Source organism: Eublepharis macularius, chromosome 19 (assembly GCF_028583425.1).
Source record: "Eublepharis macularius isolate TG4126 chromosome 19, MPM_Emac_v1.0, whole genome shotgun sequence".
Lineage (NCBI taxonomy): Eukaryota > Metazoa > Chordata > Lepidosauria > Squamata > Eublepharidae > Eublepharis > Eublepharis macularius.
The window spans coordinates 14,600,939-14,703,868 of record NC_072808.1 but is presented as its reverse complement, the minus strand read 5'-3'; the positions used below and the strand labels follow the sequence as shown (position 1 = coordinate 14,703,868).

General features: G+C 45.7%; 1 protein-coding gene and 1 pseudogene across 3 annotated transcripts; both read right to left on the bottom strand.

Annotated features, from left to right (window-relative positions):
• Positions 1 to 2,106: 2,106 nt before the first annotated feature.
• Positions 2,107 to 47,488, bottom strand: UBA1 (ubiquitin like modifier activating enzyme 1). 3 transcript variants are annotated; one of them, XM_055003403.1, is made up of 26 exons: positions 47,414 to 47,488; positions 17,782 to 17,898; positions 16,077 to 16,135; positions 15,714 to 15,882; positions 15,466 to 15,600; positions 14,909 to 15,015; positions 14,492 to 14,582; positions 14,244 to 14,376; positions 13,355 to 13,452; positions 12,101 to 12,247; positions 9,596 to 9,772; positions 9,187 to 9,297; positions 8,912 to 8,992; positions 8,672 to 8,827; positions 7,888 to 8,053; positions 7,228 to 7,424; positions 6,674 to 6,738; positions 6,185 to 6,380; positions 6,008 to 6,082; positions 5,072 to 5,261; positions 4,648 to 4,736; positions 4,347 to 4,439; positions 4,041 to 4,232; positions 3,077 to 3,178; positions 2,875 to 2,975; positions 2,107 to 2,773 (listed from the first exon to the last, which is right to left on the bottom strand). In XM_055003403.1, exons 2-26 carry the CDS (start codon positions 17,896 to 17,898, stop codon positions 2,638 to 2,640), a joined length of 3,183 nt encoding a protein of 1,060 aa, XP_054859378.1. In that variant the 5' UTR covers positions 47,414 to 47,488; the 3' UTR covers positions 2,107 to 2,637. The 3 variants fall into 3 exon arrangements, with proteins under 3 accessions (XP_054859378.1, XP_054859377.1, XP_054859379.1); XM_055003402.1 differs by lacking the exon at positions 47,414 to 47,488 and adding an exon at positions 30,001 to 30,107; XM_055003404.1 differs by lacking the exon at positions 47,414 to 47,488 and adding an exon at positions 18,750 to 18,766.
• Positions 47,489 to 54,567: 7,079 nt separating this feature from the next.
• Positions 54,568 to 100,905, bottom strand: LOC129346330 (caM kinase-like vesicle-associated protein; annotated as a pseudogene).
• Between the last annotated feature and the right edge of the window lie 2,025 nt (positions 100,906 to 102,930).

Below are 102,930 nucleotides of genomic sequence, written 5' to 3'. Positions count from 1 at the left end.
GGTTCTTCCAGTGATAGTTACAACATTTTAGTGGAGCTAAAGGACTGACATCCCTCCAAACATCCCATGGGAAGGATACTCTGTTCCATCTACTTCCACCTACATCTCTCAACAGTATTGTTTGCTTAATTTTATCCTGCTCTTCATCCCACTTCTCACACAAGTCGCTCAAAAACAGTGCTCCATGTGCTTTGAAAATCTAACAGGCAAGAGAACGTGGTTCTTCTTATTAGTTCTGGCTGTTACCTGATGTTCTCCACAGTAAATCAGTATCACAGGAACATCACCAACCACCCCACTTCATTATGAAGAATGATGGGCAACACTGTAGTGGAAGAACAACATGAACTTTGCCCATCGTAGCGAATAGCCTGAGTTAATCCCACCAATGCACTTGGAGCATCCAAGGGACTCAGTGAAAGCAGGTGGCCAACTTTTTGTTTTCAAGCAGAACTAAACTGGCAAGTTGAAAGCCTGTAGCAACTCACTGCAAACTTTACAGCCTGTTAATGTTTAAACCTTGACTCAGTTACACATACCCATGAACCACTTCTAAAGTGTCTAAATAATTTACTTCCCTTTAGCAATAAAAACCAGGCAGCAAAGTGAAACGCCCAAATCCTGATGGTTTTCCCAATTGTGTGAGAACGCAGGTTACACCTGTACCACCCCCCGTCTTAGGTCGCCATTAACTCTTGCAAACTCGTTCTTCAAGTGTCGCAATGCAAAGAAACCATCCATTAACAATGAGGGCTGAGGACTTGGCTGGAAAAAGGGGCTAAAAAGGAACTGACTACAACAGCGAAGGAGTTCAGTTGCCTCCGAGTGAGCCTCTACTCATGCTCCAGAATGACACCCCCCCAAACAGCTGTTGGGAGGGAGAGGGACGCAATGAGGAAAAAACAAACCGCCAAATTGCCACACTCCATTTCATGCTGAAGCCATCTGCAATGATGCTGTCTGGATTTGAAACGCTCGTTTCTAGAGAACAGCATCAGTAAACAGCAGGCCAACGCCGTGGGCTACATTTAAACCTTCAGTTACGTACTCCATCGACTATTAAATAAAATATTTTAACATTAATTAAATACTGGAATATTGACAGAGGGTAAGCACTGGCCAGTGACAAAACAGTAAGCAATCACAGCTAACCACTGCTTAAAGTTCTCTGCTGCAACATGGATAAACCTGGGCAGAATGTTTCCGACAGCTGAACTTCAGAAAGAGCAAGTCATGCTGTATCTTTTGGGCCCAATACATGTCTTTGATTAAAGGGTACTAGAAAGAATCCTGAAGCCTAGATAAAGTGTCTGTACACAACTGCAGTTTCCAAAAAGGCAACCTTCAAAACAAAATATATGCCAATAGCTGCCAGACCTGTCTCCTATCCAATCTTAGGCCAGATTTGTCCAACCCAACCTTACAGCTGCCCTATTCCAACCATCACCTCAACAGATGGGGATAACATAACATCACTACAGGAAAAAGTGCCCTTCTATTCCATGACTGTGAACATCACAAACAAGCAGAAAATCAGAAAGAAACTCTGATGGAGGAGAGGAAAGGATGGTATCGGCCTGTCCCTGTGGAGTATCTTTGAGAACAGCTACTGCTGTCTTAGGTGTCTTTATTCTAGGCACCACGAAGACTTCCACTGCAGAAGGCAGCGATGAACAGCTCTCTTACTAATAGTTGGGGGGAAAGAGTCTTCAATAAGAGCACTACCCTCAAACTTGGCTAGAAAAAGTACTTGCAAGCTGGGTTGGGCAATAAAAGAAAGTCAAGAGAATGAAGGCAAATTCAGTGGGTGAGGCTCTCAAGCTCTCAGTGGCAGGGTGGTGGTGGTGGTGGTGGTAGGAGTAGGAGACCGAACTGCAAGATGTGATTTTTTGAGCAGAAGTCTCAAAAAGTCTAACCTTCCATTGTTTTGCAGGGATGAACTTTTTTCTGTCAAATCATAAAGTATCAAAGCAATGCTTAATCCGAGCATCCCTTGGCAGCCACTTAAGAACTCATGGCCTTCGGACACCAGCAGAAGTTCCAGGTTAGGTGCACACAAGCCCTCTTGCCCCTACTGGTCCCCTGGTAACACAATAAAGGGAGCACTGGCTTTTGCAAACGTTTATTGACTCATTTACTTCTCTTACCAGTTCTGACCTACGCTCTCCACCCACTCACGTCTCCCTCCCCCCACCCCAAAAGCTCGACAGGGCAAGGCCTCCAGGTGCTTCGCAGGGGCATTTCTTGTTAAGACCCTCCTCCGCAGCACAGAGTGAGAAGGAACAGCCTCCCCTGCTAGGGAGGGAGGGAGGAGAGAGAGGGGGGAGGTGGTGGTGCAGGAGCCAAAACACAACACGACTAACATTAACAAGGAAGGACAGAGGTGGGGGGGGGGTTAAGGCGCCTCAATAACATGACATAACTGCAAGGGTGATGGGTGAGTGGGAGGGGCCAGAGGAGGGGTGGGTTTCCCAGGCCCTGATCAGACAAAAACCAAAAAAAAATCCTAAAAGGGTACAAAAGTTATTTCATGTTTTGAGTCACTTTAACCGTGAAGAAGGATGGGGGAGGGAGGCGGACCCTCCCCCGCACTAACAGTCCGTGGCAGGCAGGTGGGTGGTGCTAGCGAGGGGGCCGCTAGCGGATGGTGTAGCGCACGTAGGGCACCTCCGTGTCATCCCCGCTGTCGTCATTACAGCACAGCTCAAAAACGAGGGCCTTCACGTGACGGCCGATCTTTTTCTTGGAGACTCTGGTGACAATCTCAGTCATCCTGCGGGAGGTGGAGGAGGAGAAAAGGGGGGCAGGGAGTCAGGATGGCGTCCATCAGGAAGCCGCTCCCTCTCCTTCTAGAATGCCCAAAGAGTTACGTACGGTTGGTCATGGCGCTCCTTCAGCTTAGCTGGCTGCATGAAGAACGAGTAGAGCATGGAGACTCCCTGGGACAACATCGTAATCTCCAATTTGTGCTCCTTCTGCAAACAGAGAGAAGGCAGAACATACGTGCCGTTACGGTCCTCTTTCCCAATCACTCACTCACCTGCCACACCACTCTGGCAGCCTTCCCAGCTCTTACCTTGAAGTAGGCCAGGAACTCGCGCAGCGTCATCTCCTGCCCGTCAGGCTGGATGCCCTGCACTTCAAAGCGGTCCCAGAGAGTCCATTCAGTGCTATAATACTGTAAGGAGGAGGAGATGTTTGTGACAAGTTCAGCATCCACCAGGTTCCCTAGGGATCCTGTTTCTGCCGTCGAGGCTCAACTCATAGCCCAGTGACCAGGCCCCCTCTAGGATTACTATTTGGGCAAGAAGGGAGAAAACAGAGAAACCAAACAAGTGAGAGGACCTGATCCAGGGTTCTGCGCCCCTTCCCTACATACCTTTCCAAACCTTCCTCTAAGACACATGTACAACATGAGGATAGGATTGTGCCCTGTCCAGTGGATGGATCAGAGAAAGGGCTGGATGCAGCACAGGGTCTCTGTGGAAGCAAGGACTTCCACCACGGAGCACAACTGCCCCCACAGCCATCTAACCCCCCCCCCCATCCTGTTCCTAGGAAAAGGATTTGTGAGGTCATTTTGGGCTGCCTCAGGAGGAGGTGTGTGAAAATCACAATCCACTGGCAGAAATTTTTGCTTCTGCAGTAGCGCTGCATTGAATCCAACCCAAATACATAGCTAGCTTTTGTCGAAGAGGAATGAAAGTCAAGATCTCAAAAGGACCAAGTGCAAAAAATAAACCTAAAAAATCCCCGTGCTTTAGGAAGTAAATAGGCACCTGCGGGTTTCTTAGAGGAGCTGGGAATTCCCCCTGGGGAGGGAGACGTGGCCAAGCATTTTCGTTTCTCCCTCCCACCTAGTGATACTGTATGGGGGTAGTGGGTGTTGACTTACTCCCACCCAATGCATCCACTACAACAGATGAAAAAAATCTTCCCAAGTCTTCAGTAATATATATGGAGAGTATGGTATGCTTCCCCTCATCAGCTTGCCCCAAGAGCCTAAGACAAACAGGAAGCGTACATGGGAAGTCACTCACCTTGTTCTTGGGGCACGAAACGGGCTCAGAGAAACCAAAGAAAGGCAACGCCAAGTTGAGGAAGCCATTCTTGAATGACTCGAGTCGCTGGTGGCCCTGTATCACTTTGTAGAGTTCCAGGCACACCAAGCCTACTACAGCTGCCGTTGTTGTGGCAATGGCTGGTATAATCTTCCCGGCAATCAGCTTGCTCTGAAAATACAAAGCACAGGAACTCAGGCCTATGTGGAAAGCCTTCCCTGCACCTGCCTTCTCCAGCTGGATCACGGTCCCCCCCCCCCCTCAACGTTCCTGAGGCAGGCCTACCTTATGCCGGTCAGCAGGAGGAATATCATAGTTCTCTGCTCGCAGGTTAGATGCAGCCACAATGAAATCCATGTGGAAATTCGTGTCGTCGTCCTGAAATGTAATGCAAGTCAAATGACAATCCTGCAATATGCTATTGCCCCGGAGCCATATTCCTCCAGGGAACCACTCACAGAGCACACAGCTGCCCCTGGGGTGGCATGATAAAGCTCCAAAACGGTTTGGAAAAGCTTGTAAAGGGAGGTCAAACTGAACTTGCAAAGTACACTTGGGAGCTGGTTTAAGTTAAACTGGTCTTTACCTTTTCAAAATCGACTGGAAACATCCTGAAGTCTTGCAGTTGCTGGGGACCTGGGAGTGAGGATTTCAGTTCCTCCAACCGGCTGTCATCTGGCAAAAGGGAGCAGATGAATCTTCAAAAGAGTACCCACAACTCTCTGCACCACACTCCTCTCAGCAGTCCGTGAGGCTCAATGACTGACCCACTGTACAGAGGCATTAGAGCTCTAAGCTAGCCTAGCTGCTATGTCCAGTACCAGAACTGGCAACGGACTGGGAGGGAACTTCTTTGAACGGGCAATATTCCAGCAAGATATGCAACGTCTCCTTCAGCAAGGGACAAGAATCCACCTTCGCATTAGCCTCAGTCACAAAAAGTGGAGAGACAGGGGCCCCTTGCTGCCTTAGGAAGCCTCTACAGCTCTAGTTCTTTTCACAGGCCTTACCAACGGAAGCATTTGCATTCTGCAGTTCTTGGTCGGAGATGTGGATGCGAACCCCAGACTTAGGAGTGAATTCTGGAACTTGGACCTGGCGCAGCAACTCCACGATGGCTGCCCTGTCCCTGGTGCCTGTGATGCCATAGGTTTGTGCAAACAAATTTGCAGCTGCTACCACATAATCCATGTGCAAGGGCTGTGTGGGGGCAAAGACAGGTGGTAAAAGCAAGGCAGGCAGTTTATCTGGGAGCCCAGCCCTTATAAAAGGATGCTCACACCCCTTGGACGAAGCTGCACACTTCTTTCCACTATTCTGAATTCAGAGGAGACATTGAAGGGCTGCGAAAGCTCATCTGAACTCACTGCAGGTTAAGATTCCCTCCCTTACAGTCATTGGCATGGATCCTAATCTCCCCTAATGTTATAAATGCGGAGAGGGATGGAACAGGAGAAACCAGCCAAGTAGAGCGAATGGAGAGCCCACTGCCAACCATGAGTGCCTGCCCACCTCTCCTCTGCAGGCAGGTGAAGAGGGGGGAGCAGCAAGGACACTGCAAGCAGCTGGGCTGGCTAGCAAATGGCTGGCACGGCAGGCAAGCAGAAGGGAGCAGAGATGGGATTTACCCCCTATTTATGGTTCAAGGCGCTAAGTTTGCACAATGATTTTTTTGTTGATGGAACCCCCATTCTAAAAATGCGGTAACACTGTCAATCCAAGCACTCCGCTGGCGTTTTGTTGCATCCACACCACTCTTTATTTTCAAGGTGGTTTAAACGCCGGAGAAGAGGACCAAAACTGAAGGCACCAACAGTGCCATTAATAAGCTGTTCACACAAGAACTAGCCCCTCTTGCCAATTTCCCACGTCCACAACATTCAGTTAACCGTGTCAGTTCTCTAACCTATCTTTAGTTTGCTTTTACTCTGCCACATAATCCTTACATTGCTGATATCAAAGGTGAGTGGGTGAGGGCATCGCTTGGGACCTGACCAGAAGAGGGTTCCAGAGTTGGTTTTCTGCAAGAGAACAGGGGAAGAGGTATTGATGATTACTGCAACCAAGCTTACCTCTTGACAGATAAGAGAAGGGTGCGGGTCTGTGAACATCACTAAACTCACCTGGTTTGGGGGGAAATTGTGAAGCAACTGACGGATATTGTTGCAGTATTGGGTGTGCCAATGATTGCATGCCCAGGCCACACAGTCAGCCCACGTCTTGGGCCTATCAGTCACTAAGCTCTTGTAGACAGCTTCTAACACCTCCAAAGGTTGGGTGCCGGGCAGCTTCTGGGTCCGCTCCATGAACTTGGCATCTCTGGAGGAAAACACGAGGTGAGTCAGCAATCTTCCCATTTCTCTGACCTGGATGATTCCAGAATTGGCAGAAACGGCAATGTCATGCCCTAACTGCACGCTCAACTGCTTGCTCACCAAGCAACTGAAGTCTTTTCTTAGTGCTCCATTAGGCCAGCATTAGACTGGCCAGTGCCAAACCCATCTAATCTTCTACTGATGTGCAGAATCTGGCTTTGGCTTCTATTGTGGAGTCCAATAGAGACCTCAGCCAGCTGGGCCAGGACCAAATCCACTGTAGGAGATTTTACTCACGTGATGTACTGGTTGACATTTTCAGCAGGCTGCTTGAAAAGACCTTCAAATTCATCACGGGCCCACTGTCGAAAGAAAGAAAGAAAGAAAGAAAGAAAGAAAGAAAGAAAGAAAGAAAGAAAGAAAGAAAGAAAGAAAGAAAGAAAGAAAGAAAGAAAGAAAGAAAGAAAGAAAGAAAGAAAGAAAGAAAGAAAGGACAGTTCCAGCTATGATCAGGGATCGCAGTCAGACCAAACGTTTTATTTTGCACATTAGCAGTTAGGCCATTCTGTGCCATACGCTGCTGCATATTTATTTATTTAAAAATGTTTACCCCACCTTTTCCCAACAGAGATTTAAGGTAGCTAGAGAGTCAGATGAAAAGTATAATGATGGCACCTGCCTCTTGTTTATGAGGCAAGAACGTGTAATGAGAGATAGGCAAATCGAGCTCCTCCTGCTGTTAACAGGAAGTTTATTGAGCCAGGAATACAGAAGCACGCCCCCACCCCCCGCAAGCTGGTCAGCCATTATCCCATCTGACCTTGAAGCAGGACTAGCCACCCAGCACTGACCTGCAGGGTGTGCTCAATGGCATTGGGAAAGTTCTTCAAGGTGCAGATGGGGATGGATTTTTCAGGTGGGTCCTGGCTGGAGCTGTAGGACTCTGTTAGGAAGGGGATCACCACCTGGATGTTCCCTTTGGTCCCCAACGTCCCTGACTCCAGCAGGGGTTTACGGTAATAGACACAGCGACGGTCCATGTACATCCCTGGAGAGAGGGACAGGAAAGAGGCATGACACAAAATAATAGCTAAAGATCGGACAGGGCAATGAATGCTTTCCACTGGGATCAGGTTCTTGGCGAATCCTGCTACTGAGTTCTCAACTCTTCCCTCTAATAAATGCTCTCCCAGTAAACAGCAGACAAGATTCCACTTTTAAATGCACTTCTAAAAACTCAGATTCTGGACTCCACTTTTCTGATAATTAAGGAGTGCAGACAGCAAGTAACTTTTCCTTTCTTTGATATTGTCTCACTAATCATTTCCCCCCTCTCTCACATACACAAACCGCACAAACTGCCACACAAACTGGCAACACAAGAAATCCTGTATGCATGGCATTAATAGTAGAAGTGAAACTGAAGTCGTATTATACGACTTTTGGCTGCCACCCCAAAGAAGGATGCCTGGGGCCCAGAACAGAAAGACCAGCTACTGGCAGGCACGCACGAGCATCCACATTGTCCAACGCATTTGCCACTCCGTCAAGGTTTTCAAAGAAGTCGTCGTCATAAACACGTTCTGTGTCAGGACCCACGCGGTCTTGGTGGCTCACGATGTGGATATTTGGGTTCATTTCCTTCACCGCAGCAGCTGCTGTATCAGATTTCATTTTCTGGGTAGAAGGGGAAAGAGGAGTCGCTTTCAACAGGGGTGAAAAGAGAACCGAGGGGTTGCAGTTGCCCCTCTTTTAATCTGCACTGCCGTTCAGCCGTAGCTCTGGCTGGGTTCGTTCTGAACATCTGTGTATTTAGCTTCCCAGAAGGCACGCAATATACCGCACGTACCAAGAAGAACCAGAGGGGTTCCAGCCTTTACTTGTGCCTACAGACGAACCATCCTAAACTTTGTCCAAAACTGCTGGGCCTCCGGCACCTGGAAGGTGTGATTTGTGGGCCCCCCCAAAGCAACCTTCTCTGCATTAAGCGCTGTCATCCCCGACCTCCAGCCTGGCTGCTCAACCACACCCATGTCCATCCCTATTTTTCTTTGCCCTTCCTTCTTGACCTCTGCCATCTCGATCCTGGACCCAAGTAACAAACAAAAAAAACCCCACCCTACAGCGGTGACTGCAATTACAGATCACCACTGGCGTATAAACCAGAACTCCTCTTCCTGTTGCCAACTCAAGAGTGCTGTATGTTTAGGCAATGGCATTTCGAAGGGGGGATTCTATCAAGGGTCCCTGCCACGTTCTGCTGCCCTCCCCCCTCCAGCAGCAAATGGCGCTGACCGTCACATCCCAAGGCCGGAACAGAAACTGCCTGTTGAGGTTGGATTTCTCAATGGTGTCCATGTCAGTCACAACGACTTCTCCGCCTTGCCCGCAGCCCAGACCAATCATGGCAAAGTTCTTCAGCAGCTCACAGCCAATGGCACCAGCACCAACCTAAACAGTGTGGAAGAGAGACTATTAAGCAGGATGCTGAGCGAGAGACACCAAGAAACAGAAGAGAGTGTTGCAAGGACTTACCAGGAAGTACTTCTGCTGACCCAGCTTAGCCTGCATGTCACTGCCAAAGACCGCCATCTGCCCATCGTATCGACAGTGTTTCTATCAGAACAGAATGCAGGCAGCTTTTAGCCAACTGGACTTCTCCATTCTTCCAGGCTTGTTGTTATTCCCAAAATAGCACCCATAACCTCTACAAGCCTCACAGCTCTGCCAAATCCTCTTCCATGAATCCCAAGCAGCCGCCGCCACTCCTACGACTAACAGTTGTCTCAAACCCGACACCAATTACTTACAGGGCTGCAATTCTCTTCCGTCAGCAGGGTGTCTTTGTTCTCCTCCGGCAGGCACTCCAGGGCATCAAAATATAACCATTGAGTGATGGGCATGAATTTGCCTGAACAGGCCTGAAGCAGCAGCAAGGAGGAAAAAAGAATGTCACCACATGTGCGTGGGTGCCCAGTAATTCGGGTTCATCTACATTAGGCCAGACTTCTACAAAAAAGGCTTGGGTGGGCTATGCATGCTAAGCCCTTCTGGTGCCAGCCCTCACACTACCACCGCCACCACCACTCTCACCAGCTGCCAAATCCAGAGCTCCTGGTTAAGGGGACAACTGACAAGAAGGAGGAGTGAAGAGTGCGCCCAAGTAAGAGAAGGGCCAGGAGCAGAATGCAGGGGACTATATCGGGAGTCTGGCATCACCTTCATGACTTCCTGAGCAGCCAGTCCCCCAATGAAGGCGTTGACAGGTGCCAGATCCCCAGTAGCCTGGAAGGACAGTTCTTTGAGGATGTCTTCATTCAGCTGTTCTTGCTTACGTGAGGGCGCTGCTTGCTCATTCAGCTCCTTGGTCAAAGCCAGCACCTCAGCAGCATCTGCCTGAGGAGGAAGGGAAGGCAATCAGACAAAGGTTGGGGAGGGGGAAAAGCCGCACAAACCAACTGGTACGGACAGAACACCTGGTTCTTGGTTAGGCTGCAGGCAAACTGTCTCCCACAAGTGACACGAAGCTGCCTTATAATGGATAAGTCCATTGGTCCATCGAGGGCAGTACTGTCTACCCTGCTCTCCAGAGTCTTAAGAAGAGAACTACAGATGCCGGTAATTATGATGATTTTTCACTTACACCCTGCCTTTCACTCAAGGTGGATTACAAAGTATGAAAAGCAATTCAACCAGACGGCAAAGATTTCCTACGAACAAGAACTACAGATGTATTGTCGAAGACTTTCACGGCCGGAGAACGATGGCTGTTATGGGTTTTCCGGGCTGTATTGCCGTGGTCTTGGCATTGTAGTTCCTGACGTTTCGCCAGCAGCTGTGGCTGGCATCTTCAGAGGTGTAGCAACAAAAGACAGAGATCTCTCAGTGTCACTGACACTGAGAGATCTCTGTCTTTTGGTGCTACACCTCTGAAGATGCCAGCCACAGCTGCTGGCGAAACGTCAGGAACTACAATGCCAAGACCACGGCAATACAGCCCGGAAAACCCACAACAGCCAAGAACTACAGAACTGGAAAGCAATGCAAACAAAATCTGGTCTAAGGCATGACACACCACAACGAAGAAATGGGGTTCCCAAGGTAGAGGACAATGGAGTAAAAAGGGAGGTGATACATACAATAAGCAGTGCAATGGACTATAACTTCCTCTACTGTTCTATTATACTACCATTTGTAAAACTTTGTAAAACTGCCCTCCTAAATATTTCTTCTTTGCATGTTCTGTGAAACGACAGGCGTGCAGGGAACTTTCTGACCTCAGGCAGGCTGTCCCACAAAGGTGGGAGCCAATGCAGAATGCAGGTGAACAACCACTTGCTGATTTTACTCATTGGCAGGATGCCACTTTCTGCTGCCAAGGACTGAATCTGAGATCCTCCGCTTGCCAAGCAGATGTTCTACCACTGAGCAACGGCCCCTCTCAAAGTCCATGTATATATATTATCTATTACGGGCATTAACCTCAAGAACTGCACCTAATTTTTTTCTATCCTGTCTGGCTGCAGTGCCAATTCTACTTGCAAGATAATATATCGCAGGAGCAGAGGCTCTGCATCTTCAAGGCTACCTATCTCTCCCCTGCCTCATCCTAGCTATTCACCAGGACTGCACAGAAGATGCCGTCTCCCAGGAGCACAGAAACAGCTCAGAATCTGGTACTGGGCAAAAAACTGCAACACGTAGCATTTATTCAGCTTCTATTTAAAGCAAAGAGATGTTTTCCCCCTATATGCCTATGAAGGTACACTTGAGCATACATGTAGGCAGTGCCTAGTGACATCCCCTTCCGCAACCACAACAGCTGCTGAATATGTTTTCTATGTATTGGAGTTAAACTTCAGGGCACCTTCTTGAGCAATGGAACTCAGTCCGTGACTTGTGGGAAGCCACTTTTGCAATTACCAGTCACGAGGACTGCAGCTCATCTATTCCTCCAGCAGTAGCTGTTTCAAGATGGGAATATCCTGCCAATGACAAAACCCACTGGGCAAGGGCTTGGCTTGATTTCCTGAAACATGTGGCAGGTGCAGGATTGGGTAACAATGCTCAGAAGAGTCTCACATGACTCCCAACCCACTGAGTATTGCTATTCTAAAGCTTCTCCCTATTACAAGCAAAACAGAAAAAAGTAGATAAAAATGGAGAATTATGCATAAACAATAACGTTATGGTATTTGTTCAGTTTGCTTAATTATACAGGTTATATACTCTGAATTATGCTTTGCTGGGTCCAAGGTTTGGAACTTTAAAATTTCTGTAACACAGGCCTGTTCTTCCCGTATGTAACCAGCACTCGTTATCAATGTCTGTTTTCCCTGTTCTTACCCCATGGCAAATAAATGGCAACTATGCAAAAACTGGCAGTATTAGGTTCAAAATAAAACCACGCACCAAGAATGGCGTAAAAGATACTAGCATTGTTTTCAGAACAAGTTTTGCCTGCTACAGAACCAGTGATTCTGTGCTCATATAAATAGTCCCCCAGCTTTAGGCAACCTCAAGAATAACAACAACAAAAATCAGCACACCAAACTATCACCAGAAGCAAAGTTGTGAGTTCTAAACAAATTTTCTAACCAAAATCCTTCCCAAAGCTGTAAGAGAGCTTCAGCTCTTCAGAACAAAACCTAACACTTAGGTAGGATTAGTCTGCTGGTATTTTAAAGTGACCTGGATACAGCAAACTCAACAAGCTTTTCCTACCTGGTTGCGGGGCTTGGGAAAATGGCCGTGCTTCTTGCAGAACTCGTGTAAAGCTTGGAACCCCAAGTGCAGCTGGGCGGGTCGATCAAACTTGCTGAAGTCAGTGAGTATGAATTCTGGCTCTTGCAAGGAACAGCGCAGAGATTTCTAGAACAGAGAACAATTTCTTCAGGGTTCCGGCAGAGCAAACACTTCCTCTGAACTCAAAGGTAGTTGTTATCATTTACACAGATTCTGGAGCCCAAAACTGAAATACTGATTGAAGTGCATCTGGCAGTTGAAGAACTGGGCAAGACAGCATTTTGCTGTGAACAGCACAGCAGATTCAAGCCAAAGAGATGGGATTATGCACAAGATGACTTCATTGCCACCGGCCAAGTGGGAAGCAGAGACTTCTCAATCTCCAGTTGCTCATCTCAGAACCCTCCAAAGAAATTGCGTGAGTAGGCTGTGGTGTTCAGGAAGTTCCGAGGCAAGGGCATCACTAACCATGAGAATCTATCCCATACTGAAATGTTAAGAATGCATAGCCCATTGAGAATTAAAATTCAACAAGACCTGAACACTCTGGAGAAGTGGGCAGCTGTGAATAGGATGCAATTCAACAAAGACAAGTGCACAGTATTACATCTGGGCCACAAAAATGGGAAGCACAAATACTGGATGGGGGATACACTTCTGGGCAGTGCAGTATAGAGGTCATAGCCCCTCTCTGTACTGCCTTGGTCAGGCCACACCTGGAGTATTGTGTGCAGTTCTGGAGGCCTCACTTCAAAAAGGATGTGGTGAAAATCGAGAGGGTGCAGAGGAGAGCGACGAGGATGATCAGGGGTCTGGAGACTGAGTCCTACGATGAAAGGCTAAGGGCCTTGGGAATGTTTAGTTTGGAGAAGAGGAGGTTGAGGGGGACATGATTGCTCTCTTTAAATATCTGAAAGGCTGTCATTTGGAGGAGGGCAAGGAGCTGTTCCAGTTGGCAGCAGAGGGTAGGACGCGAAGCAATTGGCTTAAATTACATGCACAAAGGTACCGGCTGGATATTAGGAAGAACTTTTTCACCGTCAGAGTAGTTCAAAAGTGGAATCAGCTGTCTAGGGAGGTGGTGAGCTCCCCCTCACTGGCAGTTTTCAAGAAGAGGCTGGATGAATACTTGTCAGAGATGCTTTAGGCTGATCCTGCATTGGTCAGGGGGTTGGACTAGATGGTCTGTATGGCCCCTTCCAACTCTATGATTCTATGAGAAAAACCACTTACAAAGCTAATCTTCTTTGGCATCTTAACCTGGGTGACGATGCCACCACGTACATAGTCTGAAAAGCTGGAAGTATCACCAATGCTGAATGTATACGGGCCTGGAAAAGAGAAAGTGTGCATATGAACTTGCTAGATATATGAAACCAGACAGGAAAAAACCCAAGTAGTGTCAGAACTGTACATCATCTTGGGCCTATAGCCCCAGCAATCATTTCAATTCATCACAACCCAGGGGGAGCGCTCTAGTTACTGGCAAAAAGGCACAAATAAATGGGAATGTTTTGATACCCCTCTGACATCAGTAGAATTGAACAGTTTAGCAAAGGGATATAGGGTTGACTGAGGGATGCTACGCCCTCTTCCCCTGCAATATAACAAAGGCTGAACAAAAGAGTTTTCTTTTTCAGTATGGCTGCAATTACTTTCATGAGCAGAACAGAGTTCTCTTGAGTATAGAGTAAGAGCACAAAAGCAGATTTAAAGTGCTCTGGCATTTGGGGGTTGAAATGCTACGGAGAAGGAAGGCACTAGTTAAGGTTTTGACATGCAACGCCTGGGTGGGTCACCGGAGAAGAGGCTTTCCAACTGAGACACATGAAAGCAGAGAGGAAAGAGGAGGTGGTATGAGGATAAGGCTGTCTTGTCTAATTTTAGTTTTTGACATGTGCAAATCCACTCAAAGACACTCTGGGATTGAGCAATCCAAATCAGAAACACAAACAACATACAAGGCAAGCCACACAGATCTCCAAACCACTGTGCAAAATCATTACTGTCAACCTCAGCAGCCTCGTCAGACACAATGAAAGATGCATCCCCGACAGATACCCTAAGCCAGCAAACACTTAAGCCCTATCCTACTTAGCTGAGACACAAACAGAAATCTCACCAAGCACTTTGATTTCCATCGGTTCACTGCTGTTTAGTTCCTTCATGCCCTCAATTTCAGTGAAAGAAACGAAGTCTCCACTCTCAAAGCCATGTCGCGCTTCATCCAGGCAGGTTACCTCTCCGGGGCATCCCTGTACAGAAAGAAGGGGATCAGTGCGAGCCAGTGGAAGAGTTAGGTGTATCTGATAAAAGAAACAAGGGACTCTCGGAGGGAATCCTGGTTTCCAAGCCTCTGGAAGGAATTACCTTGGTGATCATGGAGACCATAGCACTGAGAGGCTGTTCCCCGTTGGTATCTGTCACAACCATCTCATCACCGAAGTCACAAAACAACTGGCTGTAATGGGGGGGAAAGAGGAGGGAGGTGAGGAGCCTATACAGTTAAGGAGACGGCCTCCACTGCAACATCTGGCCCGGAACAGATGTCCCCACCCGATGCAGTCCTGTGCTCAGAGACAGCGATGGGTAAGACCATGTGTTTGGGGTTTTTTGGGGGTATACGGCTTTATGGGACCAAGACTGGGATCCCCAAAGTAGCACCTCCTAGAGAGTCAAACTGGGGTGTGCACAAGGGTAGACAAAGCGAAGAGCCTAGCCAAAGGCAAAGGATTAAGGGCTACCCGATAGCACAGATTAAAGAACAACGATAAGATTCCATCTTACCCAAACAGTCCCTTGGTATCTGCCACTACCAGTTTAATGTCTTGGCTGTGACAGAAGTCACTAATGCGCAGCTGCTCTTCCAGGGGGCAATTGGTGAGCACCACCACCTGCAGAGAGGGCAAGAGAGTACTCTAAGCACCATTCCGTGATCTGACATCCCATCTCTGCTGGACTACTTATTTACACATCTCATCTCTTATTAAATTTGCCACGAGCCATGGTGACAGCACACTGCTGGCAGGTATCCTTCCACAAACATGACTGATCGCCATTTAAAGCTACCAGCCAGGATAGCTACATGGAATGTACAGTGGCAACACATGTTGGAACACAGGAGGTCAAACAACAAGAGCTACTGTCATTGTGCTCTTCTTTGTGTGTCCAGAAGTACCTGTTTGGCCAATGGCTGCTTTTAGGAGACAGAATAATACCAGAATAGGGGGATTCTTGGTCTGGGTCAAAGATAATTCTATGCCCAGATTTCTGTTCTTCCTCTAAGCGTCCTTTCTCTACATGAACCCATCTCCCAATAAGATACTATCCAACTACAACAGTACCTGGAAGTTGCCGAGGAAGTCCTCACTCAGGGGCCCAGTGTAAGCCGTAACAGGTACATACGAGTTGAGTTCTGCCAGCCGTGGCTGGGATATTTCTGCCCGATTTTTCCCCAGGTCCTCCTCATGCAAATAGAACTGAAAGGGATGAGATGTGGTGGGCATGACAGTGAGCTTGATGGGAAGTACAAGTATCAGGGGAGTCATATATCCTTGGCTGGGGAAGGTGAGTGAATGGCAAAAGATCCTACCTGGGAAGAAAGGTCAGACCACTCAGCCACCCCTTGGTCATGAACTGTGACGGATTTAACTCCACCCAGGATGATGTTCTTGGCAATCTCCACTCCCAGCCCTCGCAGCCCTGATACCAGAATGTTGGCATTCTGCATCCGTTTCATGGCCTCATGGCCCAACACGTATCTAAGGAGGTGGGAAAAAAAACCCAAAGCTTAACCTTGGATCCAGGCCTGCCCAGCTCAAAGCTGGAATATTTCATTCCGAAGGCAATTGTCTCAGCACGTGACAAACCGCCAGACATCAATTCAATTTTCCCCACCCACCATACTAGTACTGGCCAGACCACGTTTTACATTGATAGATCTTCTGGTACTTACAGCTGCCTTGAGTACAGACCCTCATCAATGTCTGCTTCGCTTCCATTCTTGGCCATACCCTGGAGACAAATGAAGAAGGGCGTCACTGACAGAACACATGGCAACTCAGGAAGTGCTATTTGGGGGGGGGGCACAACTACCCCACCACAGACAGTGTGGCACAGATAGTGTGACAACCTCAAAATGCGATGACTACTTTTTTGCAAGGCACCACTTTCATTTCTAAAATATATGAAAGTGTGTATCAGAAATGTGTGTGTGCGTGTTAGAATCACACAAACCAATATAGTCAGTTTTTGCAGGGGCCCAGGTTATGATGTCGAGGTTCTTGAACATGCCCACCCTCCCCCTCTTAGATATTTCCACTATTATGCAAATATTGCTTCCAAACACCCAATGAATCCTCCACTCAAATCCTCCACTCAGCAAATGAGGTCAAAACATCCTATCTGCATTTTAAAGGAAATATACCTATGTATTCAAACCGCAGAATTTACTCCAAACACAAAATTTGTTCCCTTTCTGGCTGTATAATTTGAGGTTTTCCCAGCTTAAAACCCCATTTACCCTTGTCATTTCTTTCAAGTCGATAATACAAAAGGAGACCCAAGTCTCAAAACAAAAGGCACCTATTTGTTACGCAGATGGTGCTTTTAATCTGGACACGAATGACTTAGCGAGGGAGCAGAATTCTGCTGTTCTTCTGGTGGTGGAAAGTGCTGTCAAGTTGCAGCCAACTCATGGCAACCTCTCATGGAGTTTTCAAGGCAAGAGATGTGGTCATTGCCTCTCTCTGTGTAGCAACCCTGGACTTTCTTGGTGGTTTCCCATTCAAATACTAACCAGGGCTGACCCTCTTTAACTTCTGAGGTCTGATAAGATCAGGGTAGCCTAGGCTAACAGGTCAGGGTCTGCTGCCTCTAGCACTTTTTATATGCACAAAAAGCTTTAGCACAGGAGGCAAGACTGGGCCCTACACAAACTTGCTGCTTTGAGTCTCAATGAAGGCCCAAAGAGTTAGTGATCGCTAAGCAAGAAGCTTGGCTGGTTAATTCTAGTTTTCCTATATAAGAAACTGCCAATTGCCGATCAACCATTGCTGTAGACATTTGAGAGTGCATAAATTATTATATTAATTCAATTTATTTAATTATTTTATTTATATTTCAATTTATATACCGCCCATCCCCAGGGGCTCTGGGCGGTGAACAGTTAAAATCGATAAAAACAAGAACTAAAATCAATATACAAACAATAAAACAAATTAACAAAGTGCAGTGGTGGGGATGTCCATTACTTTGATCATATGTTTGTAGGCAGCAGCTGACTGGGTTTCTAAGCAGGAAAGTAAAAGGAGCTCCAATCAATGAAACTATTAAGGGGTTGAAAGCAAAAGTTTAAAGACCGGTTTACTCCAAATGTAGCCGTTGACTCTCTCCCACTTATGCAAATAGTTGCCACCCATGCTTGTGGGAAAAAGTCCTGCACTTGGGTACAGCCTAGGCTGTACTGAAAAGTAGGTGGACATACTGCTCACACACGCTAAATACAGAACCTCATTCCATCTAACCTATCATGGCAACATACCTTTTTAATTAAAAAAAAAAAATCTTGGTTAGCTTCCCTACAGAGTGAACTTGTTCCCACATGTAAGAAGCAGATCAGGGCTCAGCAGGACACTGCACTAACCAACCCAAAGGCTTACGTTGGCAGGCGCTTCACGTAGGTCAGTCTGTACAGATTTGCCAGAGGAGCAGTTTGAACCCGTCTTCGTCTCAGATTCAGACAAGCGGCGCTTCTTGGACAACGGCGAGCTGGACATCTGAATACAAGCAGCAGAAAGATACAGCTGTAAGAATACAAGGTTTGGTCTACAAGACACGCCTCAACTCCCAGGTTCACTTTGCACAGGATTCTGGGACAGGTTCGTCACACAGGCTGTCATTCTATAGGGAAAGTAAGAGCGGGGAGAGAAACAACAGGGCACAGTTAGCAATAGCTTGGATCCCAAGGGCAGTGAGCAGAATCATATTAGAAGAGGGTAACTTTCCTGCCTTCCTTCTCTCAATGCAGCTTTCTGTGCCATCCCTGGAAATTGTGCGCCTGCAGAAGGATGGGATGCCAGGAATGTACGTGGGCAAAATGGGAATTTGAAGAAGGGGGGGATGGTTGGCAAAAATTTCCCTCCCCACCTAAGGCAGCAGAGCTGTTCTGTCAGAGAACCTATTGTACCATCAATGGGACAGCACCTTAGAATCCAAGTCAAGAGCTTCCTCTTCCTTTTGGGCCACCAAAAGGCCCCTCTGGTACCGCAAGACTCAAAGCTCCTTCAGTTGAAGGAAATACAGATGCCACTGGCCTTCAACGGCAGGCAGCAGGGGCCATTTCAAGCATTCAAAGCATTACAGTCATGACAGTTAAAATTGATGAAAGAGCAACAGAAATACAACGGAGTCTGGCAGCCTCTTAGAAATCAATGGTTTTTCCCAGGTTAGTTTATGGGGAACGGTCCTATTGGCTTTGCTTATATCAGGCCAAAACAAAAAGGCACCCCCCCTCCTTCAATAACCAGTCCCTCCCCCCAGCGTAAGGAAGAAATTAAGGCAGTATTAAACTGTTTTCACTGCTTCCTGTTTCCAAAAGAGGAATACCCTTCTTTTTTAACATGCAGACCTGCTATGTAAAGCTGTTGCATCTTCGTGCCATCCCAAGAAGTCACTGGGGCTGGATGCGCACCCTAGACACATCGGAACCTGGTGACCTCATACAAGGCTGTTCCCTCCTGGCAGAGTTCTCCAAAAAGAACGGAAAGCTATGCAGACAGAGCTGGCTAGGGAGGGGCTGGAAATGAGTCAGCTGGGAAACAATCAGTCAGTAGCTGGCAGAGGTTAAGTCAGAAGGAGCTTCCCAGCAATGGCTATTAACATGACGTAATCAGATCTCCTCTAAGGGGGTCTGAAAAATTCTCCTAACAACTCTCAAGGTGGAGATTGTGGAGAAACTCTGAAGAGCATCTGCAGCTCACAAAGGACAAAGAAACTGAAGTAGAGGGTCAAGGCTGCTTTATACTGCGTTACTCAGGTAACTATTATGCCACCTGAGAGTTGCAACACGGCTGTTATGTCTAGTCCAAAATCTGTCTCACTGAATTCAATGGGACGCAATTCCTTAGGGACACAGCCTAAATAGTTAAAACCTCCTGGATTTCTATGGAGTTACAACTTAAAAATTGAGAGAACAGAGGAAAATTGCTAACTTTGGTAATGCATGAAAGCATCCAAATGGGTAGATTTCACTCACGAGTTCATCATCACGTGGTGTGGGCCAATTTCAGCCTTGCACATTATGCTTAAAAACACATACACACCCCACAAACTAGAATGCCTGTGGTCTACTAATGCACATTAAATTTATAACACAACAGGGCATGCTTAAGGTCCCTTAATGGTGAAAGCATAAGTAATCTGCCTTAAGTCATTCCGAGCAGGCACTCTTGATTAAGAACATAAGAAGTTCCGGCCCGGATCGGACCAGCTTCATCCAGAAAATACCGGGCTTCTCCTAACTCCGTGGTGATTTGGAACAGGAAAGTTGGTTCTTAACTTGAAGACCATGCCATTCTTTTAAAAAGACAAAAAAGCACCTAGGTAGATACAGATGACTAGACAAGCATATATCAAAGTCTTAAACAGCTGCCAGCGGCAAGAAGGAACTATTGTGTGTGGGGGGGGGGGGACCTAGGCCAGCTGAATGAACTTCCAGTTCCCTATAGTAAAACAAGCAGCCTACAGAGTCTGTTTCAGTACAGTGATCTAATTCCTGCCCACCCCTAATTTAAACACCAAAGTATTATTGTGGGGAGGGGAGGAATCCTTCCCTACTGCTGCTTTTTATTACTCTGGACAGTGGGGAAACATCACCAGGAAATGAGCCCCCACACTCTGTTCTAAATGTTAAAGCCCAACCCTCCCTAAAGCCGAGTTAAAAATTACCCATAGGCTTCCTAGGCTCCTTCACAAGTGCTGCATTCATTCCAGGGGCCTGGGACAGCTGGGGGAATAACCTGACTTCCCGCACTTCCAGCAGCCACCTTGCTCTCCTCATTTCACCACCACAGAACAAACGACTGCCTGCCTTCCTGCAGTAGGATCACACCCCTGGTTCCATGAACGAGCATCTGTTCCCTTCCAACAGCGCCTAGCTGCTTTGCCGTAAGCTGAGCTCAGAGTAACTTGCGTTCTCCACAGCCGGCCAACAGTGACACAGCAAGTCGGTGACAAGTGACTGCATTTCCTCAGCTTGAAGGAAACCAGGAAACGAACTGACACGCCAGCAAGGTGCGAGTTTGAGGCTCAGGTGCTGGCAGCCTTTTAGCAGGCGAGGCTGTCTGTTAAATCTGCCCTGTTCTGTCTTGACAGCGTATGACAGGAAGAGGGCGGAGAGAGCATCTGTATCTGAAGGGCTGCTGAAATGGGGTGGGCAGAGCGGAAAGAATAGGATCTGGACATACCCCTCACAATATGGGGAAGCTTAGAGAAGACGAGGCAGCTTAAAAATAGGCCTGGGACCAGAACCAAGTCATGACGTAGCTTAGCAAGCAGGAATGTGAGCTCTGAGGTAGAATATCCACATACAACCTCACCTTAGCCTTAAACCCACTAAGTGGCTTATGCATGCCACTGCTGTCTCACCTTTGGCCTTTGCACCTGCATTACAGGTATAATACTGACCACCTTACAGAACTCTCCTAAGGATTGCTGAGACAGTGTTCTGTGGATCACTTCGATCTCTTGGACTGCATTAAATAAGTGCCAAGAACCATCGCAGTTAAACGGCCACTTCCTTTTATTTTCTGATCCTGTATTTCCTTCTTTATAGTATTAAACTCTAAGGTGGTTTGACTCATTCAGCTCCCCTCCCCCCTCCAAGTTAACAGTCATTCATCATAGGTCCCCCCCCCATCTGTTGCTCATATACAAGAGACCCTTTGGGGGCAAGATCAGACACAAGAGGCAAGTAGACACTTCACCTGTTCACTCACAAGAGATATGGCAGGCTTAAGCGGGTCTAGGAGTGAGCAAGTGCAAAGGTCTTTGGCAGCTGCCCTATGAGCAAGCGTTGCTGACAAGGTGGCAGGATCTTAATTTCAGGTATATAAATCAGAGTAATGGAAAAGGGCAACAGGGAACTACAAAAGCTGAACTTGGGAAATACTGCTCCTTTATGTATTTTTGTAAAAAGCAAGTAGTAAGGTATAAGGATTTGAAGCTTTAGGGGTATAACAATCAGATTTTCCTCCATTTTTATTTCTTTCAAGTATTTATACTTTGCTTTTCCTATTAGCCAGAGGCCCCCCACCCCCCGCCCCAAACGCATAAGCTAGCCCATACATTTTGACGGACACCAAGATAAGACAGATGCAAAAAATGCATTAGATGCCTGAGCTTGGCTAGAGAGACAAAACCTACCAAAGCACCTTCGGTTGTGATTACCTAAGGCAGAAGCACCTCGGGGAATACACACAATGAATGCTAGCTAAGGGATCAGAATTATTCCAGCAGTACAGTGACAACATTCTCAATCATAAAAAAGGTATACTGCACCTAAAATCATTCTATGCAAGCGAATAGCTGGTTGGATTTAGCCTATTTGGAGTAAATGAACACAGTACCATGCTTGGTTTAAAAAAAAATATATATATACGTTATTTCTAAATTCAATACGTTTTAACTTGTAAAGGTCTATGGCTATATACAATAAATTTGTCTGTCTTATTTCTAAATTCAGGGTGGCTTCTTTTGCCATGGGGAGACAAATGCATGTTTATTATCACCATATGTACATGTGACAGGGAGAAGCAACCCAAACGCATACCTGTTTCCAATAATACGATTGCTTACAGCCTTACGGGTACACTGTGTGTTCAGTTTGTGTACCTATTAAAAGGAAGTATGAAGCAGCCCTCAGAGACAAGCAAAAGGTTCATCGCTCACTCAGAGAACAGCAGGAAGGCAGCAGCTACCGTATGTTCAAGCAAATGTCCTCATCCATACTACATTCTGCTAAGTGCAACTGCCTGCTGGCTTTGAAACAGAATGCCTTAATCATCTGGCAAGGAAACGGGAGTGCCAGTTAGGGACAGCTGGCATCAGCATGTGAGTGCCCATATTAGCTTTTCTGACTGAGGAGTTATAAGCCTCTTGCCTGGCGAGGAAAAGCTGCCCCAAGAACAGGGGCTGGCATCAAAAATCTGAGGTTATCAGTTTCATTTCAGACATCCAGATCAGAGCAACAAGCAAGCAACAAGGGAGTTTCAAAAGCCTAATTTAAATGCTCCATTGTGTATATCGCATCTTCAAGGCTTTAAAAAAAAAAGTACGCACCACGAGCATGCACACCAAAGCTATTAAGCGCTAGACTTATAAAGTCTGCTTCTTCTTTAGAAAAACAAAATGTTATTTGCATACTGATGAGACCCAATTCTCTTCTTTCTGCCTAAATCCAGGGAGACAGCAAAGACCTTAAACTGATGTCTGGATGAAGTGAATAGCTGGTTATAGGCAAATCAGCTGACGTGCAATTCAGACAAAGAAGTGCTGTTGCTTTAAAATCAAAGAGGGGATAGTTATAGTTCTGAAATGGGTTGGCCTCTCCCCTGCCAAGAGAGCCTATCTGCAGTTTGGGGGTAACTGTAGCCACTATCTTGTTTGACGTCACCGGGGTCCAGTCTTGGCCGATTTACCAGCTGTGACCATTCCTGGAAATGGTGGGCTAGGTCTCAGTTAAGATGACTTTGCAGCATTCAGGTTTGAATACACGAGACGGCAAGATTTTCTGAAACTTCTGTGAATATAGGATATAGCAGCCAGAATATTTTAATAAGGACTTGCTATGGGAATTGTACCGCCCCAGTTTTTACATTTGCTTCTGGGTCAAAATTGATTGTGCTGTTGTTGACCTTTAAAGTACTAAATGGTCTGTTGACCCTTAGGAAAGCCTGCAGCCCAAGCTCGGCTGCTGCTGAGCTTTTCCACACCTTAAATAAGGACACTTGGTAATGAAATATTTCAGCAGTGGCTCCTTGATCTTGCAGCTTCCTGCCCCGAGAGACCTAGTCAGTCCCCTCACTGCCGGCAAGCCAGAATTGTTAAAGACAGTTCTTTTCCTTTGGGACTGACCTCAGGATTGAACCCACCTTTGTTGCCAGACTCCTTAGCTCGCGTTTTATTACTGCCATTTTAAGGGGGGGGGGGGTGTTGCTAGTTTATACTCACGCCTTTATTACTGCTTTTGCAAGTTTTATAAAGCAGCTGACATTTTTGGGCTGTTGCTTATAATTTTGTGGATGTTTTTATTTCTGTTTTACCATTTTAAATGTTTAGGCTGCCTTAAGCGTTTTACAGAAAGGTGGGATATAAAGAAAGCAAAACAAAATGAACAGGAACCGTTCAGTTCTGGCGAGGAAAAGAACCTTGATACTAGTAAAAAAATATAATTGAGGGAAATGTCTGAATTTACTGAGACTCGAGTCTGACCTGATCTACTGGCCAATTTAAGTCAAATAATTACCTGCCATCATTTTATTGCTAACGTTATGGCTTTTAATGGTACACTGTGATACACAGAGAAAAGGAAGGAAATGGTTGTTTACATAAAGGGAACCTCAGCTTTCACACATTTGGGACATATAGTTGTAGCAGAGAGAAGAAACGTGTGTGTAGAAGTCACACACATATACACCAAGTCCTTTGCAAAGGCTCCTCATCCCCCCCCCCCCCGGCAAGTAATGGTAACGTGTCAAAAGGGAACAGGTCCCATTTTACATAACTGAACTTCACATCTAACAACACACAGAACAGAATGAGGCTCATATGGCAGCAGCGGCACCACAAATCCACTAAAACCATTCAAACGGGTGTGCTAAATACTTTTAATTACAAAACCATGCAGCAGGTTTGTTCTTTTAAAAAAATAGCACCTTTCCCCTTTACACTCTATAAGAGTGGCTGTTCAGCATCTCTTTGATGCAGTTGAGTTCTCTTTGCTCCAGTCCACAATCCTTGATGAGGCTGGGGTTACAATGACAAAGCAAGGACGGAGCCCATTTCCGTCAACTCTTCAAGAGTTAATCCATCCTTTGTGTTGGGGCAACTGAGGAAAACTACAGCTCTCAGCTCTCTGGCTAATAAAAGCAGGTAAGCGGTGGGCTCAGCAATTTTTACTGCAACCATTGTTTAAGAAGGTGCATTTCCAATGAGAAAGGCAATGCTAGCTTGCCAGCCAAATGAAATGGAATTAAATAGCTTCTAAACAATGTGACCCTTTGGTTTAGAGCCCAAAAAGGAGCACCCACTTTATTAGTCACCTTCTCTAAATGTCTGAGTATATTTCCAGCAGAGCCTCAAGAGGTAGAAACAACCTGAAACAAACAAGAGATTATAGGAATAGGGTGCATAAGGGTCCCTACACCTTGGGTTCTGTATAGTCACAGCTTATTTTTCAAACCACGTTCCTGAGAATCTTTGGGTTTGGAAGCTAATTAGGACTTGCATGATGAAAAGATCAGCAATAGGGAAAAAGCTTCTCTGCAGAAGGCACTTGACAACTATCACTGTTCTTCTTCAGCATTTATAGTCACACACGTGTATGTCACACTCTAGGATGCACATTCACATAATTCAGGGTGAGAGGGCTGAACAGTGCCCCAAACTGACAATGCACCCCAGAATCCTCTGTGACATGTACGGATTCTGTGGAAGATGCACAGAGAAAGCTCCACGTGAAGCTGCCTTATTCTAAGTCAGCCTATTGTCTATTCTGACTGGCAGTGGTCTTTCACATCATCCTCAATAAGCAAAGGCAAGCAAAAATAGGCCTCCAGGGTTAAGAAGTTCAAAGAAAACTGCAACCCCCACCCAAAACCCTTTAATATGACACACAGTTTCATATTAACTGAGCAATGTTCAAGTCCAGTAGCACCCTAAAGACCAACAAAGAGTTTCCAGGGTATAAGCTTTTGAGAGTCAAGCTCCCCGTATCAGATAATTAGTGTAACTACTAGAGAAAGGACCACAGTAACCCCATTTGCTCTCGCTTGTCTGTATGCCTGAAGGACAAATACAAATACAGGCATTTCTTGGTCATGCATTGCCAAATTCTCCTGATACCGCTGCAACAGAAACAAAAAGTACTCAAGGAATTATCAGACAAATACTAGCCCAGTGGTTGCCAAACTTTTTGAAATGGGATGCTTTTCTAAATCCCAGTAAGTCCCGAACAGTTCAGTAACTCCATTCTACCTGCCTCTTCTCTACTATAAACTACAGGAATCTCACATCATTTAATGCTGAACAAATTTACATTCTATTTTTCTTGTTTAGTCTTTAGAAATGCATAGCATCACTGAGCAACAGGTCATATTTTACAGCCCTGCTGCACCTCATTCAGAGGCAGACCCAACTTTGCAACCTAGCCCCAACTTCTTCGGGGGCTCCCGCTCTCCCAACTCACTCTCTTCTTCTGGCTTTTCAACCTATCTGCAAGAGCTGTGAGATGTCCTTGGCTCCCAACCCACAATCTGAGACCCCTGACCTGTTCTTAGCTCCCAAACTACAATTTGAGACCCACCACATTAGTATAATGGAAACCTGTGAATGGCAAAATGTGCCAATTCCACTCGCAAGTGTTTGCAAAGTTTAGCTTCCAGTCTGGATCTCAGAGAGACATTAACACAAGTAGTATTCCAAATTAAGATGAGTAGATTATGGAATCGGCATGCTGGCACCTGGACCAGATTTAAGTAACAGAGTCTGTAAGCCTCCTCTCTCCTGACCTATGTTAGAGATCATTGTTATTAAAATATCCCTTCCCACCAGATGTATGTGTCACATACATAGTATTTGGCCAGTCGTGTAGAAACTCTGAATTTGTCTGGCAAAAAAAAAAAGTGGCCACAAAACCTATTTTGGAAAGAGCAGACAGGCATACCAGGTAGGATCTACAAACACGAATATTTCTAACTGATTGTTATTATTTCACATCCTTGCAAGTGCTTCAGGAAAAACAGACAGTGAAAGAAAAACTCTCCAGTTTACATGCACAGGCAGAATGAGATTCAGATCTTTCCATGCTGCACTGACAAGACATTCCCTTCCGCAGAAGTGTCCATCCCCCAAAGGCCCACCATGCTGAATGTTTCTCAGAATCAAATCAGGGCTTTGCAAGTTGAGGCGTGTAGCTCAGTGCCAGACAAAGGCTGGTCGGAATGAGTAAGCCTGCCAACCAGTGAAAGCGAAAGAGTTGGAAGTCAGGGCTAGTAATCAAAGCACACTATATGGAGAGAAATCTATTGAAGATACGGTCTTGCCTGAAAATGTTATAATTCTGGAACAAGGTTACAGTAAGGATTACTGTGATTTTACATAGGGAAGAACCTCAGATTAACCTTTTGTTGTTAGGATTAGGTTATAATCCAGTTACCTGCAATCTGAATAGCGAAGGAGACTGTCTAACAAGTCCATCTCTTAGTCTTGTCGCATTACGGGGAAGACAAACATAGATCACTGGGGTTGGGGCCCGACAGTGATGTGGGTTTTCTGGGAAAATGTGAATTAGAACATTTTCTGGTTCAAATTTAAATAAATAAATTTAAATACTGAAATAGGGTTAGCAAAATTTAAATCATGTTAGTAAAAAGGCAGCAGGTATACCATACACAAGACTGGACCTTGAATTAGCACTGGGGTTTGTCCCTGCTTCATATCCCACTTTCAGATCATCTGACCAGACTGATCTGCAGCACAACTGTCCTCACAACTATAGAGAAACAGACTATATATACGGACATTTTTCCATAGAAAAATATAGCATCAGAAAATTACCCATTTTGGAACTCTTTCTGCCCCACGTCACTGGAGCCTAACAACTTTAGCAGCACAAAAAGGATGCTTACATAAATAGCAAAACGCCACAGGCATTTAATGTGGTCTTGCTAGGCTTTCTCAAGCCATGCAAGCAGTACATTAATACCAGAGATGTATCATGTAGACTATTATGTTATTGAGCTGGGACAGGAGAGATACAGTACTACACATATCCTATAATACACTGATACTAAGGCTTGTTTCTGTACTTGTGATGAAATATTAAATGACAATATGTCAGAAAAAGGCATGGCAACAGCGCAAGGAGTTACCCTGCTCAAGAGGAACTATTTCTGCAATCCTATTACTCTCCTTTGACAAAAACCATTAGCGTTGCTTCTGGGAACAATTTTTTAAAGTAAAGTAAGCAGCTTAATTCAGACAATAGGGGGAAAGCCACACACTATGTAGCACATATACCTGTACTAATATTTCCCTTTTGCTACAAAAGGGAATCTTATGAAAAGGAAAACGAACACAGGGAAGCACACACACCATGGGATTCCATGTAAAGGTCAGAACAGGATCCAGGAGTCTGTGTATTTTCACTCTTCCAAAGCCTAGTAGGACCAGAAGTCCTAGCTACCAGTTCCTGTGACCTACGAGAATCAGAACACTGATTGAGATAAAGGACAGATGAAAATTACCATCTTCAACCCCAAGTGGGATTGAACAATCTTGAAATAAAACTGATAAGCAAAGATACAATGCTACCAGTTTTCCAGCTCTCCTGCTCTACATTTCTTCAAGAGGTGAGACTGAAGATAAGATCCTTGGCTTCCAATTTTCTCCCTACAGGCATAGACAACCTTAACTTTATCCTAACCTAAAGAGTAGGGTCATGATGATAAGCTGTAAAGTCAGATCAGTTGTGTATGTGTGTGTGTGTGTATAAAGTACCATCCAGTCACAATCGATTTATGGTGACCCCATAGATTTTTTCAAGGCAAAAGATGAACTGAGTTGGTTTGCCATTGAACCGCCTCTGTAGTGCGACCTTAGACTTCCTTGTTGGTCTCCCATCCAAGTACTAACTAGGGCCAACCCTGCTTAGCTTCTGAGCGCTGACAAGATCGGGCTAGCCTGGGCCATTCTTAATTTAACTATAAAGAAAGACAGTATTATGACCTCTCCAGATTTTGATAATCTCAAATTATTGCACCCATAAACCACATCCAGCCAGCAGCTATCATCCTGCACACATTCCAAGAGGCTGCCAATAATATTTACACTAAGTAGGACTGCTTTCTACTAGCTTCTTGCCCACGGCAGATCACAATTTCTTCCAGGCAGCAGACTGCCAGACCCACATGCAAACTCCTCTAAGATTCATAGATATATAAAGGCAGGCAAGCTTCTTCTTTTAAAGTGTTAATGGCTGAATACACCTATCCTCTCAAGGAATCCTGCAAAGATGTGCAGGTTACTGATGTGAAGTTCTGAAAGTCTCAATATAATTCTTCTAACCTGTAAAAATTCTTCATCCCTGAGGATAACACACACACCCAATTCAATCATGAATTCAATTCAGAAGAAATTTCAGGGCAATTCTAAATGCTTCTCATACAAATTGAAGCCTGTTGTTGAAATGCTTGAACCAGACCCAGTCTATTTTCCTGAAGCATACAAGGGACTAAACGCTCCTGTATTCTTGCTAGCCAAAACGGGCTCCTACAAACACATCACAAGGAACACAAGTTTATAAAGCTTAAAACATTTGACTAGTCATAGACTTTCCCCCCTCTTCAGATCTGAAGTACTTAAGTTATACAGGTCTCAGTTTCCAGACAGGATTGGGACACCTAAGCAAAAGAAGTTGCTTGTCAGGTTTCGAGAAACCTGTATGCTTTAGAGACAGGAAACATTTAGGCAAGAGCTGCAGCCTCCAAACCTACTGCAACACAAATCAAATGCATCCTTAGCCAACTAGACTGGTCCCTAGATGGGTCTTAAAGCAGAATTGAACAGTTGTGGTTCCCCAGCCCCCACCCGAAATCACATTTCTTTGAAATACAAACACAGGAACCTGTCAATTTCTCTTTTGCCTGCCTCCTAAACTATGCTTTGTAATAGGGCTTAACATTTTTGTAAAAGCACCAAGCCCCCTTATCTAGAAGATGGCACATGAGCCCTTTCTGTAGGAGGCAGCCCAGAGAGACAGACAGAGACCCTTCCTCCAAGATGTCCACCCCATGGCATGTCTGCACAGCAGGATTTGACCAGTGACACCTTGGAGACCAACAAGATATTCAGGGTATGAGCTTTGGGGAGTCAAAGGTACCTGATGAAGGGAGACTCTTGGAAGTTCATACTCTGAAAATCTTTAAGGTGCCATTGGACTCAAATCCTGTTCTCTTGCAGACCCACACAGCTACCCACCTAAAACCACCTCCCTCAGTGCCACCTGTCCTAGCCGAAAAGCCTTTCTCCCAGTTCACTGATAAATTCCCCCCTCTCCAAGAGGGGAGCTTTTCATTCTGTTCATTTTATTTTTATCTGAAATCCCTCCATCCTGAGGAAAAAGACAGAAATACGAAAGGGGGGGTTGCATAGCAGCTAATGGCAGCAGGCATTTAAAGGGATCGAGGTGACAGGACTATTCGAAAACTCTTGAGGGATGGAGAGAGAGAAGTCACAGACCTGGAGAGCGTCAAGGAAAGGATAAAAGGGAAAGGCGGTATGCCTAGAGGAAAGAGACCAAAAGGCAAACGGGAGAAGAGAAAGGGAAGAAAGGCCAACTCTCCTCCCTCTGCGCCAACCCCGAGGCGACTCGCTCCCACGGGCGGCGTGGACAGGCCGAGCCAGGGAGCAGACAAAGCGGCCAGGGAAGGGCTGGAAGTGTCATTACTAATAAGGCGGAGGAGGCCGAGGAGCCACGGTTAGGCCGGGGGCCGCGCTAGAGAGGAGGGGGCCCTGCTGGTTTCTATGGCGACCGGCATCCTCGAGTAGGCCCTCCTGTTTCTATGGCAACGGGGGTCGGGGAAGGCCCTCTGAACGGTTACCAATGAGGCTGTGTCAGGCCCCGCCGCGGCCGCTGCTGCTGCCGAGTCACCGCTCCGCGCTGTTCCTGCCGCTTCCTCCTCCTCCTCCGTCCCGCACTGACACAAGATGGCGGCGGCCGGGCCCGGAACAAAAACCTCCTCAGCGCCGCTCCGCTCCCCTCTGGGCTGCCAGTCGCTCAGCCCTCCCCCGGCCTAACCCCATTGGACTGTAACCATATCCGTCACAGATAGGCTGGACCCGATAGGCTAAAAAAAAAAAGAGAGAACCACAACCACGCCCACTGACCCGAGGACCTTCCCTCCCTTTATGAGGGAAAACCCGACGCGAGGAAGCCACGCCCCCGGGACTAGGTTTCGGTTAGAGGGCGGGGTCTGTAGTATCGAGGCCCCGCCCCCTGGAGTTTCAGGCAGAGGCGGAACAGAACGCGAGGAAGAAATCACGTGGGCTCCAGTGGGCGCGGTTTCATCAGTGAAGGCGGATTTATTTCCTGCCGGCTTTCAAGATGTTTTTATGCATAAGATGACAGGGGTCGTTTTTAATACTTCCAAGCCAAAAGAGACAGGGTCATACTGGTTGACAAAATTCCCTCTTCTATTTAACGATTACAGAGAGGCAGAGCACAGTTCCATCTCTACATCAGATCATCTGAGTATTAATAAAAATGCATGATGGGCAGTGATTACTTACAGCTGCATTGCAAAATCATGTGGCAAACTTCACAACAACCCTGCAAGGTAGCTCAGTGTTGCTGAAAAAAGGGGGCATGCTGAGAATGTGTCTTGACTGAGGTTATCTGGCTAATCAACAGCAGCGGCAAACTTCGAATCAGGAATTATCACAGTCCTTTTATTCCATCTCCTATTACAGTTTACTAGACTGTAAGCTCCCCAGGGCAGAGACTTTTTTTACTGCATCATTTTAAACTGGTTTTATGGTCTAGATTGAGGACTTTTGTAGGTTTTAGGCTGGTTGTATAGTATTTTTATGCCCATGGTTTATTTTATTGGTTTGCTTTATTTTTGATCTTACTATCTGTTTTTTTTAAAAACTTTGTGAGCTGCCACATACATTTCCTAAATGAACAGGCACTGATACTCAAAACACAGGGAAAGAGAAAAGTGGCCAACTTTAACTAAAACACCCTATCATTTTTGCATCTTTGGACAATGGTACTCACTGTGCAGCTTGGAGAGAGCCACATTTGCAGTCACCATCAACCCAAAGAGCCATTTTTACTTCCAACCCTGGCATAAGGCCTGCATCACAGTGACGCTCACAGCTTACTTGTTCCTGTGGCAGTGGCTGCCTCATGGTGGGAATCACCTGCCAACCATAAGCCCCACCAGGCAAGGTCCCTGCCTATTTTCCTGAAACACAGGGGCACAAGATCACTTGAGGACACTGCTCAGAGAAGCCACATCAAAGGCATGTCAAACAGCCACATGGAGCTCCCAAAACACTCTGCTCTGGGGCCAATAAAGCAAGCATTCAAAGTTTGGTATACAGAGAGAAAAAAGTTACCCAAACAAAATCAGCCTAGCAATAACAAACGAATGTTCTGTGGAATTTAATGCTACAGGATATAACAAGAACCTCTAAATTCAAAAGAAGGGAAAGAAAAACTGTAAATAGAACCTTGAAGTTTACAGCTAGTGAAACCATAACCATATAAAATTACCTATTTAGGATATTCTTTCAATCTTTGAGATGGATACATCCCTGACTGTCTGTCCGTCTGTCTATCATGGTGGGAATCACCTGCCAACCAATATATATATATATATATATATATATATATATATATATATTGTCCTTAGATCCTTCATTCAAGGACTGATCAAATCTCCAAATCCCCACCCACCTAAGTGCATCACAGGTGAAACATCTGGCACACCCATGCTATTCATTGAGCCCAGTCACTGACAGCTCACTGCCAGAGCCCAAAGTTTCTCCATCAACCATCTTTCTCCATCAGTTTTTCCCGTATCTGGCTACAATCAGATAAAATTAGATAAAATATATTTGTTGGGATAAGCCGTTTCGCCTTGCACAGTTGAGCAGCCACCACGTTCTTGAAAGCACAAACAACGTCGTTCCAATTTTCATCACCCGCGCGCACAAAAAAGAGCAGGAGCCCTCCAAGGTTTATCTCAACTCCATGCTCAAGATAGCAAATCAAGCACGAGCAAAAGGAAAATGCAGCACACAGGTACGGATCGCTGTTGCCTAAGACCACAACAGCTAGCACTGTCGGTAACACTGCTGTATAGTAACAGCCAAAACCAACATTCCAACAGGCTGCCACAAATCCTCATACTGTACGGCTGTGCCTGCTCCTACTGCATGACTTTGATTCTGTGCCCTTCAGGGCCAAAGGTACCTTGCTTGATACAGTCCCAGAAGCCCATGCAGAACCTCTGGAAGGAATCCAATGTTTGGCCAGTCCATACCTATATCCCTGGCAGTACGACACTCCAACCCACCAATCTGTATTTATCTCACTCATCTAGATTTCCGTATGCAACATTTAAAGAAGAGGATGAGAGTGAAGGTGTCTTAGGCCCACACAATGCAAGGAACAGTTTTTCTCATCTAAAATATGCAAACCTGGTTCACACGCACTGACGCTCAGGGCTGCCAAGAGCCACCCTCAATCCCAGATAATAGTTTGCCTCTCCAAACATACCCAAGTCAAACCACTGTAAGAAAAGGTCGCATGACTTATTGTGAGCATGAATAAACCAATAATAATTCATTCTCTCCATGTTTACCATACTTTGCTTTTTATCCATTTGATTCCTCATAGTTACCCTCTACCTTCCTCCAAAAGAGCTCAGGACAATGTATATGGTCTCCAGCCCCTGTGTTATCCACACAACAACCTAATGAAGTGGGTTAGACAGAGATAATGACTGGTCCAAGGTTATACTTCCCCTCCCCTTCAATAAAGCAGTTGCTCAATTCATAGTGGTATCTAGGGCTGTGCGCTTCGGGTTTCCGATTCAGGTAAAATACCCGAATCGGACCCAATCTGTAAAGATTCGGAAATCCCAAATCAAAGCTTTCCGAAGCATTCGTAAAAGAAGCATTTGTAAAAGAAGCGGGAAACCCTAATCTTTTCGGGATGCACACCCCTAGTGGTATCGTTCCCAGCTCTCAAAGTGACTGGGACGCTTGGAATTTTGTTCCCCATTTTCTTAGACCCTTGTCATTGGTTCTGCCATAATTCCTTCCAGTATCAGATTCAAGAGGCCCTAAACCTCCAGTCCCAACAATACTCTATTTACCTGAAACCAAGAGTATGTTTCCCTCTCCCACATGTGTTGTTAAGAAAAATAGAGGGTCATATGAGTTACAGTTACATAGAGTAATAATATGTGTGTGTATAACATTTTTTAAGGGGATCAATTTACATTCACGGTTGTCTTCCATTTGGGTAAATATGTTACCTTGAGCCTTTCAGGAGTTTTTTAAAAAGAGGTACCAGGAATCCAAACTCAGGCTTTCCACATGCAAAGCATCAATGAATTGCTCATGAGCCAGAGCTACAGCCCCTCCCTCCATATATGTTCATTTTTGTAATTAAAAAGAGCCAGAACTACAACCAAGCAGACTTTTGTGTGTTCCTTGCACAGCTCTTTGGTGTTACCCATTGCTGGAATAAAATAATTTCTACGAAATAAAACATATGCAGCTTCTCAGAGAATTCAGACGCAGAAAGTTTATGGCAAAGGTAAGATGCAAACTACAAGGCAAAAAGAAACAGATGCCTCTGAGAGTCTCTCTGCATGAGACATCTGACACGTGAAGAACATGTGTCGGGAGATGCAATGTTAGCTGGGAAGGGTAGTTTAAAAAGACAGAGCTGGCAGCAGGGCAAAGGCTTTGCTGTACACTGGAGCTGTGTGAAGGGGCTGTGAAATGCCAGAAGGGAAGCTTTAGCCCATTAGAACCTCTCCAGGTCTAAGCCCGGCTCTGGAAGGCAGCTCCCGCCCATTTCCATTCCTCACTGCCCTCTGGTTGCCATCCCACACAGGTTTAGACTGAAAAGGTGAAATTGACAGGGCCTTCCAGAGGCAAAGATGAAATTAACAAATCTTCTGAGGAGTGATCTCAGCTGGCTCTGTCTTCTTAAACTACTCTTCCCACCTAACATTGCATCTCCCTACACTTGACGATCATGCCCTGAGGCGTCTCTCGTGTAGAGAGACTCTGATTTAAAGCAGGAGGGTAGACTACCTGTATGTACCTTTTTATTTATTTAAAACCTCTCTAAGGCACCTTTCTATCCAACTTAGAGTGCCCAAAGAGGCAAACAATAAAAACATTAAAACAAGCCTCTGGCCATACCGTAAGGCAGTATTGATTGTCCGCTATAGGCTGTTGATCAGCTCCATATAGCACAGCACCCCCTAGTGCCAGACTGGAATATTGGTTTCAACATACTTCAGTGTTATAAAGAAAATACAGATAATAGTTCTTAAATACTCAACTGTGAAGAAAAATACAACTTTGCAAATAAAGGACAAAAAAATCCTTTAAGTATATCCTGATGAAGACTGGCTATGCCCAAGAAGGAAGGGTATCTTAAGAGCAGCTGAGAGTGTCATTTAAAAGAAAAAAGGGGGAAGAGGAGACAGCAGCTTCCAGAATTTAGATTATTCTGGAAAGGAAATTTTTAGGGGTGGGGAATTCCAAACTCTCTCCCACTCTCGATCCATCAAAGGCTCCCAGCCTGTATTCTTTTAAATAATTCAGAGCCTTGCCCTCTGAATTACAAAAACAGCACAATGGGATGTGAGATTAATGCTTAACTGGGGAAAAGGTCTCTTCAGGAAAGCGTAAAATAGTAATTTCTCTCTGGACTCCATATTCATGTGGGAGACGGGGATCCAGAAGTGGAGTGAAAAAAGACTGCACAGTGATCATGCTACACTAAAAACGGGTCAGCATGAGAGATAAAGAGAGGAACCAGCCCTTCTGTACAGCCTCTAATACACTGCAGGGATGGAGAAGTGTCAAGGCCTATTCCTATCTCCCTCCCTCCCTGGACCTTACAACCTTTCATCCCTGGTGATGAAAAAAATGAGGCACCTTTCAAGTCTTGTTGCTGAGGGGCCAACTAGCGATATTGCGGCTCGAACCACAACAGCACCCGGCCATCTTGCCAGTTCAAACCCAAAATGGTGTCATGTAGGCCTTCCACAGCAGGCAACCTGCTCCTTTTCTTCCCACAGACCCGGGAGGCATCACCTGAGGAGAAGATCTGTGGTTTGGCCAACGTGACTGAGCAAGCCACGTTCACAGACTGAAGATAGATCAAGATGGGTAGCCATGTTTCTCTGTCTTCAGCAGTAAAAAGGAGCAAGAGTCTAGTAGCACCTACAAGACTAAAAATTTGTGGTAGGGTAGCTGCCTTGGACTCTTGCTCTTTTCTACTGCTACAGACAGACTAACACGGCTACCCATCTTGATCTATCTTCATGGAAGGCACATTTAATCGGACACAATTGAAATCCATCAACCTCGTGAAGAAATTTCCACAGGTACAAACAGACACCAAAGATTGAAGTGAGGAGAGAATGAGGCGCGTTTCCCCTCTCAGACTCTCTCAAATCCCTTTCCAGCCCCTCTTCTCTTTCAGAAATCCCTTCCTTCCTCTTTTAAAAAACAATTCCTAAATATTTTGCACAAGCTCCTGTTTATTTTTTTAAACACTATAAGCCCTACTTTGCAGGAGGGTTGTTTATAAGAGCTTCCCCCACAGTCACACATCTGCACACAGTACATTCAAACTCCTCGCCCCTATCCAGCAGCTACATATTTTCCAGCTACTTATTTATGTGCGGACTTTATAAAGGGGGAAGAAAAAAAAATCATAACCTGATTACCCTAATCTGCAATTCCTCACAAGTCCGCCATCTGTCTCTTTATTTAATAGTAAACTGGTTGGCCACAGCGAGGATGACGGAAATTGAAAGTCCACAGCACCCATAGACAAGGTGTCTGGGTACACCCAGACTCCCCACAGATACACAGGAAAACAGATTGCCTGAAGATCAAAAATGTTCCAGAAAGGGCAGAATAGCAGGAGCAGCAGTTAAATGGAAAAGGGGAGGTAGGGTTGGAAAGCCTGTTCAAACCTCTAAGGGCTTAGAAGAAAATAGGAAGGACAGATTCTGGAGGGTGGCGGTCCAAAATTGTCCCCCTTGTGACTCCTGGTAGGCCCCTCCCTACCTCCGGTGTAGGGATAAATCCAAGCGTTAAACTAAACGTGCAGGTTTTTAAGGCTTCACTTGTGCAGACTATTCCATGTGGAACAGCCCCCCCCCCCGCAAGTATTTTGTAAAACAGTTTGAGGGGGGAGACAAGAGCTCTTCTTTCGCTTGTTCTTTGTTCTGAGGCCATTTGCCTCTCCTTTATTTTTATCAGCCATTCCCCACAGCTGCGGCACGGCTGTGGGGAAGCCAAGTTGGGTCTTGGGAACCCACACCCAATTCTTAAAACCTGCATATTTAGTTTGACACTTAGGGCTGGTAACAAACTAAATCTGTACTTTACACTGAGTTTCCCGTTAAGCTTTTCAGAGCTTTCTCATCCACTTCATCTTTGTATTTCACCCTGCTACTTTAACACTTCCTCCAACGTACTTAAAATCCTCGAATTACTACGTGTCGCAAATTCTTTAGCAGAAGCTTACAAAATTAAGACCAAGCACATCGTTGTATCTTAACGGTTGGACACCTATTTATCCTATTACTGACTACCTTTTTAATTGATTGTTTTATGCTCTTTTTTATTATTTATCAGACTTTTGTGTCTATTTCTGACAGTAGATTATCACTACTTTTATGCCAATAAAGGTATTGATTGATTGACTGATGACTGACTGATTGATTGGTTCTTAAAATATACATTTATATCCACATTCCATCTTCTGCATGCATTCCAGTAATCTGAGGTCAAATATCTGTGAAAGTTTTTGCCACAAATAGAATGATTCCCCCTAAAGCATTGCTTGAAAATTAAAAGACGATACTGGGGGCACATCGTTCCCTCTGAGCTCCTTGGAATTCTCTGATACAACTTAAGCTAAAGCTAACACCTAAAGGAGAACTCCAGAAGCGTCGTCATTGCCCGGAAAACACAATTTCCATCCCTTTTAGTCCTTAAGAAGACAAAGCAATTTGTCCAGAAAGACCATTTGTCACAATTTCATTGTGAGCTGCTAGAAAGTCCCCAAGACTGGACAGTGCAAAAATAAAAACAGTACTAATGCGTTATTCGGTAACAAACATCTTATTCCTCTATCATTCACACACTTTTTATACTTTAGTCTGCCTGCACAAGGAAAATCAGAACCAGTAGAAGTATTTGAAAGCCACTAACATGCATGCAGTGGTCAGTCTCCAGAACCAAGGAGACTGGGGGCCAAGCTACAAGTGACACCTGATACAGGTTGGACACTTGTTTGCTTCCCTCAAGTGTTGATGGGGAATGTAGGCGTCCTGGTCTTGCAGCTTGGCTCTCTGGCTGTTGTCCAATGGACTTTTCAACTGTCACTTGTCCAACATTCTGCCAAGCAGCCTACATTTCCCATCAAAACTTGAGGGAAGCTGACAAGTGTCCAACCTGCATCAGGCGTCACTTGTAGTTTGGCCCTTGGATTCAAGTGCCCTCACAACTATAAAAACTGACCTCGGGCCAGTTTCTGCCTAACCTACCTCACAAGGTTCTTGTGAAGATAAAATAGAGGAGGGGAAATCTATGTAAGGTGCCTCTGAGGTCCTTAGAGGAAGAGTCGGACAAAAAATGGAACAGATATAAATCTCATAATTTTCTTGCTCCCTCATCCCGTTTTTCCTCACAAAATCAAAGGGAAGTGACGCATTATTTATTTACTTTATTTATACTTCACTTTCTTTCCCAATGGGGATCCAAAGTGGCTTAGAGGAGGGGTGAATGTTGTAAGCAGCTCACTGGAAATGGAAGTAAATAAAGCATAGATCCTGTCTGGTTTTGTAAGGTATGAGGGATCCAAAAAAGAATGATGAGATTTATCTACACTATTTTTTGCTGCGCACTTCCTCCAAGGAGCTCAGGGAGGTTTACATAGTTGTCTCCTCCATTTTATCCTCACAAGAACCTTGCAAGGTAGGTTAGGCTGAAAGTAAAGGTCACTTTGTCAAGCTCGTACGGCCGAATGGGGGTTTGAACCTGAATCTCCAAGTCTAATCACTACATCACACTGAGGGCCAAGCTACACATGACGAATGACACTTGAACGGCAAGTGGATTGAGTGGAGGGCAAGTGAACAGGGAGAAATACACTTGCTGTTCAAGTGTCATTCGTCACTTGTAGCTTGGCCCTCTGTTGCTTTCTTGCTGGCCATGTATACTGTTTGAATCACACAAAAGCATGGCTGTCATGTTGCCAGAGCATGAATTTCACTGAAAAGCAGATGTGTTACTTTCTCCCTAAGCCTCACTACTCGAGACTGGGAGGTATTTATCACAGAGCAACATGCCAGGAGGAAGAGGAATTGCGGGAAGGACCAGAGATGCCCTCTTCCGTAAAAAGCTTACAGAGTGCAGAATAATTTTGTACTAATTCATTACTTCTTCATTACATTATTACTTCCTTCTAGAAATTTTAATTAGATTTTAATGATTTTATTCATTTTAATACATTGTTGTACTTAATTCTTAGATTTGCTTAAATTTAGAATTAATGCACTTGTTATATCTTACTGTATACGTCGATCCGAATTTTGATCTTGGGTCTTTTTTAATAAAACTGAAGACAGTGAATAGTAGCAACGTTAGTAGTAAGCCAGTGCCAACGGAAGATACAAACTAGACTGCATAATTTTATAGGATAATGCTTCCATATCTACTTATTAGGAATTATTTATATGTATATAACTTTTAATTATTAATGTATATTGGTATCACATTTTAAATCGTTTGTGGGTTTTACATTTTTAAATTGTATTTTAGGGTAGTGTACTTTCTTGTTTCTGTGTTATGCTGGTCTTTGATTGTAATAAACAGATTGATTGATTTATTGTCGAAGGCTTTCATGGCCAGAGAACGTTGGTTGTTGTGGATTTTCCGGGCTGTATAGCCGTGGTCTTCGCATTGTAGTTCCTGACGTTTCGCCAGCAGCTGTGACTGGCATCTTCAGAGGTGTAGCACCAAAGATGCCAGTCACAGCTGCTGGCGAAACGTCAGGAACTACAATGCCAAGACCATGGCTATACAGCCCGGAAAATCCACAACAACCAAGATTGATTGACTGATTGATTGATTGATGACATATGCTGCTGTAACCCACTGCGCAGAATGGAGGGGAGAGAAAATTTTCTATTTCTAATGACTGTTTCATAATGCAAACAACAATTAATGGAAGCCATTGACAATATTGGATTAGGCACATCACAGATGTAATTAATATTTTCAAGTGATTATCTCCAGGAATTGTGAGTGTATACATATATTTTGCAGATTTCTAAAATGGGGTGGAGCTAAAACAAGAAATAAATATAATAATCCAAATGAAAAAAGAACAAGTGCTTTCTCACCCTTACATTTAAACAATGAAGAAGTGCATGCTAGACTGTCTTCATATTTTTGCAAGTATCATTTCTAGGACAAAGAGTTTCAACAAAACACTTTGTAAAGGACATACCATTTAAATCACATTTTTTCCTCTAATCAAATATCTCAGTTAAAGTACTTGTTACTACCAGAGCATAAAATGATTTACTTTTAAAAAAATGTTTACTAAATATAAGCCAAAAGAAACATGCTAATAGCGCAATCCTAAGAAGAGTTACTCCAGTGTAAGCCTGTTGATTTCAATGGGCGAACTCATTTTAGGATTACACTGTAAATCAAATCAAGCTCTATTTTAGAGCATCGGATGATTTTCCAGAAAGTTTTCCAGTTCTAATTTTTTAAGGAAAATCTACATCAGTGGTACAGGACTGCTTGAAACACAACCTTGCTGAGGCAGCTTTGTATACAATGCTGTTTAAGAACAGCCCTGCTGGATTGGAGCAAAGGTTCCTTTAATCCAACATTTTGTTTTCAAGAGTGGACGACCGGATTTGGGGGTGGAGGGCATGAAGGCCCTCCCTTTTGCCCATCCCCAGCATCTGATACTCAAGAGGCGTTCTGCCACTGAACTATCACGATTTTATAGACATTTGGGCAAAGTGAGTCCCCTGTGGCACCAGCCATCTCAGTCACACCAACACAAGCCACCACCCTCCTGCTTACACAATAAGTCCGATGCCAGCATGACAAACTGTCAGAACTGAGTGGGACCTATGGCTCTTCAACACAGATTGCCCTCCACATACTTGCATTTCAGCCAGGAGGTTGATACACGTGAATCGGGCCAGAGATAAGCATTCTTGAAAGGTGCTCTCCAGTTCTGGAGCTTATTAAAGGTATGTTTATTTATTTGTTTGTTCGTGTCCTTTATAGTCTGCCTTTCTCACTGAGAGCCAAGCTACAAGTGACACCTGACACAGGTTGGACACTTGTCAGCTTCCCTCAAGTTTTGATGGGAAATGTAGGCATCCTGGTCTCGCAGCTGTAATGGAGAGCCAAGCTGTAAAACCAGGATGCCTACATTTCCCGTCAAAACTTGAGGTAAGCTGACAAGTGTCCAACCTGTGTCAGGCGTCACTTGTAGCTTGGCTCTGAGACTCAAGGCAGATTACACAGTGTGAGATTAGTACAGTCGATATCAGGAACATTTCTACAAACAATGCCATAGGGTAAATCGATACAAGTTCACAAAGACACAGCATTAGTCAGAATCCAATGCAACATAGCGGTGAGGTCTCTGGTTCCTAACTCATTAGTGGATCATCTGAGATCCCCTCCCTACAATACAGCCCTTCTATCTAAGTAAAAAGCCTTTTTGAATAATTCGGTTTTGCATCGTTTGCGGAATGCCAGGAGAGTGGGGGCTTCTCCTGACCTCCTCAGGCAGGCCGTTCCACAGGGTGGGGGCCACCACAGTGAAAGTCCGTGTACGGGCTGCTGTCGATTTCACCGATGTGCAGGGCGGTACCTGGAGGAGACCCTGTTTGGAAAAGTGAAGCTGCTGTGGAGGAACGTGGGGAGGAAGGTAGTCCCGTAGGTATGCCGGGCCAAGCCCGTGAAGAGTTTTGTAAGTGATAACCAATACCTTGAGCTCAGCATGGTAACTAATGGGCAGCCAATGGAGTGACTGCAGGACAAGAGTGATGTTCATGCTCCTGCTCGCTTCTGATAACAGTTGAGCTGCAGCGTTTTGCACCAACTGGAGTTGGAGCTTTTCCTGGGATCCATCTGAGCCCTTTCTATTTGGACAGGCATTTTGTGGTGACTGGCAAGGTTTTTGTTTTTCTCTCTACTGTAGGCTAAGTTTCTTTTCTGCAAGCACGGTTGCTAAGAGACTGAACTAAGAATCAGGACGTTTCTGGTTCCACTCTCGGTTCTGGCATGAAATTGCTTGGTCGCTTCAGGCAAGCTACCTTCCCCCATCTGCAATATGGGGATACTATTGACCTACTTTTGGGGGGCACTGTAGGATTACAGTCCCACAATGTATATACTTTGAACGTGCTATATAAATTCTTAATATTGGCATCCACAAAGTTTTTTTTAAAAAAACTTTCTTCTAGATATTATTTTAATATACCATTTTAATTTCTAAAAACTATTTTGATGCTGTGAATATTGCAAGATGGTGCCTGTGGATAGCGCTATAGAGCGAGCTTTGCCCAGCTCCCTCCTCACTGCAGCCTTATCCTTCACAGCTAATCCCTTACACAGTCTGTCAAAATTTGCCCGTCCTTCCTCTTGCACCAATTGAAAAGGGGGCAGGATCCACCTCCATGTAGAAATATTTATTTTTCTTTCTATTGCAAACACTCGTGAAATAAATGGGAAAATTTAAAAAAAAAACTCAGGGTAATCTAAAAGGAGTCAGGCTTGCTGAACGGAAGCAATTATTCATCGGAGAAGGGACACCCAGGGACGTTCAAGATGTTTTGGTACCCAAGGCAGAAAATGCAAATGGCACCTACTAATTAAAACACAGGCATGGCAATGCTCTTAAACAGCGAGACTTGTACAGGAGAATGTTCGAGTGGATTCTGCCGAGTGGTTCGGAACATTCTGTCCGCCATTCTACTATACATAACACATCCAGAAACTGCCATCTATAACCCGACGCCTGCTCTTGTCTCCAGGTACTGCCGCCTCGGAGGACAACACTTAAAATCTAGTCCTAAAATACTGCTTGCTTCCATACAAGCTTCATTCAAGCTGTTGTACTGCAGACCTGCTTTGGGTACCTCCACCGTCGAATTGGGGATACAGTGGCAACCAGAAGCAGGGACTTTTCTGTGGTGGTGCAGTCTTTGGAATATTCTCCTCAGCCATGTTGAAACCAATATTCCAGTCTGGCACTAGGGGGTGCTGTGCTATATGGAGCTGATCAACAGCCTATAGCCGACAATCAATACTGCCTTACGGTATGGCCAGAGGCTTGTTTTAATGTTTTTATTGTTTGCCTCTTTGGGGACTCTAAGTTGGATAGAAAGGTGCCTTAGAGAGGTTTTAAATAAATAAAAAGGTACACCCAGGTAGTCTATCCTCCTGCTTTAAATCAGAGTCTCTCTACACGAGAGACGCCTCAGGGCATGTTCGTCAAGTGTAGGGAGATGCAATGTTAGGTGGGAAGAGTAGTTTAAAAAGACAAAGCCAGCTGAGATCACTCATCAAAGGATTGTTGGTCGAGGGATTCCCTTTCAAAGGTTGCTAAAAACATTTTAAAACTCACCCAGGCCTCCTGATTCTTATTTTATAATTCTTTTTATCAGACGATTTTTTAAAAAATTACTCTGCTTTAATCGCTTCATGATTTTTTAAATATACCCTGTAAATCACCTTTGCGGCCTGGATTAAGTGGCAAGGACGAGTAGAACTGTTTTAGCAAATAAAAGAAGTTAATATATACTCAACCTGACTTATTCTGCTTCCACCCAACAAGGGATGGTCAAAGGTTTCTACAACGAACAAGAAATCAGCAGAGTAAACCTATGAGAAGGCTGAAATCCTAAACAGTCACTCAAGTCTGAGGCAGCTGAAATCACTTTTTTTAGTGGAGTAACTCTGCAAATAATTGCAGGGTAAGATGGCCAGGAGACAGTATTGCTTATTATCTTAACATTCTCAGTGGCCAATTAGCATATATTTTAAAAGCCTTCATACTAAATTTCTAACAGAATCTGGGCTCATTAATATTTGCAGCGGGAAGAAGGGGGGGATTTATCCTTGGCATTTGCCTTTTTGCTCATTAACACAGGAGACGGTGCATGCAAAATCTTTGTTAAGGTTTTTCAGTGTCTCAAATAAGACCAAGTTGACAGAATTTGATAAGGACTCTTTCCTTGTGAACTAACACAGATTTTGTGAGACATTTTCCAGGACCCTGGCTTCAAACAAATTCCATCTGCTGTTAAAAGAACAGGTTTATCTTTAAGGTCTGGGCTAACAACTCTGACTCATTTTTTTAAAAGTTTATAACAATCATAAATTTGTAGGACGTGAAGAGAACTGGATTGTTGGCTATTCACCCCCGAAGGATTTTTTTAAGTCTAGAGCTTAACTTAGCATGGATTGCTAAATTTAAATCCCACCTCAGCCGTAGAATTCATGTGGGCGGGTTGGGAAAATGACTCTAGAAGCCTTCCTTCGCAGCTAATTTTCTTAAAAGGCCAGTTTGAGAGGTGAATAACAGAGGGCAGTCTGTTAACGCCGCCCTCACCCTCCTAAAACGGCCTGTCAGTAAATTTTGTGGCACCATTTTCTCCTCTTTTATTTTGCTCTACGAAGGTCAAGCAGCACTCCTCACCCCTAGCCAAATTCAGCCTACAGGCCTTTGCCGACCTCGACGCTAAGGCCTCGAACACAATTACAAAAATTTCCTGACCATACTGAAAGAACAGGCAGCATTTTGAAATATTTCAACATATTTTGGCATCTCTGTGACAGGCTGCAATTAGAAAACTGAGTTATCCAGGACTATTCAGACGGCATCTATATGCAGGTCGCTTTTGTTTTTGGATAAACTTGCAAGGAATTCAGAGAAACAAAGTGAGCAGAAAATATTAAAGATGAGCTTAAAATCTAACAACTAGCCTCATCTCCGTTTGTGGAACTGCCATGTTCTCAGGCTTCCTTTCAAAATCTTAACAAAGCAATTTTGCTGAAGTTTTGACAATATGTAAAATGAACTGACTCAACTTAATTTTTCAAATGACAATACTTCAATACAGGAGCATTCCCTAAAATATATTTAATATCTAAAAACTGATGATTAAAAATATCTTTAATTGCAGAAAATGTGAGGCAATCTTTAAAGTTTCAGATAGGAGATCCAGGTTCAAATCTCCGCTCAGCTTGCTGAGTGACCTTGAGCCAGTTACTGCGTCTTGCCCTAACCTACCTCACAGGGCTGTTGTGAGGATAAAAAAGGCAATGGAGGACGACCATATATGCCACCCAAAATTCCTTGGAGGAAGGGAGGAATTAAAATGTATAAGATCCATTTGGGTGCCATGGTGCCCACCAAAATGTTTACTGGCAACTTCTTGCTTCTCTACCAAAACTCTTGCCCAAAGGAAGGAGCCAGTCCGAAACCCCCAAGGTTTTGTGACTGGACCCAGCTCCCACAGCAGCCATTTTGTTGTGGCGACCACTACCTGTTCTCAACATTTCGAAAGTATCCACAAGTTCAACAAGGTTAAGGACCACTAAATTAGGCAGACTGAATTAGTAGGCAGCCTTAATGTTTTTTTGAAAGGAAAAGATTCAAAAAGCAGGAGCCAAGAAGCGTTCTTAGCCAAGTCCCAGTGTATCAATCTCAGAAGAAGTTTAAAAACGTAATTTAAAAAACTATTGCTCCAAGTTTTTAGCCACAGCCATCGTAATACAGGAAGAAGGGGCATCGGATAACAAATACATACAGCCCATTCATTAACACACGCCTGTTTAGAGATATCATATCACTTCAGCCCATCCTTAGTAAAGTCATCAATTGTCCATTGAGATTAGGTCTTTATCTTTCTCCCAGTTTACAAGTCAAAGAAACAGAGACCCAAGAAAGGGAGAAAAATTCCACACAGTCCATAGACTGGGCTCACACAAGCTACTTAAGTCTCATTTTTGCCCCAGAGTTAGCATTGTGGTAAGGAAAGTAACCCATAAAGCTGCCTGATACTGAGACAGATCCTTGGTCTATCAAAGTTAGTATTGCCTACTCTGACTGGCAGAAGTTCTCCAGGGTCTCAGGCATACGTCCTTAACATCACCTAATACCTGATCCTTTTAGTTGGAGATGCCAGGAACGGAACCTGGAACCTTCTATGTGCAAAGCAGGTGCTCTACCGCTGAGCCACAGCTCCCTCCCACATTTACAAGAGCAGTCTACGCATGGTGTAATACCAATCCTGTTATTATTGCATCTGATTCTGGCATTCAAAATTAATTCCTGACAAATTCTGACTCAAATTAAGTCCTGGAACAACCCCAAGACCCCTCTACTCCCGATCCTTCGTTACTCTCTCTGCACGTACGAAAAGAGAACCCTATTCAGAGGTTGAGGGCACCCAAGTGTTTTGTTGCTTAATGCCATCATCTGCTTATGTACAGATACTTTTTAGACTAAAGGGGACATCTGAAAATGAGCAAGGATGTATGCTCAAACTAGTTTTAACACAGTTTAGACAGTTAACTCTTTTTACTTCCCTATCATACTCACTAACAGAGGAGTTAAAAAGGGATAAAAGGAGAGTGAGAATTCAAATGCACCTTACAGATTAAAGCATGTGGTAGTTGCTGCAACCCTTTTTTCCACCCCCATGTTGTCTCTCCTGCTATTGATTCACAGTGCAATCCTACGCAAAGTTACTCCACCGATTGCCACGACTGAAATAACTCTACATAACATCGCACTGTTTAGCCACAAGCTCCTTCAGGCAGTGGCACGCGTTTTCTTTTCGCTCACAGCATGCTGCGCACCAACAGGGCCGCAAACATGATTTCATAGCTATTTCGGAGTCACCAACTCAGAGTGGGCAATACCGAGGCGGATGACTAGTCAGAATGGGCAACACCGAGCCAGATGGCAGGTTCCAATGTGCGCAGCACATGGTTTCATACATGTGGCCTATAGGATTCATTCACAACAGCATAGATTTTGTCCCAGAGATGCACAAGGGATTGAAAGGGGGGGTAGGAAAGCACCCCTGAACATGTTAGAAGCCTGCTGTGAGCCCAGGAAATATGCCAGAGCATGGAACACAGAAGACACTGGGGAAGGGGTCTTTTCTCCCCTTAATGACCCCAGGAAATATGCTAAGATCTGAAACGCATAAGACATTAAGGAAGGGGTCTTTTATACCCCCCTCCCCATTGTGACCCTAGGAAATATGTCAACAGGAGACATTGGGGAAGGGGTCCTTTCTTCCCTTAGTGACCCCAGGAAATATGCTAAGATCTGAAACACATAAGACATTGGGGAAGGGGTCTTTTATACCCCCCTCCCCATTGTGACCCTAGGAAATATGTCAACAGGAGACATTGGGGAAGGGGTCCTTTCTTCCCTTAGTGACCCCAGGAAATATGCTAAGATCTGAAACACATAAGACATTGGGGAAGGGGTCTTTCATCCCCCCTCCCCATTGTGACCCCAGGAAATATGTCAAGGTCTGAAATAGGAGACATTGGGGAAGGGGTCCTTTCTTCTCTTAGTGACCCCAGGAAATATGCCGAGGTCTGAAACACGTAAGACATTGGGGAAGGGGTCTTTTATTCCCCCCCCTTCTCCACTGTGACCCCAGGAAATATGCCAAGGTCTAAAACACGTAAGACATTGGGGAAGGGGTCTTTTATCTCCCCCTCTCCACTGTGACCCCAGGAAATATGTCAAGGTCTGAATCACAAGGCATTAGGGAAGGGGTCCTTTCTCCCCTTATTGACCTCAGGAAATATGCTAAGGTCTGAAACACATGAGACATTGAGGAAGGGGTCTTTTACACACACACCCCTCAAACTGTATGTTTCCCCAGCAATATATTTTAGGAATAAAAAGGCAGGTTGTGAACTTTCCTTACCCTCCCCCTCATCCAGGGCCCCTGGATGGCTCAAGCCCCCTGACACCCCCCTCCCATTAACCAGATGCAATTCAGTCCCGCCCCCCCCAATTTCTATTAGACCCCTCCCATCATTCCCTGCTGATCATTGTTCTTCCTCCCCGCCCCCCCTCAAAAACATCAGGGGAGGGGTCTGCCTTTCACCCCCCCCCCCACCCTTCCTCTAGGCCGCCCCCGATTCGGATCTCACCCCCCCACTGTGCACCGCCTGAGTTACGACTCCGGCTCCTGCTCCCGCCGCTGCTGCTGCCTGCGGGCCCCAGCCGCCGCCTGCTGTGAGGAGAGGGTCGGGCCGGGCCATTCTAGCAAAGAGGGGGAGACGGTGCTTGGTTCCTCCCAAGCTAACCGTACTGTCAGCCGCAGAAACGTTTCCCGTGCTTGTTTTCTAACTGTTAAAATTTCAGAACGCCTCCTCCTCTGTGCCCATTTTAGGAAAGGGTTCTCAGAGATGAACGAAAGGAAAGAAAAGGGATACTCTCCCCCCGCTTGTGAGAATGGTTCAGCTCAAGGTGACGCGGCGCCGTCTGGGAAATGTAGTTCCGAATGGGCTGGATGGGCAAGGGAGCACGTGGCTTCGGAGGGAAGGGGGGAGAACAGGGGAATGGACGGGAAGAAAGACAGGAGGGGCTGGGGAGTGATGCGCGGAGGGGTTAATGGCTGGGTAGACTAACCAAGTTGGATTGGTTGGGTTCAAACGTGGAGACAAGCGCAACTCGTAGGGCTGCCAACTCCAGGTTGGGAAATTCCTGGAGATTTGGAGATGGAGCCTGGGGAAAGGGAGTTTGGGAAGAGAGCTCAGTGGGGTATCATGTTATTGAGGCTACCCTCCAAAGCATCCATTTCCTCCAGGGGAACTGATCTCATTTATCTGGAGATCAAGTGTAATTCCGGGAGATCTCCCGGACCCACCTGGAGGATGGCAACCTTCAAAGAATCGGACGCAGGACTGAAGAAAGGAATCGGTTGAGAACAAATGAAAAATGCGGTTCAGGGCAAGAGCGAGGTGTGCTTAATTTGAGTGCCTGAAGGCAGAGCTGAGTTTGTTGCCAGGACAGAGCTTTGGAAAATATTTGGAAGAGTGCCTCTGAGCATGTGCGGAATGTTTAGAATGGGGTTGGAAGACAAGAGAGAGAGACAGATATAGCTGGAGCTGAATTTGAATACTTGAAAGCACAGCTCTTTTTGTTTCTAAGATCAAGGTTTGTAAAATTAAAGTAGTACCTCCAGACATGTGCAAAAGGCCATGTGTTTGCCCATCCATGGGCAGCCATCTGGTTTGAGAGGCCTTCAGCTCTGGCTCAATCTCACAGTCTAGTTTCTGGACAAATTCAGATTTCAAGCAGAGAGTTGTGGTTATTGAGGGAAAAAAGCTGAGCCTAATCTCTGCCAGGATTTACCTGTAACCCATTTTAAGTGACAGGTGCCTTCTTGAAACATGCAGCCAGTGGACAGACAGCTGTGGTCAAATGGCTGAAAATGAACAAATTGAAATTGACTCGGACGAGATGGACATGATTTTCGTTGGGAAGGCAGAGATCTTGAAGGATGTTGCGTCCCCCACTTTGGATGGAGTTCATCTGACCCTTGCAGACTCAATAAAGAGCCTAAGGGTTATACTGGATCCAGCACTACTATCAGAAAAGCAAGTTAAGGCAGCTGCAAAAAATACTTTTTACAACCTCACTCTAGCTTCGGGTGGCTTCCTACCTTGACACGGCCGATTTGGCCTCCTGAATCCATGCTATTGATAACATCGAGACTTGACTATTGTAATGTAGTATACATAGGTCTCCCGTCTAAGTCAACTCGGAGAATGCTGCAGCTCGGTTGTTATTGGGAGCGAGAAGAAGCGTGAATATTACTCCCATTCTGCAGTCACTGTATTGGCTACCCATCACATACAAAGCTCTTCATGGCCTTGGCCCAGCATACCTACAGGACAGCTTTTCTCCCTATGTTCCTCCACGGCAGCTTTGGTCATCTAAACAGGGTGTCCTCCAGGTACCACCCTGCACATGGGCGAAACCAAGAGCTTGCCCATACATGTACATTCTCTGTGGTGGCCCCTGTCCTATGGAACGGCCTCCCTGAGAAGGTCAGGAGGAGAGCCCCCATTCTCCTGGCTTGCCACAAACATTGCAAAACTGAATTATTCAAAAGGGCTTTTTTACTCAGATATGAGGCTGTACCGTAGGGAGGTGGTCTCTAAGAGATGCTTCCCTAAAGAGACAGGGACCATAGACGTCACTACTTTGTGCTATCGGTTGTATTATCTGTTGCTGTAAGTACGATCTTATTGGTTAGTTCTATGTTGTTTAATGTCAGGCTTAGAATTGCTTATGCTTTGTTTCAGCGTTTCGTTGACTCTGTATTGGATTTTTGCTGATGTTATGTCTTTGCAAATGTGCATGTGTATACCCTATGGCATTGTTTATTGGAATGTCCTGACTGTAGTAGTCCCATACTATGTAATCTGCCTTGAGTCTTGGAGAGAAAGACGGTCTATAAATGACATAAATAATAAATAAAATAATAATAACAACAACAACATTCGATTTCTATACCGCCCTTCAGGACAACTTAATGCCCACTCAGAACGGTTTACAAAGTATGTCATTATTATCCCCACAACAACAAACACCCTGTGAGGTGGGTGGGGTTGAGAGAGCTCCTAGAAGCTGTGACTCGCCCAAGGTCACCCAGCTGGCTTCAAGCGGAGGAGTGGGGAATCAAACCCGGCTCTCCAGATTAGAGTCCCGTGCTCTTAACCAGTACACCAACTAGACAGCCCTAAGACATTTAGGCTAAAAGAAAAGGCATCCAGGACAAAACAAGCACAGGTTACCTAAAGCTCCGAAACTACTCATTTTAGTAGAATGTCCTGTTCTTTGAGCTGGGGAAATGCATGTAAAGTAAGACGCCACCGAGGCTTTTGATCCTGTAAGAAGGTTTTTGATTTTAAAGTCACAAGGACCCTCTACAAACCACCAAACTACCTCAGGGCAAACTCTCCTACTCCAGAGTAACATGGCTATTGTCTGTTTGAAGAATTGCATCTTCTCATATGTCACTAGCCATTCTATTGTTCACAATCTCAAATGGAAGTGGGGCAGAGTATAAGTCCCTGGAGAGCCAGTTTCATGTAGTGATTAAGAGCGGCAGGACTCTAATCTGGAGAGCCAGGTTTGATTCCCCATTCCTCCACTTGAAGCCAACTGGGTGATCGTGGGTCCATCACAGCTTTCTCCGAGCTCTCTCAGCCCCACCCACCTCACAGGGTGATTGCTGTAAGGATAATAATAACATACTTTGTAAACCGCTCTGAGTGTGGCGTTAAGTTGTCCTGAAGGGCGGTATATAAATCAAATGTTATTATTATTACCGCAGAATACTTCAGAATGCCTCTCTGCTAGTGAAAAGATGATACCATTATTGGCTTCAGGCCAGCATATCTAGGGGTCTGCCTCTCTCCTTACGCTTCACCACGGCAGCTTCGCTCATCTGAACAAGACCTTCTGTAGGGGCCTCCTTGTACAGGGGCAAAATCAAGACCTGCTCATACTTATGCATTCTCTGTGGTGGCCCTCATCCTACGGCATGGCTTACCTGAAGAAGTCAGTAAAGCTCCCATTCTCCTGGCTTTCCGCTAACGGTGCAAAACCGAATGATTCAAGAGGGCTTTTTACTCTCTCAGCCCCACCCACCTCACAGGATGTTTTGTTGTGGGGATAATAATAACATACTTTGTAAACCGCTCTGAGTGGGCATTAAATTGTCCTGAAGGGCGGTCTATAAATCGAATGGGACAGAGACTATAGACTTTATAATTATGTACTGTCCGTTGCTGTAAGGAAAATCCTACTGGATAGTTCCTATGTCTAATAGCAAAATCAAAAAGAGTCCAGTAGCACCTTTAAGACTAACCAATTTTATTGTAGCATAAGCTTTCGAGAATCAAGTTCTCTTCTTCAGATGCATGATCCGGATCATGCATCTGAAGAAGAGAACTTGATTCTCGAAAGCTTATGCTACAATAAAATTGGTTAGTCTTAAAGGTGCTACTGGACTCTTTTTGGTTTTGCTACTACAGACTAACACGGCTAACTCCTCTGGATCTATGCCTAATAGGTTAGTCTTAGAATTGCTTATTCTCTGTTTTAGCCTTTCTTCAATTCTATTAGATTCTTGCAAGTTTTAAAGCTTTGCAAATTTGTACTTCTATACCCTATTACGTTGTTTATTGAAATGTCCTTGAAAATGCAAACTGTGTAATCTGCCTTGAGTCTCTGTGAGAAAAGCAAACTATAAATAACGTATAAATGAATGAATGAATGAACAAAATTACCGCGGGATTACCAATAGCCCCAGCAAGTTGTGGGTTAGAGAAAGAATGCAAACTGTATTAATAGATTCATGGACAGATGAGTGTCCATTATTTCATTCATTCCCTGCTTTTCTCCGCAAGGGATCCAAAGCTGCTGAGATGGTTCTGTTCTCCTCCATTTCATCTTTACAACATCTCTGTAGGGTAGTGTCAGGTGAGAGTATACGGCCGTTCCCACACAGCTTACCTGAACCTGGAACGCTGCGCAGCATGCCAAAAAAAATGTGGAAGATCGCGTTTTCTCTTGCGAGTTTTGCGCAATGTTGCACAACATCGTGCAAAACTTGCAAGAGAAAACGCAATCTTCCGCTCTAGTCGCGATGTTGCACAACCTCGTGCAAAACTTGCAAGAGAAAATGCGATCTTCCGCTCTAGTCGCGATGTTGCACAACATCGTGCAAAACTTGCAAGAGAAAACGCAATCTTCCGCTCTAGTCGCGATGTTGCACAACATCGTGCAAAACTTGCAAGAGAAAACGCGATCTTCCGCTCTAGTCGCGATGTTGCACAACATCGTGCAAAACTTGCAAGAGAAAACGCGATCTTCCGCTCTAGTCGCGATGTTGCACATCGCACAAAACTCGCAAGAGAAAACGTGATCTTCCACATTTTTTTTGGCATGCTGCGCAGCGTTCCGGGTTCAGGTAAGCCGCGTGGGAACGGCCCAGGACTGGCCCAAGTTCCCAGCATATTTCCATGGCAGCGTGGGGATTCAAACTTGCGTCGTGTAGATCCTAGTCTGGCACTCCAAACGCTATAACATACTGGGAGATTTGGGAGTGGAGGGCCTTAAAAACATGGTTTCACCCCCATATCCATGTGATGGTCACCTCCAGGTTGGATTACTGTAACTCACTTTACGCTGAGTTGTCTTTGGGCTTGACCCAGAAGTTACAACTGGTCCAGAAGTTACAACTGGTCCAGAATGCGGCGGCACACATCCTTATGGGGACGCCATTTCAGGCACATATCCATCCTGGCTTCCAGTTCAGTTCCAGATCCAGTTCAAAGTGTTGGTTTTGGTGTTTAAAGCCTGTTACGGACTGGGTCCTGCATACCTGTGGGACCGCCTCTCCCACTGTGCCCCCCCTTGCGCTCTGTGGATAAGCAGCTGCTAGTGGTCCCCAGCCCACGGGATATTTGTTTGGCCTCAACCAAGGCCAGGGCCTTTTCAGCCTTGACTCCAGTCTGGTGGGACGCACCCCCGATTGAGATGCACGCTCTGCAGGACCTGTGAAAGTTCCGCAGGGCTCGCAAAACAGAGCTGTGCTGTGCGGCAGCTGTGTACATGTTTTTTTAAGATCTTTATTACAGCCTGAATTGATCATGGTGCCAGTTCTTTTGTATTGTTTTTATGGCTTTTGAGATATGTATAGGGTTGCTAGGTCCAGGTTGGGAAATTCCCGGAGATTTTGGGGGTGAAGCCTGAAGAGGGTGTGGTTTGGGAAGGGGAGGGGCCTCAGTAAGGTATAATTCCATAGAATTTGCCCTTCAAAGAAGTCATTCCCTCCAGGGCAACAGAGCTCTGTTGCCTGGAGATCAGTTGTAATTCCGAGAGAATCATCTGGAGGCTGGCAAGCCTAGATATGTATGGTTTTAATTGTATAATATATGTTGTTAGCTGCCATAAATATCTTCTTTCAGGGCTCCGGTACAAAGTCCCTGAATACGATCCCCATTAACACACACACAAAGATCCAAGTAACCAGAGAAACTCTGTTTATTTTATTTCCCAGAGCTGCCCCAGGGAAAGGGTGGACAGCACCAGGGTGGGGCAGCTGGGAAGTTTCTGTATTAAAATAGCATCTTCATAAAACATGCAGCTGGCTTGGACATGCATCCCTCTTACCCCTTCCCTCCCGCCACAGTCCAGCTGGGGTTCGGAACCAAACCAGCATGGCAGTAAAATCTATGAGACACTTTCCAAAGAGCCCCTTGCCATTTGTAAAAAATGAAATGGTGTGGGGAGAGGGAAAGATTGGGAAATGGATCCCTTTGCCACCGGACTCACCTCCCACTCTTGCTTCACTGCCTTGGAATGGCTCCCCTTTTCTTTTCTCCCCTAAGGGTAGACTTGAGCTCTAGTCTAAGGATGCCTCAGGGCATTGGCCAAGAAACATTTCCCCCTTCTTGCTCCATACGTATACTCAGGGCTTTTTTTCAGCAGGAACGCGGGGGAACGGAGTTCCGGAACCTCTTGAAAATGGTCACATGGCTGGTGGCCCCGCCCCCTGATCTCCAGACAGAGCGGAGTTGAGATTGCGAGTTTAGAGGGCAATCTAAACTCGCCTCTGTCTGGAGATCAGGGGGCGGGGCCACCAGCCATGTGATCATTTTCTCCGAGGGCAACCCTCTGAGTTCCGCCACCTCTTTTCCCAGAAAAAAAGCCCTACATGTACTGTAGCCTGTTTGCAAGAGAAGGGCATTGTGGTGGGCCAAACCTTCCTCTTAATATCCCTACAAATTCACAGAAGGAGGGACATAGATGGCCTGGGCCACTGGCCAGTGAGCTTGAGAAGAGGCTGTAGCCCGAGGAGGCGTAAATGTTTTGTCTGCTTTGGGGTGGAGCTGCTGTATGGCAAGGCGCACAACTTGCGCTGGCTAACTGGGAAAGGTCTAGAAAGGGGTCCCCTCCTCCTGCAAAGGAGCCAGAGGCCTTCTTTGGGGGGGGGCAGGTAACAACTACCAGCCCAACCCCATCGCTAATACTCGAGTCCCGTGTACAATACGTATCTCTGTTTGGTTGATCCGGCCTGCCTTCTGGCTATCCAAACAAAAGAGCTCCAACACCTGACCAAAGACAGGATTTGTGGAGGGGATAACGCTGCTCAAGGACCCCAGCCCTACTTCCTTGCCTCAATGCTGGTGTGCCACAGATCCCTCCCCCTCCAAGGGCAGAAGAGGGGGGTGGATTCAGCAAAGAAGGCGCTTGGAATATGGGGTGGGGAAAACGAGATCCATTATTCCTTCTTCTCTGCGGCTCCCTCTCTCTTGTTCTTTTGCTCCTCCAGTAGGCACGGTGCCTCCAGATGTTCTGCCAATCTGGGCGTCTCGATGGTGACCTCATGGGCAACGCTCATGGAGGAACGGGGAGTGACGGGGAGGCGGCCACTGACATCCGAAGCCCGGAGACGTTGCATGAAAGTAGTAACCCGGATGGCTTTCTGCAAAAAGATGGAGAACGATCATAAACTCGTCCCACGTTTCCAAAGTGCTCCGTGGCTGTCTGCTGCTGAATCATTGGACTTGTTTCCAGGCACTGGTGCCCATTGGAAAGACTATGTTAGGTAAAAGCAGGGCTTTTTTTCAGCAGGAATGCGGTGGAACAGAGTTCCGGCACCTGTTGAAAATGGTCACATGGCCGGTGGCCCCGCCCCCTGATCTCCAGCCAGAAGGGAGGAGGGCAATCTAAACTCCCCTCTGTCTGGAGATCAGGGGGCGGGGCCACCGGCCATGTGATTTAAACTTTAAAAAACTCCCCCCCCCTTGTTCCAGCTGACCCAAAGTGACATCATTGTGTGGTCCTGAGTTCCACCACTGAGTTCCACCACCTCTTTTCCCGGGAAAAAAGCCCTGGGTAAGCAAAAAAAACAACAAACTGTAAGCAAAAAGGGTACCTAATTTTTGCAAGTTGCCTTTTAGGGGAAAAGTAAGATGGGTTACAAATTTTCTAAATAAATACATTTTTAAAGTAAGTAGTAGGATCTAGCTCACCAACTACCGGGTAAAACCTGTGACTTACCTTGGTCCAAAAAAACCCACAAGATTTTATGTAGTGGATGTGTAGGGGAAGAGAGGAGAGCTAAAATAAGTTTTTTCTATTCAGACTGAGCATTCTGTTATGTGTGGCCATTTCAAAGATAGCTCTCGTTTATGTGGCAAAAAGCGACCCTTTATATGTGACATATTTCTTTATCAAACAGTCCTTCCAATGCAATGTGTTCCGTTAGAAGACATTCCTTTAAGTGGAGTGTGTTCCTTTGTTCGTGCGGCTCATTGAAGTGGACTGCCCGGTATCAATTTAGTTTTATCAGCAAGAAGCCCCGACCTTCATGCAGAGACGTAAAACATTAAACGATAATGGGTTTGCTTATTTTATTTATTTAAAGCATTTCTCTGCTGGCTTTCCACCCAAATAGGGCCCCCCACGGTGACGCGCCTCAAAACGTTTCAACATTAAAACAATATTTAAAATAAAGGATATATAAAAGAATTCAATCAAAACATATAAACACACACAACGCCAGCGTATTAGCATATTGGGGGTATGCTAAACAAAACAGAAAAGTTTGGAGGAAGATGACCAGGGCTTTTTTTCAGCTGGAACGCGGTGGAATGGAGTTCCGGCACCTCTTGAAAATGGTCACATGGCCAGTGGCCCCGCCCCCTGATCTCCAGACAGAGGGGAGTTTAGATTACCCTCTGTCTGCAGATCAGGGGGTGGGCCACCGGCCATGTGACCATTTTCGCCAAGGGCAATTTAAACTTTAAAAAACTCCCCTCTTGTTCCAGCTGACCCGAAGTGACGTCATTGTGCGGTCCTGAGTTCCACCATCTCTTTTCCCAGAAAAAAAGCCCTGAAGACGACAATAGAAGGATTAAGATGGGTTTTAATCTGTCTGTAACTGTGGAAAAGAGCAAGAATCCAGTAGCACCTATAAGACTAACAACATTTGTGGTAGGGTATGAGCTTTCGTGAGTCACTCACAACTCACTTCTTCAGATACTTCACTTCTTTGCAGCACAGTAGGAACAAAGCTAGACACTACCATCTGAAGAAGGGAGCAGTGGCTCACGAAAGCTCATACCCTACCACAAATTTTGTTAGTCTTATAGGTGCTACTGGACTCTTGCTCTTTTCTACAGCAATAGAAGGAGAAAGAGAAATCTTCCTGGGGACGGAGTTCCAAAATTTTGGCATCACATCCGAGAAAGCCCTTTCTCAGGTTGCCACTTTCTCGTTTAACAAATAAACATTTATTATTGCTGCAAATGTTTTAATGTTTTCCAAGGGCTGGGAAACCAGTCAGAGGGTCGGGATCATCTGTGGCTACAGAACACATGTTTGGCAGGGCCGGCCTTAATGTTAATTGCCCACACATAAAACTGACGCAAAAGCATGTAAAATACGTTCATTTTTCTTAAGAAAAATGAACGTGGGCTAGATAGATTGTGTGCTTGTTAATGTTTAAATTATTTACACCCCTATCTGCATACACCTTTTCCCGTGCAACCACTGCTGGTGTTTCAAACTGTGTTCAAAGTGCTGCCTGTAAACCTTAGAACCAATCAAGGTCTGGTGAACCCCAACAACATTCAGCGGGGACGTGGCCGAAGAATGAAGGGCTCAGAGGTAACAGCTGAGAACCGTAGAAGAATTGCCTCTGTGCTTTTGCCACAATTGTGAAGCATTAAGGTAAGCTATCTGTGGTTTGACTGCATCTGTGGCAGTCTTTTCCTTGCATGAGTTGTTTGGCGAAGGGGGGGGGATGGAATGAACGATAATTAAGTGTGAGATTGAACTCCTCTAAGAGAAGCTGACTTGCTGGAAGCAATACACAAAATAGATGAGGAGAGGAGGTTCCAGGGGGATAAATGCAGCCCGTTCCCAGAAGCCGAAGATTCTGTCTCAAGCAGATGTTTTCTGTTATCACTTTGATGTAAAGGACCTTTCGGTCCTCTCATTAAAAATAATTGGGGCATTTTCTTCTAAAGCTGGCCGTTTGGCTGATGGGTTTTTCCGAGCGCTTGCAAGAGGGAGAGAGGGAAGAAAGATCCCCGAGAAGCTCAAGATTTCTCCTTGAGAGTACCTGACTCCAGTCTTTTCAGCAAAGAAGGAACAAAGCTAGACGCTACCATCTCCTTGCCACCCTGAGGGAGGGGGGACAACTGGCCACTCAGTATCTTTTAGAGGGCATTGTATGGTTATTGCAATATTATTGCAAGGTTTGAGTGCGGCAGTACCTTAAAGACCAACAAAAGTTTCCAGGGTACAAGCTTTTGAGAATCAAGGAGCTTGACTTGCTGGTCGGAACCTTGCCCAGCTACTGCTACTGCAGCTACTCGCCTGACACAATATTAACTGTTGGGTTTAAACATGCCATAGCGCTCAATGAATCCATTAATTCATAAATCTTAGTAATAGTGGCCTGTGGAGATAGATCAAGATGGGTAGCTGTGCTGGTCTGTCTATAGCAGAAGAAAAGAGCAAGAGTCGAGTAGCACCTGTAAGACTACTAACAAAATTTGTGGTAGGGTGTGTGCTTTCGTGAGTCACAGCTCCCTTCTTCACATCCAGGTGGGTAGCCGTGTTAGTCTGTCTGTAGAAGAAGAAAAGAGCAAGAGTCCAGTAACACCTGTAAGACTACTAACAAAATTTGTGGTAGGGTGTGTGTTTTCGTGAGTCACAGCTCCCTTCAGATCCAGGTGGGTAGCCATGTTTGTCTGTCTGTAGAAGTAGAAAAGAGCAAGAGTCCAGTAGCACCTGTAAGACTACTAACAAAATTTGTGGTAGGGTGTGAGCTTTCGTTGGTGAGTCACAGCTCACTTCTTCAGATACTTCACATCTTTGCAGCACAGCAGGAACAAAGCTAGCGAAGTGAGCTCTGACTCACGAAAACGCATACCCTACCACAAATTTTGTTAGTCTTATAGGTGCCAGCAGCCTGTAGGTTTATCTCTGCTTCCCAACTGGGAATTGAAAAGAACTTGTAAGTACTGGAAATAGGTGCTAGCATAGCGCACAGAGCTTTGAATTATCTCAAAAACTTATCGAAACCCTTGCAATGAGAAAATCATTATCAGCACACCAGCTTCCCTGAGAAGTACCCCTACTGGTGTTCACCTGCAATGCAGAGGGATGATGTTGAACGTTTTTTAGAAAGTACCATCAGTCTGAGAGATGGAATGGTGAGATCCAGTAGCCTGGGCCAGAATTCCATATGAAATGAGCATTCTGTGACAACCGTACAAGAGTTTTGCAACAGATAAGTTGACAGGGGAAGGGTTCCTTTGAAAACCGCAGTCCTAGTACATAGTATCCTTTCCACCCACTTTTTGCAGTGGTGTGTCTTCCCTCCCACATCCCCCTCCCTGTGCCGGAATGTCCTTGAGTGCCACAGGACTCACCCTCCACTTTGCCTTGGCGAAGTTCTTTTCAATCTGAGCACAGACGCCTTCCTTGAGGTTCTTTTCGGAGGCAATGTTGCCAGATATCCTGCCAGCCAAGAGAAAAGAAAGATGGAATCAGGGGCGGGAGGGATGAGCATGTATGAAGGGGAGGAGAGATAAAGACATAAATCTACAGAAGAAGATAGGAGCAGGTTTTCACGTTAGCCAGATGGGCACAAGAGGGCCTTGCCTGTAGGACTCAGGGACCGCTTGGAGTTATGCTTGCGTACCCTTGAGTCCCTGAACCCCAGTAAGAGAATTGCTGCATTAACACTGCATTGGCTGCAGAAGGAGGAAGGGGGTTCTGATAATGATATCCAGGGCTGGGGAGATGAGCTGAGAACAGATGCCCCCACCTAGGGCCATGGGCAAATCCACATTACTCATTCTAAGTCGCATGTTCCCCGCATTCCCCACACAATCCCGAGTGCCGGTCACATTACCTCATTAAACAGATGCATTTCATTCGCATTTCTCCCGAATATGTGGTCACAGGTTTTCAATGGGAGTTTCACAGTGGCCGTGAACGGGCCAATGCACAATTTACGTGGTTTTTTTAAAAACCACCCCCCTTCCTGTCTCTCCGGCCGTTCCGAGAGTTCCTATTGGCTGATTCAACTTGCAAGTGCTCCGTAGTCTGCAAAAGACTGTTTTTGACTTCATAGCATTGGATTTATTGATTATGCTGTTTCTGAATCAAATCTGGTAGTTTGAAAAATCATTTTGGGGTGAATCCATCCTCAGAACCGACTCGCGAAACTTCCTTTTTAACTGTTTTTAATTTTTTTTATTTTATATTACTGTAATATCAAAATTACGAAATATTGAAATAATGACACTCCAAGGAAGTGAAACTTCAGTAAAATTCAGGCACTGAACTGTCCTGCATAGGAAATGCCCACGAAAGCTTCCCACATGCTTCCAAATTTCCAAAAAAGAAACAGGAGAGAGCCATCAGTGCTGTCAGTGGGGGAAAGAGAGGCATCGTTATCTTCAATGATGTTTCTTTACAAAGCAAGATCAAAATAACGGAAAAGTGCGCTCAAAAAAATAAAAAAAAATGGGCGGGGAAAAAAGGTCCCACCCAAAAAAGCGGTTTTCGAGCGGCCATGTGACCGGAGGGACACGCGAGAAAGACGGATTGGAAGCAGGAATGTGAATGAAGAGGAAAAAATCGCGGATTGGAGGCAAACAGAAGATATCCGATAAACATGCGGGTAATGGGTGAATGTGGATTTGACCCATGTTTCCTAATGCATTTATTGGTATGATGTTGCAGAGTATAATAGACAAGCAATTTTTATCTATACACAGGTGTTTGGAGGGCCCCACCCTGGAACCCCCTACTCACCAAATGTGCCCCAATGCCTCCTGGGCTGTGATTCGCTGGTCCTGGTCAACTTCCATGAGCCGTGACACCAGCTTTTTGGCTGCCAGGGAAAAAATGTTGGAAACATATGGGGAAATGAATGACAGCTCTGCATTCCAGACTTTAGCCGGAGATACAGATACAGTAGGATGAAGCAGGAATTGGGTGGTAAAATGGGTGTACCTCTTCACCGCTCGTGGGGGATCCAGTTTGAAAAGTTGAGCTACAGTAAAAGAGAAATCTGTCCTACAGGTAGAATATAAGCACAGCAGCGAACAGTCTGAGGGCCAAGCTACAAGTGACAAATGACACTTGAACGGCAAGTGGATTGAGTGGAGGGCAAGTGAACAGGGAGAAATACACTTGCCGTTCAAGTGTCATTCGTCACTTGTAGTTTGGCCCTCAGGCTGCTTCCACATGGAGAAATGGCGAACAGCATGAGGAGGGGAAACCGAATGTGGCAATGAGTCCACAGCTGTGAATTGCCCCCTCCACGAAGCAGCCCAAGTTAGACTGTTTCTTCGATAATCCATTGTTTATTTGTAGGGACTTGAGGGTTCCCCCCCCCCCCGCATGGGGAATAATTTCTAATGGTATTCCCCACATGCAGCCGGAAGGATTCTTCTCCTACCTCGTGGCCCAAACCATAGCTTCGTAACATTGCAAGGTGATTTGAATCTATGGTGATCTAGGTCTATGGTGAATCTGTTAAGGGCTACCAAAGATTTCACTGAGTGCTCTCACTTACCAGCAAGAGAAATGTCATCCCAATAGGGGGAGTCGAAGTCATATTCCCCTGCTAGAATTTTCCGGAAAATGCGGCGGTTGTGGCTGTCGCTGTTCTCATCGTCTGTGTCATCATAAAATGGGGGGTTCCCAGAGAGGCTGTTTGGGGTGGCGACAGTGAAAAAGTCACGGAGGAGCAGCAGAAAGCAATTCTGAGCCAAACGTACTTCAACATACCCTCTCCCAAAATAAACTGATTTTTTTACCTAAATGGTACCCGTTTTTTGAATATCTAACACCTAATGATCTTCATCCTCTCAAGCATCTTCTTTAAGTATCTTTAAACTAAAGGATACTGTTGAATTGGTCTGTATGGCCCCTTCCAACTCTATGATTCTATGTCAGAGATGCTTTAGGCTGATCCCGCACTGGGCAGGGGGTTGGACTAGATGGTCTGTATGGCCCCTTCCAACTCTATGATTCTATGATTCTATGAATTACAATCATTCTAGCTTCACCTGCAGTTAGATGCTATGCAAAAATATGTGTTTATCTTTGACCTTATTGCACTGTTCCTCATTTTGCGGACTATACTAGTGTAAATGTAAGCTTGATATATATATATATTCTTTTTTTCCTTTTCTTTCCTCTGTTTAATTTAATATTGTAACATGGTTCATAGCACTGTAACGTGCATCGTTTCTGTATTTGTAATTCATATAAAATAATCTTTTTCAAAAAACATACCCTCCCCAAATTTACTCTCAGTCCATCGAGGTCTTGCAGCCTGAACTCCACATCCTCGCCGTATGCCTGGTTCGAAGCAGACTGTTCCCCTGTGCAAACCCAGCTCGAAGTGATCTAGTTTGTTTCTACGGTGCCATGGGATTACAGACTAACACTGAATTCCAGAAGAATTGATCCAGATCAAAGGCTGTGATCTTGTGCATGTTGCAATTACAGATTTGTGGAATGCCCTTCCCCTTAGGTTGCAGTTACAGATTTGTAGAATACCCTTCCCCTTAGGTTGGCTGGTGCCTCCTTTGCTAACATTTGGATGCCAGGCTAAAAAATTTCCATTCACCCAGGCTTTGAATTAGATTTTTTAGGGCATTGTTTTCCATTGAATTGATCCTGTTTTCCCACCTGAAGATGCTTTTATAGCGGACTATTATCTGTGGTTGTTTTACACTACTGGTTTCATTGACTGCCTGCAGATTTAAACATGTAGACTGAAACAGTTTTACTGCTTAAAGATTAATTTTATTTGTTTTTAAATTGTATTTGTGAATTCTTTTTAAATTTGTATCTATTATTGTTAGGTTTTCTTTTTTTAGCTGCCTCAAGCGCATATCTGGAGAAGCTGGTTATCAATGGCCAAAATAAGTACCCCCATATTGCTGAAGGGCTGAGAGAAAATGGCCTACGACTTCCGAGGTAGTTCATAGCAGAGGCGAGACTTTAACTAGTGTGTTCTTGGTCCACAGCTCAGTGCTTTAGCCATCATAACACGCTTGCTCACACTGTGTTAATATAACAAAATAATTTCCTCCCAGATGTTTACAGTCAACATATTGCTTTAAATGCTTCTTTCCTGTGTAAAGTGATGTCAAGTCACACCTATGGTGACCCCATAGGATTTTCAAGGCAAGATACATTCAGAGGCGGTTTGCCATCGCCTGACTCGGTGTAGCTCCCATCCGAGGACTAACCAAAGCCAACCCTGCATAGCTTCGAAGATGGGACAAGTTTGGGTGAGCCTGGGCCATCTGGGTCAGGATTAGAGATGCCAAATTAATGATCCACACCGAACATCTCCCGTTCCCAAACCGTGGATCGTGGATAGTGGATGCCAAAGCGGGGCGCGCTGGTATTCCCAGCTATGTGGGAAGGTGGGTTGTGGCAGCGGCCAACTCTCTCAGTCTCTCTCTCTCTCTCTCCAAAGGCTAGCAAGTAGCAAGCAAGAGCTCTGTCCCACTCCACTGCTCGCAGAAAGTGAAACCCAGCCTGGGAGACCACGGCTATTTATAAGCATGAGTCCCATTCAGCAACACAGGAGGTCTGTGTTTGGCCATCAGAGCTGCCTATCAGGGTTTGCAGGGATGAGATTGGAGTGCCCATGGCTACAGAACACCCCCTTCCCCCTCCCTCCTCAGGGTGTCTTCTCCCAACTGGTGACTGCTTTGCTGCTCTGTGGTTGGAAGGAAGCCCTGCTGATCAAGGAAAGCTGGGCTTCCATTCGGGTTTCCAGGGCGACAGAAGGAGGGCAAACAGAGCTCAGGCATTCCCCTGGCTCCATTGCCCCAGGAATAGATTGCTGGCGCCTGAGTCTCTGGATCCCCAAACCGAGTCCAAACACCCCGATCCAGGCCTCTCCCGACCGCTGGATCGTTGGCCGTGGACGATCACGATCCGCTGGGTCACGATCGCGCAATCGCCATTATCGTGGGTTTTTTTCGTTCGTAATGCGGATCGTGCCCATCTCTAGTCAGGATACTTCTATGCTACACAATAGTTTTCACTCTACCGGGCACCATATGCAATTTATGGGTTACTAAAGTCTTCCCTGCATAACTTCACAGCCCCGAGAACCTCTGATGTTTCTTAAATGTTCATATCGAATGCTGAGGTAACACCAAACAGGATTTTATTGGACTTCTTCAGAGGAACTAAGAACAATGACTGTAATAATTCCTGACAGTTCATTCTACTCCTTCCTGCTCAGCCTCAACCAATTCCATATTTAATTTCTGTCTCCCGTACTCAGTCACATACATTCACACTGGGGCAGACTTACAGAATGAACATAATAACCCCGACGGCCCAGCAGTCCACAGGCCGCCCATAACGTTGCCGGGCAACCACCTCAGGAGCTGTGTGGGGAGAGACACATGGGTGAAAGGAAAGTTAGAGAAAATGGTAGAGAAAATTGAATCTGAAGAGATGGGAGGCATTGCCCCCCCCTTTCCCCCATGACATTCTGTGATTTTCACAGTTATGTGAGAGAGGCAGAAATCCAACAGGTGTTGCGCCGTCATCTCTCCATTATAGAAAAAAAGCTGCACTTGTTGAATTTCTCCCTGCCCCTCCCTTAAAAGCCTAGAGGGTGTCAGGAATAAAAATATGGCAACTCTACTAATCTCCTAGTTTCTATGGATGAGGCATGAAGTAGATACAAGGGAGGGGGTTGCCAGGTCCAGGTTGGGAAATTCCTGGAGATTTTGGGGGCAGAGCCTGAAGAGGGTGGGGTTTGTGAAGGGGCGGGGCATCAGAATGGTATAATGCCATAGATTCCACCCTCCAAAGCAGCCATTTTCTCCAGGGGAACTGATCTCTGTTGCCTGGAGATCAATTGTAATTCCGGGAGATCTCCAGCTATCACCTGGAGACTGGCAAGCCTGGGGGGGGGAGCCCTGTAAAGACAAAAAAGCATACATACCCAAGTATTCAGGGGTCCCACATGGTTCTGTGATGGCGCCATTCTCAAAACGTGAGAGATAAAAATCCCGCAACACCACTTTGGAACGGTTGTTTTGGTTGTAGTACATCAAATTTTCCAACTGATGGTTGTGGAGACATGGAGGGGCAGGGTAAAAGAAAACCTGGTGTTAGCCATCTTGCATTACATCCCTGTAATATTGTATTTTACCACCAAACGTCAATAAATCTCTGCTTTCTCTTTCACACCCTAAAGATTAACAACATTTATTTCCATATGAGCTTTCATGGGTCACAGCCCACTTCGTCAGATATCGTGATGATATCTGTCTGACAAAGTGAGTGGTAAAATACAAAAGAGTCCAGTAGCACCTTTAGGACTAACCAACTTTACTGTAGCATAAGCTTTCGAGAACCACAGCTCTCTTCGTCAGATGCATGAGTGGTAACTCACAAAAGCTAAATATATGTTAAGGTGCCACTAATTTTTTTTAATTATTATTTTGCTACAACAGACTAACACGACTAACACATTAGATTTTTAAAAATTCTTTTGCTACTTTTTGACATTGTCAACGTTGTCTTTCTTTCTATAGCTGCATAGATTTTAATCTTGATAGGTATCTAACGTAATTGATGCAATACATTTAATTAGAATGGCATTTCTCAATCTTCCTCCCATGTTCTTTCACACCTCAAACTTAAAAGATATTATTTCCCTCAAAATTTTAGAAATTTGACAAAACTTCCTTCGTTAAGTTGTTAAATTTGATCTCAGTGAACTCCTAGATAGAGTAACCCCAGTCTAAGCCCTTTGATTCCAATTGGCTTAGAATGAAGTAAGTGTGTATAGGATCACACTGTTGGACTGCATTCATATTTACGCTTTCTAGGAGGTGCATCTCAGGGCCAAGCTACACATGACGAATGACACTTGAACAGCAAGTGTATTTCTCCCTGTTCACTTGCCCTCCACTCAATCCACTTGCCGTTCAAGTGTCATTCGTCATGTGTAGCTTGGCCCTGAGTGAATTAAGTAGCATTTACTTCAGAGACAACATGCATAGCATTGCTCTACATGAATCTCTCTCTCTACTCACCCTACAGGATAAACGTCGGCCCTTTTCTTCTGAAGTGAACGATCTGAACTAAGCCTACTGAGTTGGAGGTTCACCTGATCAGGACTCCCCGGTTTTCTCCTTACCTTAAGGTTGCGGTGGACAATGTGCAAGTTGTGTAAGTAGGCCAATGCCTCCAGCACTTGCCGGATGACGTTGCTGGCATCCTTTTCCGTGTAGTAACCTTGGTCTAGGATCCAGTCAAAAACATCTCCGCCAGTGGCGCTGCAAGGAACACACAGAGTGGACTTGAGATGGGGAACAAATCATTATATATTATAATAACAGTGTGCTTATATACCACTCTTCTAGGCAGATTAGTGTCCACTCAAAGCAGTGAACAAAGTAAGTGTTATTATTGTCCCCACAATACAGATGGGGCTGAGAGGAGTGGTTGACCCAAGGCCACCTGCTGAGCTCAGGGCAGGAGTGGGATTCGAACCAGAAGAGGGCTGATTTGTAGCCCAACCACTTAACCACAGTGTGATAGCAGCTCTCAAATAATAATAACTGTGCTTATATACCACTCTTCTAAGCAGATTAGTGTCCATTTAGAGCAGTGAACAAAGTCAGTGTTACTGTTATCCCCACAATACAGCTGGGGAGCTGGGGCTGAGAGGAGTGGCTTACCCAAGGTCCCCTGCTGAGCTCGTGGTAGTAGTGGGAATCGAACCAGCAGAGTGCTGATTTGCAGCCCAACCACTTAACCAGGAAGCCCTGGTTCTGAGCTCATAATCATGCTTATGTGTAGACCTACCACTATTGTCATATTTTTAATTTCTGTTTTATATAAGGTTTGTTTAATTTTTAGCAATAAAATGGGGGGGGGGACTTTTAAAAATAATAATCATGCAAATCTGCTTGCTGCAATGATCCTGTGCATTCCATTATCTTTGATTCTGAATTAAACATTTGAACTTGATGTTCAGCAAGAAGCAGAGAATTGCTGGAAGAAAAGGATTTGTGGATTGATGGGAGTGAGATGGAGGCTACGAAGAAGGGGAAAGTGTTGAGGTCGCAAAAGTTCACCCTCCCCCAAGCTCCTACCTTGAGACATTTTCCATCTCACTTTCTTCCTCAATGAACTTTCTCTCTTGTCTTAATTTAATTAATTCTTTATGCCCTGCTTTTCTCCCCCAGTAGGGATCCAAAGCCGCTTTCTTTGTTCTCCTCCATTTTATCCGCACAGCAACTGTGGGAGTTAAGTTAGGTTGACAATGTGTGACTGGCCCAAAGTCACCAGCAAGGTTCCGTGGTAGAGGGGGGGGATTTGGACCAAAATGGCCTCTCTGCAATGCCAACTTGATGATAGTGACCACCAGAGCTTTTTTTCAGCCGGAACGCGGTGGAATGGAGTTCCAGAACCTCTTGAAAATGGTCAGATGGCTGGTGGCCCCGCCAACTGAGCTCCAGACAGAAGGGAGTTTAGATTGCCCTTTGCACCACTGGAGCGGCACGGAGGGCAATCTAAACTCCCCTCTGTCTGGAGAACAGGGGGCGGGGCTACCAGCCATGTGACCATTTTCACCTAGGGCGATTTATACTTTTAAAAACTCCCCCCTTGTTCCAGCTGACCCAAAGTGATGTCATTGGCCCTGGGAGCATGCATGCACTTTGCACGTGCACATGTGGTACCAGGGGCACCACCTCCCACCAAGAGTTGCCCCCTGTGCTGGCAACCCACTGAGTTCCACCACCTCTTTTCCCAGAAAAAAAGCCCTGGTGACCACAAACACACGCCACTACGACTATACGTCTTGCTGAAGATTCATTGACATATGCAACGACCAGGACTGCAGGACACCTTGGGAAATGGACACAGGCAGGTAGGATCAGACACAATTCCTGGCACTCGCTCAGACTCGTGTAATTTGTCACGTCTAGTTCTGCTCTGTCTCCCCCACATCCTAATCTGGCACTACACCACACTGGCCGTTTTTCAGTTCTTTCTACTTTACTTCGTACCAGTGGTCTTGCAGCTCTGTATACTTTCCTTTCTCTATATGGCTCCTAAGGCTTGTCATTCTACAGGTACCAATTGTCTAGTTAAATCCAATATCTCCCTATCACCTACCTCCCGGGGTTGTTCTGATGGTAAAATGGAGAAGAGGAAGACAATGTAAGCAGTGTTGTGTTTCCAGTGTGAAGAAAAGCAAGTTATAAATAAAGTAAATGACTTGTTCTACAGAGGGGCTGTGCTCATTGGTGGAGCATCTCCATTGCATGGAGAAGCTCCCACATTCCGTCAACAGATCAGGCAGTATGTGACGGGAAAGACCTGAGACTTCGGAGAGCCGCTGCCAGCCAAAGTAGATAATGCTACTAGCCCTTGAGAGATCAAGGGTAAGATAAGTAAGTTTCACTTGCACCCTTGTCCGCCACCCTCTCTCTGTGCAGGCCCTACCCCATCCCCTCTTCACCGTTTTCCTGCTACTGTTCCTTGACGCCTGAGATTGTTTCTCTGCACCGTGCAGCAAAACTTACAGTTCTTGGATGATATAGAATTCTTTCCGCGTCTCAAATGTGTCAATCAGCTGCAAGATGTTGGGGTGACTCACCCTGGAAGCAGAGCGCAAGCATTCATTAACGTCCCATTTCCCCCCGCCCCCCCTTCTAGGCTGACATTCCTCTCCCTCCACCAGGCAATTATAAATCTCCTATTTTCTGATCAACCTGTGCATTCCTCAACGCTTACCCCCCCCTCCTTTTCTAAGACCTTTCTCTGATGCCCATTCCCTGCTGGTCTGGTTCTTTTGTTTGCATCTTGACAAAGACCAAAGTCAGCAGAAATCCCAGCCTGCCCCTGAGGTCTTATCAATAATTCACACCTGGCCTTTCCGCGTTTAAAGAGGCTAAAAATGGTTCTTAAGATGTAGGGCAGGTGAGGGGGGTGGAATCAGTTGCACAGCTTTGATGGCTAACCGGTGCCACTTGCAATTTAAGACAACGGTTGCCCAGTTCTTTTATCTTCGCTGCAGCCTGACTCACAGAAACGCAGAATTCCTTTCATGCTAAATGATTATTCCTTTGTAAGTCCGGATCTGCTGGGACGGTGGGTTTCAGCACCCAGTGGTTTATTAAGAGAGAACAGGGGTATGATGAATATTCTTGGGGGGCTAGCCAACATGCCCCACGGGATTTTCCTCTTCCATCACAATTTCTAGCTTCTGCCTACCCCACTGCACTGGGAGTCCCAGTGGGATATTAAAAATAATATCACTGCACTGTGATTCCCGGTGGGATATTAAAAATAATATCAACTGGGTTTAGGGTTGCCAGCTCTGAGTTGAGAAATTCCTGGAGATTTGGGGAGTACAGCCTGAGGATGGCAGGGTTTGGGAAGGGGAGGGTATAATACCAGAGAGCCCCCCCTCCAAAACAGCCATTTTGTCCAGGGGAACTGATATCTGTTACTTGGAGATCAGTTGTAATTCTGGGTGAGCTCCAGCCACCACCTGGAGGCTGGCAACACTAACTGGGTTGGAGGAAATAGGATCTGGACTTATAGTGCAATTCTAAACAGAGTTACTCCAGTCTAAGCCTATTCATTTCAATGGGATTAGACTAGAGTCACTTTGTACTGTTAGTCTGGAACAATCACTGAGGTAAAACTGACAGGTACGAGACGGCTTCTTTTAAAAAGAGAACAAGAAAAAGTTGATTTAGAAAAAACACACAACTTGAGATAAATTATAGGACAGTCGATGTACCTGCTGTTGTTATTCAGTTAAGGGTTAACCTTTTGTCTTCAGGAGGTGTGGATTCTTTTATCGCTATTGAATAATCAAAATTGACAACTCAGGCGCCAGGCCCATAGAAGAGCACCAGGTTCATAGGCCTCCAGACCCCGCCATATACCCACTGGTATTACTTGAGGGAGGGGGCTTTGAGTCTGGGGTACCTGACCCAGTATGAATCAGGCCTTCCCACAGCAATGAAGCTGGCATCTCTAGATAAGAGGGAACTTTGTGGAACCAGAGCGACTAGCAAATGTTTTCTGTTTGCTCCAGTGGCGAGCGCCAGTCCCAGTTGATCCTCTGTTTGAGTGCTATTTCAGGAAGAGTGATGGAAGTGACTGTGAAAGCAGTCCTTTACAGGCACCGCTGCCAGTTTACCATGCCGCACTCTCCCCAGTCGGCCGCCTGCATCAGCTGTGGGGATTTATCTAGGGGGAAAGGTCATGCATGAGCTCTGCAGTTCCTCCCACAGCAGCTTGAAATGTGGAGCTGATTTTAGTGTCTTGACTGAGCAGCCTAAACAGTTCTGCAATAAATGAAAATACTCGTGCTAAAAACATGCAGCTTTGTTCAACAAAATTCTGGCATTTATCTCAAAAATCCTGGCATCAAAGGCCCCCCAAAAAAGTCCGTGCCTTTTTTTCTTTTCAGATTGATTGGCAATGGCAACCAGCTACATGCGTGCTTTTCTAATGAGTACATGCCTGCTACTGATTGGAGCTTACTATTGACCCCAAATTATTGTTAGCTCTGGAAGCTACCCATCTTAAATTGGCCTTCATTGCATGCTCTGCTTTTAGCCCACTCTAAGACGTGCAGCTTCTCTCCAGCTATATTGCAAAAAGCTTGCCAAGGCCCTTTCCACACGTTTTAAAACGGACGGCCCACTCACCGAACATTGGTGGCTTTCCCCCTTGACTCCAGACGTCTCCGTTTTCAAAACAGTTGCAGGCAGTTTGGCTTCCATTTTTTCAGTGCCTTTTCTGCGAGCGCACTTTCCTGTGGTCCCAGAAAGGCACTGAGAAAACAAAAGCCAAACAGCCTGCAACTGTTTTGAAAACGGAGACGTCTGGAGTCAAGGGGAAGAGCCACCAGCATGGAGTGAGTGGGCCATCCCTTTAACAATGTGTGGAAAGGGCCTAACTAGAACTTAATTAAGTACATTTGCAAGAAGGGGCATTGCCCGTTCTGAATTAAAAAGTAACAACAGTGCCTTCCTAGATGGGGCTCATGAGCAGAGCTAGGGAGAAGGTAGCCAGGAAAGAATCTGGGGTAGACAATTCTGTCTGCAAATGTTTTGTATCTTCTATTGTCAGCGACCAGCCAGCATGGGACCCGATCTGGAAACATTCAGTCAGTCTGAAGGCCTTTGTTACTGCAAGAATATCTCAGGTGCCCTGCCCAGCCTTCTGACTGGCTGAGAACCCTACACAAACCCCTTCCTTGGTGCCCGTCAGTTCATATCTTAGTCCTGACTGCATTGTTCTAAGTGCTAGATGGTGGTTCCCAAATACAGGATCTTCCCTGTAGCAGAATTAAAGTGTCTGGACATAAAAAGCAGTGTTGTATCAGTGTTTGCACCACTGGTATTCTGTGAGGACTACAACGTAGCCTGGAAGCCTGAGTTCAATTGAGCCTTCCCTTATTTTGTGGAATTGTCATTCCCCCTACTGTTTGGCCAGTAGATGTAGATTTCCAAAAGTGAGGATTTTCCCCAGCATGGGGCAGTGATGAGGAAAGCTTTGCCTGTGGGATTTTCTACCACTTGTAAGGTTACTAAAGGCATAGCAATCTTGCTAGAGTGGTGTTATGTGTGTGGGAAGTAGGCAACAACTTTATTGACTTGCAAGATTTGCTTCCCTGGGTGCCTTCCTTTTCCTCCAATGTTTTTAAAATCCTTCTGTCTCTTTATCTCTTGAGCTTTCCAGCCCCTTCTCTTACATTTACCCATGAGCTGAACTATGCCTTGGTGACCATTAGCTCATTATACATCCTATCAGCTTGGCGGCTACTCAAAAGAAGCTGCAAAGATAACCATTATTTATGGCAGCGGTGCCCGGTTCCTCAGCAGAACCAAGAAACACACGCAAGTTTTTGTATTGATTGAGGCTAATGGAGCACCCATGGGCATGATGCGCACCCCATGAATGTGGGCTGACTAGCACATGTTTGCATGCACACCTATGGCAGGCACCTACATCTTCAAGATGAGGATTTCATTCTTAGCTGCCCGCCGCACCTTGCGCCCATCCTTCTTAAGGAACTTCTTGCAGATGTACAGTCGGTCTGTCTGGCGTTCGCGAGCCACACAGATCTCGCAGAACTCCTTCCTGTGGGGTAGCAGAAGTTAAAAAACCAAAAGTTTTAAGAACTCCATTGATGGAGCAGACCAAAATTCCATGTAGGCCGGTACCCCATTGCCTATAGCGACCAGCCAGATATTTTTGAAAAGACCACAATATTCCCTGTTGTTTGTCCCCAGAGGTATACTGCCTTTAAACATGGAGGTTCCATTAAGATGTCATGGTAGGGCTGCCCTATCAAACGGGCAACTGAGAAAGTGGTCACATGGGTGCTGTCCTGGAAGGGGATATCCACCAACTTGCTGCCATCTCTCATAACAGCCAGGAGTGCCTCTTTGCCAGCACTGTGCAAATGCAATGCTCTTTCCTCCCTTCTCACTCAGGGCAAAATGGCTGACCTGTCATGAGCTGACATGAGAACAAACACCGCAGTAGCTACTATGAATGGGCTCTGTGCTAGATGCTGAAAACCACAGTAGGTGACCCAGCAATGTCAGGAGAAGGAAGGAAGGGGATGGAGATCCATGCTGGGACAGGAAGTGTACACAGTCATGGGTGAGATGTATGAGGAGCAGAGCTCTGTCTGATCAGGGCTTTTTTTCAGCTGGAACACGGTGGAACAGAGTTCCGGCACCTCTTGAAAATGGTCACATGGGCGGTGGCCCCGCCCCCTGATGTCCAAATAGAGGGCAGGTTAGATCACCCTCCGTGCCACAATCTAAACTCCCCTCTGTCTGGAGATCAGGGGGTGTGACCATTTTCGCCTAGGGCGATTTAAACTTTAAAAAACTCCCCCTTTGTTCCAGCTGACCCAAAGTGATGTCATTGTGTGGTCCTGAATTCCACCACCTCTTTTCCCAGAAAAAAAGCCCTGTGTCTGATTCAGAAAGCTCTTTAGTGCCAGCCACTGGGAAGTATGGTGACATGATTGCTCTGGTGGTAAAGCCATGCAAGAGGTTGCATGATTGCGTCATTTTGCCACAAGAGAGTCAGAAGGGTAGCATGCCAGGAATGCAGAAGTGTTTCTGTGTGGCGACGGGTGCTGCGGTGGGTGTTTCAAACTGCTGGAGAAGAAGGGAAGACCCAACTCCCTACCAACGCACCTCCCAAGATGTCCTATTCCTTGGCTGTTTGAACATTCATTGCTTCCTAGGAGCGGTCCCAGGAGTGGTTGGAAGTGTGTTGCCTACTTACGCTCGCAGCAACTGCCCGATCTCATACTTGTCAGTGATGTCAGATAGGCTGTTGTAGTTCTTTTCATCTCGCAGTCCGATGCAGCCAAACGGCATCCTGGGAACAAGCAAAGCAGGCTGAAATTATTCCTAGTGTAACTTTCTGGAGCCCCTTTTCTCCATTTTCTGTGGTTATGGGTCAGGCAGGTATAACTCTGCATAGAACCTGTTCTGTGACCATTTCCACACGTCCTTAAAGGGACGGCCCACTGATGGAATGCCGCTGGCTTTCCCCCTTCACTCCACACATCTCCGATTTCAAAACGGTACCAGGCTGATTGGCTTCTGTTTTGTCGGCGCCTTTTGGGGGACCACAGAAAAGTGCGTTCTCAGAAAAGGCGCCAAAAACCAGAAGCTAAACAGCCTGCTGCCATTTTGAAACTGGAGATGTGTGGAGTGAAAGGGGAAAGCCGGCAGAGTTCCGTGAGTGGGCCATCCCTTTAAGGATGTGTGGAAACGGGCTGTGTTACACAATTTAAGCCCTCATGCTTTTTAATAATTAATGTTTAGAGCAGTGGGTAGTAATGGACAACCCAGGCAAGCCCGATCTCATCAGATCTCAGAAGCTAAGTAGGGTCGGCCTTGGTTAGTAATTGGATGGAAGACCTCCAATGAAGACCAGGGTTGCAGAGGCAGGCAATGGCAAACCACCCCTGTTAGTCTCTTGCCTTGAAAACCTCAGGAGGGGTTGCCATAAGTCATTTACGAATTGATGGGTGCCGCCACCACCACCAATGAATAACTGAAGCGAACAGACAACGTTGCCCAAATTGTCATGCTTATCAGACTTTGTCCTGTGAATAACAATAATAATATAATAATAATAACATTTGATTTATATACCGCCCTTCAGGACAACTGAATGCCCACTCAGAGCGGTTTACAAAGTATGCCATTATTATCCCCACAACAAAACACCCTGTGAGGTGGGTGGGGCTGAGAGAGCTCCAGAGAGCCGTGACTAGCCCAAGGTCACCCAGCTGGCTTCAAGCGGAGGAGTGGGGAATCAAACCCGGCTCTCCAGATTAGAGTCCTGCCGCTCTTAACCACCACACCAAACTGGCTCTGAACAGCAGTTGGAGGTGTGTGTTTGACACAACATTTTAACACACTTTCTTCTCACGAAGGATCCCATCCTCCACTTGTTTTCCAACACAGCTTTGAAGTGCGTCCCCCTCCCATCCTTAGAAGGATCTCTATTCCTACCGTATCTCTTTCTGAAGCCCCACGCTGAGCCCTGAAGCTTGGTCCTAAGCAGAGCCGACACCCTTCAGAAGGGAGAGGCTGGGACACTGCACAGGGAAGTCATCGAATTCATGACCCTCTCGCCTGTCAAAATTCCCTTCATGCCTCGTTAGCGCGGCCTTCACACTTCAGAGGCAGAGAGGAGCTCGAGCGGAAGAGCAAGAAATCTCCTTTCAGGGCCAGGGAGGGACGATACCCTTGAGGCCTGCCTGCCTCCCATCTCCCCCAACACACTCTGCTCTGTGACCCACTGAGCCCCACGCCTCTCCTGAGGCTAAAGAGAGAGCCGAGCATCGGGGTTCCAGCTCCCAATAAGTGAGAGCATGCTGGAACACACAGGACAGCTGTGCAGACACCATCGCCCCATTTGCAGCACCCTTCTTTCGCCTGCCACCGTTTGGTAGCTCCCCACGGTATTTTGTGACTCTTTTTGCTACCCTTGTGGTAGAATTTTGACTCCAAGAAGAAAGGTTTGCCCTCACAGAGGATGTGACGCCATCGCTGTCAATCTACACCATCCAGACGAGTACAAACACAACAGCGCGAAATATGTCAAGAATCAATAACTCCGTAGTCTATTTAATAGAATTTATGTGCACACACAATCTTTGGATTAAAATTATATACAGAAGGAAATGAAATTTCGTTTTCTAAATATTCCTCTGTCGGCCTAACATATTAATTTATTTACCGTTTTTATACACGCACACCCTTTCTCCCCAATATTCCCACAACAACCCTGTGAGGTAGGTTAGGCTTAGAGGATGTGACTGGCTCAAGGTCAGCCAGCAAGCTTCATTGGTGGAGTGGGGATTTGAACCTGATCCTAGCACAATATTCTAACTACTACACCACACACATATACACAACACATACATACACGCACACATATATACATGTATCTTGCTCTACAGCTGTCCCGATATAATAAGTATTGTGACAGATCCTTAAGATTTAAGATGGCTGAAGAGCGCTACCTTAGAGTGCCTGGGTTCTCGGACCCCTGAGGCTTATAAGAGAATAAATTTCATACTCCGTTCCACATTGAGGCTACCTTGACAACCTAATCCTTAATCCCACCTGCCGATCAACTGGGTGATTGGCGGACGAGAGGGCAAATCCCCGGGAGTTTGCCTGCCACCGGCGGGCACCTGGGAGCCCTATGGGCCAGTCACACATATTCAGCCTAACCGACCTCACTGGGCTGTTGCAAAGATAAAATGGAGGAGGGAAGAATGGGGTAAAGTGTGCTATAAATGGAGTAAATAAAAATAACAGAGTAAAAGACCTTGCGATGGCTGAAAGGTGGAGGAATTAAGAGACCGAGGATCACAGGTAGGGGTATGGTGGGAACGAGGGTTGCCAGTCCCCCACTTAGGGCAGGGGATCCCCTGCTTCCACCCTCCGTCCCCCACCCCCATTTACCTGGCCAGCAGGGGGAAAGGCAGCGGTACACGCCTCCCTAGGCTCCTCCTGCATGCCGCAGCAGGTAAAATCAGGCCACTGAAGAGCGCAGGAGCACTCCAGGGCCTGTTGTGCAGACCTGGCAGTGCTCCCGTGCTCCGCAGCGGCCCGATTTGGGCCGAACCGGGCCCAATTTGGCCTGGGCCGAATCCACACTTCCCTACCTTCTATTTTTCATGTGCATTAATCGCGCTGGATTCTATCCCACAATGTTCCAGTCTGTGTTCACATCCCTTCTGTTACTGCCGCTGCCTCGCGCTATGCTTCGTCCACATCCCTGGTAGAATCACGCAATACGGGGCGGGTTTAGATCCGACATCGCCGATGACGACATCACGTTCATTTTCCCCCCAATTTTTCATCAGATTTCCGCTATAGCGTTTTATTGCTAAATTGCTATGGTGAGGCCACACCCCTATGATGCCTGTGATTGGTTAATGTTATTCTATGCCTTCTTCTTTGAAATCCATTGGACCATTATTCTGGCGGGCTAATTTGAACTGATATTTAAGGTGGGGGTGATCCAAACGCTCCAAACGGGCAGACTAATTATTTGATGCTTGAATGTAATGTTAGAATTACGGATTTCCGCTATAACGGTAAGTTCAACAGTTAAAAAAAATTAATTTTAATAGCCACCAATATTTCCAACTGTTTGGCATCCTAAAAATGACACGGAAATTGAAATGACGCCACCCCTTGATGTCTCCACGGGGATTTTGGAGCACCCCGATTAAGATTTATGGCCGGGATTGTGCAACAATGCTGGGAAAGTCCCCTTTTTTTTTAAAAAAAGGGAAAGGGCGGACAGGCAGGCATGCTGCGGAGAGAGTGGAAAAGCTTGATAACTGCATGGCAAAGAGGGATGGTATTCCGGAAAGGCTGCAAATACGGAAGTGGGGTGGTTTGAAGGGGGCGGTCTCCTTGTGAAACGCTTCCGTTTGTCCACATCCACGGTGAGAACCGCGCAAGAGAAGCATTTGAACGCATGACAAATTCGTCTGAGGCGCAACGTGAAAGACGCGAGAGAATGGCGGGATTGAGGTAAGAGTATGTGAACAGCCCTCTGAGAAGCGAATAATGGGCGGGGGAAAAGCGGAAAACTTGAGACGTGTAGATTTGGCCCTGCTGCACGGTGTGGGACCTGGGGCAGCATGTGGCCTGCATGATGATGTCACTTCCCAGAAGTGATGTCATCATACAGGCCGGGAACGTGCACGTGAAAGCAAGTGCCAGGTCTCCGACCTCCTGCCCAGAGAGTAAGGGGACTGGGCAACCAGTTCATGGGAACTAAGGGAAGAAAGTCAGGGAGAGGCAAGGCTGCGAAGTGCTTGGAAAATAAGGAGAAGGAACGAGATGTAGTGTGATAGTAAAATGCACGCCTGTAAACTTGTAATGATGAAAATGTGCGTGCTGAGTTATGGTGCATTCAGCTATTAGTGCTCAGGGCCATCCGCAGAACTCAAGAAAGTGGCTGAATCATTATATAAATGTCACTTGCACAATTCTACAGGTCAGATGGTTGAGAAAAGGTCTTTTAACAGATCGTATACCTGTGGTAAAAGGAGTGCGGCAGGGTTGCTTTTTGCACTCTACTTAAACTTGTCAAAAGTGAATGCAAAGGCTCCTTCAGCTCAAATCAATATAATGCTTTATGCTGATGATGTCTTAATACTATCATTGACTAGGCAGGGCCTAAGAAACCAAATCAACGAATTTATTAATTATTGTGAAATGGAGCAACTTAGCATAAGACAGAATAAATCTAAAATACTGTTGTTTGGAGACCCTAGGAGATCCTCGGAGATTGCGAGGAACGGAGGTTGAACAAGCTTATTCTTATAAATATCTGGGCATCTATTTTGACTCCCTAATGACATGAAAAAATCATTTAAAACATCATAAGTAGCTTTCGGCTTCTGTCCCTATCCTTGAAGAAATTTTATTTTACAAAAGACGGACAGTCTTTTCCAGCATTGCTCAAACTATACAATTTTACCAGCAACACAATATGGGACACCATTACGGCAGCAAGAAATTGCTAACGATCTTGAGAGGCGGCAAGTTCGCTTCTTCCGAACCATCTCGGGAATTCTCAGTTGTGTCTCCAACTCATTAATTAGATTAGAAATCGGACCGCGCTCCTTACGATCAATCTCATGGAAACATGCCATTGAGATGTGGTTAAAAATATGCCTATTAGAACCTCCGAGTCAACTCATACTTCTAACGAGGCAAGTCTCGTTTTTATCATCAAGTGCAAATGCCTTTCTTGATAAATTGTGTGTGAAGTGGGATTTTCATTAGATGATAAACCTATTCAATTGCGATTCAGATCAGCTATTGAAAACTACAACAGAAACAATTTTGTCACGTGATTGGTCTGGGTTACTTACTGATTCAAACAAGGAAGTGTTCTCCTTTGTACTATGGCTATATTCCTACACCTTCCTTTACAGTTTCTAATTATTTGGTTACTATAAAAAATACCAAACACACTTTTGGCAAGATGTAATTCACTCCCAACGGTCGAATAGGAATAGGCTTAAAAGTATTCCCTGGACTGAAAGAAATTGTTCTTGTGCGTCTGGAACAATAAAGACCATCTCTCACACACGGTTACACTGTCCTTTGTTTATTGGAGCTAGGCGTAATATATTGGGATCTCTTGTCAACTCTGATGTTCAGTGTTCTAGCAATTATATTATTCTGAAACTGCTGTTTTCAAAATACGTGGGCTGCCTGGAAGCAGTTGCTAAATTCCTTGCATATGTTTTTAAATGATCTTAGTATTCCGTTTTACTGATTTGCTCTGTTTTTGTTTGTTGTATACTCTTAACCAACTAATGGTTGAAGGAACTGAAAATGAAAGAAATAAATAAATTTAAGGAAAATAAATTTCATTATATAAACATGTGAATCTCGTGTTCCCTTTAACATGCGTGAATAGTACTTAGCATTTATATGACACTTGGAGCAATCAAAACACTTCACCTGTATGAAAGCCCTTCACAGATAGGCCACCTTGGGACCCTATGAGCTTACAAGTATATTTAAAAGGTTTCCTCCCCAAATAAATAAATAAATAAATAAATAAATAAATAAAGAAAGAAAGAAAGAAAGAAAGAAAGAAAGAAAGAAAGAAAGAAAGAAAGAAAAAGAACAAGAACAAGAACAAGAACAAGAACAAGAAGAATATATATCACCCTTCAGGGCAACTCAACGCCCACTCAGGGCCAAGCTACACATGACGAATGACACTTGAATGGCAAGTGGATTGAGTGGAGGGCAAGTGAACAGGGAGAAATACACTTGCCATTCAAGTGTCATTCGTCATGTGTAGCTTGGCCCTCAGAGCCGTCTACAAAGTGTATCCAGATGTTGTGAGATTTGGGAAGTTAGTCAAGCAGTGTTAAAGCAGCAATCTCAAGCAACATGCTGAACTGCTGGTTCTCCTAGTACGGGTCTACTAGGTCCCAATATTCTCCTGGTGGTGGTGGTGGGAGACCTAGTACTTACCAGGAGCCTTCTTTGAAAATCAGACCCTTTGGGGCCAAAATCAGCCCCAAGCTAAGCACTAGAGCACTCCCGCGTCTGGGTGCAATGATCTCACTTCTGGAAATGACATCGTCATCATGTCTGCTGGGAGGGGGCAATCGGCAGGCAGCCTGAATCCTCTTGTGGTCACCAGTGAGCATCGGGAAAGGAGGCAAACCACTGTGAGACTGCCTGCCACCAGTGAGCACTTGGTATTCCTATCTCATGAGTCCATTCTGTTAAGGACTACCAGTCCTAGAGTTTCTTTTGCAAAAGCGGGAGGGAGGGACATCTGGCGAGAAGGGCAAAGCAAAGCAACATAATACGGTGGGAGTGGGTGCCGCTGCTTCTTCTAGTATATTTGCTGGCCCAATATATATATAAATATATACTCAGTCACGAACACACATGCTCCCAGTTGCCGTATTCTGGTGGTGGCTATAAATACAAATCAGGCAGCCAGAAACATAAGGAGTTAAAAGAAAGGGAACAAAAACGAGCTAAAGGACACCAATTTATTCTTCACTTTTTTCAAATCAGAAAAGGCCTTTTGTACCCATTCCCCAACATCAGGAAATAGGGCTGCCAGGTGCCCTTACGCTCTCGGTGGGGGGCAGGACCTGGCACTTAGGCCGTTTCCACACGTCCTTAAAGGGATGGCCCACTCGCCAAATGCTTGTGGCTTTTCTCCTTCACTCCACACATCTCCGATTTCAAAGTGGTAGCAGGCTGTTTGGCTTCCGTTTTTTCGGCACCTTTTCGAGGGCTCAGGAAAGTGTGTGAAGCTGAATTTTCATTAATGGCGCCAAAAAAATCCAGAAGCCAAACAGCCTGCTACCGTTCTGAAATCAGAGATGTGTGGAGTGGAGAAAAGCTGCCAGTGTTTGGTGAGTGAGCCGTCCCTTTAAGGATGTGTGGAAATGGCCTTATTTTGTTAATTCCATTGCGCTGTATGATGACATCACTTCCGGGAGTGATGTCATCACGTAGGCCCCAGGAGCGCTTCTGTGCTTTATACTGGGCTAAGTTGGGCTCCAAACGGGCCAATTCTCCTGGGTGGGATGCCATTGTGCCGCACGGGGAGTGCGCCCTGGGAGGTCTCCCCCCACCCCCCACTGGCAAAGTGAGAGGTGCAGGGGCGGAGGCTAGGTTTCCGGCTCCAAGTTGGGAAATTCCTGGAGACCTGGGGGGTGAAACCTGGAGAAAACGGGGTTTGGGGAGGGAAAGGACCTTGGCATGGCATAATTCCATAGAGTCCACCCCCTAAAAGCAGCCATTTTCTCCAGGTGAACTGATCTCTGTGGCCTGGAGATCGGTTGTAATTCCGGGAGGTCTCCAGCCACTTCCTGGAGGCTGGCAACCCTAGCGGAGGCTGGGAGTGGGGGATTCCCCCACCCCCACCAGGGAACCGGCAATCCCAACTGGAAATCAAAGGAACACCTTCTGAACACCGTTCTAAACCGGGATATTATGGCAATCAACTGTTGATAAACCCTTCTCAACTAGCTCTGCCCAAAGAACAGAAGTTTAGCTCATGTCACTCTTTTCTGATCTTGTCTAACCCAGGTGCTGCAAAGAAAGATCTCTGTTGGATCTTGGGACAGGGAGACTCATACAACGATGTTGCGGAGCTAGCATGGACTGTGGTGCTTGATCCTGCACCCAGCAATAATATTTGCTTGTTCCGTACACCCTGACCATAAACGTGTTGGGTGCTCCTCACTTTCTCAAGCAGTGGTAACTTCTGGGGCAGGTTTACTAGCAAGGTCAACTTCCTTACGAGGAGTTTTGCAATAGCTATTTATTTACAAGGTGAGGCAGGGTTGGGGAGGGAAGCAGACCCATACGACAAGCTGCGTTGGTCCTAAAGCTGCATCCCAAAGCCACAGGAACCCTGGCTAGCCATGATTTTCCATTAATGGGTTTTCATGCTTAGTAGCCAACTTGTGCCAATGCTAAACAGAGACTAGAACAGAGCAAGAACAGCACAGACTATTCAGTTTGTTCCTGGCTGCCAGTGGCTCTCTAGGGCAGTGCCCACCAGACACATTCCCAGTAAGTTAATGGGCCTGTCTGCTGGGGGCCAAGCTACAAGTGACGAATGACACTTGAACGGCAAGTGGATTGAGAGGAGGGCAAGTGAACAGGGAGAAATACACTTGCCGTTCAAGTGTCATTTGTCACTTGTAGCTTGGCCCTCAGTTCGCCTTATAAACACTCCTCTACCATGTGGGCATTTGGCACTCCAGGGTGAGTCTTGGCCACAGGGGGTGTCATCTGAGACAAAAAGTGCTTCCCAACCAGGCAGAGAAAGGCAGAGAAGTGATCTCGCTTTCTCTCCCTCCTTGTTTGAAGTAACATAAATCTGGGACTGCGTAAGCATCGCCAGCTCTGAATGAGTCATCTGGAACCTCAGGAAGAGATCGATATAATTTTGGCTGCAAACGCCAATTCACCGTCCTGAATGAGGCCATTGTATTTTACCCCAGAGTAAAACTTCCCAGCCTTTGTAGATGTTGCTCGTTTTGTATTCCTGACGGCCCAACCAACCCGTGCCTCAGGGCTTGCTTTGCTGACCTGCTGCCCGTTCTTTTCAACGAATCTGTATTTTGATAACTACCTTGCAAAATACGATTGGGTTATATTTGCAGGTACAAAAAAGTCTGTAATGCTTAAGTCGGAGAGAACTTCTAGAAAATGCAGAAGAGATTTGCTTCCAGATTTCTTCAGTGTCCCTCTTGCTCATCATTAGATCAAGCAGTTTTTAGTTGGCAGTCGCTACTTGGTGTAGTGGTTAAACTGTTGAGTGCAGATCTGGGAGGCATGGGTTCAAATCCACACTGTGCCCGTCACTTCCAGCCTAAGCTACCTTACAGGGATTGTTGTGGGGGTAAATTGGAAGAAGGGAGATGGATGTATGCCACTCTGAGCTCCTTCAGGGAAGGATGGAATAGAAATTAAATAAATAAATACTGGATACCTAGAATCATAGGGTTGGAAGAGAACTCCAGGGTCATCTAGTCCAACCCCCTGTATAATGCAGGAAATTCACAACTATCTACTCTCCCCACACCCCCAGTGACCCCTGCTCCATGCCCAGAAGATAGCAAAACACCATCAGGATCCCTAGCCAAACTGGCCTGGGAAAATTGCTTCCTGACCCCAAAGTGGTGATCAGCATTACCCTGGGCATGTAAGAAGGGGCCACGAGAACTAAGCACTGATGTAACCCTTCCTGCCCTCGCTCTCATGAACTGCCCAGGTTCACAGAATTGGCATTGCTGTCAGGTGGCCATCTAGCCTCTGCTTAAAAACTTCCAAAGAAGGACAGCCCACCACCTCCTAAGGAAGCCTGTTCCACTGAGGGACCTCTCTAACTGTCAGGAAGTTCTTCTTAATCTTTAGCCGAAAACTCTTTTGATTTAATTTCAACCCATTGGTTCTGGTCTTCTGGGTTAATGGGCTAATGGAAAACGATTCTGCGCCATCCTCTATATGACAGCCCTTCAAGTACTTGAAGATGGTTATCATATCGCCTCTCAGTCGTCTCCTCTCCAGGCTAAACATTTCAAGCTCCTTCAACCTTTCCTCATAGGACTTGGTCTCCCCTCACCATCTTTGTTGCCATCCTTCGAACACGTTCCATCTTGTCTATATCCTCCTGAAATTGTGGTGCTCCAAACTGAACACAATACTCTAGGTGAGGTCTAACCAGAGCAGAGTAAAGTAAATGCAAACCTGGACCATGGTTTGTATTTCTTTCGAGCGAGGAAGTTGAAGGGAGATCGCAATAGAATCTAGCGTTTCTTCCCCCCTAAGAGATACGAGTGAAAGAATCACTTTGAATAATCAGAACTCGTTCTTATACAAAAATTGTGTGTAGAATTGCCTGTGTATTTGCGTTCCTGTCACCTCCAGCTATTGGCTGAGCTATTATGGTGTTAAGGAACATTCAAAAACACTCTAACTGGACAAGGGGAAACAACCAATAATGCAACATTTACAAACACTGCTGATTTGGGTTGGGAAGGAGGGTTTAGCTGTGAGAAATGACAGAAGAAGGAGTTGTGTGCTACTTTGTCAGCAGGCAGAGGAGATGAGGGCTAGCCTAAGAAGTTGAATGGGATGAGGGTGTGGGTGGTAGAGAAGCTAAGCCTAAAAGCAAGATGGTCGAAAGAAGGGGGCAGAGCAGACACTGGGTAGAAACCTGCTCTGAGTGGGTGTTAAGTTGTCCTGAAGGGCAGTATATAAATCAAATGTTATTATTAGACTGTCCAGTGGCATTCAAGGGAACCAGATTGCCGAGACCTGGTCTGTTTATAGATCTGGTCTGATTATAGGGCTTTTGATTCCCTAACCCTTTTCTGGCAGGGCTCCTGGGCATGTGCTGATGTTAAAGCGACAGGCAGCCTGCCAAAAAGGGGGAAAGGTATTGCCAGCCCTCCAGGTTGTTTGCCCTGGGACCTCAGGCGGCGGACTTGGAGCACCATTACGGGTAGCAAATTGTCACGCTGTTCTTTTTTAACTGCAAAGTGGCATGTGGGAAGGTAGGGAGAAGCCATCTAGATTACCTTTCTCAGGTGTCCAGCAGTGCAATCCTAAGCAGAGACATACCTCAGGCTAATAGCCATGGTACAAAAGCGAGCCTCCATATTCAGAGGCAGTAAATCTTAGAATACCATTGCTATGTACGGGAAGGCCTTGGTCTCTATACCCTGTTGTTTGCCCTCCAGGGCAACTGATGGGCCACTGTGTGAACCCCGATGCTAAACTAGATGGACCTCTTGCCTGATCCAGGCAGCTGGGCTCTTCTTAATTTCTCCACTTAGGACTGCGCTGCAAATATCTTGGATTGTTTCTGGGGAAACGAACTGGCATGTTTTTAACAATGGGAAAAGGCAGTTTCAGGAAACAGCACATTTGGAGGGGCTTGGAATATGTTGCAGTGTTATTTTGGTGGGCGTACTATAGACTCGATGCCTTTGCAAACAGCTCCGGAAGCATATGGTGGAAATCAGGAAGAATAAAGAGAAATGGCTTAAGCTTTAAAAAAATGTTAGGTTCAAATACAGTTAGGGATCCCTGGGAAGATGCGAATCTTCCTCTTTGCTGCCAGAATCAAGGCTAGCCTCTGCTCTGCTGCTTTCTAGAGAGACATTACACACCTATGACCTAGGGTTGACAGTCTCCAGGTAGTGGCTGGAGATCTCCCGGAATTGCAACTGGTCTCCAGGCCACAGAGATCAGTTCACCTGGAGAAAATGGCTACTTTGGTGTGTGTGTGTGTGTGTGGCCTCTATGGAATTATGCCATGCCAAGGTCCTTTCCCTCCCCAAACCCCACTTTCTCCAGGTTTCTCCAGGTTTCACCCCCCAGATCTCCAGGAATTTCCCAAGTTGGAGCTGGCAACCCTACTGTGACCCCACGTGCCAGATATTTTTCACAGAGTTCCTCATATTTGGGGACCCGGGAGCAGAAATAGCTTCTCTGTTTCAAGGGAGGAAGGAGAAATGTGTGTTGAGCCCCTCTTTCTCCACTAGGGGGTGCCAATGCACAACCAAACAATTGGCTAATCTGAGCTGTAGGTTTTATTTGGGGGGGGGTGATGTATGTGTAGAACCACAGCATCGTGGTTTGGGATCGAGGGAGTGCATGCGTGCATCTGGGGCTGGCAACTTTGTTACTGTATAAGCAGCAGCAGGCGAGAAGGTGAAAAATTTATTTGTGCACTAAAAAAAACATGAAGGCAATGCTACCAGGGGCAGATCTGCAGGAGGAGGGAAGAGAAAATGGGGAGGGAGAGAGCAGGAGGGGAAGAAAGAGAACACAGCAAGGAGATCAGAGGGTTTTTTGATGTGGCAATCCCCACTGGACGGCCAAAGCCCGCATAGGATATTGGGAGCAGGACTGGCTTTTTAGATGTGTGCAAAACTCTGCAACCACATTCCCTCCTTTAGGACACAAAATCCCCCCCGCCCCTTTCTAGTCTGTCATAACCAAGTTCTTTTTTATTCCATTATGCTTGTCCTCAAAGCTCAGCATCCTTCAGTCTTCTATGCAGAGCCTCAGATGCTCAGAACCTGTTGCCAGCAGAGAGAGCCCGTGGGAAGTTCCAATAACCCTGTTATTGGCGCTACACCCCCACCCCCCCAAGAAGCCAGGTGTTACCATGGCAACACAGCAACGCATGTGCAACATTAGTGTCAGGTAACTTAATGGACAACGATGGATGGGAGGGCCAGCCACGCCCAGCAAGAGAGAGAGACACACACACAGAGGCAGACGCATGTAGGGAAGGAGATGTGCGCACAGCACACAGCTATGTAACCGTACACAGCAGGAGTCATACAATTCCGGGCGGTACGTTAAACATACAGAAAGGTAACCAAGTAGCAACAGCGAATCATAGAGATACCAAGGCACAGCGGCTCCCAATGCATAAACATACACAACTGCATAGCCGACACATATGTACAAGGCAAGGTTTTGCATCCACGCAAAATATTTGCCTGTATCTATACGCCACTGAAACCGTCATGTGCAGCTTTGCACAGGCAGTGTAGGCTTCATCGTGGCACAGGCGAAAAAGAGAGAGAATTCCGAGCAAGATCCCACAGCAAAAAGCACGTGGCCAGCCATAAGCAAACATGCTCAGCTGCACAAACAAACCAGACCAGGCACTTCGATACTGTGTGTGCACGGAGGCATCCTAAATTGAGAACATAGTGCTCACACGTCCACAAAACGAACACGCCGATTGAGATGCACACACCCGACCTTAACCCGAGGCTGAGCAGCAAACACACAAAACCAAAAAGCGTACTAAAAGATGTCTATCGTCTATGAACGCACTGAGAGAGTGTTCTTATGAGGCATGCTATTTATTTATTTTTCCCTCGAGGCTCAAGGCGGCTTACAATGCCTAGTGAAAACCATGCACAATCCAAGAATCCCCTCTCTCCAAGAAAATACTTGTACCCAGGGTTTTTTTTCTGGGAAAAGCAGTGGTGGAATTCTAAAGAGGGAAAGGAGGAAGAAACACACGGGATTCTTTGAAATCATATTATTTTCAAGTGCTATTGCTGAGTATTTTCAAGAGGTGCCGGGACTCCGTTCCCCCACGTTCCCCCTGCAAAAAAGCCCTGCTTGCACCTCCATCTCCATCAAATGCCCAAGCAAACAGAACAGTTTTACAGTGCTGCTAAGGCATAACCGTACACGGTGGCACCGAAGCCCATTACACAAGGTGGGGCTAGTCTTGCAAAGGAATAGGCTCTAGTCCATGCAAATTGGGCCACGTTAAGCTCAAGAATGACCAGAAGGTGGCAGCCAGAGGCTTGCAACTGACACAAGGGGGGCATACAAGGAAAGAGAGAGTCCTTCAAATTAGACCCAAGCTACACTGGGAGATGTTATTTCCATGTCCGTTGACCAGATATATGGGTCCATAAAACGGTCAGCGTTAATGAGACATATTACAAAACAAATTCCTTCCAAACCTAGGATTCAACGTTCCCCTGTCATGCGCACAGATGTACACACATGTTCCAGGTCAATCCCACACTGGCCCATCATTATTGGTAGGATAAAAATGGGTTACTTTTTTGCATTATATGGGAGCGTGGCTGCTTCTGCTAGGACACACAGCCAGCAACATGGAGAAGCTGCTACAGAGAGCTCTGGAAGCTGGCATGTCCCTTTCAATACGGAAGTCAAGATTTCCAAAAAAAAAGTTATACTCTCATGCAAGAGGAATACATTAGTCCAGTGGAATGTTTGGTCTCTTCCCCTTGGAAACAGCCAGTCTTTCTGCAGCCATACAACCAACTGCTTCTGAAACTCCAGTTTGAAAAGACGTGGCCGTGTCACCACAGGCCTGGTGGGAGAGGTGGCTGCATGACATAAAGAACCCAAAAGCTTCTTCGGGATTTTTTTGCAGATTTTTGCACCCAGGCGTTTGACTTCAATGTGTATATTTTCTTTACTCCTTAGGAAACAGGTTCCATTTGCATACCACAAATATATGTACATTTGATGGCACAGTTTGGTGTAGTGGTTAAGAGCAGCAGGACTCTAATCTGGAGAACCGGGTTTGATTCCCCAGTCCTCCACTTGTAGCCAGCTGGGTGACCTTGGATCAGTCACAGCTCTCTCAGAGCTCTCTCAGCCCCACCCACCTCACAGGGTGTTTATTGTTGTGGGGATAATAATAACATACTTTGTAAACTGCTCCGAGTGGGTGTTAAGTTGTCCTGAAGGGTGGTATATAAGTCAAATATTATTATTGAGAGCCAGTTTGGTGTAGTGGTTAAGAGCAGCAGGACTCTAATCTGGAGAACCAGGTCTGATTTCTCATTCCTCCACTTGTAGCCAGCTGGGTGACTTTGGGCCAGTCACAGCTCTCTCGGAGCTCTCTCAGCCCCACCCACCTCACAGGGTGCTTATTGTTATGGGGATAATAATAACATACTTTGTAAACTGCTCTGAGTGGGTGTTAAGTTGTCCTGAAGGGTGGTATATAAATCAAGTATTGTTGCTATTGGATCTTGGTGTAAGAGCAAGAAAAAGGTCCGGAGGGAATTTGTTCTACTAGAAGAGGCAAATCAGGATCCATCAGTAGCTGGAAAACACATGGAAGAGGTTTTTCACATCATCTCCTATCTGATCGTTTTAAGTGGAAATGCCAAGGATTGGGCCTGACCCCATCCACGTGCAAAACGGATGCTCTATGGCTGAGGAGTGGCCCCTCTTCAAAAAAGCAGACACTAGGAGATGGGGAAGGAGACATGATATGGGCTGAGGCCACTGGGCAAGGGACTTATTCTTTCTCTCCCTTCTGTTTCCCAGATTGGGAAAGGACCCATTCAAGCTGTTTCGAACCTCAGGAAAGAAAAAGGCCTTCAGCAGCTTAGGCCAGGGGTGGGGGTAGGGATATCCAATTTGGGAAATGTTGTGTGTGTGAGGGGACTTAAACCCTGCTTCTCCATCTCTGCAGCACAGATTAATCTCGGTCCCCCACCTTTCCCAGCTCAAATATACATCAAGGGACCCGGTCATGGACCCTCTGCATCACAACTGGTTTGACCCTGAACATGCAAGCAGGCACCAAAACATAAAGGACTTCCCACTTATACTCCAGCTCTGCTCCTAATCGTTTAGTTAAAAGATTTATACCCCACTTCTCAGCCGACAGAGGCTTGCAATAATTATTTAAAATAATTATTGCACCAGTAAAACATGAATTAAATCACCAGTAAAACATGAATTAAATCACCAGTAAAACATGAAGTAAAATCAGCAGTAAAACATGAATTAAAACATTGATCTACTTCTCCTACAGACTTAACTTTCTCTTTAAAAAAACAACAACACAACTCTTATTAAGTCCTGTTCTGTTGTCTATGTGCTCCTGTGCAATGTTGCTGGAAGGAACGCTTAAGTTCCTAGATACCACTGCAACTGTTTTCTCTCTAGATGCTTATGGCTTTGCCTGATAAGACCCTTTGATGTAAAATTGGCACCCAGTGGATTTTTTTGGGTAGAAAAAGTATAGGACTCTGGATCCTAATAGCAGAGGCATTTTCAGGCATGCGGTCAATGCAACATGGAAGTCACATGTGCTGATAAGATTTCCTTCTCTAGACAGCATAGGAGCTGGAATAGAGGGGGGCATCTGGCAATAGCTTGGGGAAATTTTAAACAAGACTGAATTTTAGGCAGAGAAGCAAAACAGAAGATTTCTTCCTGTGAACAGAAGAAATCACTCAACATATACACCTCATAGCCTCACTTCTAACCATTTCTCGAGACTTATATGCAGCCCTTGTAATACTACACATTTATCAATACTGAAAAAAAAAATTAGAATATCAACTTGTTTGGTGTTAACCAATATGAGCTTTCTGCCTTTTAATTTTGAGGCGAAGGTAGATTGGCCAACAGGCCTGGAGAATAATATCCTGTCTCTTTAATGAAAACTTAATGTGTGGAAAGTTAAATGGTCAGTTAGTGTTTTTCATGGAGAGGCAGTGAATGACTTTCCATTAAGCCATGGTTCAAGGGACAGGATGTTTTTCTCCAGGAAACAAGGAATTATTCTGCAAATGGGTCCTCAAAAGGAAAATAAGTTAAAGACATGAGAGCTGTCTTCAAATGTTCTAGAACCATTGACGTAGGGTGCAAAAAATAAGTTCTCTTAATGACGTGCTTTTCAAGATTAGGAAGAAGAAAGGGACTTTTATTAAATGTTAAAATTCGTGTAGAACAAGTGTCATCTTTTGATTGCTTCAAATGGAAAATTGGTATATAGTCCTATTATACAGAGGCTTTCTTTTCTTTGAGTTTTTTATCCACTCTTCTGTTTTTCCTAAATTTTTTGCTTCTTTTTTCTTTTCTCCTTCTTTCTTTCACACTCTGTTCTTTCTTTTATGTTGGAAATGTTAATAAAGGTTTATTTTAAAAATAAAAAAAAAGAAATGCTAGGTGGGGAAACTGTCTTTCCCTTTGCTTTGCCGGCAACCAGCTTGGAAAGCAACAGTCAAATCAGAACATGGGGAGGGGGCAGCTGGCAAAACAGCTCCTTTTATTTCTGCACAGGCACCCTGAGGGACATGATGAATTGCGATGAAGACAAGTTCATTGTCTCTTCCTTCCATAATCCATGCCCTTAGTGAACTTCCCCGTTCATGATGCCCAGTCATAAACAGCTTACTACTAGGTTAAGTCACAGTCCTTGAGGGTCCTTATTCAAACCCTAGATTCTCTGACACCAACAGCCGCAAAGATACGGAGGATACATAGGCGGAAAAATCAGAGAGGAATTTGAATCATGGAAAGGTACAGTAGATCTCTCAGCTCCCAATGTCCAGACTTTTTCAGGATCTACCAGTTTCTTTATACTTCTCCTGATAGACAAACCTTTAAGGTGGGAAAAAACCCATTCACAAGAAGACTGGGCCAGATTCTCAACCCCGTCTCCTCTGAATTCTCAATGTCTTCATCCCTGTATAACTCATAACTGCTGGTATTTTCCTGGAGAGCTTTCTGTTTCCTAAATTCCTAGAATATGTCACAAGAACACAGTTGTGGGGTCTATGATTCAGCTTCCATCCCTGCTAGAATCCCTCCCCACCTGTCATCTCAGAAGCTCGGGTGGCCCATTCCCTTTGGCAGAGAATAAATGTAGAAAATTGTCTCTTTTTGCTGCAATGTCAGGCCCAGGTGAGCCTGATCTTGTCAGATCTCAGAAGCTAGGGCTACAATATAGTCAAAAATTGAATGTAATCTAATTACTCATAATACAAAGTGCAAAAGTGCTATAAATACATACATAGTTGTAAGTATGAAAGTAGCACAACCGACTCTCCCACCGTTCCTCCAACACGTTGTGCTACTTTCATACTTATGTGCAGTCCGAATTGTTACACGCCCAGGAGGAAGTGAGGAGTGATACTCACGAAACGGGTTAATGTTATTTGCCTGCAAGTCCCCGTCGGCGTTTTCTTCTATATATGCTTTGACTCCATGGACTGTTAATATTTCTTTGGCACAAGCTCCCACCTACCGATTCTTCTTTGACATTTTTGGCATTTGCACTTTAATTGATAAGATTTGTTCCGGACAGTGATATTTTGCACAATTATATACTTGCTACTTACCTGTATCTATGCACTTGAAATTGACTTTGTATAAATTGGCTTACAACTATGTATGTATTTATAGCACTTTTGCACTTTGTATTATGAGTAATTAGATTACATTCAATTTTTGACTATATTGTAGCCCTGGTTTGTTGTTCCTGCTAATTTGTACTAGGGTTGCCCTTGTTAGTTTTGTGTTAGATCTCAGAAGCTAAGCAGGGTCAGCCTTGGTTAGTAATTGGATGGGAGACCTCCAGAGAAGACCAGGGTTGCGGAGACAAGCAATGGCAAACCACCTCTGTTAATCTCTTGCCATGAAAACCCCACCAGGGGTTGCCATAAGTCAGCTATGACTTGAGGGGATTCTCTACACAAACCCCAGAAATGCCCTTCCGTGTCAGGCCCTTTGAGGACCCACATGTGCAGAATCGAGGAACTAGTGAGAATGTTCTTAACTTGCTTTGCTGAGGGGCTGCTCAAGTTTTTGTCTGCTGTAATATTTAGCCATGACCCCTGCAGACCTCCTAAGCAATTGGCCACTGAAGACAGAGACCCACAATCTGGGCATGTCTGATTATTATGATTTAATTAGATTTATATTCCGCTCACCCTGCGAGCAAGCTCAGAGTGGATTACAAACAGAAGATACAAAATCAACAGGGTAGCATAAAGGTATTAAAAACATCAATATAAACATCCTGGGTATAGAGAATCATAGAATCATAAAGTTGGAAGGGGCCCCGCAGACCATCTAGTCCAACCCCCTGCCCAGTGCAGGATCAGCCTAAAGCATCTCTGACCAATATTCATCCAGCCTCTTCTTGAAAACTGCCAGTGAAGGGGAGCTCACCACCTCCCCAGGCAGCTGATTCCACCTTTGAACTACTCTGACCATGAAAAAGTTCTTCCTAATATCCAGCCGGTACCTTTGTGCATGTAATTTAAGCCCGTTGCTTCCGGTCCTACCCTCTGCTGCCAACTGGAACAGCTCCTTGCCTTCCTCCAAATGACAGCCTTTCAAATATTTAGAGTACAAACTTCCCATAGACCAATGTTTTCCTTCACTCACAGATATGAGAAAGACGGGCATTAAATGAAAAACCATTTGTAATGTAGTGGTTAGAGTGTGGGACTAAGGGCCAAGCTACACATGACAAATGACACTTGAACGGCAAGTGGATTGAGTGGAGGGCAAGTGAACAGGGAGAAATACACTTGCCGTTCAAGTGTCATTCGTCATGTGTAGCTTGGCCCTATGAGAAGCGGGTTCGAATCCCAACTCTGCTGTGGAAACTCGCTGCGTGTCCTGGGGCAGGCGCTCTCCTTTAGCTTAGCATACCTCATAGGGCTGTTGTTTGGATAAAATGAAGGAGCGGAGAACAAGGTTAAAAGTCACTTTGGGCCCCGTTGAGTGGGACAGTGGCCTATGCAGGGCTCATTTCGAGGGGGAACGCACAGGAGCGCAGTTCCGGCAGTTCCCCAAAGAGGTCACATGTCAGGTGGCCCCGCCCACCTGATTCTCGGCCATTTTGGGCCCGTTTTGGCCTGGATTGGGGCCGAAATGGATCGGGCCTCTGATGGGTGGTGAATCACTCTCCCGCTCAGCAGCGGCTCAATTTTGACCATTTCGGGCCCTTTTTTGGCCATTTTCAGCCCCCTTTTGCCATTTTGGGCCCAGTTTCAGCCCTGAATGGCCAGGATTGGGTCCAAAACAGCCAGGATAGGTGATGTCAGGGGGTGTGGCACATGCAAATCACTTATGCTAATGAACCACTTCCGGTGATGGCAAGGGACGTGGCGTACGCTAATGAGTTATGTGAATGAGTTATGCTAATGAATGCCTCCAGCTTTTTTTCTACGAAATGACCCCTGGGCCTATGTATAAATAAAGGCATCAGCGGGGTCTAGCTAGCTGTCTTCTTTTGGCAGGGCTGACCCATTTCCTATTCAGGCTTCAAAGAAATCGATGGGAAGTCAGTAATTTCCTCATAAGGAACTGCTGTAATGCTCTTGCCAGGCCCAAGCAGCACTGTGTTCTTTACTTAGTGATGATGAATTATTAGAATAAATTTAATAAGAAGAAATTACATGTATCCTACCACTCCCCAGAGCAAAGACTGAAGCCAGCTTAAGTGAAAGAGCCGAGTAATTTGGATTAAGGCTCCTTTAGCAGAAGGAATATCCTCCAGTTTTAGGTGGGATACATGCAAATATTTATAAATGCCAGGGGTTTTCTTTACTTCGAATTAATAATAATAATAACATTTGATTTATATACCACCCTTCAGGACAACTTAATGCCCACTCAGAGAGGTTTACAAAGTATGTTATTATTATCCCCACAACAATCCCCCTGTAAGGTGGGTGGGGCTGAGAGAGCTCTGAGAGAGCTGTGAGTGAGCCAAGGTCACCCAGCTGGCTTCAAGCAGAGGAGTGGGGAATTAAACCTGGCTCTCCAGATTAGAGTCCTGCCGTTCTTAAGTGACTTACTCAAGGCCATCCAGCTGGCTTCAAGTGGAGGAGTGGGGAATCAAACCTGGCTCTGCCGATTAGAGTCCTGCTGCGCTTAACCACTACACTAAACTGGCTGTTCCTTGACTTTAAAAATATTGTCCTTTATAAGCAACTTGTCACAGTCATACTATCTAAAATGGTCCCCCCACCCTGGATCACTTCACCATCACCACTAGAGTTGTAGACTGGCCTGGAGAAATATGTTTTGTCTCTTTAACAGATGCTTACTGGAATGTTATTTACCAGGAAACGTTCTTTCACCTCCATGCCATGAAAAGTTCCAACTACCTATTTCCACACAGTAAGTGTCTGTTAAAGGGACAGGTCACTTTTCTCCGAGAAAAATGGCAACCCTAAGCGTCATAAAGAAAAATCCATCTGAAGCTGGGGTACCTTGGGTGGGCAGAACTGGAGGGGTCAGATAGGTAGAATTTGGAGCATTGCCCTTCGAAGGATGGTCTATGCTAGTTACCACCAGTTCTTTTAAACCAGAAACGTTTGCATTCTTAAAACAGTGTTGGAATTAAACCTTTCCTTTATTATTAAGCTCATATGACTAAAGGTCTTGAGCGTAAAATCAATACATCCCAACAAGATAAAACAACGTTACCAAACGTGACAACACAAACAAAACAAAATACAGAGCAATAAATATATGTATCTCAAAAGTCTAAAACACATTGGATACATCAAATAGGTGAGACTATACAATGTCTCGTCTAGTCAGCAGAATGAAACTCATTTTAATAATGTTTTTAAAAGACCGCTGTTGCCAAACTGATCGAGTTATTTCTGGATCAAAGTCTGCTAACAGTAAAGATACCACCCAGGACTCAACAGGAAGCTGATATTTAGACAGAGTAGGGGAAAAGAGCCCTAGGGACAGTCCATTGGTCACAGTATAGCAAGAGATGGCTGCCTCTATTGCACCTAATACACAACCACAGAAGCGGTCTGAAAATGGAAAAGAGTCCAGTAGCACCTTTAAGACTAACCAACTTTACTATAGCATAAGCTTTCGAGAACCACAGTTCTCATCAGCTTTCGAGAACCACAGTTCTCTTTGTCAGATCTTTACTGTAGCATCAGCTTTCGAGAACCACAGTTCTCTTAGTCAGATCTGACAAAGAGAACTGTGGTTCTCGAAAGCTTATGCTACAGTAAAGTTGGTTAGTCTTAAAGGTGCTACTGGACTTTTTTCTATCTTGCTACTACAGGCTAACATGGCTAACTCCTCTGGGTCTGAAAATGGGATTTCAGTGAATTGCCCTCTCAGTCCAGCCATTGGTAGAACATTTTACTCTGGCAAGCATGAAAGTATGTCTATGACTAGGGATTGAAATATGAGGGGAGGGTTATAGAGGGAGGGATTCTTAATGCAAAAGTGGAGCGTACATGCCTTGCCCAGAAGGGCCAAGATCAATCACCTTCATTGTAATCAGCTTTGATGCTTCTTGGTAGTCGTTGAAATTAAACTATGGTATCATAACTTAATGTTCTGACCTGGATAGCCCAGGTGAGCCTGATCTTGTCAGATCTCCGCTGCTAAGCAGGATCAGCCTTGGTTAGGAATTGGATGGGAGACCTCCAACGAAGACCAGAGTTGCAGAAGCAGGCAATGGCAAACCACCTCTGTGAGTCTCTTGCCATGAAAACCCTGCCAAGGGTTGCCATAAGTATGCTATGACTTGAGGGCACTCTCCACCACCATCATAACTTAATAAGCCTTTTTAAAAATTTGGGTGGGGTGAACTGGTGTTCTGGGTAGGCGGGTGCTCATCTTGGCCCTCCCTTGGCTAAGGCCCTGGAAGACAAGAGCAGTAAAAATATGTTTTCGGTAGGGAGGGAATCCTTGAGGGTCAGATACTGGTCTACCAGAAGGATAGTGAAGAGGACTGTATAGAAGGTGGAGTGAGGAAGAAATTTAGACAAAATCTAGGTAGTGGGATGGGGAGAAGAGCTGGACTGTGTAAGAGTAGAAGAAACAGAGGCTGGGGCTGAGGGATGACTGAGGCCAAAGGGACGGAATGAAAGCCAGTGCCTCGCAGTCCTCAGACATACAAAATCATTTGTAGGCAGATCTCAGGTGTGCAAACGTTGGCCACAACCAGACTGTGGGGTTGGTTACCAAGTACAGAAACAAACGAAAGAGGCAGCCCAGAGTAATCGAACCCAAAGCAAAGTGGATCAGCCACAATCTGGACTGAGAATAATGCTATCACTATAGTAAATGGTCCAATTAGTATATTGAATTGATTCTCATACATTGTAAAGTGACCAAGTGCATAGGTAAGCAAGCATCAAGTCATTACTGACCCATGGGGGCTGTCACATCACAACATTTTCTTGGGAGACTTTTTATGGGGTGGTTTGCCATTGCCTTCTCCGGTCATCTACGCTTTACCCCCAGGAAACTGGGTACTCATTTTACCGACCTCGGAAGGATGGAAGGCTGAGTCAACCTTGAGCCGGCTACCTGAACCCACCTTCTGCCGGGATCGTGAGCAGGTTGTGAGCAGAGCTAGGGCTGCAGTGCTGCAGCTTACCACTTTGCACCACGGGGCATATAAGTTAATAAATACAAAGTTATAAATACAACAATCGTAAAGACATTCCACAATTATTTACAACATGAAATCAAGATCAGTAGCCATTCTGTAAAGGGTGAAAAGTCCCGTCATCCAACTGACAATACTGTTTTCTTTCTTCATAGGTATATTCCAAATGTGTCTTAAGGGACGTTGAAGAGTTCCACAGTAAGTGTTCTGATAAGGTCTCCAATGAAGAGAAACTGAATCAATTCCAATTAATTAAATATCAAAAGAGGAACTTCTCCTTCAGGGGACGCAGTGGCTGATCCCCAAGTTCCTGCCCAATGGTGGACCGGCAATTTAAACCACGTGTTGCATCCAATGCTTTATCAAGGGTGTAGAGACACAGGTCCAAAGTTAATGTACATCATACTATCAATCTTGGTTCTACACGCTTCTACCGGAGAGCTTTCAATCAGAGCAGAATCAATTCAATATACTAACCGGACAATTTACTATAGTGATAGTGTTATTCTTAGTCCAGATTGTGGCTGATCCACTTTGCTTTGGGTTGGTCACCAATACAGATCAATAATGGTACAAAAATTGCCTCACTGGATCAGATCAAAGATCCACGCAAGTCTTCAAAGACTAGCCCATTCTAGATGCTCCTAAGAAACTTACTGTCATGCAAACATGCTGTCAAATCATCCCTGGTCATTTGTGATGTCTATCAATCACAGGTATGATGTCTTTGATCATGGAAAATCAAAAAGAGTCCAGTAGCACCTTTAAGACTAACCAACTTTATTGCAGCATAAGCTTTCGAGAATCACAGAGGCATCTGACGAAGAGAGCTGTGGTTCTCGAAAGCTTATGCTACAATAAAGTTGGTTAGTCTTAAAGGTGCTACTGGACTCTTTTTGATTTTGCTACTACAGACTAACACGGCTAACTCCTCTGGATCTTTGACCATGGAGAGTCCATTCTTGGCTCCCATGGCTAACAGCCATCAGCAGACTGCCTTCCATTTTCTAGCACTAAAAAAATACCCAACTATCTAACCTAGAGGCCATCACAGCACCTTACAGCAAGGAATTCCCCATGTAGTGCACGAACGAGGACTTCCTTTTGGTTGGTCCAAAACCTATTGTTGATTAATCTCATTGGCTGATCTTAGGACTGGTTAAACACCTGAAGCTGCCTTCTGTAAAGTCAGACCCTTGGTCTATCAAGGTCAGCAGGGCTTTTTTTCAGCTGGAATGCAGTGGAATGGAGTTCCGGAACCTCTTGAAAATGGTCACATGGCAGGTGGCCCCGCCCCCTGATCTCCAGACAGAGGGGAGTTTAGATTGCCCTCCCCTCTGTCTGGAGATCAGGGGGCGGGGCCACCAGCCACGTGACCATTTTCTCCGAGAGCAACCCATTGAGTTCCACCACCTCTTTTCCCAGAAAAAAAGCCCTGAAGGTCAGTATTGCCTGCTCTGACTGGCAGCAGCTTTTGAATGTTCCAGGTGGAGGTCCCTCATATCACCTCTTACCTGATCTTTTAAAGTGGAGATATTGACTCAGCCTTCCATCCTTCCGAGGACGTTAAAATGAGTACCCAGTTTCCTGGGGGTAAAGTGTAGATGACTGGGGAAGGCAACGGCAAACCGTAACAAAAAGTTTGCCAAGAAAACGTCATGATGCGACGTCCTCCCATGGGTCAGTAACGACTCGGTGCTTGCACCTTTACCTTTACCTATTAGGGCTTGAATCTGAGGCCAGATGAGTGATGGCCTCATGGCATTCGATTTGGAATAGCTCATTCACACACACATACACCAGTCAACCCTTGATATTGCAGGGATCGGAGAAACACATGAACCTTTTTAATGGTTCCCTAGTGTTTTGAGTGAGAGGAGGAAGAAAGGAAGAAAAGAACGAGAATAATTTATTCACTCTGTACCCTTTCTATTTTTTAAAAAATAAACTGCTATCATTTCCCTGTCCTGAAAAGCCCCAAATTCTTAAGACTTTCTCCATAAGGGAAGATAATTCCACACTCTCTGTATCTGATGTATTACACGTAAAGGTCTTAGGTTCAATTCTTGACATTTCCAATTAAAAGGATCGCAAATAGCAGAAGCCGAGAAACACCTGTGTCTCCCCTAACTCCTGGGACGGCTGATGCCAGCCATTCGGGCCATCGGTCTAGCTCGGTTTGATATGTTCATTTTGCTAGTCACAGCTAAAGCTTGTTTAACCTTCTGGCATTCCTCCGCCGCTCCACGCATTCCTAGCTGAAATGTTTACACAGCTGAAGTGGGGCAACTGACGTTTCATCTTTAGCTGTTCAAGAGTGGAGTCACTTTGTCACATGGGGAAAACAAAGCAGGGTCCACAATATATGTTGTGCAGGGATTTCACTGTGTACAGGGCCCCAGTCCACCATCAATGAGCAGTGCAGGTGTTTGCTGGGAACGGCAGATTTCCCGTGATTCCAAAATAATAGGCAAATCCTTCATGGGGAATGACAATCACCACCCCAAACCCTTCATTCAACCCTTTGTCCATTTCTTCTTACAAATGAATGGCATCAGGGCATCCATTCATTTGTACAGGACAGGGGAAAGTGGTTCTTAACATGGAGGGGGAGAACATCATCTTCAGCCATCCCAGATTCTGTCCCCCCAACCAGGAGGAAACGGCCACCTACCTACCTACTACAGGGAGGAAAAGCCAAGTTAATTTTCACCTACAGTGACAAAATAACTTGGGCTGTCCCAAGTGTGAATGATCGCATAGCCCGTGAAACCCGGACAAGTTAATTGCACCCCAATAAGCGAGGACGTTAACCTGTCTCGTGTGGAAGTATGGAGTGGAAAGGCAAAGGGGATGGTCTCCCAAGTCCATCCATATTCTGCAATCCTAGATTTAAGGTAAGTGAGAGGCAGGAGAATTGCTCCATTCGCTGTATATACAAGGGGCACTCCATGAAAGAATCCCAAAAGAAAAAGCCTTGGAGGACAAAAGTGAGAGATTTTATCAGAGTTCACAAGACAAAGGTGTCTAAAAACTGGCTTTGCTTGGATGAGACAAATGTTAGCATTTCCTAAACGCCTCATGGACTAGGTAATACTAGTTGCTTCAGAAAATATCCAGTGAACTCATCATTAATTTTGATCTGCAAGCTTACAACATGTGCTCGTGCGGCACTTACACAAATATAGGTACACACACCCTCATAAATAGGGATTGTTAGAAATCACGGGGGGGGGGCATGCACTCTCAAGATCTTTTAACGTAGAATGGTGGTCACCTCCACAATCGCCCTTCCGGCTACCTTTATAAGAGCAGATGAGCAGCACATATTTTTCCCGGTGCTCTCAATGCACATTTAGTTGTGGTGTGGATATTCAGATCTATAATGGAGATTATGCAAGACTGGATTTAGGGACTTCACAATGCATTCCTACGCAGAGGAAGTTGAGTTCTACAGAGCAGAATGCATTATGCTGTTTACCTCCCTCCCCTCCATTAATGTAGATATTATTCCATCTAATAAATCAATTTGCACTGTACAGATCGCATAGAGCAGAAATGGAAATCGCTTCTTGGGAGACAAGGTTAGTGAGATAAGAAGTGGATAGAGAGGGTAGGGAGTAACATGGAGACTCTCTACCGGCCTCCCCCCTCCAGGAACATCTCCCAGGTCTTCTGAAGTTCCACAGGAATGACTGACCCTTCTCCGAGATCTAGTGGATTTCCTGGATACTTATGTTGGAATCCAGTGGATTTCTCTGACACAGTTTTGTGAGCACAGCTTTGCAGTAAACTATGGTTCTTAGTGGTATTTGTTCTTGAATCAATCATTTACAATATTTTTTTTGTGATTTGGGGTGGAGAGCATTCCATATCCCTGAGTATGTACTTGGACACACAATCCATACATCCGATGCATGCATACTCTTCATGCAGGCAAGCACACATTTGTACACATCGACATTTTGGGCAGAGGAAGTGGTGGGGGGGAAAACCCCACAAGTTGGCAACAAGCATGAACATGACACATAGCGTCACCTCAACATACGTGCTAACCGAGATCCATGCACACAGACAGGTGTGTGCACGAGCCCACAGGTAAATACATCCCCCCCAACATGTGTCTGTCAGTTCATACGCACATGTTCAAAGAGACACAGAGGGGCGCATACCCGCAAACAGCAAGGTGCACAAAAAGATGCATGAATTAGCTCTCATCAGGGCACTCACACACATGCATTGTGTGCAGACATTTCACAACACAGAGATTCAGGGATGTCGTGGATGAATATTACAAACACACACTCATTATACGTCTCCCTCCCTATGCAGACAGGCTTAGCTGTATTATAGTCAAACTCTGCTTGTGTGTGTGTGTCTCAGACACCTCCCCCCCATATGAGAATGAGGTTGTACAAACCCCCTTTGAGCCTCAGTGAGAAAGGTGGACTATAAATGACAAATAAAAAATGATTTTAGTGCATTAAATATACTGAGTAAGGTATTCCCCCCTCCTTTTTTTTCTTGATTTGTGCAAAAGTGAATTTATGTCCCTTTCTTTACCCCACAGCTCCCATGGCTCAGTCTCACACACCCCAAGCACACCTGTTCTGTTTCCTCTCCCCTTGCTATCCTTCCCTCCCCCAAACCCAGAGAGAACAACTCGGCCTTCCACACCTGGTCATACTTCTGTCCCCTCTCCCAAAGATCCTCCTAAACTTTCCAGCCACCCAGAGCACCGAATCATTTGAGCTGTGGGCCATCTGGCAAGATGTCCCTCCTCTTGCAAGGCGAGCATCCCAGCCCATCCACCCATCCCTCCCTGTGGTCCATCCATTCCTGCATCCCAGTCTTCGGTCCATTTCATCCCTTACTCAATCAGTCCCTGTCGCTTGCTCTCCATCCCTCCCCCGAAGACAAACTCCTCGAGCCATCCAACTCCTCTGTCCCCATCCGGCTGCATCCTACCTGGGGGGGAGCTGGGTGTCCCTCCCCCGCCGGGGTTGGCTGCCTGGCTGGAGTATCCACGTTACAGCTCGCCGCGGGGCACGGGGTCAGCAGCTCGGGATGGCTCAGCCATGGCACGGAGCTGCTTGCCTCTGCGCTTCCTGGCACAGTGTCTGAGCGCTGCCTGCACTGGCGGAGAGCCCAAGTAGAGAATACGGGCGGGAGGGAGCGGCTGCTGGGGGGGGGGGCACAGAGAGTGGAGAGACCCAGAAACACATGGAGAAACCAAGTCTGAGGACATGTGATTTCACATGTGGGGGGAAGAGGGGCAAAAAAGGGAAGGTGTGCTTCTCTGTGTTTGCAAAGCAGCATGCACACATCAGTATAAGAATGGCACTGAAGGCGGTGTCATGCCCGTGTGTTGTTCAGTGCTTCTTTCTTGTGCAGCATGCTTTCCATAGGCTCCTCTGTGGCATTTGCACAGCTGTTGGTGTGGAGTTTTGTGTGTCGTGTGGAGCTGCATGGGCTTTTGAGAAGCTCTCCGCCGCCGCAGCTGTAGGAGACGACTCGGGGCTGAGAGTATGTGCATGTCTCGGTGCTTTTGGGGTGCATCGGAGTGAATTGGTGGTGTGCAGTGTGGAATCTCAAAGGTAGGGGGGATGTAGTCTTGATGGCCCAGCTGGGATATGGAAGGGGCCTTTCTCTCTTCGGAGCAGCAGGGATGGCTCGAATTATAGGGAAGTTCTGTGCCTGAGCGTGTACGACTGCATGCCCCTGTAAACTGTCCATTTTGAGGAGGATTGATAGATGGATTGTTTTATGCTCAGGAGTTGCTTTCCAAATTTGGGATCAGAAGGCTGATCAGAGTAGCTAATGGTTGGAATTTGGAAGCAGATCAGACTAGCTAATGGTTGTGGTATTGATTCCACCCACCCCGCACACACCAACACAGAGGCACCTTGTTCCCCCTCGCTGTGTGTGGCCCTGTATGTCAACATGACACTTGATGGATGCTTTCACAGAATCATAATGCTGGGAAGAAGCAGAAATCGCCTCTGTTCAATCCCCTGCAGGGATAAAGTGAAGGGGGAATGGAAGACCGCCAGCCAGGGGAAGTTCAGCTGTAGAAAGAGATGGATCAGGCACTGCAGGGGGAGAATGAGATGGAGGGAGTTGGGATGCAGGAATGGATGGACCAAGGGCAAGGACTGGAGTTAGGAAGGGCAGAGCCCATGCAATCCTGCCTCCCATAAGGCCACTCCCATGTATCTGTGCACAAGTAATTCCGTGTGGTTCTCTGTATCTGTATTCTCAGATGTGCCTATGAGTAGCGTCTCTAGCATACCATTCTTCTTGTAAACAACTGGGCCTTTTATGTAGCTGGTAGTCTTTGTGAAGGCCGCAATGTTACATTTTTTTAGAATGGACCCCAGTCGCGGGGGTGGGTGGGTGGGCACACTTACCAACAGCCACTGCAGCTGTATGAGCCTCCTCCAGTTTATGTATGAGCCTACATTATAAACCAGTCCGGTTGAGTGCATGTTTTGAATCTGTCGGGTTTCTTCCATGAAAGCAGGCTTTTGCACCTGCGATGTATTTCCTTAGGGGTGTGCAGACCTTTCTGCCAAAGCTCTGTGGGTTGCCGCATGCAAGGTGGCTCGGCAACTCCATGCGAGGCTCCATCCCGGCGAATGTGTCATTTGCAAATCTATTTGTACAGCATGCTTCTCAGCGGGTGTGAGATACACCACTGGGTCCCTCTTGTAAGAAGGGGGGGGGGAGCAGGCAAGACTCCTGGATTCCCTTCCGAGTGCTAGGCCACAGGTCGGATAGGAGGAATAGTTTGAGGACGTTCATTCCTAGAAGATGGCAGGGTGAGAGGTGGGAGAGCGCTGAACACGTAACACAGCTGGAGGGACGTGTTGGAGGGAAGGCGAGTGCTAGGATATAAGCTTAAAACCAGAAACGTAACTGCAGTTAAGGGCTTCCAGCTTTTAAACTGGGTCCTCTAGCTGTGTCTTTTGTATCAGTTTGAGCACGCAATTATGCAGAGGGGGAAGGCAGAGGCAAGTTCATACTCTGTAAAGCCTGAATTGCCCAGTTCTATTCATTACCTCTTTTTTTAAAGGGATAGGACATTTTTCTTGACTAATTGATAACCATTTAATTGCTTTCCCTTCCTCTCTTCCAAAGCATCTGATACTGTTCTTCGCTCTTTCATTTTCTCCTCACAAGAACCCTGCGAGGTAGGTTAGGCTATTTCCGTGTGTGACTAGCCCAAATTCACCCAGCAAACTTCTACGGCAGAGCAGAGATTTAAGCCTGG

What these genes read in the sequence shown, in the direction of transcription:
- UBA1 (XM_055003403.1), bottom strand. Translation starts at nt 17,898, where the DNA reads ATGTCCAGCTCGCCGTTGTCCAAGAAGCGCCGCTTGTCTGAATCTGAG. An exon ending in CGGAAGAGAATTGCAGCCCT is followed by an intron (nt 8,993 to 9,186) that starts GTAAGTAATTGG and finishes CTGTTCTGATAG; the next exon opens with AAACACTGTCGATACGATGG. An exon ending in TCACCTTTGATATCAGCAAT is followed by an intron (nt 5,262 to 6,007) that starts GTAAGGATTATG and finishes GCCCCCACACAG; the next exon opens with CCCTTGCACATGGATTATGT.